The following is a 139,137-nucleotide window of genomic DNA, read 5'->3' on the forward strand; positions in this document are numbered from 1 at the left end:
CTCAATACAATTCACTTGAGAACTTTCTGCAGTGCCATAAAACCGAATCAAACCTGAACTGTCTGCTCATTGGTTTTAGAATGTGTGTCAAACCTCTGGAGTGTCAACCCATCTGTCCATTTCTTTTTGTGAAGATTAAGTAGCATTTTCTCCTCAAGTTCATTCTTTCTGTAGTTGATTGCTATTGAGTAATAATGCCTATTCAAACCATGGATCAATGCCTGTAAAAGAGAGACCAATTTATCAACTAGAACCTATCACACTATGATATCCAATAAAAAAAAAAAACCAAAGAAAGCCTTCAGCTTGACCTGGATTGATGGTTTGTTTAGATGACCAAGGTTGGATGTTGTCTGCCGTGGCTCTTGCCCGAGCATCATAGTCTGAGGATTAATCAACCGAAATGCATCAATTACCACCTTTCCTTTAACACTCTGAATTGGATCTACCACAACTGCCACGGCTCTTTGATTTAAAGCTTCAAAACTCTGCACAGCACCACAAAATTGACTAAGTCAACACTGATACCTAAAAACTAGCAGTTTAGCTTTAGCTACAAAATGCAACCAAGTTAGTCAAATTTCAGAAATTAGCTATTTCCAAGTAATACTATATTCTAAAGGACCATCTATGGATGAAGAATGACTAAACACTCAAATATTAGTGTGCTCGAGAACTGGAATCTAATGCAAACCAACCAGTGTATCTAGAAGAAAGAATGTAAAACCTGCATGTAACAGTATTCCTGCAGATGACTATATCAGGAAGGAAGGAAGGAAGGAAGGAAAAAAGCAATGACATGCTTGCAGATGCATAGTGTTTAGTAGAAATACAAAAACTGTTTTGATGTTACTTCAAGAATAAACAGAAGTCCAAACGTTACATTGAAGGAAGAAAAAGAGCAGAAAAAGGAAAGGGCAATTTAGTTATGTGCTAGATGACTAATAAATGCCAGAATACACCAGGATAAGAATAATAAGGGACTGGTTGAAAGCTACTAGTAATAGTGTTTAAACAAAAAAAAAAGAGTTGGATGTGATAACCTCTTAAAAGGAAAGGGCAAGACGGAAAGTGTATGATACTATAGTAGAAAACAAACCTGTTGAGTATTGATGTCCACACCAGAAAGCCAACATCCAAATCCAGGATGCGAATGATACCAACCAACCACCATTTCTGGCCTGTGACAATAAGCCAACAGGGAGACAAAAAGGTATAAAAGTAGAAAGAACCATAACAAGTTATCGAGAAGAAAAAATTCAAGGCAATCTTAAAACATTAGAAGCGCTAATAGAAAGAGGAATGAAACAAATCACTTGAACAACAGCGAAAAGTAAGCCAAACCAGACACCAAGGATTCCAATAACAGAATATCTCTATGTACTATTGGAGAAGTTGAGCCGAGGTATAAATGCAAATGAACACAACATTGGAATTGGTTCTTTCACAATTAACAGATAGATTTAATTTATACATTAAGAAACATGAAAAATACAAGGCCAAAAAAAATCGTAAAGGATGTTCTTTGGGTCATTATTACTTCACATTTGAAGTGATTATTTCAAAGCATTTTGAGGGCTAGAAGAGATGAGTCGTACATCTGATAACTGACTAAGACATAAGATAAGTTTGAAATGCAGCACCAAAAATGCAGGCCTTTCAGCCAGAAAATTAAAAAATTCTAAAAGATTTAATGGAGTCCTTCAAAGAAAGTAAGCAAACAACAGGATCATGAAATTAGAACTAGAGCTATTACAAAAACCAAAAAATTCTTCACAAGCTTTGAATAGGTGGACCATCTAGCTTAATCTACCAATAGGAAGAGGAGACAAGTGCCCATGCATGTATGTAGCTAGAAGCCCTAAAAGATACTTATCTAAACAGGTATGACTTTTTCTTCTTGTTGTATATATCACACCAATCGAGTGAGTTACTTGACAAGTTATCTTCAAACTTTGGCATCAAAACCTAACATGCATTGCCTAGATAGTGATTTCTAACACAGGATAGGATATTACAAATACAAGCTCAGAGAACAATCAAGCACTACCACAACAAAAAGTCCTAGATAGTTTCCTTTATCCAATTTCTATCTCAAGAACAACAGCTTCTCCCCCAAAATGAAGTCAGGAATCCAAACAGCAAAATTTTGTAACACAAAAGTCAACACAGAATAAACAACATTATGTGTTAGCATAGGACTTGGGCTTAATAATAAGTTCTAGGGACAACCACTCTAACATTTGTTGACATATTTCCTTTCTTTTACATCGAATTTGACGATCTCTTTAATTTCCACTAACTACACCAACGACCCACACAAACCAGGAAAGGAGAAAAGCTCTCCCAAAACTTTGAACCAGAAATTACTCTGTAAATCTCAGACCAAGTACCAATAATTTTCATTGCCCGATAGCCAACGTCATGCATCAAAATTTTAGAACATCTACAAAAATTACAAAAAATCCAATATAAGGACTAGTAGTCTAGTACCTGCCAGTTTGCTTGAGCATATCAAGCATATTGGTCTGGAAAACATGATCCACAGCCTCAACACTCACTCCAGTACCACTCTGCGGCATCGCAAACACATCAACAACACGCACAGTATACTCATCCACAAAATCCCCAAGCATCAGCCCCATCACTTCCATTGGTACCCCAGCTCTCCCTAAAAAACCAATTAATTAGCCAATTACATGACCGAAACCCCAACACCCGAATAACTTTAACCAAATCAACCAATAAACAGCATGTATAGGGAAGAAACGAGCAATAGATGGCAACCAGAAACCCTAGATTGTTTACCGTGTTTCAGCATCTTGAGAAGGGCGAGAGATGAGATGTAGACTTGCTCCGATGAATCCAGAGTCGGAGAGTCCGGTGGAGGATGGCCTAAAGCGCCCCCGGCGCCGGCGAACATTCTTTGCAGTCTTTCCATTCCCGACATGGTCTATTTTCTAGATTGCTCAGGAGTTTTCTTTTTCCCTGCTGCGGGACAGGGGCTTTGAGCTCGATTTCTTTGGAAACAAGACTAGTCCAATTCCAGTGTTCCTTTATGGGTTGGTCACGTGAAATAGATAAATAGCAATCACCTCCCCTCAACTTTAAATTAATTAAAAAATGCTTTTTTATTTCCCTGACCATGCAATTATACCCCTAACTCAATCCTCCGTTTTAAGGATGGCAACAAGGCGGAATGGGTCTACTAATTCCCCCACCCCCCTTGCCCCTGCTCAATCCCCATCCTACCCCGTTTTTTTCACGGGACTAATAAAAATTTGTTATATAATTTTATTATAGTTAAATTTTAACAAATAATCAAGTATTAAAATATCAATACATCACCAAATTATTATTTATTGTAATTTCACAATTAAAACTCATATAAACAATCAAACAAAAGTTATTTGAATACAATCCAACATGATGAAATAAATACAACTAAAGTAGTCAAGTTTTCATTTTTTGCACGAATACAATCACTAATTCATTATTGTGCTTTGTGCCTTTTTTTTTTTTTTTAGAAAAAAGTGTTATTGTATTAAGTGTAATTAGAAATTTACTATAAATGTATTAGTAAATTTAATATAACTAATTAATAATTTCTATTAATAGACATATATAATTATTAGTATAATTGATAATATCAATTATATTACATATACTAATATACATTATATAATACATATAACTAATAATATCATTATCATAAGTTTGTAACTAATTGAATTAAATACTATATATATAATTATATACATATATATATTTTTTAACCATTTCTAAACGGGGGAAAAATTCCCCCCGCCCCCCCCCCCCCAATTAGCGCCCCGCGGGTTGCCATCCCCACTCCAGCTGCATGGGTAATTCATTTTTTTAATTCAACATATGCAAAAAAAAAAAAAATTATATTACTGATTTTTGGTTATCCTTACAACGTATTGTAGCATTTGAAGGTGGGTAATTGGTAAATATAAGAATAATTTTATTTACTTACATCTTAAATTCGATGATTACCATAGTGTTTTCAAGATCTTTTTCTTTTTTCATTTTTTTTACCTTTTTGTTTTTTGATTTTTTTATCATCGAACTCTGAAATTTTTCCTAGATTTGAGTTTCATTGAAGTTTTAAAAAAAAAAATTCAGATAATTTGATCAGAAAGAAACAAAATGTCAACATGTTTTTCCTATTATTCAATAATAAATAATGTATACCCTTGCGCTATGTACTTTGTACGTCAAACCTTGGCCCATACCTTTAAGTTAGTTTTACATTGGTTGATACATTCCTTCTTCTTGTCAAAGAAGGAAAGAGGGTGGCTGGGTGAAAAGTGGAGAAAATATATATCCTCTATCCTCTGCTTTGGTAATTGGATAAAAGTGGCGTAATCAAGTATATCTAAAACATATATTTGATCAGAAGAAGTTTCTTCATCAAAATATGATGGCATTGATGGATGCTTTGACATAAAATTTAACACTTTTTAAACCAATTATAAGCTTATTGCTTATCGTATGTGACATCTTTGCTAATAATGACCTTCCTGGTGTCTAGATTGAACAGCCCGAAACTTTTGATTTTATGATCGTACTCAATAAAAATGCACTTTTTCTACTTTGTCGTCTAACTTTTTCCTGATAGAGTTTGGGACATTGGAATAAGCAAGACAACCAAATACTTTCAAATGAGAAATTTTTTATTTTTATTAATTCACAACTCCTATGGTGCCTTCTCAAAATTGCATTGCACAATAGATCTATTAGAAACATAAACAGCATAGAAAATAGCTTCTGCTGAAAAACCTTTAGGTTTATTTTTAGCATGCATAATTGATCTCACCATATCCATTAGAGTGCGATTCTTCCTCTGCATCATTTCATTCTACTGAGAAATGTATTTGAGTGTCAACTGGAGCTTAATTCCATGTTTATATAAAAAAATCATCACAAATGGTAAACTCAGTGCTTCTGTCAATTTTTAAAATTTTAATAAATTGACTATTTTGCTTCTCAACATACACTTTAAAATTTTTAAAAATATCACAGGCTTTGTATTTATTCTTTAAAAATTTATACCCAAGTTTTTCTGTTAAAATCATCAATGAAGGTAACAAAATATTTTCGACCACTGGTGGAAGGTAGCTCAACTGAGCACAGGCCAAAAATGTATCAACTCTAATAGTTGACTAGCTCACAAAGTCTTGCCTTTGGGAACAAGATCTCTGTGTTTCTTCTCCAAAATACAAGACTCACAAGGTTTAGCAGAAAAAATCGATAGAAGACAGCCCATACACCATATTCCTCTTAGTAAGAAAATTCAAACTCTCAAAATTCAAGTGACTAAGATGCATGTCCCATAAACAAATATCATCAAATACAATAAAGTTAAAGTAAGGTAAATAATGACAATTAATTGATATAGGTCATAAACAACCAGTATTCATGTATACCTTTACTATTAGTTCCGGACAATCATTAGTAATAATATCAATGCTATTTTTAAATAGCAAATCATATCCCTTCTCAAAAAATTACCCAAAACTCAACAAATTATGATAAAAGTTTGACACAAAGAAAATATCAGAGATAATATTAGATTTACCATTCGTCAAAGTGATACCGGTTTTTCTTTCTAAAGCATAAGCACCCTTTCATTATTAACAAATTTAACAGAAAATCTGAAAGACTCATCCAAATTAGTAAACATATTTTTATTACCACACATATAATTACTATAGTCAGAATCCAAAAATCATTATTTTTCTTATTTTCTTCTATTCTTGAGCTAGAAAATAAAATGGTTTCATCATTTTCAATATCATTCTTTGCCATATTAGCATGCTTAACTTTATTGTTAGAATTGTATCAGTATTCATTTTTATAATAATCAAAATTTTAACAATTATGGCACTGAATATTATGTCTATGAGAATTATTATTATTTCCGTGTGTTAGTCCCACAGACAACCAAGAGGGGGGGTGAATTGGTTTGATTAAAATCTTAACCAAGTTTATGCACTTTTTCTTTAATGAAAATTTACCTTCCTTTTTAGTAATGATCAACCAAGTAGATTAGAAGACAATAGCAATATTGATCAGAGAAGCAAGTATAGATAAGCAATGAAGATTTTATTAAACAGAAATGTAAAATAGAGAAACAAACCAAGTGTCTACCAAGCTTTACCCAAACTTGAAGACCAAACACTAGGAAGAGCAACTTCTCTTTGATGAACGAAGATCAACTAGATGTACAATGGAGGGAGCACTTCCTCCTTGCCCTAAGCCTCACTTAGTCAAGCTAGGAAGTTTTACAATCACTCAGAAAACCCTCAACAAAGCTACACTAAAGATCCTTTCAACCACAAAAGAAATGCTCAACAGAAATTCACACCACTTTAAAACAAATCTGCTTTGGAGACTATTTTCTAGCTAAAATATCTCACTAGATCTTGTAAACAAAGTGTGCAAAAGTCTCTACTTCGTTTAGACCAGTTTGATTTTAAAGGGATCCAGAAATGGGCTTCATCAATGCTTCCAACGGATAGAAGGCAGCTGAAGAGTCAACTAGCCGTTGGGGCTGTCGGACGTCCGACGATCGAATCATCGTCCGAACCAATCGTCCGATGATAGCCAAGTTGAGGTTCGGACGTCCGATAAGTTCTTTGTCGTCCGACAGCACAGCGTCCGACCTTGGGCCGAGAGCTAGCAAGTTATCTTGGAATTTTTCGGACGTCCGATGCGGTTGATTAGCGTCCGATGGCAAGCGTCCGATCCTTCCGGACGTCCGATGCTTCCATGTGAGCGTTCGACGGTGCTTCCTTCCTGATGTTCTTTATCTTTTCGGACGTCCGACAGTTTCCTTTCGGCCGTCCGACCTGATTGTCCTGTTTTTGCTTCTCATTTTGGTTGTTTTACATTTCATGACATATTTGAACCTGATTCTTGGATAGACAAAAAACACTTGTATTTGAAGAAGGTTAGACAAATATTTCAAGGTACCAAGAATGACAAACTAGACATACTTAAAAGACAATATCTTTGATCGAAAACAAAACAATGACTAAATTCATTCATATTATTCCAATCTTGTTTGCCACATCCAAAGCAACGTAGTCAGGAGATAAACGAACATATGCTTTCTTTGTTCCAACAGACCTGATCAAAGTGTTCACTTTCTTGGTCTGTATAAACAAACTTTTGTGATCATCAAAACCAAGAATAACATTTGCTTATTATTGGGATTATTGTTATCTCTTTGCTAGTAAAAATTGCCTCTACTTCGGCCTTTAAAATTGTTTCTACCATGGTCTCATCCTCATCCTTTGAAAATTTGATTCCGCTGATTCAAAACATCACTCTTCTATGGCATATATGGCATTTGCGTATAGTGCTACTCAAACATTATATATGGTTGAGAAGAATGTTTGAATTTTTTCGGCATGACCAAAGTAGTCCTGATACGAACTCGACCCAACAAGAACTTGTCTTGAAGAACCGAATCGATCAGGCAGCGGAAGGATCTATCTTGACCAGGTTATGGATACAAAGATGGAAAGACCTTACGACCCCTCTAATCCCCGTGACTACGAACTTGTTGATATTATCTCAACCCGTAACCAAACGAATTAGTGAACCTCAGGCAAGTGTAGAAGGCACCACAATTCAACATGGTCTTGAATTGATAAGCCGAAACTTGAACAAAGGAGATACAACTCACTTTGTATCAAGGAACGCTCCCAAAGGAACAAGAAAGAGAAAACTCTCAATTTTTTATTCATCTCATAATTGTGTTTTTCAATAGTTAAATAAAGTTGGCTATTTATAGCCTTGCAAGACTCAAAACCCTAATTTAAATTGGAAACAATACAAGTTTCCTTATTTGACTTGACTTCTAAACTTGACACAACTTCCTAAACAAATTTGGAAGCAATTAACTGCTTTCCTAAAACTCTAATTCAACTAGAATAGGAAACTAACTAATTCAAATTGGCTTAACTATGGTCAACATGACCTTAGCCTTTATTCCCTAATTCAAACAACTTACTTAACTCTCAATTTGGAAATCAATCAAGATACCAATCAAGATTTGGAAGCCAATTAAAATTTGAAAAATTTGGATCTTCAATGATTCTCGAGCCCGATTGCACCATCAACCATCATTAGAATGTGCAGACTTGTAAAATGAAAGGAATCCATGCAAATCTTCATGTTCTCATCATTCCCCTCCTCTTGAAAGACGATTTGTCCTCAAATCGAGTGCTTGTTTACAAAGGAGTAACTCGGAGAATGTTATATGTAATCCAAGAACTTCAAGAAATTATCAAGCCAACTACAAGAAGCAAGAACAACAAGAAACAACCACAAGGTATGGGGAAAAAAGAGAAAAAAAAAAAATTTCGGATGAATAGTACTGCTACAGTGCGGTGAACAGTACTGCTACAGTGCGGCGATGAACAGTACTGCTACAGTGTGAACAGTCCGATGAACAGTACCGCTGTGAACAGTATTTTTTTTTTTTTTTTTTTTTTGCTTTTGACGACTCGATGCAAGGTTAGGACTTCACTTGGAAGAAATTTAATGGGAGTTAAACCCTTGAAAAACCTGTTTTCAAGAACGTAATCACATCAAGAAATTCCAACCTCGTTCAATCAAGGGGGTAGGTTAGACTCAAGTGATAAAATAATAAAAAAAAAAACAAGAACCAAAAAAATTTTTTTTCTTTTAAAATTGAAAGGCGGCTAGGGTTTCGATAGAAAAAAAAATAGACAAATAAGAAAAGAAAAAGGATATTAACCTGAATCAAGAGCCGAAACTCTGATACCAGATGATACGAACTCGACCCAATAAGAACTTGTCTTGAAGAACCGAATCGATCAGGCAGCGGAAGGATCTATCTTGACCAGGTTATGGATACAAAGATGGAAAGACTTTACGACCCCTCTAATCCCCGTGACTACGAACTTGTTGATATTATCTCAACCCGTAACCAAACGAATTAGTGAACCTCAGGCAAGTGTAGAAGGCGCCACAATTCAACATGGTCTTGAATTGATAAGCCGAAACTTGAACAAAGGAGATACAACTCACTTTGTATCAAGGAACGCTCCCAAAGGAACAAGAAAGAGAAAACTCTCAATTTTTTATTCATCTCATAATTGTGTTTTTCAATAGTTAAATAAAGTTGGCTATTTATAGCCTTGCAAGACTCAAAACCCTAATCTAAATTGGAAACAATACAAGTTTCCTTATTTGACTTGACTTCTAAACTTGACACAACTTCCTAAACAAATTTGGAAGCAATTAACTGCTTTCCTAAAACTCTAATTCAACTAGAATAGGAAACTAACTAATTCAAATTGGCTTAACTATGGTCAACATGACCTTAGCCTTTATTCCCTAATTCAAACAACTTACTTAACTCTCAATTTGGAAATCAATCAAGATATCAATCAAGATACCAATCAAGATTTGGAAGCCAATTAAAATTTGGAAAATTTGGATCTTCAATGATTCTCGAGCCCGATTGCACCATCAACCATCATTAGAATGTGCAGACTTGTAAAATGAAAGGAATCCATGCAAATCTTCATGTTCTCATCAAGTCCTGCCAAAATCTATTGTGATAGCATGTCTGCAATTAAGTTGTCAAAGAATCTTGTATTTTATGAGAGGAGCAAGTACATTCATATCAAGTTTCACTTCATTCATGAACTAGTTTAAAATCAAGAAATTGCTATTGACTATTGCAAGAGTGAAAATCAAGTGACAAATATTTTCATGAAGCCATTAAAGGTGAAACTATTTCTCAAGTTGAAAAAAATGATTGGTATAGTGAAATTTGAAAACATTGGTTTAAGGGAGGTAATCTAGGATTCTAAACTAAGGGCCTGTTTGGAACCTGAGTTTTTTGGGAGTTTATCTAAAATTTTACTGTAGTACACTGTAGAAGTTTTTGAAAAAATTTTGTAGAAGTTTTTATAAGGTGAAAAATTTTTTTGTAAGCTGCAAAATTTTATAGAAGTTTTTGTAGAGTGAAAAATTTTTTTTCCCTTTTTTTTTCTTTCTTTTTCTCTTTCTCTTTCTCTTTCTTTTTCTTTTCTTTCTTTCCTTTTTCTTTTCTTTTCCTCTCTTCTTCTTCTTCTTCTTCCTTTTTCTTCTTCTTCTTCTTTCTTTCCTCCCCGTTACCTCCCAGCAGCACTCACACCCGCCACCCCTCTCCTCCCTTTCCCCTTCTCCTCCCGCCACCTTCCCTCTGCCGCCGTGACCCCCTCCCCCCGCCACCTCCTGTGCCCCTTCCCCCTCTGCCACCGTAACCCCCTTCCCCCCGCCACCCCTTGTGCCCCTTCCCCCTCTGCCATCGTGACCCCCTCCCCCCGCCACCCCTTGCCCTTTCCTCTGCCAGCATGACCCCGTCCCCCCGGCACCCCCTTGCCTTTTCCCCCTCCTCCCGCCACCCCTTGCTTTTTCCCCAGCTTCTCCCGCCACTCCCCCTCCCCTCGGCACCCCCTGCCCTTTCCTCTGCCAGCGCGACCACCTTCCCCCGCCACTCCCCTGCCCTTTCCCCAGCTTCTCCCGCCACCTCTCCTATGCGACCCCCTCCCCTGCCACCCCCTGGCCTTTCCCCAACGCGACACCCTCCTCCCACCACCCCGCGGACGGCACTGAAATAGTCCCCCAGTTTCCGGCAAAAAGCATTGAGAAATTTACGGAACTTGGAACGCTTCGTCACGGAGGATTTGCTCTTCTGCATCCAGTTGAATAAGGAAACCATCACTTTGAATTTGATGTCAAATTCCTACATTCTGGACTTTTTTTGCTTTTTCTGGGCTATGATTTTGCTTGTTCGGTTCTTGGGATTCCATGTTCATTTTTTGTGTTTTAAAATGAAGGATTTAAAAACCGCCTAAAAGGGGGAGGAGGAAGGGGGCAGGGGAGGCAGAGGGGAAGAGGGAAGGGGGGAGGGAAAGAAAAAAAAACTTTGTGTATGGTCGGAACTGGCTGCCGGAATAGTAACCGGCGTCGAAAGTGGTGGTGGAGGTGGTAGCCAGCGGCGGAGGATGTGGTAGGTTGGGTGAGGGAGAAAAAAGAAAAAAAGTTTGAAGGGAAAGTTTTTTTGTGTATTTTTGAAGTGTGTAGGTAAAAAGTTTTGAGAAGTTTTTTGGGGTTCCTGTAGCAAAAGTTGTTAAAAAACTAGTAGGTAAAAAACTTGGTCAAAAAACTCACTTCCAAACAGACCCTAAGTCTTTTTAGTATTAGTATATTTATTGTATAGTTTTTTATGCACTGTCAAGGTACATGCAAGCGAATATTGATACATGCCATGTAATTTAATTTCAATTTTGAAGTTTACTTTTTATATAGGTGACTGATAGGTGTCGAGACTGTGCAATAATATATACATACTCGAGAAAAATACAAATTTTGTATATTGCGGTGAGTATGATCGAATCCACAGAGATTGAAGATAATTCGTTTCTTCCAGAGTCCGAAGTATGGGAGATTTTTGGAGGATATAAAAAAATTAATTAACTAACTAATGAAATAACTAATAAAAACAAACAGGAATTAATCAATAACCAATACGACTCTAGTCAAAGGTACAACTTTTCAGATACGGTCCATTCAATTGATCATCGATATAAAGATAATTCAATTATTCAGTATTAGATTGGTTATAGTTGTCATACACGCGATAAACAACCAACCTTTCCTTACTTTTTTAATAGTCAAGGTACGACCGTTAACTATTTTTCTAATCAAGAAATAACCCTAAATATGACCGTAGGATTTAATTCCTCGATTGCATTAAGAATTAGAAAAACCCAACCCTAACCAACAAACACGCTACGAGGGTTTGTTTAAATTAGATCATGCATTTCCCTAACATGAAACCAATCACGATAGTCGCCACTGATATTAACCAATTGAACAATTACGGATTCAATCAATTAATGTGACAGTAGATTATTAGATTAATTTGAATATCGGACCCTTGACATTCAAATAACAGAACAATCATAAGCAATTAAACCAGAAAACGTACGAATACCAATGAATAAAAGAAATAAGTAAAATAATTCAATCTCACATATGTTTGGAACCGCGTCTTCAAATTAACTCTCAACTAGAAAATGGAGATTTAGCTACACATCCTCCAGGGGAATCCACAGGGCTCCCTTGATAACCATTCGTTCCTCCCCCAAAGACTAACGAAAGAAGACAAAGAAAAGAGACTAGTCATAGCCGTCCTCTCTATTTCTATTTTGTAACTTCTTAAGAAAAACAAGACTCCCCGAATTTGTTGCTGGCCGACTCTTAATCACGCGGGATCCGGCTTTTTGCTCTTCCTCAAATCCGTGCAAAGGAAAGAAAAGACAAGAAATTCCTATGTTGCCAAAGATGGGTCTCCCCCACGGATTCTATTTGCTGACCTTTCAATTGATTGATTTCCTAGTACCAATCAGATTCCTAAAGAGTTTCCTATTACAATTTAACTAGTGTGAATATCCGTGCTACGCACGGTGTTGACATTATTGAAAAAAATAAAAATAAAATGGTGAACAAATAAAAATGAAAAAATTGAACCAACAAAATTAAAATGTAATATCTATTTAACAATAGTTTGAAATATAATAGAATGTGTATATCATTCAAGAACTGTCTTTTTTCAGAAGATGGATCCTGAAAAAAAATTAAAATTTATATTAAAAAAGGGAATGATATATTTCTACAAATGAATATAATTGAATATTGTTAAAATGAAATACTTACAAATACTAAGCATTCGATTTGATAATCTTGCTTGAAGGTGCGAACACTCTTCACACCAATCCACTTTTAGTACAAAAGTCAAAATTAATGATTTAATTAACTCTGTTGAATTTTGTGGAGTGCGTACTATAAATGAAAATACACAATCTTTGCATGAATTAATTTGTTGGTTGAACAACCTATCACCACTTTCCTGATAATTAAGAACGTACGAAATTAGTGTATTTTTTTTATATAGTTTATAAATAGTACTATAAAAAATAAATATATATTAAGAAATTCTATTTTTCTTTGTAATTCTTTGAGATAAAAAGTATCACAACCAAATATAAATCGTGCATGTCTGTCTTGTAGATTAAAATGCATGTTACCATTGAAATCTCTGATTTGTATGTTAACATTGTAACTGTTTGACAAATAAAATATTATATGCAATACGGAAAAATATATTGAAATTAAATATACATGAAATTAATTACCTAATAATAGTGTTAACCGCGTCATTACAATGCATAGACATTGTTTTTGAAAAATGACCTTCATATAGTTGTCCACAATTTTTGTATAGCTCATAGAACATATTTTCTATGTTAATGCTCTGAATGTAAGCAAGTATTCGAAAATATTTAACCTAATAAGAATGAAAAAAGATATAGGTTATAATTATAAATTTAAAAAATTCTTTTAGAAATTAATTAAAATTGAGTAAGCTTACCGTAGGCATGATTGTATATTCAGATATCCATATTCTCTTTGAATTTGCTATCAACAGTGCTTGTGATGTTGTGAAATTGCTTGATCTCAACCATGTAATTAACTTGTGGGCACATGTATTATTTTCAAACATGCAATTTTTTTGAAATAAATGTCAATAAGAGTACGAAACAGTATTAATAGTTTGATATAGTGTTAATGAGGAACTCACTAACTGCGCAGGTATCGAGTAAAATCTAAATTGTGATTAATATACAATTTGCTAGCTCCAATTGTACACAGTGATGGACTTGCATAGTATGGTTATGCTCACTCAAAAGCTATTCAAAATATATAAAATATAAGTAAAAGTAATTGATTTACCTCTGAAATTTCGTACGCAAATACCACATGCTAGTAAAATATTATTTTTTGTAGCAGACTGATATAACCGTTCATCATCATCATTAGCAAATTTATCCCACAATATGAATCGAGCTACTGTCAAACTGTGTTAACAAAATTTTGATAAGTGCAAACGTGGGGGGAAACGTGGGATGATGATTAGAAGATTTGTAGGAGTGGTTGTAGAATGAGTTAAGAGATAGTGAGTATATTTTAAATTTAAATTTGATTGGTGATAAGGTGGGTTATAACTAAAGGTGTCAAAATGGGTGACTTGGGCGGGTTTGGGTTGGGTAAAATGGGTAATGGGTATAAGTGAGTCAACTCATTTATACCCATTTAATTAGATGGGTATAAATGGGTAAGTCAAAAAATGAATTGGGTAACCCAATTACCCATTTATAACTCATTTATTTCAACTTTTTGCAAACTCATTTAAATTCATTTTTGCAAACTAAGTTATCAATTTATACCACTCTTTGTACCCATCATTAGTTTTAAATATTTACTTATAATGTTCAATAAACTTAATTACCAATTTTTTTCATTTATACTCTATGTCACAAAATTACCTATTATTTAATAATTGAATAATACGAATATAAAAATTTGAATTAAGTACTATAAAAATTAATATAAAAACTTAATCCAAAAATTTTGAACCCCTAACATTTTTTTCATATATAAATTTAAAATTTCATTTTATAAAGATAAGAAAATAGGTTAAAATTTATCATAAATTGGGAATGCTAAAAAATAAGCAAGTTAACAAACTAAGAAAAAAAAATAAGATAAAACCAACAAATAATAATAATAATAATAATGTTAACATCATGACAAAATGAAAAATTTGAAAAAAAAAAGGTAGGGGAAAAGAAGAGACCTGGAGAGAAGAGAATTTTAAATGGGTTAATTGGGTTTGATGGGTTACCCAATAATACCCAATATACCCATATACAAAAATTTAAGATACCCATACCCATCTATTCATGGGCGGGTATGGGTAAATCTAGTTAAGTGGGTTGATTTGCACCTCTAATTATAACCCACTACTTTTTATGTATTAAAATAAATATAAAAATTTAGAAAAAAAAATGACAAGTTTATAAGGCATTGAGAAGGTATGTGCTAAAAATCCCTTCTTGAATACATATAGATATAGATTTTCTAAAAACTCTCCCAATCACTTGAGAATGATCTAGCCAAATCAGGAAGGTCCTGATAGCTATCCAATTAGGAAATTGATTTGGATTTGGAGATTGCCCAGTATCAATCCTGATTTTTTGGCCTTGAATATAGGTCCCGAACGTACCACAATCAAATTAACTGGAAAATTGTCTCTTTTAATCAAGTTTTGCTCCTTTTCCCACAATTAACACCATTAACCAAATATAAGTAGAATCCGACAATTAAAATAATATTTGGCTAAAATCAAGGGAAGAATAATTATAAATTTAGCAACAATTATGACCTATCAATGACATACATTTACATATTGTTGGTGTGAAAAAAAATAATAATTACACTGACAATGGATAAAAACTTAATCCTTATCCATTTAGGAAACTACTTGTTTTATTTTTATTCAATTATGGTTCCCGATTACGTAACTAATCCTTACAGGATTCTATCATTCAATGGCCCTTTCTTGGTTCATTGATACAAGTGTGAAGACATTCTGATGGTTAATAAATAAAAAGCCTCCGAAGTTTCGTCCTCTGCTTCCCGTCTTTTTCAGTTACGTTTCTGGCCTCGGGCTGTCACTCGTCCTTTTCTTGTTTTCAACAGCAAGCCTCGTGGCTTGTTTCTGTGTCCATTGTTTGTGATATACATTTGATTAACTATTATTATTATTTTGAGGGCCTGCACTTAAAGTCAATGGTTTGCATGCCCGTGGAATAAGTGACTTAACTGGAATTAAATTCCATGGCGCCGCCAGCAAGGAAACAATTCATTCATGGATCTGAATCACCGACGACGTAATTTAAGTGGTGACTCGATTGCTGATATTCAGAAGAAATGTTCTGTCATGGACTAGTGCAATGTTTGCAGTGGAACGTCACCGTTAGAATCAACTCTCATCCCTGCAATTAGCTTCGGCTGTTTACTAGTGAAATTTACGTCTTTGAAAGTTTCAAATTCAAACGCATTTTCTTGGAAATGTTCTCTAAATCGTTGGCAGCGTTGTATGGAGATGAAATTGCGAAATCAAGTGTAAATTTTATCAGAAATCCTTTGACTGATTATTCTCCAAAAAAAAGTCTACCTGATCACATGATATAGGTTTAGAGCACGTAACTAATAAGAGGTAAATCCCTATCACCGTTGTGATTGTTGAAGTACAAAAACATTCATTATTCGCAAGAGAGAAGGAACACATAGAAATTGCAAGTTTCTAAATCTCGTTTTAAGATGAGAAAGCAAGAGTCTTTAACAGGCAGTATCATTTTGCTTCCTCATTCTCCCTTAGCGTATGGTAAAAATGTTATTGAGTTTCAAATCAAAAAGTTCATTTCTACCATTATATATGGTAGGCTAGAAAATTCACAAACTCTGCTAATTAATGTAGCTATCGGAACAGAAGAACTAGAATTTTGCACGTATTTTAGCACGGTCTTTTTTTAAAAAAAAAAAAATTTGTTGTGAATTTATACAAATATGAAAAATAACAATCCTACATGTTCATTCATATTAACTTTAAAAAAATTAATGTATTCTAAATGTTCAATTATTTACTAACTTTTAAAAAATTTTGTTTACATACTTTGTCTATAATATGATAGTATACATCAAATAGTATATCCCATATAAAAAATTTGGTAGATATTTTTTTTTAAATATTCTTTTAGATAATATAAATTTTTATAATGACTATAAACCACTAATGAAAATAGTTACTTCCATAATTAATGTGGCTATCAGAACAGAAGAATTACTGCACGGGTGGTGCTATTTCCTGAATAAGAATTAAGGACCACCTGCACGCGCAAGTAAATTAGGGTGTTTGGCTAGGCCGTTAGAATAGTCTTCCCAATATGGTCGGAAGACCACAGATCATTATCCTCTGGCCAATTTTTCTTTGGGATGATTTGGTTCGTTAACCCTTAATTATGGGATGATTGAAATTCTCTCTAATCTTTCTTAATGAAATTGGGCTTTTAATAAACGTTGACCATGCCAAACAAGCTGTAACTGTTTCAATGCAGGCAGGCTCAGGGAAACAGCCTGAGCCCTTGAAATTTGAAAACAGCAAGTCTTGATAAAATCGTGTTTCGTGGGAAAATTATACACAAATATTCTGATTGTTCTAGTGGAGGCCTTTTTTGACCAAAAGAAGTTTTGTGAGTCTGTAGAACTTAAGACAAGTAGATCAGTGCCTTTAAAAAAAAAAATTTTCTGAGCCCTGGCATTGACGTGGGCGTCTCTATCTTTTTAGCAATAAGTAGAGAGAGTGCCAATAGAAAGCCAACAGTCAACTTTCAAGTTTCAATAAACTCCATTAAAAAACTTACAATCCTCTTTAGTCACTGTTTTCTTTTCTCAAAGCTAACATTCATCCGGAAAACTTGCGTGCATGGGTGGGATTTTGAACTTTTCTCGTAGAACAATTGGTCAAATCTTTCAGGTCAAATGTATACAGGAGGTTCAGTCATCAAAAGAAGATAACATTAATATATTCGTGCTAGATACTTCCGAAACACTATAAATACCCCAAGTTCGCCATCATCTTAGTACTCAAAAAGTTTCAAAAGGGTTTTCATCGCCTTCTCAGTATCTCTGTCATTATATATCTAGCTAAAGGCTGTATTTTACGACTTTAACTCTTCATCTTTAGCTCTCATATAGTTGAGTACCTGCCTTTTGATTGTATTTAACCTTACAATCTGTCATGGAGAGCTACAGATCATTTCTACAGCCACCAACCTATGGAAATAGCATCACCATCTTAAGCATTGATGGCGGAGGGATCAGAGGAATTATCCCTGGAGTAATCCTTGGATTTTTAGAGTCTGAGCTTCAGGTATGCCAAGCATCAATTTTCTTTTCCAATCATTCATGAAGAGAATAAATAAACCCGATTTGTGACTTTCGCATGCATGCGTTAAATTGCATAGACTGCTCTTATTTGGCGTAATAATATTCATGTGATATATGTCTTTGGTGCAGAAATTGGATGGTGAAGATGCGAGACTCGCTGACTACTTTGATGTGATATCGGGCACCAGCACTGGTGGTCTTGTGACTGCAATGCTTGCCGCTCCAAATGACAAGAATCGGCCTCTCTTTGCTGCCAAAGAGATCAAGGACTTTTACCTTGACAATTGCCCTCAAATCTTCCCGCAAGAAACGTAATCACCCTGACTATATACCATCTTCATTGTCCCAATTAAGTTACTATGTACTAGTACTATATCGACCCGCTAGTGCCAATTAACTAACATGATTCATGTTCATGACCAGACACTTAATGCTGGGACAAGCTGAAAAGCTAGTTAAAGCCGTGACTGGACCCAAATATGATGGCAAATATCTCCATAATCTGCTCAAGCAAAAGCTGGGTGAGACCAAGTTACACCAAACACTGACTAATGTTGTCATCCCTACTTTCGACATCAAATTGCTCCAGCCCACCATCTTTTCCAGCTATGCAGTTCGTCTCGATCAAACCCTTTCATTTTTTTATCATTGTATTACATGTTCCTCTTTATTTTTCCTTCTAAAAGAAACTCATATTCCGATGTTTTGCACGGCTCAGTTGAAGCACCATCCAAGCCTAGACGCCTTATTGAGAGATATATGCATAGGAACTTCAGCTGCTCCTACTTATCTTCCTGCCCATAAATTCGAAACTGAAGATTCTGATGGTAGCGTCAAAGAATTTAACCTTATCGATGGTGGCGTGGCTGCTAACAATCCGGTATAATTTCTCATCTTTATCGTGTTACTTTGAGAAACTTGGATTGTGCATATTTTAGCAAAAAAAAAAAAATCATTTTTTCTCACGATTAAGGTAAATATGAAATAATATTTCAGGCTTTAGTTGCAATGAACCATGTGACTAAGGAGGTTAGCCAAGGAAATTCCGACTTCTTCTCGATTAGATCGCAGGAATATAGTCGCTTCCTTGTTCTATCCTTGGGAACTGGTACAGCGAAAGAGGAAGGAAAGTATGATGCAGAGCAAGCAGCGAAATGGGGAATTCTGGGTTGGCTCACAAGTGGTGGTTCAACTCCGCTAGTGGATGTATTCTCTCAAGCAAGTAGCGATATGGTTGACTTTCACCTTTCTACTGTTTTTCAAACACTTCAGTCTGAAGAAAATTATTTACGAATTCAGGTACCTACATTCCTTTCTCTCTCTCTCTTTTGGTTTTCTTTTTCTGCTAACGTATATTAAGATTAGAAAACCTTTTGCTGCTAGTTTTCAGTCTTCTTCTATTGTTTAATGACTTTTCTTGTCCATCACGGATGCAGGATGACACATTAACAGGAGACTTGGCTTCCGTGGATGTTGCAACGGAGGAAAATCTACAGAATCTTGTCAAAGTTGGGGAGAATTTGTTGAAGAAGCCAGTTTCGAGGATTAATTTGGAGACTGGTGTTTTTGAGCCTCTAAATAAAGGCACAAATGAGGAGGCTCTCAAAAGGTAGAAGCCAACTGAAGCCCATTTTCTTTTACTTAGAAGTATATATTTTTTCGAAGTAAATGCTCTCACCATTCCATTTAGATAGTTGAAATATTTAAGAATGAACTGATCAAAGAAGAGCGGCACCCACAAATATTCGGTCATAAAAATTGAAAATACTTCATTGTTTAAAACTTTCCTGACAAATTACATTTTTCTTATGTAAATTGGAAGAGACGAGAAAATCCCACTTGTTCTTAACGTCACCTATCTTAATTACCAGCTCTTAGTCGCTAGATTTCTTGAGTTTTACCTAAACATGCTTACAAGTTTAATCTTTGCACAGGCTGGCTGAGACGCTCTCCAAGGAGAAGCGGCTTCGCGATCTGAGATCACCTACTTCGCATGTGCCAAAGAGCCAGAAATGATCCTAATCAGTCCTCAACAATCTATTTAGGGCTCAACAATTCAACTGAAGTTTTTGTTGTTTGAAGATTTTAATTATTTGTATGAATACAAGTGTATAAAATTCCCCCGCTCATGCATGCACGCACGCACGCACGTGGTGGGGAAGGGATTGTAATTCTTTGCAGTAATGCTTTTGAATGGAATCAATTCATTTATTCGTTTCTAAAACTCTTCTACACGAACTTTCCTTTGTTGATTACTTCAGCAGTTTCTATTGATCGCAAAAATTTCCAGGGTGAACGTCCTTTTTCTTCGATGCGAACAAGATCCAAAACTACGGGGCATGGCCCATTGCCATTGGTTAAGTATTATGAGCTTTGCAAATATCTAGAGCAAGAAGTACAGAACGTGCAGTACTACTGTACTAGATGGAGAAAAGGCACAGAGCCGCACAAACTTGCATTCATAAATCATAATGATTGGAAAGACGGCCTTTGTACGGGCCGAGGATTGGAATTGCACAAACTCGCATTCATATATCATAATGTTTGTTAGGCCTGTTTCGTAATCTAATTCCATACTAAAATTTAATAGATTTAATACTTAAATTTAATATATTCATATCTTAACGTATTGAGATATGTTTAATAATAAACAATTGAACTCTTAAATTAATTAAGTAGCAGTAAATTTTTTAGATAAAAATTGCTTTCAAAAAATAAGTAATTAACTTTTTACTTATTATTTAGGGCTAATTACATTTACCTCCCCTGAGGTTTGACTAAATAACGAATCGATCCCTGAGATTTGACCAAATAACAAAAAGGTCCCTCAACCGTTAGTTTTTGCCGTTGACTGTTAGGGTTAATTACATTTACTCCCTTGAGATTTGACCAAATAACGAATTGATCCCTAAAATTTGACCAAATAACAGATTCCTCCCCCACACTAACTTCTGTCACTTATATGTAACGGAAATAGCCAAAAATCTAAATAACCCTTATTGATTTCCATCAAATTTTTAAGGATTAATTACATCTATCTCCCTTGTGGTTTGACCAAACTACTTTTAAATCCCTGTGGTGTGGTAATATTACATGTACCTCCTTTTTAAGTAATCTCGTCAAAGACACTTAAATAGAAGTAGTAAAATATCATATTTACCCTCTTTGTAAAACTTGTAGTTAGAGAAAACTTACCGTTAAAAAATCGAAGGTGGTTTCAATAATAACGAATTAAACTAAGAGTTTATTACTTAAATAAAACAGTTTTTAACCAGTATAAAAGAAAAAAACCAAGCATGTAATAATCAAACTTGATAAAATATGCGCATAACAAAAGAAAAAAATGAAGAAAGAAGAAAAGCTTAGAAAACAAAAAAGAAATTAAAATGTGAAAAGCAAAGACTGGAATGGAAAAAAAAATAGAGTGAAAAAAGGAAACCGACAATTGAGCGATGAAAGAAAATTTATAGAAGCAATGTAAAGGTTCACTCAATCCACCACAAAAATGAGACGGACATGATTTTAAAAAATGAGACCATTACCAGATTCTCAAATATCCTTTGACTACTTAATCGGCCATGACAAAGTGTTTTGTGTAGAAAAGCCTTCTGCTAGTTTGGTTTTACAATGGGTTACTAATAAATAGAGTAAAATGTCAATAGAAATCTGATACTTCATTTATATAATATAGGAAAAGTATAAGGAGCTGGTACATTATGGAAAGAAAAAATACGTACTATATTTTCAACCCTCTTAGTCGCTAGAAATTTTAATTTTACTTTATCTTTTAAATAAATTATTTTTTGAAAAAATAGGTACTTTGTTCATATAATTGGGAAAAGTCGTAAAGCACTGATATTTTATGGGATAATGGGTATTACCCCATGTAATCCAAAATTTGTCACACTATTTCACCAAATTACAAAATACGTGTATGGCAAATTTTGCATTACAAGGTCTATCAAAATTTACTCTGATTTTATCTGTTAAACAAATTAATAATTTGTTGGATTCAAAATTTTATCTGTTAACCAAAATTTTTTTCTGAAAACACAAAAATCGATAGGTCAAAAATTTGATGGAAATCAATAAGGGTTATTCAGACTTTTGGTTATTTCCGTTACATATAAGTGACAGAAGTTAGTGTGGGGGAGGAATATGTTATTTGGTCAAATTTTAGGGATCGATTCATTATTTGGTCAAATCTCAGGGGGTAAATGTAATTAACCCTAACAGTCAACGGCAAAGACTAACGGTTGAGGGACCTTTTTGTTATTTGGTCAAATCTCAGGGATCGATTCGTTATTTGGTCAAACCTCAGGGGAGGTAAATGCAATTAATCCTATTATTTAATGTGATATACACTCAAATATATCAGATTTAGTGTTTAAAAATTCAATAACTTAATATATTCAAATTTCATTTTTAGCAAATGCAACTTAGATCTTTGAATTCTTGATTCATGAGTGCACTAAGGTTCAGAGATTTGAACCTTTAACTTGCAATCACACCTATACTTTATGCTTCACTTAGTAACCAACTCACCTAAGGGGAATTGGTTGTAGGCTTCCTTTTTATGGACACTATCAGATGGTACCAATATGCTAGACGAATCCGACTTTTTCTAAATCTTCACGCATCACAAAATTTACAAGTTCATTCAATTGGTAATGACAGGTTGTTTCCTCACAAAATGTCATGTATTCGAATTTCCATTACCGACATTAGAGTTGTATTAGTGGGGGGCGGCAGTCAGACCCAAGAATGTAGTGGCTACGGATTGCAACAATGTCTCTAGCCTAATCTCAGCAAGAGGCTCGATCCGTCTGAATTATCTACAGTTAAAGATGCATGATCCTTGCATTTCTTCCATTTTGTCATGTTTACAAATTTTTTTTTGGGTGTTTCCCCCAGCTTTCATTTTACTTTTTGCTTATTCAAATGCATTTGATGCTAGGATGTTGTAGTCGCAAGTGCATCAGGAGTGACTAAAGATTTTTGTACATGGTGATGCGAGAGCTCGTACCGTTAATGATCGAGAACCATCGTGTAATATAAGGTGAAAAAGGTTAATGGACCAGCGCACCATTCATGGCGCTTGCAAGGTAGGGCGAACCATAGCAAATGGCCATACACCCTTGTGAATAATAGCACTGTTAGGGGGTAACGTCTCGAGAGAGTCCACCAAAGAGTCCAATATGTAAGTCAGGAACCTAACTCATGAATCTAACAAATCTCCTCGTTCATGAGTCAATGTGGGACACAATCCTTTACTTATGAACCTAACAAATCTCCCTGTTCATGAGTAATCCCCACATTAAACCCAAATTTACAAGTTATTTTTCGACCCCACTTTAATACTCAATGCAAGCCCACATTTATTACCAAAGTCATCTCTTCTCCCAAACATGGACTCACTCTTCTTCAACATCCAAACTGCATTCTGGACCCCTACCAACCCTTAGCTCCTTGATTTGACATCAACTGGACCCCCTGCCAAACTCATGGCACACCTGGTCCAACACCAACCAAACTTCTTGACATTTCAGTCGACCATCAAGAAGAGAATTTTTATCGGTCCAACTCCGAAAAGAATCCACTTGCCCATGAGTAACCCAGTCTCACAACCTGAAACTCTGATACCAATTTGTTAGGGAAAAACATCTCGAGAGAGTCCACCAAAGAGCCCAATATGTAAGTCAGGAATCCAACTCTGATCCAAAAACTTAAGCTTTTAGGTCTTGGACCCTTATTTACATATTAATCGCTTTTTCTCTATCTCTCGTATGTATCGATGCATGTATAATTGTATATATGCATGGACGATTATATCATGCTTCATTTTATTTTATGGATACATTTTTCCACACATGTAAAACCTGACGCCCTAGTGTAACTGCAGCACAAATCATTGACATTTCAGAATTACTAGTTGGGACGGCCTGTGCGTTGCGCAGGAGGGCGAATATTTCCCGTGTTAAGTTGCACAATTTTTAGTTATTGTATATTTGTTGTAGTGTAGAGAATTATATAGGTGGTATAAGTTTGGCTTGAATTAGTTCAAATAATATAGTGTTGATATTTTGTATGATATGATTAGTATAGATTATGTGGTGTGGGTTAAGTAGTTGAACTCACTAAGTTCCATAAATATGGGCCTATTTCCTTTTTTTTTTTGCACAAATTAAAACATTTAATCAATATAATCACAAGAATTATTTTTCTTTCATATTTTTGTATAATGTCGCTCACTAATATTAGATCATTAATCCACATTAAGAGCCATGTATTATACATTGTTTTTGAAATTTACAAACTTTAATTTTTTTAATGTAAGAAACAATGTAATTAATGTTACATGTTTGACTAAAAGAATAATGAAAAAATAGCATACAACATTGCTTTTCAATTTAGAGTAATTTAGAGCCATTAGGAAAAATGAATATGTACACATTAAATTTAGAGCCATTAGGAAACATTTTATAATAATTATATATATACATTAAATATGGATATTTATCTAACAATATAAAAGTGAGAGTTGCCCCATGAACAATATTTTTTTGTCAAGCGGTTATCCTACAATTGTTATTGGATGCCCGAGCTATTAGTAAATAACATACTAATTATTCTTTTTTATAGAACAAAAAATAAGAATAAAAACAAGGGCATTAAAAATTTGTAATAATTATATAGAGTAATATGGATATATAGACTAATACATTTTTATAATTGTATGTTTTAAAAAGTAGTAGGATTAAAAATCATTTTTAGTCCATGACACCTTAACCGATTTTGGTTAATTGTGATAACAATGTTGGACATCTTTTCTTTTTTTCTTTTTTTTTTTTACTGCTGTTCAACTTTTGGGAATCATTCAGTCAGAAGCTACTGCTGAACATGCTAAACAATTACTACATTCAACAATTTTACAGAGCACTATTTTATTTCATTTTTTTTGCAATATATGCATTCATTTTTTTCCAAATAATTTTATTTCATGTCGTAGTAATAAAATCCATTTTTTAAAGTCACTAAAGCCAATAATAATTTATTCATTATTTCCTCAATAATTGTGTATTTACAGAACACTCAATATTATTTAGATTGTTTCTTACATTAAAAAAATTAAAGTACTGTAAATTTCAAAAACAATGTAATAATACATGGCTCTTAATGTAGATTAATGATCTAATATTAGTAAGCAGCATTTACAAAAATATGAAAGAAAAATAATTATTGTGATTATATTGATTAAATGTTTTAATTTGTGCAAAAAAAAAAGGAAAAAACCAACAAATACAAAAGCCAACAAATTTGCCCTCAAAGTTGCCCAAAATTATCTTATAAGCGCTTGACAAAAAATTCACTATTCATAAGCCAACACCCTCCGAAAAATAATTGTTGTGATTATATTGATTAAATGTTTAAATTTGTGCAAAAAAAAAAAAGGAAAAAGCCAACAAATACAAGAGCCAACAAATTTGCCCTCAAAGTTGCCCAAAATTACGCTATAACCGCTTGACCAAAAAGCACTGTTCATCCTCCAACTCCCGCTTTTATTATATAGATTTTCCTTGGTAGGACATACGCAAGTTGATTTCCATGGGATTGCCAATAATTGCAGCCACAAGATCCCGCATCCTTATCGCCACGTTAAAGGGTGTTTCCTTATAATTTGGACCATTTGTGGGGTGTAATCCTCCGTGGAATAGTCTCGCTTTCGTGGTTTTAAAAAGGACAAAAGAAAAGAAATGGGCAATGTTGAATGGAGTTATCTTCAGTAGCCACAACAGCAATTAAAAAGAAACACCATAGCCTCAAAACTAGCATTATTCAAGGGATAATTGCAGAAGACTTTCTGAGGTTTCTGACAATTTCTACGCGTTCTATTTGAAATTTAAAAAAGACACCTATCTCCATAGATATGATAATTTTAATAACTAAATCTTAAAATTTCAATTGACTTAGTCAAAATTTTAAATGAATACCCTAAAATGTCCCTATATTTAATAGAGTCTAATTTAATGTCATAAACAATTGCAAGATAATTTATTTCAGTTGGTTGCAAGAAGAGATTTTTATATTATGGGATTGCCAGTAATTGCAGCCACAAGATCCTGGACCCTTGTCGCCACGTTAAAGTGATGTTTCCTTGTAACCCTTTTGCGGGGTGTTATTCCTCCATGGAACATTTTGCTCTCGTGGTTTTGAATTTTGGTGTTCTTATGTAGAAAAACTTTTGTGAAAGAACTTCCACTAACCTTGACTTTGGTTATTGGGCAGTATTGGCTGACAAGTTTGAGGCTCTGAGTAATATATAGAAACTATGTACTGATGTAACGAGGCTGACAAGTTATAGGGTTGATTTATTGTTTTTCTGGGCAGTATTGGCTGACAAGCTAATGGAGTTCTTCCCTGGGTGGTCTCCGAACCTTAGGGTCCTTTGTGAAACAGCCATAACGAATCAATGCAATGCTTCTTTCGCAAACGTAGTCGCGTTTGGTAAAAGTTGCTATTAAAGATATGTTACGATACGATACACTAAGAATTAGTTGGACGGAGTTTTTTCTTTAAAAAAAAAAAAAAAATGTTGGACGGAGTCTTCCTGTTAAAAAGGACAAAGGGAAAAAAAAGAAAAGAAAATAAAAGAAAAGAGAAATGTTGAATGGAATTATCTTTAGTTCAATAGCCACAACAGCCGTTAAAAAGAAGCACCATAATCTCAAAACTAACATTAGGCTTGTTTGGCAAAGGAGTTTTTGGCCAAATTTGTTTTCTATAAATTTTTTAACAACTTTTAGGTATAGTAACCTTAAAAAATTCCTCAAAATTTTTAAATCCAAAAAAATTTCCTTTTCTCTTTTCTTCTTCCTCGTCAACCCACTATCACCTCCATTGGCCACCTCTTCCGGTGCTGTTGCCAACACCGGCCACCTTTGTTTTCCTTCTTTTTTTTTCTCCCTCTTCCTCTCCTCCTCCTGTCCTCTCCCCTCTCCCCTTCTCCTGCCCTCTCCCCCGCCACCTCTCTTTCCCCTCTCTCTCTCTCACCACCCTTCTCCTACCCTCTGCCCGATTTGTTCGCACGACCAGATCGCATGGGAGGGGGGAAGGGAGGGGAAGGGTGGCAAATGAGGGGGAAGGGGAAGAGAGGGGGAAAGAGACGGGGAAAAAGAGAAGAGAGGGAGAAGGAGAAGAGAGGGAGAGAGAAAATTGTAAAAAAAATGTTTTTGCTGCTTGGTTCCGGTGTGGAAGAGAGAGGGGGAGGGGGAAGGGGAGAAGAGGGGGAGAGGGAGAATAGGGGGAGAGAGAAAAAAGAAAAAAAATTTTTTGTTTCTGCTGTGGCTTGTTCTGGCGGAGGGAGGGAGAGGGGGAGGAGGAAGAGAGAAGAAGAAGAGAGGAAAGAAAAGAAAGAAAAAAAAGTTTTTCATCTTAAAAATTTTTTCTACAACTTTTACAATAGTAAAATTTTAGATAAATATTCAAAAAACTCATTTGTTAAACGGACCAATTCGAATGGATAATTGCAAAGACTTTTTGAGGTTTCTGACAATTTTACCAAGTTCCGTTTAGAACTTAAAAAGTTACACTTATCTCCATAGATTTGACACTTTTAATAACTAAATCTTAAAATTCCAATTGACATGGTCAAAACTTTAAATGAATACCCTAAAATGCCCCTATTTAATAAAGTCCAATTTACTTTCATAAACAATTGCAAGATAATTTAGCACAATTATGAAGGACAAGTGCCAAAAATTTTTATGCGTCTGATAAGAAACTATGACAATAATTCTATTACTACAATTGGTGACTTTTTATGGTATTTTATTGTGAATATAAATTTCTATTGACATAATCTTTTTAGAGTTCGTGGAATTTTGCGATGATAAAACTACCATAGATTGGTAGTAGTTTAGGGCCTTCTTCATTTTCTTTTCAATTATTTTTGAATTTGAAAGCAGGAAAGAAAAGCTACTAGCAAAACAATCAAGTTATATGAAAGTTTAACTTGTCAAATAAGATCACTCATTTGATATTTGGTTACAAATTGTAATAGAGGCTAAGGGGGTTTTGATTGGGAAATATAAAAGGGAGGAATAAAAAGAGAAAAAAAAAAGCAAAAATATTTCTAACACACATTCTTGGTGTAAGCATTGCAAATAATGGAGTTTCATTATAATGTTAAAATTAGTAGGGTCATTTAAAATGAGCATGGGTGGTAGGTGTAATTTTTTAAAATTTCAATGGTGCTTATTAAAATTATTAGAAACATCATAGAGGTTTCTAAAATTATCTTTTATTCAAAGTGATCTTGGTGCTTTGAATCTGGAATCTGTTTGGATGTTGTGTGTTTTGGGAGTTTGTGTAACACTCTATTGTAGATTAATGTAGAATTTTAACCAAAACATTCTTATTTTTTTTCCTTTTCTTCTCCTTTCCTTTTCTTTTCTTTCTCTGTGTTTTTTTTTTTCCATTTCTTTTCTCCTTTTCTCTCCTAGTACACCATTGCTACTCTTCCTCCTCCACTTTCCTCTATTGCCGCCGCTACCTTCCTCCTCCCCACCACTGTTGCCGTCACTGCTACCTTACTCTGCCTTTCTTTATGTCCCTCCCTTCCTCTCATCCTCCCTCTCTCTCTTCTTTCCTCCTAGGGGTGGCAATGGGGCGCGGGTGGGGCGGGGGACACCTCTCCCAACCCCCGCCCCATTGCATTTTAATTCCTCCCGCCCCCGTCCCCTGCTTCCCCCGCCCCGCCCTGGCCTTGCCCAGCTTCCTCGGCGGAGGCACCTGTGGGGTTAAAAAAATTTTATTATATAATTTCATTATAATTAAATTTGAGCAAATAATCAAGTACTAAAATATCAACACATCACTAAATTATTATTCATTATAACTTCACAATTGAAACTCATAAAAATAATTAAACAAAGGTTATTTGAATACAATCTAATATGATAAAACAAATATAACTAAAATAATCAAGTTTTCACTTTTGATAAAAATACAATCACTAAATTATTATTGTGTTTTTTGTAGAAAAAAATGTTATTGTATTAAATGTAGTTAGGAATTTAACATAAATGTATTAATAAATTTAGTATAAATAATTAATAATTTTTATTAATAAACATGTATAATTAGTAATATAATTGATAATATCATTATATATATAATTATGTACATATATATATATATATATATATATATATATATACGGGGTAAAAAAATTCCCCTCGCCCCAACTCCCATCCCAATGACCCCCCGCGGGACGGGTGCCCGCCCCCGTTGCCATCCCTATTTCCTCTTCCTTTTCCCCTTCCTCCCCTGCCCACTCTCTTTCCTCTCCCTTCATCATGCCTCTTTCCCCCCTTTGCTACAACCTTTGCTCTAGTCACGTGACTATATCTAAAAATGGAGTTTCATTAAAATACTAAAATTAGTAGTGCCATTTTAAATGAGCAAGAAAGGTAGGTGTTTTTTTTGGTTAATTTTAGAAACATCCCTTGAGGGTTGTGACAATTTCACTTAGCATCCCTTAATTTTAAAAAATATCACTTGCTTCCCCTCCTTTCAACTTTTTGTAACATTATCAACCCATTTCAAAATATATTATTTAAAACTCAATTGGATAAAGAATATATTATCATTTAAAAATATCCTTTTTTGTCCTATTTTTTTTTCAAAATTGAAAGTATGTAATAAAAAGTTGAATATAAAGACAAATTGTATAAATGTGTAATTTTGATAAACACAATATAACAATAGGTATTTTAATATAAAAAATTCGTTTTAAGAATATGTCCAAATTGTTTTCAAGCCAAAAAAAGATTTTTTTCCTTTATTGTGAAGTGTTTTCGGTCAATTTGAGGAGTTTTTTCAAATTTTGACAGTTTTAAAATTTTCTAAATTTCTTGTTTAGATTGATGGCTTGAAAACTAGAAAAATAGATAAAATGTTTATGTTTACAAACTCATTTGAGGATTTTTCAATGATAAAATTTATTTTTTAATTCAAAAGGTGCTTATGGATGAATTTAAAGATTCATGAATTATGTACAAGTTTTTTGAATTTTCTATTTTCTGTCTAGCTTGATGGCTTGAAAAATATAGATTTTTTAACTATGTACTTAGAAACTTATTCAAGGTGCTTTTAAAGTGCAAAATGTTATTTTCTACATTGTAAAATTCTCATATAACTTTATGAATTTTCTAAATTATTTAGAATCTCAAATTTTTATTATATATCTTGGTGGGCTAATAACATTAAAATTATTAATAGGTTGTTCAACCTTATTTACACCTCGTAATTCCTAATTAAAAAATTATATCAGCCAACTTTTTAAAAGTTAAGGAATTAATTAGATTTGTTGTGAAACTAAAATGGTTTACAAGAAAAAGGTAATGTTCGAATGAAAATATATTCTCAATCCACTAATGAGTTTTTTAATAATATGTCTTGAAATGAGTTGATAATGTTGCATAAAGTTAAAAATAAGGAAGGCAAGTAATATTTTTTCAAATTCAAGGATGCTATGTAACATTGTTACAGATCTCAAGGGTGGTTTCTGAAATTATCCCTATTTCTTTCCCCAAATTTCAAGGGTGCTCACTAAAATTGTCAGGAATTATCCCTTATTCAGAGTAATGTCAATGTGATGAATCTTGAATTATCATTTGCGAGCAGGGTTTTAGCCAGCCATCGACGATTGCACTTATCCTAGAGAACAATCAGAGAAGGAAACAATGAAACGAGATAAAAAGTTACAGCTGGTACTACGTCCTTTTCTCTAGTGATACATAGGTAGGTGATGCGTAGCTATAAAAAGATAACTAAAATGGTTAGTTCGAACAGTGTGTCTTTTTTAATAAAAATTTATTCATTTGCGTTATCAATATATTTTTCAATCACCTTTTTATTTCATATATATTATATCGAAAATATGGTACAATATTTTTTCAAGAAATTATCCCAAATACTCTACCATCCATCCGAATAAGACACTTTACTTCCTACCATAGTATAAGCCTACTGTTCGCACCAGCTTTTCAATGAAAAGTTGTCAAGTTTAATTTGCTCAAACAAAAAAACGTGCTTTTTTTTTGGCCTTTTTGTGTTTGCCTAGGGTAAAAATGAGCTAAGTGCTTCGAAGATCGAGTTGGAAAACACTTCGTCATGGATGCAGCACACAAAAGTTTCTAATCCTTTTCTTCCTTGTTTTGTTTCATTTTAGTAGTTGAAAATCTTCATTTTCTGAGCTCTCTTTCTCCTTCCTTCGTATTTACTTTACAATCTATCATGGCAACAACCGTGAAAGCTTTGAAGCAGCAATCTTACGGAAATTGCATCACTGTCCTTAGCATTGATGGTGGAGGGATAAGAGGAATTATCCCTGGAGTAATCCTTGGATATTTAGAAACTGAGCTTCAGGTTTGAAAATAATTAATCTCTCCAATCTTTTATTCACAAGAAATTAAAAGAAAATCTTTTTGAGCGTAACTTCACAATCATGGACTCGACCTGCACGACTATTCCATGTACCAAAAAGAAAATCGAATTTCTATTTGTGTTAATTCATTTCTTGATTGGCCTTGGTGTAAAGTTTAATTTACTTTCATAAAAAATTGCAAGATAAGTTAGCACAACTATGACAATAATTGTATTACAACAATAGGCAACTTTGTTCTGGGGATACATAGGTAGGTAATGCATCGCAATAAAGAGATAACTTAGTTTTAGGTATTTCCTGATGTAAATCTTGGGGGCTTTCCTATACCTTTGGATAAGCCTACTATATGCACCATCTTTTCAATGAAAAGTGGTTGAGTTTAATTTGCATAAACAAAAAACGTGCTTTTTTTTTTTTTTTGTTTTGACGTGAATGAGCTAAGTACTTCGAAGATGGAGTTGGAAAACACTATAAATACCCCCACTTCGTCATGGATGCAGCACACAAAAGTTTCAACAATCACAATATACAAATCTAAAAAGGGTTTCATTTTCTTCCTTGTTTTGCTTCATTTGAGTATTTGAAATCTTCATTTTCTGAGTTCTTTTACTCCATTCCTTTGTATTTAACTTACAATCCATCATGGCAACCATCGTATCAGCTTTGAAGCCTCAATCTGATGGAAATTGTGTGACCATCCTAAGCATTGATGGTGGAGGGATCAGAGGAATCATCCCCGGAGTAATCCTTGGATATTTAGAGACTGAGCTTCAGGTTTGAAAATAATTAATCTCTCCAATCTTTTACTCTCAAGAAATTAAAAAAAAAAATTTGTAGCGTAACTACACAATCATGGACTCGATTTGCATGACTATTCCATGGACCAAAAGGAAAATTGAATTTCACTTTTGTACTAATTCATTTCTTGAATGGCCTTGGTGCAGAAATTGGATGGTTCGGATGCGAGACTTGCTGGCTACTTTGATGTGATTGCCGGCACAAGCACTGGTGGCCTTGTGACTGCTATGCTTACAGCTCCAAACGAGAACAAAAGACCTCTTTATGCTGCGAAAGATATCAAGGACTTCTACCTTGAGGAGTGTCCCAAAATCTTCCCTCAATCAAAGTAGATATCTTAATTAGACTTTTTTTTTTTACCATATCGTAATTAGACTCGATCCATCTTCATTCCAAATAATTTAATGCGTACTATATCAAGAAACTCAAATTGTGTATGCTACTTTTAACTTACAATTGACACGATTTTCGTTCATGACCAGTCATCTATTCAGTTGTATCGAAAGAGTGGTGAAATCAATGACAGGACCCACGTATGACGGGAAATATCTCCATAGCATGCTCCGGGAAAAGCTTGGCCAGACCAGATTGCACGATACATTGACTAATGTTGTCATCCCAGCTTTCGACGTCAAACTATCGCAGCCCACCATCTTCTCCAGCTATGCAGTTCGTACCAATTTAAGAAACCTTGGTTATTTTAGTTAGACTATTGTTTACTTTCATCTCATGCAACAGAAATTAATATGGTTCGTGTTTTAAATGGCTCAGATGAAGCACTTTTCAAGTTTGGACGCCTTGCTCAGCGATATATGCATATCAACTTCGGCTGCTCCTACTTATCTTCCAGCCCACAAATTCGAAACTAAGGAACCTGATGGCAGCACAAGAGAATTTAACATGATCGATGGTGGCATGGCGGCCAACAATCCGGTAAGATGTTATATCTCATCTATCCAATGTTAATTTGAGAACCATGCACTAATTATTTTATTACAAAATTATTACTTTCCTCATGATTACTGCAATTTTATATCTGTCGACTGTATTTTCTTCAGACCTTAGTTGCTATGGCCCAAGTGACTAGGGAGATTAGTCGAGGAAATCCCGACTTCGCCTCTGTCGGTTCATCGGATTATAGTCCTTTCATCGTTCTGTCGTTGGGAACGGGTACTACAAAAGCGGGAGGGTTTGATGCTGAGGATGTTGCCAAGTGGGGACTCTTGTCTTGGCTGACAAATGCTAATACAACTCCTATAATAGATATATACACTCAAGCAAGTGGCGATATCGCTGATCTTCATCTTTCCACTATTTTTCAAACTATGCAGTGTGAAGAAAATTATCTGCGAATTCAGGTAAAAGTCTTTGCGCTGTACTCTTCTATCTTTTTTTTTGCTTACACTTGAAAAAATAATTAAGAAAAAAAATTGGAAGTAAAAAAGAAAGCAATATGACTTGTATTAGTACAAACCTTGAAGGCCCAGATTTATAGTTTTTCTGTCCTCCAAATAGTATATAAGCGTACACTTGTACATGCATATTTCAGGATGACACGTTATCTGGAGACCTGGGTTCTGTGGATCTTGCCACAAAGGAAAATTTAGAGAATCTTGTCAAAGTTGGGGAGAATTTGTTGAAGAAACCAGTTTCTAGGACTAATTTGAAGACTGGTGCTAGTGCGCCCGTGAACAGGGGCACAAATGAGGAGGCTCTCAAAAGGTGCAAACCCTTTGATCTTTTGCTTACATTGAAGTTATCCACTCTTCGACTACCCTTTGATCTTTTGGTTTGAATATGTAGGTTGGCAGCAGCACTCTCTGAGGAGAGGCGCCTTCGTCTTTCGAACAAGTCCAAGAATTTCTCTTCTCTGAATCCTCAACGCCGTTGAGTTAACTCGTCGCCTAAATATTAGTAATATACATATTGCATGTTGACTACGTATGTGTACGTGGAAAATAAATAAATCCCCGTTGAGTGTCCGCACCAATTCCGGGGAAGAGATCGGAATTTCCTTCCTGTGTCAAAATTGATTCTTCAGTTTGGCACTGACATTTTTTAAAACTATGAAATAACTACTTTAATTTACGTTGAAAACTTTAGGAGATAAATCATCCTCTCTTTTTTTTGTTTTGTTTTTATACATTTCCAGTTGCTCATAATGATGAAATATTTATAAACAAATTCAGTAATATTGCAAATTAATCAACAAATGGTGAGACGAATAACAAACAAATTTAGCAGATGAATGTACGAACTCTATTTGTACACAAGACGGATCAATCTTTTCCGAGTGATGGATTGATACAGAAATAAATTACAGACAGCGAAAGACAAATACGTCGCAATAAGGTAGACCTGCACTGGACGTACGCCTACACGGGTAGTGGATGTACAACTAGTTTTTCAGGACTCCAAGGTACCAGGATGTCCTTTTACAGAAAAGGCCCTACAAAGGTCCCTTTGCACCTTCACTGCCGAATAAGTATGTGCTTGGCAGTATCATGTCCTCTTACACCTAAAAAAAATTAGGCCTAGTTCTCGGTCTTTTTGATTATCTAGCATTATGAAATAGAAAAACTACTACTACTTCCTGTCAACCTCGACATAAAACCAGGAATAATCTTCTTTTACTTTCTATGCTAATATCGCCCATCTTTCAAAATGTATAAACAATTCCAATTGTTAACTGCTATAAAAGAGCAGTACTGATTTAGTGGTTATATTACTGACTATAGTAATTGCATATTCCTAACTACATGGAAAATGAATATGTCTTTGTTAGGGTATTAGACCAACTATTTGAAAAAAAAAAAAAAGATCAACAATTTAATAAAAAACAATATCTAACACGAATGATGAGCAATGCGTAAGAATTAATGTGGTTCGACTTAATTACCAAGCCAACGTCCACGGAAAGAAAAATTTGTTCTTACTATAAGAGGAAAAACAGCACAAGATTACAACTTGTTTCTCAATCCTCAATTGTTGTATAACTCTCTCACCCACTAATAATTCTCTTACTCCTTTATTGTGTCTTTTTGTAGTATGTCAATCTACCTATTTATAGAGAACATTACTTGGCCAAAAAATCAAAAAACAATTGGAATGCAATATTAATTCCTAAATTTATACAGAATAGGAAATAACATTTAAATCCTAGACCAAATAGGAGTTTCCTTTATTACTATTTTAAGTAACTAAATCCAATTAAAAAACTAGTTACTTCCTGCACCAAATAGGGATCTTGACTAAAAGAAATTAAACCTGTTTTCTAACAAATCTCCATTTTGGCGAATATTCCTTTTAGCAAACACAGTAAACCATCCAAAAAACTCCATTTGGATTTTTCCACCAAATATCTTAGTGCCTAACTACACACCCGAATCAAGACGGTTTTGTTTTCAATTGATTCAATCGGCAAATAAACGTGTGTAACTAACCAAGTCCAACATCAAGTTAACTCGCGAGAGGGGTCTTAATTCACTCTTTCCCATAGCAGGGCTTTTCCTCTCAATACCATTTATAATTTGAGAGCATTCCTGGATCCTTTTTCGCTTCCAATCCATTAAGGTATTCAAATAGTATAAATTACCATACTTATTCTCTATCAACAAGATCGTCTCGTCATGTGCGATTTTCAAGACTCCACCTACAATCCAAAAATAATAGCTCTCGGAGTTTAACTAGTTCAAAGAAATTAGATTCCTTCGTAACTTTAAGACATAAGCCACACCACTCAAAGAACGAATATCTCCATTCAATATTTTGATTTTTACCACTCTAACACCTTTAACTTCACAAATAGATCCATCACCCAAGGACACAAAATCTGTCTTCTTTTTTTGGAGATTATCAAAATAGTCTAGTTTGGAGTAAACATGTAAAATACATCCAGAATCTAAAATCCAACCGTCACGAGAAGAAGTATTATTACTCTTGGAGATTGTGAGAATATCTCCACCCGATACATATCCAGCAACACCATCATACTCATTCTCATCAATTTCCTTTTGATGAGGGCAATATCTTTCGATATGATCAAATTCATGACAACTAAAGCACTGGATTCTACCATTTTTCTTGGCTTGTGGACCACCTGTCTTAGATTCACCTCCAAATTATTTTTCTCTTTTATTCTCATCTCGAGCAATTAATGCAACTTCTTATATTACATCTTGGTTTGCCTTCCTTTGTTTTTCATGATCTAACAAAGAAGACTACACATTCTCAAACTCTAAGATGTCCTTCCCATACAACAGGATCGTCATGACACTTTCGTAAGAGTCAGAGACTGACGTAAGAAATAAAAGGGCATTAACTTTTTTCTCAATATCTACACCAAACCTTTTGGAGTTGATTCAAAATTCCATTGAATGTATTCATGTAATCTATGAGACTGCCACCCTCCTCCATCTTTAGCGTATAAAGTTGTCGCTTTAGATGCAACTTATTGGATAAGCGTTTAGCCAGAAAAGCTTTTCCAATTTTTTCCAGAGGTTTGCTATAGAATCTTCCTCATCTATCATATTATTTATGATGTTGTCCGCCACATAAAGTCGAATCGTGCACGCACACCTTGCGTCCAACTCCTCAAACTCATTATCCTTCATGTTTTCTGATTTTTTGTTCTTTCCATTCAACACTTTTGTCAAACCTTGTTCAATTATAATATCATTCACTCTTCTTTGCCAAAGAGTGAAATTTGTAGTTCCATTAAATAGTTGAATTAGAAACTGTATAGTTCCAAACCCCATGGTATACCACCACCCACTCAATTTCAAATAATTAACCAAAATCCTAACGGAACTCTGATACCACTTGTTAGAATATCAGGCCAACTATTTGAAAAAAAAAGACCAACAATTTAATAGAAAATAATATCTAGCACGAATGATGAACAACGCGCAAGAATTAACGTAGTTAGGTTTAATCACTAAACCTACATCCACGGAGAGAAAAACTTGTTTTTACTATGAGAGAAAAAATACCATAAGATTACAATTTGATAACCACAACTCTTATATAACCCTCTCATCCATTAGGAACTATCTCACTCCTTTTTTGTATTTTTTTGTAGTATGTCAATCTACTTATTTATAAAGAACATTACTTGGCCAAAAAATCAAATAATAATTGAAACCCAATACTAATTCCTAGACTTATGCAAAATAAGAAATAACATCTAAATCCTAAATCAAATAGGAGTTTTCTTGATTACTACTTCAAGTAATTAAATTCAATTAGGAAACTAGTTACTTCCCACACCAAATAGGGATCTTGACTAAAAGAAATTAAACCAATTTTCTAACAGTCTTCTCTTTTCAAATTATATTGGTCAAGCTTGAACTTCATACTCCTAACATAGGCAAGGCCAAATTTGACCGAGATTTATTGACAGGTGTCGAACCTGTGCAATAATAAATACTTACTCAATTAAAATATAAATTTTGTATATAGCCGTTCTCTCATTCTTGAATTGTATCACGTTAAAGCAGAAATTGTAGCTGAAGAGAAATTACTCGAATCTGTTGCAACTAATGGAGAATTAAACTCTGCAGCTACTAAAGAACTGAAAAATCACTTGTACAGTTTGCTTCTATAACTCAATTCCTGTGAGCTTCCCTAGTTTTTTCCTTCAAACATTAGAGGCATCTTAGTGTGACTTGGCATCTAGCTATGTTTTTCTTTGGTTTGGCGGGTTTCTCAAGTCAGCATAAAAAATGTTACTCATGTAATTGCTAAACAACGAAAGAGTCCTGACTCCAGTGTTTACTTTTTGTCCTGTGACATCCTTAACATAGACGTTGCATTCTTCGAGCCGGATAATCCCAAGTCTAGACTTTTTCATGAGAACACAGGAGGGCCTGAATGTATAGTGTTTGGAATGCATGAAAAATTTATTAGAATATAGCATAGTTATTAAATCCGGCCCGACCCGGCAGTTCGACCGGTCAACCCGGTGAACCGGCCATTGAACCGGGCCGGTTAGCTAATTGGATCATTTTGACAACTAAATCGTTGACTTTTCAACGGATCGACGGTTCAACCGGTCAAACCCGAAGAACCGTCCGGTTTTATAGGAAACCGGGTTTGCATGTTAAAAATGTTTGGAAGATGCTGGAATGAAGCTTCGAACCAACGACCTCTTGTATTGAAGGAAATGCAACAACCGCTGCACCAACAGCTCACTTGTTTAAAATTTAGTCTTTTTTTATATTATATATTAGACTTATTCTTATTTTAATTTTCCAAAACATAATTTATTTGGAATCTTTTAATAAATTTTATTACTCCCCAGACTCTATAAATTATGAAATGAATTTAAAAAATAACATATCACATAATTCATTCTAAAGGCAAATATCGTTCCTAATAATTCTTTGCATTTAAAATTCATAAATAAACTGGATAATTATACTTAGATAAAATTTTATTCTTGAAATTTGATGGATTACTAATTGCATTTAGGTTTTGTTAATTCTTATAAGAATTAATGATTCTATAATAAATTAGACTAATTGAGCATTTACTATGACATAATTTATTATAGTTTTAACCATATCAAAAATTATGAAACATAATATTTAAATATATTTCGTGACCCACCGGTTGAATCACTCACCCACTGGTTGAATCAGTAACCCGTTCACCCACCTCTTTCGCCGGGTTCCCCTCCGGGCCGGGTTTAATAACTATGGAGTATAGCATAGAAGCTGAGATCAAGACCCGCTGTAAGACGCCGTCTGTGAAACTTGTGTTGGATGAAATTCACGGCTTTGAATGAACAATATATGCAGTTGATCGTTGGATAAGGGTAACAAAATCTACCAAGGTGTCCTGGAAATTTTTATTAACTTGCACAATTGATTATAAAATTAACGAGTCTCCGATGATCATCAAATCAAAAGACAGACATATGCAACTATCAATTTCAACTTGGTTCTAACGAATGCTGAAAAGAGGACAATCTATGCATGTGACACGTCGTACAACGATAAGAAATTTTTGAACATAGGAACAACCATAAATGAAGGCCAAACACTAAGACCATAAATGATGACTAAAGACTAAGGAGGTTGCGTTTTAGACTCACTAATCTAGCTTTGATAAAGGGAATCAACTTACCCTCTAAATCAATGATAACCCAATAAATGAAAAGGGATTTACTAAAACCAGCGTCACTCTATAGTGACAGCTGGGGAAATCGTCTTCTATTCTTATCTGCTATAAATTTATTGATTTCAGATGGGGTATTGCAGCAATTAAATTAACAATGCTGCAGTTTTGTATTTGGGTTAAGTTCGGTTCATATATAATGATGTACATTTAAATTCATTCCAGCAACTGAGACTATTATAATATAGAGATCATAGGCAATCTTTTTTTCTTTTTTTTTTTTGATAATATCATAGGCAATCTTTTAATTTGCTTACAGCTTCAGAATAAATTCATATCATAATAATATTAATGTGACAATAACCCGAGTGACATTCAACCATCCAGGACCTATATATCGATTACGACTTGGAACCTAACCATTAATAAATACATACTGCCTTGAGACGTTAATGATTGCAGCCTGTAATTTCTTTTGTACTCATTTTTTTGGTTTTTAGGTGTAGCAATTGATTCCTTAAAAAAAAAAAAAAGTGTAGCAATTTATGGGAAAGATTATATTGTCTAAAGCTTACAAATTCTTTCTTTTTCCCTTTTCTGTTTTTTTTTTCATTTAACACTCCGCATGTGAAGTGATGAATCCTATTCGAGTAGCTGTCACATAAGTTGATATGACAATTGAAAAGCCCTACAAACTCCTTCCCACCTCCCAAACAAAAAAGGGTAATTTCACAAACCTCCCATGTATGAGGTTTGCCTTAATATCACTTAGTACCCTCATGGTTTTCAAAATATCTCTTACCTCCCCTTGATTGATATGTCTTGTAACATTGTCACCCCTTGTGCATTAAAAAGTTCATAGATAAGGAGAGATAATAATTTATTTTCATTTGTACCTTTTTGTTATCCTTTATATAAATATTAAAATAAACCTAATAACCAAAAGACAAATTGAAAGAGATGTAAGTGCAATAAAAAGAAGTTGCAGCAAATAAGTAATGTTATAACTTTGCAATGACAAATCATCTAACTCTAGGATTATAAAGACAACAAGACAACAAAATAAGAAACACGAGTTCAATGGCAAAAGAAGCAATTTAAAGAGGAAATTAGTAGAAGATATTATTGCAAATCATAACAAGTTCTAATATTAAAGACACTTTATAATTCACCAACAGCATTTAATATAAAAAATTGATATTATTAATTACAATAAGAAGGCGACAATTAGGATTTTGAAAGCGAAAGAAATCCAAATAAGTTATATTTGCTTCTAATGTCCATTTGATGTGCTTTTGATGTATTAGGTAATAGTAATGATAGATGTTCCCTACCTTTTATTACTATGGGATAAAAAAAGTCACAATTACAAATGATAATTTTGTTAATTATTGTCCTGATATTTTTACTTTCCAAATTCTTTTTTTTTTTTTGCAAATTTTAGTCAATCAATTAAGGATTTCCAGAAGGGTAATATTGTCCATTTATTACCCATGATAGAGAAATCTTGTCCTGTTAATTTAACAGGGGAGGTAAAAGAGATTTTTGAAACTACAAGGTGCTAACTGATACTAAGACAAATATGAGGAGAGGTTTGTGAAATTATCCTAAAAAAATGGGCAATGAATAATAAAAAGAAATCATAGAATTAGCTATACTGAAAAACAACTTTAAGCCAATTAAGAATAATAAATAGAAAATCGTGTTGTATTCTCATTGGTTGGATGAAAAGAGGAGGTCATGCATAGTACCAACAACATTTGAGAAGAGAAATTTGAATTTATTCCTTTCTCGGATAAACTCTTAAACTTAATTTTGTTTTTTGTAACGTAGATAAGAAGAAACTATCAAGTTGTAAAACTCATGCTCTGCGCTCTAGTAAGATTTTTTTTTTTTTGGTAAGTGTAAGGATTTGAATCAAAGATCTTCTACATACAATCCCTCCTATTTTATCACCCGATCTAACATTCTCCTGCACTCTAATAAGAGTAAATTTCTAATAAACAACTTGTTTTCAATAATGTGAATTTACTTAATTGTATTGAAATCTCATATGATTTTTATCATGTAATACTAAAACAGCAAGACTCCTGTATTGTCAATGCCAAACTATATTTTGCACCAACGGAAGAGGCCAAAGGTATCAAAGTTCCATAAAACAAGGACTAATATGAGTCAGATAAAAAATTAAGGGACTAAATGTGAAATGTGTAAAAGCTGAAAAACTTGCTACAAGTGACGAACTGATAAAGACATGCTACTGGGAAGAGTTTAACAAAACTGTGTCGTTTGAAAATTGAATCTTTTCAAAAGCCGCCGCTGTAGCCGTGGATTCTTTTTCTACTCCTTTTTATCTGTGACCTTTTGGAAATTAGAGGTGTGAATTGTAACAAGGGAAACTGAAGCTGGTGGGGCTATTAGAAATTGCGCCATCTTTTGACCTAAAGGCCTTCATTTCTGTTTGATTTATTTTGGATCCTGTCTTTCTATCCCTTGGACTTTTTTTTAATCTAATTTTTATGTGAATATCAGCTTGTGGATGACAATCTCGAATTTTTTTTTTTTTTTGGCCCCATTCCTTTTGTTTGGCGCTGGGCGCATCTGGAATCTCAAACGCTTATAAACTAACGACCTAATTTTTGTCCTTGTACAGGGTTCGAAATATACCAAAATTTAGTATAGAATTGGCTACAATTCCAGGCTATAGTACAGATACCTAAATTAACTTGAAAATTTTAGCTGGAAAAGGGTTTGCTAATAGAAAAGGTGAATCTCCATTGGACATAGATAGCACGGTCCATGTGGCTTCGAGTGCTCGTTTTGCGACTATAACTTCATTTAGTTGCTTACACCTTTTTTTTTTGGGTAATTGAAGATGCATTCAAAGGAAAATAAAGCAGTCTACAACATGAGATTGGTTTAGTACAGTCATCCTTGGTGTCGTAACACCTTGAAATCATGCTTAACATTTTTCCAATGTGAAATTAAATCACTTTGGTTTGGTTGTTTCTGAAGTTTGTGTGAACCAGAAGAAATTGATCAAAGCCAATTTAACTTGTGTTCTGATTCTTCACTCCAAAATTTTGGTTGCCATGCAATTTTATTCTTTTAAAACAAAAAAAATCACGTTTTTAATCCCTTTTTATTCCATATCCCTACCGCCAACACAAATTACCAAATATAAGTAGAATCCATCAATTAATGCAATATTTGATAAAATAAAATAGAAAAATAATCATAAAATTAATGATAAAAATGCAACCTATCAAGAAGAAACAAGAAGGACTCATTTATTAGGTTTGGCATTTATTAACTTTGAATGCCCTACAACTTTGAGATAATTTTATTTTGACCCTTTATTATTTTAATAAAGTATAATATTGACCCATTATATTTTCCAAATGATATTGTTTACCTATAACTTTTAAAAGTTTTTCAATAGAGTTCTTTTGGACTAAATTTAAACTCATTAAATATGTATATAACATTGTAAACCACCAACATGAGAGGAATTTTTATACATGATTTGTATTATATATATGGCGTATTTATGACGTCATCCGATTCGACCCTGATCAAATCCGGTCGAACCCATTGACCCCTGACTCCAGAACTCGACCGAGTCAATGTCTGGTCCAAGTCTGAAAACGTCTTTTTGCCGCCAAAGAGATCAAGGACTTCTACCTTGACCATTGCCCCAAAATCTTTCCCCAAGCAAGGTAAATTACCGTCTAAAAATTAATATATAGTATTAGTTGTACATTCAATAAAAGAACTTCGTTGTATACTGTTTTCCAACATAATTTTAAGTATCCTAACACAACCACTGCAAATTAGTAATTCTATTTCCATTCATAATATACTCCTACTATGTATCGGTTGTACATTCAAGTAAAGAATTTTTATGTATACTTTTTCCCAATATAATTGTGTGTGAGTACACTACTCCAACTACTTCAATGAACTAATTCTATTTCCATTCACGATCAGACACGTGGCGCTACTAGATCAAGCTGAAAAAATATAGTATCAGGGCCCAAATATGACGGAAAATATCTCCATGATCTGCTCAAGGAAAGAATCTGGGAGACCAAGTGGCACGAAACATTGACAAATGTTGTTATTCCCAACTTTCGACGTCAAATTAATCCAGCCCACAATCTTCTCCAGCTATGAGGTTGTTCTTGGTTAATCAAACCTTTGAATTTTTTACCATCATTTTCTCCCATACATGAAAACTCATTTTCCTGGTACACTTAAATGGTTCAGCTGAAACACCACCCAAGTCTAGATGCCTTTCTTGGAGATACATGCAGAGGAACTTCGGCTGCCCCTACTTATCTTCCTGCCCATCGTTCACAAAATTTTGTTCTAAAATTACATGTTGTTGAAAGTAAGTTACACCATGTACAAACAGAATTACGCCGTGTCCAAAATGCACATTACCTTCAGGTGCCCCTGGTCCATCCAATTATGCGTGCATGCAAGATGACACCTTTACTGGCGAGTTGTCTTCGGTGGATATGGCGTCGGATGAAAATTTACAGAATCTTGTTAGGGTAGGTGAGGAATTGTTGAAGAAACCAGTTTCCAGGGTAAATTTGCAGACTGGTGCTTTTGAACCTTTAAATAAGGGCACAAATGAAGACGCTCTAAAGAGGTATAATTATTATCTAGCTAATTAAAGCCCCTTTCTTTGGCTTACATTAAATTAACTTTGGGTTCTTAACCTCAAATCTAGTAAAATATGTATCTTAAGATATGGTTTTGGTTCACTGAAATTGAATTCATTTAGAAAATAAATGTTAAGATTTGATCATTTTAAAATGCACCTCCTTGAAATTCATAGATGGAACCAGAAATTTTACATCAAGGAGGGGAACTTTAATATGTATAAACTAAGTAAGAAATATAGAATATTTTCAAATTTTGCAAGGGCAAGGATTTATTTTATTAACATTATTTTGAAAATTTTTCATTTTTTTGAGGGGGAAAAACCTAACTTTTGAAAAATTGAAAACCATACCCCACCCCACCCCCACCACCTCTAGTTTCACTGGAATTGCTTTTCAATGAAAACTTCTTTACCTGCGAAAACTGTAAGGACAGAATGCTTCTAGAATTTTTTTTTCGTTTTTCTTTGATAGACCACTTTGTTATTAAGGTTTGAGGTTTAGAAAAACTCAAAAGGATTGAGAAAAGCATGTGTTAATTCTTAATGTGCTCCTAGTTGCATAGCTCTTGACTTCGCCTTACTAAGATTTAATTGCTCGTTTGATCTCGTCATAGGCTGGCAGAAACACTCTCTAAGGAGAAGCGGCTCCAAGATGTTAGATCACCAAATGCGCATGTAGCAAAGCGCGGCAGAAATTATCTTCATAGTTCTCAGAGATTTTCGCTTAGCCCGATTGAACTTTCTTGTTTAAAGATGCATAATATTACATTGCATGTTGATTATTTGCATGTGGAAAATTAAAATTGAATGCACTAACTAGGGAAGAGGTTATAATCCTTTTAATAGGGCAATACTTGTATTAAGCAATTAATATGATCATTTGTTAATGATTTTCCGAAACCCGGTTATTGTCCAAAGAGAATGACTGATCAAATTTAGAAGCTGCTACCAACTACCAACTGAAAACCCAACTCATGTAGGGTTGCTGCAATGGTAAATCGTATTATTATATATTCTCGTAGTATTCATCTTCGACTGATACTGGTTATGATAGCTACATTTTGCGGCAGCATTTTCGTTACTTTATCTTTCCAGGAGGTCTACACTAACTTTGTGTGTCTAGAGACTGAACACAATTTTTGCAATGCAAAACTGCAGGAGAAACAAACACATCTTCTTGAATTTTAAATTAAACCAGAATAAAGTCAGATAACAAGAGAATTAAAATTTAGTAGAGAGCTTAAATCAACCATATCTGCACTGGCTTGGGTGAATGCATCCACCAAGGGAGTGGAATGTCCGGAAAGTGACCATCCAAATACTCCCCATTTAGCAGCCTTTGCTGCATTGCACTTCTGCTGATCCTATGCCTGTTGAGATCATAGAAAGCGGCAATAATCCATGGACTTAATTGGGAAGAATTCTGGATTTCCATGGAAGATCTGCTTAGTTACTTCGCTTCTGGCAACTGAGGCCTGCAGCCAAGAGGTCAATGCATATTATTCTTTTAATTGATTTGTCAAACTTGTATATCAATTAATGTTTACAGATATAGGGTTCGAGTATCGCTACATGTGAGTAGTTGAGTCTGATTCCTTCCACTGTTTGTTGGTTGGTTGGTTATTTTATTCAATTATAAGCTGTTTGTATCGATCCCAGTATAATGGGTTTGTAGTCTTATAAAGTGCATTATAAATTTTTTTGCATAAATTTCGGATTGATTGAGTTTTCTTCTGTAGATTTAATCTACACTCACCAACCATGAAATAATTTTTTCCACTATGTAATGTATGCACTAAACAGTCTGCACTTATGAAATAAACTACTGATGTGTTATGTGTTCTAGTGCAAATATTGTAACCACAACAGTCTGCATTCTGGAAATAAATTAGCGATTTGTTATATTTTTTTCAGGGCTACTGATTATGTTAGATATTCTGATGCAAAAACTGTAATCCATCATTGGTAGGGTATTGTTGAAACTTATGATAATAGATTCGCTAATTTAAGTACACGAGTACCAGACCGGATTATTTGCGATAACACCACCATCGATAAGGTTGAATTCTCCAGCATTTCCAAGTTCATCATGATTCTGGAAGCTAAATTGGTGCATTTTGTTAATGTAAGAGTTTTTTAAATCTATAATTGAATTTTCTCGTCAAATTTCAACATTAGTTCAAAACTTGAACTAGTTGGATACCATAGCAGATCTGAGAGGATAAATATGCAAAGATATTTATAGAGTAACTCATGTAATTGGTTAGGTTTATAATTCATAGTGTAACCTTTCTTATTTTACAACTCTATTAAATTTAATAATTTCATAAATTAGATATATCTGAAGGACCCAAACATATAAATACATATAAATCCACAGGGACAATATCAAGAATTTGATATATGAGACAAAGGAAAAGAAATTTTCTTCTATTATTCAAAGGAGGTTGTGGCTACACAAGTACAAAAATCAAAAAGCAGAGGCTTTATACAACCTGTGTACCCTACGGACTTGCCCAACTTATTAGTACTACCAATATGGGAAATTATTCCATGTGACCAACTTTTGACTTGCCAACGAAACTAGCCAATAAAGACATGACACGTGGCCAAAAAAAAATAAAACTAACCAATCAATACTAGTTTAGTTTATATTTTTACATGGCCTTCCTTAAATCAAGCTCCTCAAATTTGGTCATCCCCAACATCTTTTTCAACTTGACAAAAATCTCCGTCTTTAATGTCTTGGTGAAAATGTCAGCTACTTGCTCTTTAGTTCTGCAATAACGGATTTCAATTTCCCTCTCTCGAACCAGCTCACGTATGAAGTGATATTTGATATCAATATGTTTGTTACGCCAATGGAGTACTGGATGCTTGGACAACTCATTTGTTGACTTACAATCACAATAAATTTTCGTAGGATCAACCTGTTTGTGTTGTAGGACACAAAGTATGCGACGTAACCACAAAACTTGAATAGCACTGTTAGCTGCTGTAATATATTCCACCTCCGCTGTAGACAATGTAATCACCTATTGCTTCTTCGAACTCTAGGAAAACACATCAGAACCAATAAAATATGCATAATCTGAAGTACTCTTTCTTTCTACCGTATTACCTGCCCAATCACTATTTATGCAGTCAAACAATTCAACTGGATCATTTCTTGAATAAAAAAAATGCCATCACTGTGAATACCTCCAATATATCTCAAAATCCTCTTGACTACCTGCAAGTGTGACTAAGGTGAATTTTTCACGAACCTGCTAATCAGACCAATAGCAAAATTGATATCTGGTCTTGTAGATGTCAAATATCTCAAACTTCCAATCAAATTTTTAAAGTAGGTGGGATTCATATATCCACCAGTGCTTTCCTGGATCAATCTCAATTTTTTTTTCAACGCGTGTCATAATTGACCTTACTGTATCCATTTTAAACTTCTTTAAAATGTTACTTGCATATTTTTTTTGAGATATAAAAATTTTACTGTCAGACTGAAAGACTTCAATTCCCAAATAATATAACATGAGTATCATATATGTCATCTCAAACTGTTTAATCATAACTTTCCTGAATTCTGCAACCATCTCTGAATTATTCTTTGTAAAAATTAGATCATTTACATACAAGCACACAGCAACAATATCACCACGAATAGAAGATTTAATATATAAAGTATGCTCATATGGACACCTCTAAAAATCATGAATCAAAAATAGGAATCAATTCTTGTATGCCACGCTTTTGGAGTTTGTTTCAAGCCATATAAGGTTCTCTTTAATCTATATATCTTATTTTCATGACCTCTACTTACAAATCCTACCGGTTGCTTCACATACATTTCTTCATTAAGAACTCCATTCAAGAAAGCTGACTTGACATCCATTTGATAAATTTTTCAGTTATTTTGAACAGTTAAAGAAATTATCATACGGACTGTGTTAAACCTCACAACGGGTGCAAACACTTCAAAATAGTCAATCCCAAATTTCTGCTTGTATCCTTTCACCACTAGTCTTGCCTTGTATCTATCAATTTCTCCATTGGATTAAAATTTTGTCTTGTACACCCACTTCACTCCTATGACTTTTTTACCAATTGGAAGAGAAATAAGTTCTCAGGTGTCATTCTTTTCTATTGCACAAATATTTTCCTCCATTGCCTTCATCCAACGATTATCACTGGCTACTTCTTCATATACAACTGGGTCACAATCTGCAAACAAAACAAAATTAACAATATCTTTGTCAGAAGGAATATCATCTAGTGTAATAACATAATCCTACAGACGAGCTGACATCTGTCACCGATGTTGGGGACATCTATTTAACTCAGTTTGTGGATCTTGAGCAACTGATAATGCCTGAATATCATAATTATCCTCCTCTTGCTGATAATTTAAAGTCACCTTTGTTGTTTCAAGATTTCAGTAGACAAATCCCAAACAGTTCTTTCGTCAAAAGTTACATTTCTACTCACTAGCACATTTTTTGTCACAAGATTATACAACCTATAAGTTCGAGAGATTTTACTATAACCAATAAATACACACTTTTCCCTTTTATCATCAAGTTTCTTTCTTATTTGATCAGGAAGATGGGAATAGATAATACAGCCAAAAACTCTGAGATGACCGATAAATGGTCTTCTTTCATTCCAAACTTTTTCAGGAGTTTTTTCGAAAATACTTATGGTAAGACATCTGCTTAACAAATAAATTGCACAAGAAACTACCTCTGCTCAAAATACTTTTAGCATATTTTTTACTTTCCATATACATTTCGTTATATTCATAACTGTCATATTCTTTCTCTCCACCACTTTATTTTGGGGAGTGTACTTGGCAGTCAACTGATATTGTATCCCATTTTTCTCAAAAAAAAAAAAAAATCATCACACACCAAATATTCTTGACCGTTATCTATTCTCAAAATTTTAATCTAACATCCACTTTGTCTCTCAACAAAAGTTTTAAAAATTTTAAAATATCACCGGCATCAGATTTTTGTTTCAAAAAATACACCCAACCTTTTCTACTGAAATTATCAATAAAGGTAATAAAATACATGTAACTACCATTAGAAGGAACCTTCACAGTTCATAAATCTGAATGAATAATTTCTAACGGTTTTTTGACCCTCCATGATTTGCCAATCTGAAAAGCATTCCTATGTTATTTTTCCAAAATGTACATATCACAGATTCTACCAAAATTTCTAATACTGGGCAGTCTACCAACCATTCTTTTATTGGTCAAAAAGTTTAAATTATCAAAATTCAAATGACCAAATCACATATGCCACAACCAATTACTGTCATCTATCATTGTACTCAAATAAGAAAAATTGACACTACTCAAATTCAGTGGAAATAAGTGATTTGAAGTCATTGGTACACTGGCAATCATTCCAATATTTTTATAAAAAATAGTACAAACACCATTTCTTATACGAATATCATATTTTTCTCAGACAAGTGGCCTATACTCAACAAATTTTGATATAGCTCAGGAACATAGAAAATATCAAAAATAAAATCAATAGACCTATTTTTCAGGTTAACAGAAATTTTTTCCTTGCCAATCATTGGTAAAACAGTGTTATTCCCAAATTCAACTTCACCAAAAACAGATTTATCAATCTCAACAAATAATTCTTTCTTGTCAAACATATGGTTATTACAACTCTTATCCAAGTACCATTTATTTTTATTAACCACATCAACAGCATTATAGGCTAATAATAAAGTTTTAGATTTTTTATTATTATCCTACACCTGATTGTCAACAACATTAGTCTGAAAATTTCTGTCTACATTTTCTCCAAATCTACATTTAAATTATCTATGACCCAATTTTTCATAATTATAACAATAAACTCTTTGTCCAAAATTATTCGAAAAATTATTCTGATTAGAATTATTTTTCTACCAAAATTACCACTTCTGCCTTTACCACAACCACCTCCAAAATTGAAAGTATTACCTCTACCACATCCAAGATTTGATGTACTTCCTCGGCCTCTATTATTGTTGTTACGATCACTTCTGTTATTGTAACCACCTCTATTGCTTTTACTGGATTCGCTTTGCTTTGTAACATTATTATTGTCTCTCAAATTTAACTGTACCTGCAACGTCTTTTCTATTATATTTTTCCCCGGGTATCTTCCAATTTTTAATTAATTCTTTGTTCATGCAGAATTAATGACCCATGCAAATTTTCAATATTCAAATCCTTCAAATATTTTGTTTCTTGGATTACAGCTACCACATGATCAAATTTCATGGATAGGGTATTGAGAATTTTCTCAACAAATGTTATGTCAAGAAGGTTATACTGATTCAGTTTCATCTCGTTTTTAATATCTGACAAACAAGAAAAATATGACTCAATAGACTCCGACTTCTCCGTCGTCACGATTTCAAATTTTCTCTTCAACATCATTAAATTGTTTTGTTGGACCTTGCCAATCCCTTTGTATGTTTTCTCCAATATATCCCAAGTCTCTTTTGTCGTATTAGTTGTAGTAATTTTTTCAAAAATTGAAATGTCCATTGCCTGATGAATCTGTGACAAAGCCAAACTATCTTTCGCCTTATCATCCTCACTGGCATCTTGGACAAGTGCAGATTCAATATATCGATGTAATTTTAATGCCTTGAGATGGGTTATCATTTATTTCTGTTAAAAATTGAAACTCCACATTTATTTTGAGTTTTTGAATAAAACAAATAATATTGGGGTTAAAGCTTGCCATATTTCAATCTACCATAACTTTGGTACCACTTTGAAAGACCAAAATAAATAAACACATATAAACCCACAGGACAGGAACAATCTCAAGAATTTGATATATGAAGCAAAGGGAAAGAAATTTTCTTCTATTACTCAAAGGAGGTTGTGGCTACACAAGTACAAAAACCAAAAAGCAAAGGCTTCATACAACCTGTGTATCCTACAGACTTGCCCAACTTATTAGTACTACCAATATGGGATTTTATCCCATGTGACTAACTTTTGACTTGCCAAAGAAACTAGCCAATAAAGAAATGACATGTGGCCAATAAAATAAAACTAACCAATAACACTAGTTTGGTTTATATTTCTACAATATCTGTGTCATATTCTTTGTATTTTCTACCATTGATATAGTTTTCTTTATCAAGCAAAAGAAAATCGTACTGGAAATGTTTCCAACTAGTTTATTAATTACATTGGCTTCCGTTTTATTAAAAAAAAAAAAATTGGAGTTGCCGATGTGCTGATGCATTAGTCGGAGAGACGAGCAATTATGGATTTCTTTTCCTGGGCCTGCATGCATATGGTGACGAACACAAGCCCAAATCAGAATTCTTTGTTTTTTCTAGCTAAAATAATAATATTATTAGATAGAGCAAGAAGTCAACACAAGCAGTTAAAATATCTGCAACAGGAACTAAAAAGAAACTGTACGATAAGCAGACAATTCGATCACTCCAATACCTTACAAGTCTTTTCTATTTGGTGCTATAATATCACATGATAAACAAATTGAAAACGTGAAACCAAACCATCAACTGATTAGTTTCTTCAGCTACATTTTCTTTTCTTTTCTTGTTTTTTTTTTTTTCTGTTTGAACTCTTGATTTTGCTGTTTACTTTTTCCAGGAATATCCTGATTAAAATCCCAGTTCAAACTACTAAAAATTGAAAAAAATTGTTAAGAATTCTCCAATCTCCTCATTTGACAGAGGGAAAATTAAAGGAAAAAGATTCCACGAATCAGACCCATAAAAATATATTGTACATTAGATAGCTCCATGCACATCCTTCTCCTGAGATGGTTTTTGATTTTGCTCGGTCGTTGATGGTAAAATTCCTCCACGAGCATTATTTATTTGTCGGTGTAATCGACAACCTGTAGCAGGGTCGCCGGCAGCCAGAGGCAAGACTCTAGAGGTCACAGATTGCAACTAGGGGTGGAACTGATTCAAGCTACTCGACTCGAGTTTGATATGTATTCGATCAGAAGCTCGAGCTCGAACTCGCTTCATCGAGCTCGAGCTGCTCGAGTCGAGCTCGAGCTGCTCGAGTCGTGCTCGAGCTCAGAAATCTGATACTCGAGAGTTTGACGAGCTCTATCGAGTATCATATAAAAAAATTAAAAAAAATTATATATAAAATTACTAATATAGGTAAATAAATTCTGAGAAATTACCGGTGAGTACCCTCATCGAGTCGAGCTCGAGCTGTGATTCTCCGACTCGATCAAGCTCGAGTATAATTATATTATAGCCGAGTCGAGCTCGAGTATAGCGGTACTCGAACTCGACTCGGCTCGAATACACTCCGCTATACTCGAGCTCGAGCTCGACTCGGCTCGAATACACCCCTAATTGCAACAATATATCTAGCCTAGCTAATCTCAAGTCAAAATGCATGATAATCTACAAGTCCAGATGCATGATCCTTGCAGTTCTTACATTTTGTCATGTGTATAAAGGTTTTTGTTTTGGGTGTTTCCTTCAACTTTCATTTTACTGTTTGCTTATTCAAGTGCATTGGATGTTAGGCCAAATACTTTTTTTTTTTATGTCGCAATGATAGAATTTCTATAAATTAATCTAATTTAATCTAAGGAGAAGGGTAAGAGGAGAGGAATCGATGTGAGTAGAAATTCCATCAAAAATGATCATCAAAAATCGTCACAAATTATGGATAAATTTTTGTGAAACGCAAGGGTTCGATCTTGACCTCCCACACCACCAAGGCTTGGCAGCGACCACTACTAAAGACCCAATGCCAAAAACACTTTGAACAATAATGGCACAGCTGTGGACGTTGACGGTTGACCAGCTAATTACTCGATGCGTGCACGATTCTAATTTCTACCATGCTTCATTTAAAGGACACATTTTTCTACACGTGTAAAGCTTCATGCCCTGGTGCAAACGGTCCTCAAATCACTGGGCATTTCGAAATTATTTTAGTTTTTCTTTATTTCTTGTGTGGTAATAAATTGTTATAGTAGGTACTAGGTAGGACAGACACAAGAAAGTAAGCAATGGCGACCACGTTGAAGTAATGCTATAGAATTTTGACCTTTTGGGGGTTGTTATCCTCAATGGAAAAACTATTATGAATGAATTTCCACTAATCTTGGTTTTTGTTTTTTGGGGCAGTATTGGCTGACAAGTTTGAGGCTGTGAGTGAGACATAAAGGCTTGGAAAATGATGAGGCTTGATACTGTTTCGTTTTTTTGGGGGGGCAGTATTAATTTTGAGAGGACAGCATCATTAACAGAAGCCAATGGAGTTTTTCTCTGGGCGGTCTCCGAACCTTAGGCGTCGTCCATGGCGGATCAATGTAATGCTTTTTTCCTAAACAAACGCCGTCGTGCTGCTATTAAAGATTGATAGGTTAGGTACGATACGATCCACTAAGAATTAGTTGGACGGAGTTTTCCTGTTAAGAAAGACAAAAGAAAAGAAAAATATTGAATGGGATAGCCACAGCCATTAAAAATAATTGTATTACAACAATAGGCAACTTTGTTCTGGGGATAGATAGGTAGGTAATGCATCGCAATAGAGAGATAAGCCTACTATGTGTTCCATCTTTTCAATGAAAAGTAGTTGAGTTTAATTTGCATAAACAAAAAACGTGCCTTTTTTTTTTTTTTCTTTTTGCTTTGACGTGAATGAGCTAAGTACTTCGAAGATGGAGTAGGAAAACACTATAAATACCCCCACTTCGTCATGGATGCAGCACACAAAAGTTTCAACAATCACAATATACAAATCTAAAAAGGGTTTCATTTTCTTCCTTGTTTTGCTTCATTTGAGTATTTGAAATCTTCATTTTCTGAGTTCTTTTTCTCCATTCCTTTGTATTTAACTTACAATCCATCATGGCAACCACCGTATCAGCTTTGAAGCCTCAATCTTATGGAAATTGTGTGACCATCCTAAGCATTGATGGTGGAGGGATCAGAGGAATCATCCCCGGAGTAGTCCTTGGATATTTAGAGACTGAGCTTCAGGTTTGAAAATAATTAATCTCTCCAATCTTTTACTCTCAAGAAATTAAAAAAAAAAAATTTTTTTTTGTAGCGTAACTACACAATCATGGACTCGATTTGCACGACTATTCCACGGACCAAAAGGAAAATTGAATTTTTTTTGTACTAATTCATTTCTTGAATGGCCTTGGTGCAGAAATTGGATGGTTCGGATGTAAGACTTGCTGACTACTTTGATGTGATTGCCGGCACAAGCACTGGTGGCCTTGTGACTGCCATGCTTACAGCTCCAAACGAGAGCAAAAGACCTCTTTATGCTGCGAAGGATATCAAGGACTTCTACCTTGAGGAGTGTCCCAAAATCTTCCCTCAAGAAAAGTAGATATCTTAATTAGACTCGATCCATCTTCATTCCAAATAATTTAATCCGTGACCAAATTGTGTATGCCAGTTTTTACTTACAATTGACACGATTTTCGTCCCTCGTGACCAGACCACATCTATTCAGTGGAGTCGAAAGCTTAGTGAAATCAGTGACAGGACCCAAGTATGACGGGAAATATCTCCATAGCATGGTCCAGGAAAAGCTTGGCCAGACCAGATTGCACGATACATTGACTAATGTTGTCATCCCTGCTTTCGACGTCAAACTATCGCAGCCCACCATCTTCTCCAGCTATGCAGTTCGTACCAATTTAAGAAACCTTGGTTATTTTAGTTAGACTATTGTTTACTTTCATCTCGTGCAACAGAAATTAATATGGTTCGTGTTTTTAATGGCTCAGATGAAGCACTTTTCAAGTTTGGACGCCTTGCTCAGCGACATATGCATATCAACTTCGGCTGCTCCTACTTATCTTCCGGCCCACAAATTCGAAACCAAGGAACCTGATGGCAGCACAAGAGAATTTCACATGATCGATGGTGGCATGGCGGCCAACAATCCGGTAAGATGTCATATCTCATCCATCCCATGCTAATTATTTCATTACAAAATTATTACTTTCCTCATGATTACTGCAATTTTATATCTGTCGACTGTGTTTTCTTCTTCAGACCTTGGTTGCTATGGGCCAAGTGACTAGGGAGATTAGTCGAGGAAATCCCGACTTCGCCTCCATCGGTGCATCGGAGTATAGTCGTTTCATTGTTCTGTCCTTGGGAACGGGTACTACAAAAGGGGAAGGGTTTGATGCTGATAATGTTGCCAAGTGGGGACTCTTGTCTTGGCTGACAAGTGGTAATTCAACTCCTATAATAGATATATACACTCAAGCAAGTGGCGACATCGCTGATCTTCATCTTTCCACTATTTTTCAAACTATGCAGTGCGAAGAAAATTATCTACGAATTCAGGTAAAAGTCTTTGCTGTGCTCTTATCTTTTTCTACTTACACTCATGAAATTTAATGAGAAAAAATTTGCAAGTATAAATGAAAGCAATATGACTTCTACTAGTACAACTTGAAGGTACGGTCCTGATTTATAGCTTAGTGACTTTTTTCTTGGGTCCTCCAAATAGTACATGTATAAATGTAGACTTATGCATGCATACTTCAGGATGACTCGTTAACTGGAGACTTGGGTTCTGTGGATCTTGCCACAAAGGAAAATTTAGAGAATCTTGTCAAAGTTGGGGAGAATTTGTTGAAGAAACCAGTTTCCAGGGTTAATTTGAAGAATGGTGTTTTCGAGTCCGTGAACAGGGGCACAAATGAGGAGGCTCTCAAAAGGTGCAAACCATCGTCCTCGAGCCCTTTTTTCTTTTGCCTATCAAGTTACATTATTGATTTAATTCAATTTATATATTAGTTCTAAAAACTGCCATGACTGACTATAAAAATTTTCTGATGTGATACACAAATCTGAAAAAAAAAAAAAAATTGATCTAACCAAAAAAAAAAAAGCAAAAAAATATTTACTGTTTTTTCAAAAATATCTAGATTTCTTGAATTTGCTCAATCTTGCTTTTTAATTTGATCTTTGAATATGTAGGTTGGCAGCATCACTCTCTCAGGAGAGGGGCCTTCGTATTGCGAGCGAGTCCAAGAAATGATCTTCTGAGGCCTCAACGCTGTTAAGTGTGATAATTTATAATTGAAGCACTTGTCGTAAAATTATACATATTATACGTTGACTACGTATGTGTACGTGGAAAATAAGTAGATCCCCAATAAGTGTCCGTACCAATTCCGGGGAAGAGATTGTAATTTCCTTCCAGTGTTGCTGTAATTTATTTTCAATAATCAGGACTTCGAAATTTGAATAATCAGCTCATTGTACCTTTTGTTTTCCAAAGTTCTTTCTTGCACATGAATTCGTTTACTTTATTAGTTACTCCACTATTCATTGTGTGAACTGTGAGGTATTAAAATTTTATAAAAATGCAGTTTTGGTATTTAAAATTTGACATAGAAGCGATTTTTGGTCCACAAACTTCAGTTAAAAGCAAATTTGGTATCCAATCTTTCAATTTTTGAGCACATTTAATACCCTTGCTGGTTTTTTTTCAAATTGTTACCGAAACGAGTCATGTGATAGTCACATGTCTAGCAACTATTGTATTAAAAATGTCAAAAAATGTAAAATATCCTTCTGACACTAAATATTGAGTTCAAGGACTACATTTTTTTTTTTACATAATAGTTACCGGATATATGACTATCACGTGACTTTTTCCGATAATAATTTGCGAAAATTTCGTTAAAGCTACTAACGATTTAATGTGCTCAAAAACTTAAAAGATTGGATACTAGACTTATTTTTGTCCAAAGTTCCGAAACTAAAAGCACTCATGTAACAAAGTTTCGTGTCCCCACTCCCCACTACAACGATACAGAGGGAAAATATCTTACACCCTACCTGGAAAATATTTTCCAAATGTTTCAAAGAAAATAAATGCTTTCCTATTCGTTTTCCGCTGTTTGGTTGACTAGTTTGGCCTCCTAGAAATTTAAGCCCATTATATCTCGAATATCCAACCCACAGCAGCACCTTGCCTCCTAACATACATTTTGCTTCGTCAGGCCTACCACCAGCAAAGCTGTCTACCACCCACGTTCTTTTCCCCCTTGCCACCGCAGCTGCAAAAAACTCCTCCCAGAACCACCATTGCCACCACTTCTTCCTTACCAAGCCCAACACCATTCCTACCGCATCCCCACGGCAAAAGGAAATTATCATCAATGGGGAAGTCTTATGAAACAACAAGAAGTTTTTCAAAAATACCAATTGCTGGCAAATAGTATTGTAGGAATTAAAGATTCATCAGGTTGGTTCATCAATAAAGAAGTATCTTTTCTCAAAGATCTATACTCTAATATCAAAAGGGTTAATTACATTTACCTCCCTTGAGGTTTGACCATATTACCAATCAATCCCTGTAATTTGTCCAAATAACGGTCTCACCCTTTGAATGATCAAACATTTAATAAAAACCCCCTTAATATCGAAAATGCCCTTATTGAAGCCATGTTGCATTAAAAAAAGAACATATTTTTATTTTATCAACCCTGAAGCAATCCAAAAAAATAGAAAAAATTTTTTGCTTATTATTTTATAAAAATCATATCTTTGCTTCCATAAATAGTTTTGAATCAATAAGTATTTTAAATCTTAAAAATGAATATTAAAAATTAGATAAATTGAAAGAAAAATAAAAAATAAGCAATTATTTTAAATCCTCAAGTATGGTTCGAATTTGAAATTGAAATATTTGAAAAACCCAACCCTTGTATACCATCTCTCATCTCCCAAGAACCCTCTCTTACCACCCATGTATAAGACTAAATGTTGCCTCTTGTGTGTCTCCTGTGTAGTCTGTCAACCCACCTATTTATAGATAATATTATTTGGCCAAACCCAAATAACAATAGGAACCTAGACTTACATAAAATAGGAAATAACTTCTAATTCTAAACTAAATAAAATATTCCTTGACTACTACTTCAACAAGTAACTAAAATCAATTAGGAAACTAGTTACTTCTACACAAAAATAAGAAATCTACCTAAAAGAAATTAATCCAATTTTCTAACAGTTGCTATGGAAAAACACCAATGCGATCACCAAGGAATCATATAGGTAAAGATTGTGTGACAGATTTGAGTTCTTAACTATAGCCTTTTGAAGGGTTGTGTTCCAGCAGAAAAGATTTTCCCATGCATTTGTGCAATCAAACATTGGAAATTCCAGAAAATATCTTCCGGAAAATATTTTCAGTCCAATCAAACAGACCCTGAGATTACCATTTTCAAGATAAAACAGCCCGATGTCTTTTATTAGCAGCGAATACAGGACGCTTGTTTCATCTGGAGCTGCTGTTGGTTCTGGACCAAAATAATCACATTAGTTAGAAGAATTTCTCCAATTAAATTTAACAAGGAAATTAACAATATTCACTTTACCTCAATATTGCATAAAAAATGATATAACTTGCACCATAAAAGTTTGTTTGGCATCGGTTGGACATAAAAGTTTTTTTTTTTTTTTTTTTGAAAAGCTCAGAGGGTGGTACTTCTTTTTTATTTTGTTCAAAAAGCTGGTCAATGTTTTCAGCAGCCACGCACGAAAGTGAAATCAAAAGAAAAGTAAAAGCCCACTAGATATGGGATTGGTACAGGAGATACATTTAAATAAGCCCACTATATTATATCTTGTGAGAAAAATTTTGAATAAGTTCCACTCCGGCTACCACTAACGAATCAAGGCAATGCCTCAAGGACCGAAAGTCAACACATTATATTTGTTCTGTTTGCTCTCTGAGTTTGGAATTATAAATAGGAGATTTTAGATTTAAAATTTGTTACTTCAAAAAAAAGTTTTTAAATAATAAGTAGAAAAGGAGCGTTTAATTCTTACGATGCTCTTACTTGCTGAGCTATTGAATTAAATTAACTAAACCTCAATTGCTTGTTTTACCGTCGTACAGGTTGGCGGAAACGCTCTAGGAAGAGAAGCGCGCCACAAGATGCCTTCACAGTCCTCGACGAATTTGGCTTTGCCCAATATAGTTCAGCTTTCCTGTTAGCAGAGTGAACCAAGTTCAGAAAAATATTTCTTTTTACTTCTAATTGTTTCATTACAGTCAAGTTATGTGGTAGGAAGAGAAGCGCGCCACAAGATGCCTTCACAGTCCTCGACGAATTTGGCTTTGCCCAATATAGTTCAGCTTTCCTGTTAGCAGAGTGAACCAAGTTCAGAAAAATATTTCTTTTTACTTCTAATTGTTTCATTACAGTCAAGTTATGTGGTAGTTTTTTCTGTGATTGAGTTGTTTGTTTAATAATTATTTGTGTGGCTGTTTTGTTATCCACTAAGTCGGGTTACGTAAAAAAAGGGTATTAATTGGAGTATTGTAGTCTAAAGATGAATTTATGGAGAGTTCATCGAAATTTAAAATATCGGGATCATTATTGTCGTGAGACGTTCTTTCTAATTTAAAATACGTTGTAATTGAGTTTATTCTTCTCTTTTCTCTCTCTCACGCGTATTTTTTGCCATCATTTAATCACGTCAAATCTACAATTTTGCAAACTTCATAAAATTGGAGTTATACATTTCTTGTTCAATAATGCATAAACATTATTTTGTTTTTCGATTATCTGCCTATGGAAAACGAAAACAGAATGCACGGACTAGGGTAGAGGTTTTGAAGTTCGTATTTCAATCTCCTCTTTAATGTTACAACTGGCTTCTTAGATTCTGGCTTATGGGGTTGGAGTATAAATTGATTTTGCTTTCTTAATTTTTTTCGCTGGGGAAAATTTGCTCATGAATGATAGTTGCATTTTTTGGGCATGCATCAATTTCATTACTTGTATCTTTCCAGGTTTACACTAACTTTAATGTGTCTAGAGGCTCAATACAATTTTTGCAACGTTGAAGGAGAAACAAACTCATTTTCCTGAATTTCAACTCGATCAGACCAACATATAGTCGGATAACAAGAGGGAATTTAGTATCTGGCTTATAGCTGAAATTTGAAAGTTGACATCCACAGAAATTTACACTTCACTTTATTCTTGAACAAAATAAAGGATGCTTAGATACATTATTTATGTAATATGCTGGGGGAGTTTGTTTAAGGATGAAGAAATTGAGGTACAGAGACCACAAAAAAAAAAAAAAAAGAAGAAGAAGAAGAAGAAGAAATGACATGGATTACAAAGTTGGGTAAAAAAAATAAATGTAACAATAAATGGATGGTTTTTGGCATTGCATGATTAAGTGAGGGGTGGAGGTTTTTCAGCTTTGCTGGTTAAAGGAGATCTAAGCTCCCGTAGTCTTCTTTCCTCAGAAAGCAACCTTGCGAACCTACAACAGATGGGAAGACAAATAAGTCATGCTTTACAAAAATTACTCAAGGTTGGAAGATTAGAGAAATTGAGGCTGGTTACAATATTGCACAAATTAGATATATTGAATTGCTGAGTAGTTTTTGTGCGTGAAGGAGCTAGATGCTCAAGCCTTTGATAAAAAAAAAAAAAAAAAAGAATAGACTAATAATTTGTAGCAAGAAAACTGCTTAAAGCCTCAATTATATGACTGAAAGAATAACATTATTGGTGAAATTAATAGAATTGCAAGATTGAGTCCACACCTTTTTAGAGCTTCCTCGTTTGTACCGCCATTTGCTATTGTCTCAACTGCACCAGTCTGCTGATTGACCCGAGAAACGGATTTTTTCAGCAGTTGGGTACCTGTGATAACCAAGTTGTCCAAATTCTTCTTTGTTGCGATATCAACCGAAGAAACCGTCCCGATCAATGTATCATCCTGAATGCGAAGGTAATTATCTTCGGAGTGAAGAGCTTGGAAGACTTCAGAAAGGTGCAAATCAACCATATCTGCACTGGCTTCCGTGAAAACATCCACTAAGGGAGTGGAATGACCGCTAATTAACCACCCGAAAACACCCCATTTGGCAGCCTTTGCTGCATTGTATCTTTCCTCAACTTTTGCTGATCCTGTGCCTATTGAAATCACTAGAAAACGGCCGTAATCCGTGGGCTTAATTGGGAAGAAATCTGGATTTCCGCGGAAGATCTGTTTAGTTACTTGGCCTATGGCAACCAAAGCCTGCCACACCAAGGAAATCAATGCCAAATTATTCATTTAATCCATTTATCAGACTTGCATATCAATCAACGTTTTCTTTTTCTTTTAATTTTTAATTTTTTTCCCCTTTTTCTCTTTGTCAGGTCTTGGGCAGTAAATGGGGCAATATGTAAATGTGATAGTTTTTATGATATCCTTAACAACCTGTCACTGGTCTATTACGTACAAAGTCCATTAATTATAAATTTTTCGCATTTAATTTTCCACTGTATATAATATATGTATGTACTAAACCGTCTGCAAATTAGAAATAAATCACTGGCATGTTGTATATTCTAATGCAAAGATTGTAATCCATCATATATAGGTAGAGGGAATCTCGAAATTTAATAATCGTGAGTAGATCGAAGGCCATACCGGATTATTTGCGGCAACACCACCATCGATAAGATTGAACTCTTGAACATTTCCGAGCTCATCGTGATTCTGGAAGTAATATGCAGGAAGATAAGTTGGAGCTGCAGATGTGCTGATGCATAAGTCGGATAGACGAGCATCCATGGATTTCTTTTCCTTGGCCTGCATGCATATGGTTGGGAGTGGAAGTCAAAATCCCAATTCAAATGCTAAGGCATATTACAAATTCGAAAATTCTAAGGTTTGGATATGTTCTTGTCCTACCCTGTGCTTTGAGGCTTAACTGTAGTACGTACTACATAATAATGGATCCATGATTAAGGTCTAAAGTACGTAGTCGGGCAAGTCTGCTCAAAAAAGTTGAGACTTTGGAACCATGCGCTTGTTGCAATATGTGAACAACTGACTACAGCCACTACTCATGGGGGTTAAGTCCAAGGTCGTGAATAAATCTCCCCAATAATACTAAAGTTAATTGGACTTCAACGGCCTTCGGGTTCTCATTAATACATTATTTCTCATAATTTAAATCTTCCACAGTCAATTTAACAGAAAGATTAGTTTTTTGTTTAATGTATTTTTTTTTTTGAAGGAACAAGAAGATTGTTAGCTTGTGAAAAGCAAAAGCGTGACTAATAAACACTAAAATATTGCCGCTTACGGGTAGCTGTAGTCAGTCAGAAATGTCAAACCTAACCGTCAACGGATTGATTTGTTCAACTATTTTTTTTTTCTTTTTTCCCAGTGATAGGATAAGGTTTCACTTCTAGTCCGCATACAGAGAGGGAAGAGAAGAGAAGACCTCATAAGTTGAGAAAATTGTGGGATGCAAATTCTTGATATCAAAAGTTGGAACAACGATATTGGTCAGGGTTTCATGCAACCGAATCTCGCCCAGTTTCTCCCTCACAACTTGGTGAAGATACCGGCCATCATACTTGGGTCCGAACACAGCTTTCAAAGCACTTCTTACTGATGCGAGTCTGCCCCTGTAATTGAAATTTTGGAAGCCATTTAACTGAGATAAGATCAAGTAGCATAAGTTTGTATTATCAGGAAAACAGGGAAAATTTTTTTTTTTTTAAAAAAGAAAAGATTACCACTTCTGGGGGAATATCTTAGGGCCGTTTTCAAGATAAAAGGGCTTGATGTCTTTAGCAGCAAATAAAGGACGCTTGTTTTCATCTGGAGCGGCTAACATTGAAGTTATTAAGCCACCTGTGCTTGTTCCTGCTATCACGTCAAAGTAATCTGCAAGTCTTGCATCCTCCCCGTCCAGCTCCTATACATCAAATGATAGTGCATAAAATTTCTCCTCGGATTGAGATAAGGTACAAAAGCATTTTTTTTTTTGGGCCGAGAAAGAAGAAGAGGGAAGGGAGATAGGACGGGTGAGGATCGAACTGCTCTTCTAAAACAAGAAGCAAAGACACTTAATCACTAGAAACGGTAATACTGAAATCTGCAAATATATATATGTATGCATACACACACATATATGTATGCATGTATATAGTTTGAAAGTCACCTGAAGTTGAGATTCAAGGTACTCAAGGATTACGCCAGGAATCAGTCCTCTAATGCCACCTCCATCTATGCTAAGGATTGTGATTAGATTTCCATACGTCGGGGCCTGCATGGGGAGAAGAGATGATAGTACCCTCTCCATTGTAAGTTGTAACTGGTTGTACTGTACCTGACTTTTGGAGATCAATTTTTTTGCTGAGTAAGGAAAGAGAATGATTGCCTTGGTTTGTGGAAAAACAAGATAAGAATTTTAAGTCTCTTGCTTTGTTGCCCGTGAAGTATCTTAGTGCCTTTATAACCCTCAAAACTCTAGGAAATGTTTGAAAAAAACACCTCGAGAGAGTTCATCAAAGAGTCACCTTTTTCTATCATCAAGGTCACTTTTTCTCTCAAACATGGATCCACTTTTTTTCAATATTCAAACTGCATTCTAGACCCTGCCAACCCTAGCTCCTTAGTTTAATATCAACCGGACCCCCTGCCAAACCCATGACACATCTAGTCCAACACTGTAAGTTAGGAATCCAACTCTGATCCAAAAGCTTAAGTTATTAGGTCTTGAGTTCTTACTTACATATTAACCGCTCTTTCTACATCTCTCGGATTCAATATGGGATACAAGCCTTTACTCATGAACCTAACAGGAAACTTCCTCGTAATTTTGTCTTTGATCGGCTAAGGATTTTAGGTTATGGTCGTAAAAGTAATCTTTTAGAAAACCTCCACGGTACGAGGATGGTGTTTTCTTTTTTATATGTCTAAAAATTTGTGAGAGAAAGCTTGTCAATGTTTTCAGCAGCCACGAAAACGAAATCAAGAGAAAAGTAAAGCCCACTAAATATAAGGATTAACTCCACTTCCTACCTCCAAACTTCTTCTATTTTTTCTACTTTGCAACCCAAATTTAAATTTTGGATCCTAACCTCGCAATTTTACACACTTTGCACTTTAAACTCTCAAGCCTGTTTCACTTAAGTCTAATTAATAATAAAGTTAGCAAAATTAACGGAATAAAAGATCATACAAATTAATGATAAATGCTGTGGGGAGAGCACAGAGACTATAGAACACTGTTTGTTTCTATGTGACCACGCCAAGGTGATATGGAAGGCTGCTCCACTGAATTGGGATGGGCTGGAGTTGTTTTCAAACAGGTTCTGGCACTGGTGGGAGGAATTAAAGGGGGCAGCAAAGGAGGAAAATGGGCGGGAGCGTATTACTCTGACCGTCAACTTGCTGTGGCAAATTTGGAAGTCCAGGAATGCAAGACAGTTTGAGGAAAGGAATGGAGACCCAAGGGTGGCAGTGGAGAAAGCGTTGAGGGAGTGGAGGGAGTATTAGGAAGCTCAGGAATGGGAAAGGGGAACTGAAGGAGATCATGCGAGGAAGGATAAAGGCTCGTCAGGGTGGAGGAAACCAAGGGATGGTTGGGTTAAGGTGAGTTCAGATGCTGCGTTGCATCTTAAAGCTGATAGAGCTGGATGGGGAATGGTGGCCAGGGATTGGTTGGGAAGATTGCGAGGGGCCCGGGCTGTTCCAAATCTTAGCTGTGCCAATCCAAAGGTCAAAGAAGCAAAGGCGCTAAGACAGGCTATGATAGTTGCACAATAGCAAGGTTGGCGAAGGGTGGAGTTTGAAGTGGACTGTAGTCAAGTAGTGAAAGCAATGTGCAGTGAGGAGGAGGACGTAGTGATAGCAACAATTGTACATGACATCAAGATACTTCGGTTAAAATTTGATGAATGTTGTTTTACCTTTACAAATAGGGTGAACAACTTTGTTAGCCATAAACTAGCTAAAGTAGCTATTACTTTGGAACACAAGACTGAATGGAAGGAAAACTTCCCAGTTTGGCTGCTGGATCAAGTCCAGGCAGATTGTAAGGGCGGTTGCCCACCTATATTTTAATTGGTTTACTATTAATACAATGTTGCCGTTCTGATAAAAAAAAAAAAAATCAAAAGAACCAAAGGGATCACAACTAGAACAAGTTGGTCAAAACTTTATCCCATTGTTAGCAAAATTAATAAGACAAAAGACAATACAAATTAATGGCAATATATCATTTTGTTTTAGTTACAATCATTTTGCTGCTATTGACCACTTTCAATACATTGTCATTAGTTTGTATGGTTCTCTATTCGGTTAAATTTGCTAACTTTGTTATTTATTAGGCTTAGATAACATAAATTTAAGAGTTCAAGGTGCAAATTATCGCAAATTGTGAATTTAGGAAATAAAATATTTAAAATTAAAGTTTATGGTGTAAAGTGAAAAGGTATCACAAGTTCAGAAGTAGAATGTGAAATTAGTTCTAAATGTAACACTCCAGGATGCAGATATTAACCGATCAAATTTTTTTTTTTCTCTTTTCTGAGTAAAGAAATAAATTTTTTACCATAATTTCGGAGAATTTGTAATCCACAAGGCACGGGGTCAGAATATGCATTTAACACGTTGACGAATTTACCAGTTAGTTCTTGTCAATTTTATTCATCCGCAAGAGCATGCTGTCTTTGGCGATAATAACGAGCATTCATGCAGGTGTACGTTAGTGCTGTAGTGGCATAGAGGCCAGGAAATGCTGGTGTCTCTATCGCTGCAATACTTTAAAAAATATAAATGACCAAAGGCATAGATGCCGTATTTGACGACCTAGAAAACTCTGAACGAGGCAAATTTGGAAAGTAATGCTGCGAACTTGAAGGAAAAATTCAACTGTTTGTTAGGTTCCTATCAGCAACTGATCAGAATAGCTATCCTTGATTAGAGGGGTATGAAGCCAAGAAATTTATATAGTCATTATAAATTGATTATCTGAGAAGTTTTAAATTATACATATAGTCATTATAAATTGAACAACAGGGATATTAATCACTTCAGGTTGAAAAATACGTAAGCTCTCCATATTTGGACAAAGTACAAAACAAATGCATCTTTCTTTCGTCCTCTTTTTTTTTTTTTTCATGGGATAATTAAAAAAAACTTCCCTAGAAGTTTTTAACAATCAGAACCATCTCCCTTGAAGTTAGGAAAATTACAGAAACCTTTCCTAGAAACTAAGCACAAAAAATACAGTGAATATCCTATATTGCCCGCCCCTATCTGATTCCTAAAACAAACCAAATGACAAAAGAATTTTAATATCACCATTTCATGTCGATAAAAACTTTAAGGTAAATCTTTTCAAAAAAAAAAAATTAATTTATGTCTTGGAGGAATCCTTTCTTAGTGCTTGGGCCTTTCTTATATATATTTTTTCTTTGTTAAGTAATTTTTGAAAAGACTACTTTTAACAAAATGCATCCCTATATATTGGTTGGTGGGTTATTTGTAGAATTGTCCAAGAATTCACTTATAAGAAGTGAGAATGGAATATAATATACAAGAGATGAGATGTGTTAGTACTCTTGATTAAAAAGGTAGCAGTGAAAACAGGTTTCCTTTTTTCTTCTTTAACCCCATTTTCCCCTTAGGATCTATATGTTTTTATGACGGATATTACAATCTTTTCATAACATAAATAAAGAGAGGTAAGTACGAGCATTCAAAAGTTTTCTTTTATTATTTTTATCGATGGTTTGACAGTTGACTAAAAGATCAATCTAATCTCTAGATGCAGTTACATGTCTGATATAATTTGTGGATAGACATTCTACAACAACGACCCATCATAGATTTTTCAGTGGCAAGTTGTTTGTCGAATTAAATAAATGGCGGCTTTTCTGAAATTTAATCCTTCACCAGAGAACATATATCATATAGTACTTTTTGTTTGAAAGGAAAACGTTGTTCAAAAACGTTGAATGGTCGCAACGATTTCCGAGTGGTGCAGACGTGTCATGCCAATAAAAAAAATGTAATGATTGTATAACTAAAGGAAAAGTCTGAAGTAACGATAGTTATGGTAACGAAACTATTTTTACCTGATATAACAGGTAAAAATACTTTTAGCGACCATTTGATGACCTGTTGTACTGATCATCTAAATGAAATATTACCTAAAATGGTGGTTAGTAAGTTTTCCATAAAGAATAGTAAGTTAACTCGATATATTAGTAACTTTTATGTCTCAAAAAGTAAACTTGAATAAATATGGAACTAACTTTGTTTTTTATGAAGTAAAATATTACTCTATATCTGAAACTTAGTTTTTGGAGGGTAAGTTTAGTTCAAGTAATAGTAAGTTTTTATAGATTAATAGTAAATATTGTTGATAGATTAGTAAATTTGGTTAATCATCAAAACTTAATAGTTTGTGGCATAAATTTACTATTTTACTTAAAGAAACTTACAATTGTACGTATCATTTATAAATGTTATATGTTCGAAGCATTTTAAATATACTATGAAAACTTTTTTTTTTGCATATGACCTTATAAAATATGTAAGAATAATTTGTCATATTTTAAATTTTTTATTACGGGAAAATAAACAACTAAGTTCCCAAAATATTTCACTTTTATTGTTTAAAAAATCTCAACTTGTTGGTTAAATTCAAAATAATTTGATTGTCAAAAATAGTTTTTCTCAAATTAACTTTAATGATTGGATGTGAGATACAAAAATGGTAAAATATCCCTCATACATATGTCATGGATATTTCCGACTTTTAGTAAAAAAAAAATTTTGTTGTTAAAATAACATTTATCATAGTGTACTAATTATTTTAGAACCATTTTATAGGTGAACTAAATATAATTTAAATTATACAATAGATTATACATGCATGTGATTTTCATTTATAATTATTGGATCCTATTCTTATGAACAATCTCCCAAGGAAAAAAATCAAGATCATACTGATTTTCTTATATTAATTGTTATACTAATTTTGTCATTTTTATTATTATATTATTTCTCATTTTGTTTAGGCCTTAACTCTTATTATTTCTTGTGTCTCAGATGTAAATTTATTAAAACTTTATCATCTTACTATTACTTTATCAAGAGTTAATATTTATGTATAAAAACTTACTATTACTTGAATTAAGCTTACTCTCTAAAAAGTAAGTTTGGGAAATAAAGTAGTAATTTATCTATTTAAAAAGTAAGTTTAATATTTATTCCAACTTACCTTTTGAAGTATAAAAGTTACTAATTTTTTACTGTTAACTTATTATTTTAGATAGAAAACTTACTTTCTTATTTTTAAGTATTATCCTATTTAGGTGGATAGACCGATCAAATAATCAAATGGTCGCTAAAAGCAAATAAAAAATAAATCGAAAATGGTAATGAAATTTGTTATCCTATTTATGTCTTAAAAAGTAAAATGAAATAAAATTGAAAGCTACTTTTTAAAAAAAAAAATAAATTACTGACTTTATTCGAAACTTTCTTTTTGGAGAGTAAGTTTAGTTCAAGTAATAGTAAGTTTTCACGGATTAATAGTAAATCCTATTGATAGAATAGTAAATTTGGTTAATCATCAAGACTTACTAGTTTGTGGCATAAATTTAATATTTTACTTAAAAAAACTTATATGAAACAAGTATTAGAAAGTTTATTTAAAATAATGCTAAGATTTTTTTGTTAAGGATTGAAACTTAATATTATAGTTAGTAATTGTTGGTAACGTAAATGTATAATATATGGTTGTATGTATCATTCATCAATGTTATGTGTTTTAAGCATTTTAATAAATGTATGTATCATTTACAAAGGTTATGTGTTCTAATAAATTTATTTTCTAGGTCACAAGCATAAAAGTTAAATTTGTACTAATGTGGCATAATCTTTGAAAACTATAGTAAATTTACCCATAGATTAAGTTTCGTGAGATTCAAATATATTTTGTATCATTTACAATATGGATTTATATGCATATATATATTTTTTATCAAACTTACTTTTAATTGGCAAATAGTATGTAAATTATTATAAAATGTCATTTTATAATAATCATATTTTTTATAGGTGAATGGTATATAAACTGCTAAAATGGCCAATTTATAAATGCTAAAATCTAGTTACTTTATGGCATATATTAGTTTGATCAACTAAAAAATTAGCGTAATTAAGTGTACGTTGGTTGTTGATTTGAAATTTGCACCCTTGTCACTATTTCGTTATTTCTACCACAAGTTTTTGTGATCAAAGTAAAACAAAGTCAAATATTTTTACCTGATATAAGTTGTATTTATATTTAGTAAAAAATTAATAAACCATGATTACATTTCATAATTTCTAATGAAATTAGTAACATTTTGTAAATAAATCGGAATAATTTGTAAAATATGTTATTTTTTTGACAATATAATTAGGGGTGGCAATCGGGTCCAAATCGGAGTGACGGGTCGAGTTGAGACCCAGGTATAATAGATAACTGTCTGACCCGAACTTGACCCCCCAACCCGAAACGGGCCAAGATATCCGACCCGAATCTGAAAATTCCAGGTTGTCAGGTTGGCGGGACGACCCGAATGACCCAAAACTTAATTTTAATTTATTAATTTACCACTGTAATTTGTAATTCACACAAGACTAATTACATAATCAAGTAATAAAAATTTAAATAAATAATCCCAAACCAAATCTAAAATAAATTAAAAACATCGTAAAAGTGTTTTGTTCCGAACCAAATATAAAATAAATATAAGCAGTATAAAAGTAAAAAATAATATAATACATTATTTGTCCAAATATAATAATTTCAACTTCAAATAAGTTAAATAAATTCATTTAGGATTAAGTGATTAATGCCTTTGAAACAAAAAGAATAACGTAGGTTAGTTAGGTAAAAAAAAATTTCATTCATAAACAGGTGATCGGGTCGTATCGGATCACACATGGTTTGACCCGAATTCGACCCATTTTCATTTCGGGTTCGTCGCATGCGACTCAATTCTGACCCAAACCCGCGAAACCTCAATCCGAATCAATTAATTTCGTGCTAGGTTCATATCATTTTTTCAGGTCGACATTTTATAATTGCGACCCCTAAATATAATCAAAAGAAATTTGCAGCATAAAGAAAGGATGATGGCATATGTATAAATGTGAGCAACTATATACATATCACACCATAAGTTTTCGTTTGATTTGTTCAAAACATAGGTAATATATTCGTTAGTAGATATAAAATGCATATTAATTTTCTACAAATGGAAAATACAATTTCATATATACTAACTATTAACAGAATGTGTAGTTTGAACACGATCAATTGAACGCATATTTCGTTTGTTTAGCTATCATTTATTTTGTTACTTAGGTTGAATATTTACATTTGAATAGAGTATTGATATATACATATTTCAATTATTCTTAATGAACTTCAATTAAGTGTCAATGACAACAATTATTAAAATATAGTTTTCTTAAATTTTTTGATGCTGTTAATCATTTGATGCTGTTAATGTTAATATGTTGGATTACTTCTGTTAAATTTGTAGGGGTGGACGAGGTCTTGATTTCGTTTATACAGAGCTAAAAGAGCTATTTCTAAAGAACGATGGGATCAGGAAACCAGAAATCGTCTGGTTTGTTCTGGGATTAGGCGATAATCCTCTCTCTTGTAGGATTTTAGTTTTGAAAGTTTCCAAATTATCCATTCGATAACAGAAGAAGCGGAGTCGGTGAGGATCCTTCCTGGAACGCGGATAAACATAACCCAAACTCTTTTCTCTTCCCTGCTTTCTTTCACTTAATCCGTCCCGGTGAGATATCCAGTCCTGAAAAAGAACATGACTTTCAAGAAAAGCATATCTGGAAGCGGAAGTAACCAAATGATGACAAGAATAACACTAAAACGTATGCGTGCTTCAAGCCCCTAAGCTTTAGTAGCAGAACAAGCCATGTGAGAAACATGTCTATAGTAAACCACTTGTACCTATTTTAATGTGAGAAACTTGTCTATAGCAAACTGTTTCCTATTTTGTTTCAGTTACCCTTGAACCAAAAAGAAGGGGGGGATTCAATCCCATGTAATATACCATCCCAGACATTCATTTGTCCCCTGCAGATTCCAAGCGTGAAAATTCAAGCATCATAACTAGAGGCTTTATGGAGACAAGCAAAGCACCTAAACACACAGGTACTTGGTTAACAGAGCAAAAAATGCCACGGGAAAGTGAATGTCATGCTTATTTCTTAGAAGGAAATTGCAGACTATTAGTATAGCATAGCAGTCACAACACTTCCACAACACATCTTCAAGATTTGCTGAGTATTGTATAACACCAGTACAAATGTTGCTTTTCGAGATTTGTGAATCAAGTAAGCCAGTCCAATTTGAAGTAAACAACAAAATTCTACATGTCTCACGACATTTTATATAAAACTGGTATTTCAAAATAGGATAAAACGGCTCATTTTGAGCATCAGTAATAATCTACTCACGACATTATTTTGTACTTGGACTAAACAAGTAAACACCAATATTATGCAAACTAAGGAGATTGTGTTCAGATTTACAATCATAACGCATTAAACTACCTTCGGAGAAACGTAAATCATCCGCCACTTTTTGAGCAAAGTCCATCTGAAAAATTTGTACCCTCTCAAGAATAAAATTCCTTAATGGTCTTGGCTGAAATCTGGTTCATTCACTACAAAATCATAACCTGATTTGTATTAAAAAAAGGCCACAACAACACATAATCATAGCAAATAGGTAACACAAAACTTAGGCGTGAAGAAGGAAAAAGTGTACCTGAATATTTCCGTCTCAAACTCTTCATGGCTACAAATCATGTCCATAGCCACACCAAAATCAAGAACGAACCCCTTATTTGTATGGGTAACAACATTTCTTTTTAAATGCCAAGCACATAATCGGTGACGGGCACAAGGAATAACTGCCTTTATTGCATTTCTCATTGCACCATCCCCATCAGTGACAACTGAGATAGGTTCCTTTTTTTCCATGGCCTCCAAAAATGTTTCCAATACCCACTTATATGTGTCCTCAGTCTCATCAGCAATTAATGCACACCCAAAAATTGTGGTAACATAGTGATGATTTACACTGGCCAAAATTACTAGTGGCTTCCTATAAGCATTGGTGTGGTATGTAGAGTCAAAGACAAGAACATCACCAAAACATTGGTAATCCAAACGAGATTGAGAATCTGTCCAAAAGAGTCGTATCAATCGCTTCTCCACGTCAACGGCATACTTGTAAAAGAAATTTGGCTCACCATTTGCTCGACCATCCAAATATGCCAACACTTGAGAGGCATCACCAACTTCAAATGCATTTCTAAAGTTAATATTAATTATTTTAATATAATATTTCAAAAGAGGCCGCTGAAAAATTTGATCTATCACTAAAGGTAATGGAAACCTATAATAGCAGGTTTCCCTAATATCGTTACCATAACTATAAGCACTGTAGCATTGTCAAGATCAAATGCTAAACTTCACAAAATGATGAATGGAAACTGATTTATTATGATTAAATGACAAAATTAGCTAAAATATTAATCAAATGAAAATCAAAACTATAAATTCTTCAAAATTATTAAACCTTCCCTATTTCATCCTAAAATTCACGAAAAATCTGTCCAAAAAACATATTAAAGCATGCCAACAACAATTCAGATTTTGAAGGGACAAAATTGATTGTATTTTCCTAATTGTTATGGGCCTTAGTAACATTAAGCCAAAATTCGAGGGTTAAACATGCAATTTCTGAAATTTGTTGCATGCATGTTACGAAGCTTTCTTATGCTTCTGCAATTTCTTATCCGCAAGGTTCTGCAAGTTTCCATACCGCAACTTTCTTTCCATTTCAGCATGCAGACATGTTCACCAACTACCAGGATCTTAACTCTCAATTATCAACTAAATCAAAAGCTACATTTTGTTGCAGGATTAAAGCAAAAATCTGAGCTGACCGTCAGGGACAAAGGGAACTAATCAGCAAAAGAAAAAAAATGCAGCAGGACCTTTCTCTGCAAAATCACATTTACAAGCTTTCCGTAGCTCTCGGCTATTCATCACCTAAATCTATCGCACAACAATGAACGAAAAGGGAACTACAACATGCCATTTTGATAAGAAAAACAATTCCATCCCTCTAGCATCAAGAACATGAACTAAACTACCCAACCTGATAAACCCTCTTTCTGAAACAAGAACATACAACGCAGGAGCAAAGAATCTGGCTTGACTGAGATAGAAAGAGGGAGGCCTCAACAACTCGAGCGTATAAAACACAAAAGAAAGACCAATGCAACATCAAAACCTTAGGTTTCCTTTTAAAATTCTGGTTGAAGACTTTTTGCGAGAAAATTATTTCAATCAGTACCAACCTACCCCATTACCGATCACTGGATTGAGAGCAAGAGGAAAGGAAAGAGGATATACAAACGGATACTTATGCATATTTTAATAGAAAATAAGTACAGAATTCATTCATCAAAGCTGTCAACGGATACTTAGGCATATTTTAATAGAAAATAATTGCGGTAATTTTTATACATACCGAAAATTAATAGAAAAGAAAAATCAAAGTCTGATTTATGACTTCTAATTTTTAAAATTTAAGGGGCAGCCAACCAGAGACAATATGATAACTAACAATTAATGTGTTCCATTTTTCAAGTGGGAATACAAAATGAAAGATCAAAAAATATCTAGAGAAAAAGGACAAAACCGTTTTCCAGGAAATAGGTAGTCATTGTCTGCAAGTCATTTCTACTGATTTTCATTTCTTAGTATTGAATTGCACCGGCCAAACCCACCCTTGAGGGGGCCTTAACTTCCACGTTTTGCAAAACAGCCACAACAATAAAGGACAAAAAAATTAAAATCAAAGAAAACAGCAAGGACCTCTGTTTTGTCGGTTGGAGGAAGAATCAGGACGCAGCAAATTCACAACCTTAGATTCAAGAACTTAAAGCTTAAAATATATATATATATATATATATATATTGGAACACCAGAAATTAAAAAGGCAAAAAATTCAGAATCAAGCAAAAAAGGAAGATAGGAAAACATCCCTTTATGCAAAATTGAAGGAGGTATATTAATATCTTTTCCCTCTCTGCAAAATTTCAAGTTATATTATAAGAAACTGATGAAGCTGCACTCATCCCATCACCACAAACAAGACTGGAAAGAGAGTATTAGTGCTTCTCATCTAAATATGTACATCTGATTAAACCCAACAACAAAAAAAGAAAAGAAAAGCTACAAAAACCCATAAGACAAAAGGGGGGGAAAACAGAAGAAGAAGAAGAGGAAGAAAGCAGGTACAAGGAAGATGAAATCACTGTCTCTAATATGATTATTTAGTTTCCAACAGAAGTAGGTCTATTTTCAGCCAATCCCAAGGGTGATCTTGAGCGCTGTTGTCGACTGACAAGGGTGATTTCTTTAAGAGCTGGTCTCATCTCTGGCTGCTGAAGAGCACAGAGTAGCAATCATAACACACAGATTTCTCTTTGACATTTCACCAAACATCTTATATGCATTCACAAATTAATCACATTTAACTTAAACGCCTAGTCAAGTCCTAGATGCTTCATATGGCTATTAAGCATGTTTTACCAGTAGACAATCCAAACTACAACCAAATCAAGGCTAGATGTTTCAGTGGACATTTTCAGCCCCAAAATTGCAATAAAATCTTCAAATTCTCAGCCTTGATTTCGCAAGAAAATCTTGACAAACAAAACAAATGAAATATAAATAAATTACAGCAATATAATCAAACGATTTCAAGAGGACATGATGGGCTAACCTCGTCACTGCTATCTTTGATTGGCTACCACCGTCGAAAAACCCTTTTGTTGTGTCTGCATTTGGCAGCACCCAAAAACAATCTATCGATGAGAAAGGATAGAGGGAAAGTGGGAACTGAAGATGAAAATTTGAAGTGGGAAAATTTATTCGCTTGTAACCAAGAGAAAGTGTGGACCAAAGTGGAAATCTTTGCCTTCAATCGTATGTTGGAACTGAGAACTAAGTAATAAGAAGGGAGATGACTTTGACAAGATGATATCCGAAAGTGTTTCAGGAACCCAAAACTGTTTTTAGAAACTGGTAATTTTTTTACTTAAATATGAACATTTTTTACTTGTAGTATTAGTAAGTTTAATTCAAAAATAAGTAATTTTCGTCAAATAATAAGTAAATTAAATTACTCAAAGTGTAAATTTCTATTTCTGACAAAAACTTATCTTTCAGGCATAAATTTACTTGTTTTAATTAAAAACTTACTAAATTTAATATTAATTATTTTAATATAATATTTCAAAAATCGCTAAAAAATTGGATCTGTCACTAAAGGTAATAGAGGATGATGCAGTTACATGTCTGATATAATTTGTGGATAGACATTCTACAACAACGACCCATCATAGATTTTTCAGTGGCAAGTTGTTTGTCGAATTAAATAAATGGCGGCTTTTCTGAAATTTAATCCTTCACCAGAGAACATATATCATATAGTACTTTTTGTTTGAAAGGAAAACGTTGTTCAAAAACGTTGAATGGTCGCAACGATTTCCGAGTGGTGCAGACGTGTCATGCCAATAAAAAAAATGTAATGATTGTATAACTAAATAGCACAAAGCCTCATGCACGTACGTAAGCTGTATCTGTAATTAATTAATGAAATTGACCATCTTCTTCTTTTGACCATTCATCTCCCTGGTTTCTTGGTGCATGGTCAGCGATATCCATGGCTGCCACTTAAAGAAAGACCTTAATTCAATTAACCTCGCAGGATAAAATCTGCATGCATTTGAAAATTTTAGTGATACAGTCACGAGCGTCATTCTTTGAAGAATATATTATCATATATTCGTATGCGAATTTCTGAGTCTTACATTTAAGATTATTACGGGTTTTTGTTTTTAATTCTAGGACTAACTCCATTTTGCATCTTAGAACTTGTACCCCTACATTTTAAACTCTCAATTTTTGTACACTTTACGTATAAATTCTCGAGTTTATTTCATTTATATCCAATCAATAACAATGTTAGTAAAATTAACGGAGTAGAGGATCATACAAATCACTGATAATATGTTGAAAGTGATCAAAAGCAATAAAGGGATTGCAACTAGAACAAAATATATCATTAGTTAGCAAAATTAATGAGATAAAGTATGGTACAAAATAATGGAAATGTATCATTTTATTTTAGTTGTGATCTCTTTGTTTCTTTTGACCACTTTCAGCGTATTATCGCTAGTTTTTATGATCCTCCATTCTATTAATTTTGCTAACATTGTTGTGTATTGGACCCAAATGAAATAAACTTGAAAGTTTATAGTACAGAGTATTCAAAAATAAAAATTTATAGTGCAAAATGTTCAAAAATTAAAATTTTGAGTGCAAAGTGAGAAAGTAGTGTAAGTTCAAAGGTGCAAAGATAGCAACGCGAAGTTAGTCCTTAATTCTATGACTTGTATTATCATATGCAAATTTCTGAGTCTTGCACTATAGATTATTGCGCAATGACTAAGAATAGTTTATGTAACTTGAGACTTTGATGATGAAAAAATTTGTGTTGCTGTTTAGTCAAAAACATGCAGAATTAGCACTGGCTTTCTTCCAAATTATACTCGTGTTCATATTCGATCTCCTGAAGAGGAGCATATCCTACTTGTTGGATTGTTAATTTTTTGAAAGTAAGATGTCTAATACATATCAATCATGTTAGGGGCTGTAGTTCTGAAGTTACGACTTAAACACAAAAATTAATTGTATTAAGTAATGTTGCTCTCATTGCTTAGTAGTATTCACCTTAATCGTTAAGCCATTGCCAGTCATGAATGGAATAGTCTTTTGTTTTAATTTTTTTTGACAACCGACAGAATTGAATCCAATAAGATTAAATAAGGAATTAGATGAAAAGGCCTGTTCCACCACTTCTAGGGCTTCATTAAACAATAAAAAAAGAATAAAACAATTATTTGGCATGCAATCAAATAATATGCTGTAACTCCAGACTTTCATGGCTTGTTGATGTGGTAAAAAATGGTTGTGCATTTCTAGGGCGTGATTGCTGCTCCCTTGGACTGCCTTCGTTTTCTTTCATCTGACAGTAATTTTGCAAACCTATGAAATAAGTGCATCCGGATGAAATTAGTTAGCAAAACTAATTTTAAAGAATTAAAAACAAAATAGTTTGTCGCACTATGATGTCCCTCAGATCCATAGTCCATACCTATTCAAAGCTTCTGCATTTGTTCCCCCATTATTGACAGGCTCAGAGAGACCTGTCGCCAGATTAACTCTTGCAACCGGTTTTTCCAGCAAGTCTTCTCCAATTTTTGAGAGTCTCTCAAGATTCTTCTCCCCAGCACCATCGAAGCATCGTTGTGTCCCTGTTAATGCGTCATCCTAATATGCATTGATGCGTGTTTGATTAATTAGCTAGTTAAATTTCAGTAGCATTAAGAATTATCAGGAAGAGTTGAAGCCATGCATTTAACAAATAAAAAAAAATATTTTGATAGGCATACTTGAATTCGGAGGTAATTATCTTCAGAATGAAGCGCTTGAAAATGTGAAGAAAGATGGAAATCGACCATGCTTGCACTGGCTTGAGTGAATGCATCCACAATGGGTCTTGAACCTCCGCTAAATAACCAACCTAAAACACCCCATTTGGCAGCCCTTTTCGAGTTATATTTCTTCTGCACCTTCCCAGAACCTGTGCCTAGAGATATAACTAGGAAACGACAGTAATCCATTGGATTGATAGGAAGGAAATCCGGGTTTCTGCCAAAAACGTGTTTGGCAAGTCGGCTTGTGGCTATCTGTGACTGCAATGCAAAGTCGAAGAAGTTTATGATATTGTCCTACTATCCTGACAACCTTTTATCATTTCATTTTTTCGCGACCTTATACCTTAAAATCAGAAGCAGGGTAATGATAAATCATCGGATAGTCTTTTCTACGAGCCATGCGAATAGGCTTATGCAAACTTGCAAAGTTCAAGGGTTAGGTTATGTCGAAAGGCATGGAACAAAGGAACCATGTGTGCACCAACGGATTACATGCACGTCACATTTATAAAATTTAGAGTTTAAACTTAAATTGAGATAGTGTATCATGTATCTAAACTCGTTAGTGTGTATATATATTGTCTAAATCAGAATGTATAAATGTTTTTCTTCGAAAATGGTATGCCATATAGGCGCTGTATATACTTCAGTACGGACCGGATTACTTGCAGCAACGCCACCATCAATAAGATTGAATTCGCGAACAATCCCGGCGTCATCCTTGGTTGTGAAATAATGGGGAGGAAAGTAAGTCGGAGTTGCAAAGGTGCTAACGCAGACGTCAGCTAACCGAGCATTCAACCGTGGAGAGCTGTTTGCCTATAACATGGCATGATCATAGTACTTCAGAATTTAGACAAAGTTGATCCTCATTTGTTTTAATTTATTTTTTTTTTTTGTGTTTTTTTCCTAGTTTCTGCACAAAGAAAGAGTGATTACCTCGTAAGAGGAAAAAATAGTTGGTTGCAGCTGCTTGATGTCGAACGTAGGAATAATAACGTTTGTCAAGGAATCAGTCATCCGCTTCTCACCGAGGATGTCTCTGGTGAACCTTCGAAGATACTTGCCGCTGTACTTTGGACCCGTTACCAATCTTACTGTATTTCTGATATATCTAGCAATTTTTCCCCTGTCATTCACACAGACAAGAACAAAATAGCTATAACTTATCCTATGACCTTAAAGTGTAGAGGTATTGCTTTATATATATATAGTTTCTACTTATACTATTGATTGATGCAGTGTAAAGTTACATTTTAGTGTAAATAAAAGAAAGAGTTTAGAAAGACATAAAATGGAGGAGAATTTATTGATATTAGAAACGGATCATAACTAACTAATATGGACAATATCTGCTCTGCCCTTAAAATCCAAAGCCTATAAATCATAGCAAAGGACATTTTTGAAAATACAAAAAAAAAAAAAAAGATATCTATTTCTTAACATTAAACTGCTGCTCAAGCTTTTAGCCCGTGATTCTTAGTTTCTACCCTAAGTCGAAACAAAAATGGTAAAGGCAAAGGTACCTTATATGTGGAAAAATCTTAGGCAATTGCTGTTTGTAGAAGTGGTTTATATCTTTAGCAGTATAGAGAGGACGGTTATTTTCATCTGGCGCTGTCAATAGCACAGTTGTAAGGCCACCTGTGCCTGTTCCGGCTATCACATCAAAATAATCTGCAATTCTTGCATCGTCGCCATCCACTTCCTAGCAATATCATTTAGAAAGCAGGAATGATTGTGACCAAGAAAAGAGTCGAGAAACGGGAATGCCTGACCAAAATCTGGATAAGCTAAGATGATTGAGCAGGCGAACATGCTATACCTGGAGTTGGGCTTCAAGGAAACAAAGTAGTGTGGCCGGAATAATCCCCCTAACGCCACCACCGTCGATGCTTAGAATGGTTGCGAGGCTTCCATAGGTTGGCGGTTGGATTTGAAGGTGGGATGGTTTTGTCTTCTCCATAGAGATATCAAAAGCTAGCCGCCGAAACAAGAAGATGTCGTTGTTCTATATACGCAACGCAAGAATGGAGCTGTGTAAGTTACAAATAATGCAGGGAAGAATGTGACGGAGAATTTTGTGGTGAAAGGGTGCCATTTATAGCTAGAATGCTAGCCGCAAATTGATGGAGAAAATTTCTTCGAATGTACAGTCATTCTCTTCCTATTGCTAACTGCATTTGGTAGATCTTGAATGCCATTCAGGCATGAATTATTTGACTTAACAATGCATATATTGAATGATGTTAGGGAATTCCAGAATGAGGGGTAAGCCACGACAATGAATAAGTCAAAGACCAATATTCTGGTTAAACTGTTGGAGCGTCTTAATCCGATGTCCAGATCATATAAAGTAATTTGACTCCGGAAAAATCCTGTAAGATTAATTAAAATCAATAAGTTTAGGTGAAATATCAAATATGTCAGAAGGTTACACAACCGTTTATTAAAAAGCAATGATCCCCATAATCACTCCAAATTAGACGAGCAATTTGAAGCCGGAACAACATTCATTGAGTTTAACGTTCTCATAAACATTGATTACATCACAGGTTTAACAATACAGTCAAATTTCTACGTTTGCACAAGTGTTAATTGTTTCCACCAGCAAGTTAGAAGTTAGAACCTGAAGTGAAATGATTGTTCTCCCTGGAGGTGGCACCTGGGATAACTTTGAATCAACTATTTAGTCATTGTAAAGTGGATGATTATCTCAATGCTGCCTACAGTTTTATGATTTTATCTTCTCGGATAGTCAAGACAATATACTGCCCGTCATTACACGAATTTAATTAGTTGAACAGTCAAACGTGCGTGCAAGCCTGGCAGAGTTGAACAGTAGTAGCCCTAGAGCTCTCTTTACGTGATGCTTCCTGGGACTTACGTCTTGGTAGTAACTAGGGCCCGGTGCAGATTAATCAGGGCTTGCGAGTAACTCAATAAAAGACTCGGCGTTGATTAAATTCGAATCGAGTTCGAACTATTTGATAAGATAATCGAGTCGAGTTCATATAGAAAAAAAATAAAAAATCGAGTATTCGTTGAATCTTATCGAATAGTGTGTTTATAATATAAATTTTAATTCTTTATTATCAAATTATGAAACTTTCTATAATTATTGACCTCGATTTGTAAAATAAGGTCCAACACAATTTGGAAAAACTTGATGAGTTTGAACTTAAATATTTTTACTCACATAGAGTTTGATTAGTGCGCTACTTGAATTTGACCAGACTCGATAACACCCTAATAGTAATATATCCAAAACAACTAATTATAAAGAGTTTGCTTACTTTGTTTTTAAAGAATATAAGTATGACATATCGTATCAAGACAACATCATAGCAGAAATCATGGGCACACTGCATTTTTCGCCATTCGTCAATAGAGCATACAGAGAATGCCTCATTCCAGTTCCAGCTTTTGATAAGCCACGACTGACATTGATCCTTAATTTAATCGGTATAATTTCTTGAATATTTTATCAAATACCTGCTGATTTAGCCTTGTAGGATCATAGGTTTCAGCTATTCTGGCATAATTAATTGTCGTGAATAAGTCATCTTGAAATTTTATCATCATACGGTCTTCCTAATTCGACTTTTATCTCAAAGATTAGTCAAATATTTTGATTATGAATCGATTATAAAAATATAGGAAGAACAATGGAGATATGAGGACAAATTTTCTTTTGATTGGTCAAGTTGAAACTTAATTGTTTATAGACCATACCACTAGGTGCACCCATCTCAATAAATTATTATCCAAAATGTTTTGATTTCTACTAAACTTTCCTAGAAAAATACAGCATTTGACTCTTTTATCCCCATTTAACGGCTGTCCATTACTTGTCGAACATATCTGGCACATTTTACATTTTTTATTCTACAAATTTACCTAACCTCGAGTAGCTGAAAGTTAAATGTAAACCTTTGAGAAACTATAACCCCCACGCTGTAAAAATTTTAGATGTGGGTAAATAGACTTTGTTGACATTGATTATTACATCCGAAGAAGAAGAAGACAGGAATTTTCGCTTCAGAACATCTCAACCGTCCGTCAAAATGGGCATGTCCATCTGTATGCAATGGACTCTGGATCTTGGCATAATCTAATGCAGGCCAGGAAAGTGGATGTTTGCTTCGGGCAATCCTGTGGACCAACTCATATAAAACCTATTGGGCTCGAACTTGTGCAGCGCGCATCAGATTAACGGACCATCGTTTCAAACCTATAGAAGATTGAGGAATTAGTAGTGGAGAATGGATTGAGACTTAAAGCGATAGCATCACGAGATTGACTTCGGAACATCATTTTTAATTAATGATAAAATTTGATAAATATTAATAATATTTTATTTTATCATATAATTTGTTATATATTTTACTTTAGTTTTTTATCATATGGTAATTTTTTACATGTTTTACCTGAGTTTCAAGTAATCTAGACGCTAGGAGAAGATAATTGCTGCGAAGAAACAAAAGAAAAAAAAATTTGGAGGATGAAAAAACGTAGAGTCATAACCGTCAATATGATTGGACAGTGTTGCTCACTCCCTTTCGTAACGCGTGCCCTTCTCTTGACAGTTTCGTATTCGCATCTTCCCTCAAAAATTCCCTCCTCCCATCTTCCCCCTCTCTTTCCTACCACCGGCGAACGCCTTCCCCCTTTCTTCTTCCTTGTAAAACACTACCGTCCTCACTTTTCTGATTACCTTCCTTCGCCGATCATCAAATCTCCGAACTGCATTCTCCTTTTCCAAAACAGCTAAATTAAAAAAAAAGGGAATAAAAAAAGCTGAATTTTTGTTCTGTTTTTTCTTCGTCTTAAACAAGCTACTTTACCATAGTAATGCTTCGACTTTGTTGTCGAACCACGCGCCGGTATCTACGCCTTCCCTACCGGCGGACCTTCACCACCACCACCTCCTCTTCTGTAAGTCCCAGTTCTAATAGTAATATTCCAGAAAATTCCACAAATTCGATAATCCAGAATCCCGAACATGTCCCTGCTCCTTCGCCACCACCGATTCTCCATCCGCTCCCTGAATCAAAACCTAATCTTAGTCGAGTCTCCATAATATCTATCTCCGCTACGATAGTCTCCGCAATGCTAGCCTCCTATTTGTTGATTAATAACAACGACGCCGAATCCAGTGCGGCTAAAACTGCCAGAAGAGAAATTGAGAACGCGATCGAGAAATCAAACGAGTCGTTTAGGAAAATTATGCACCGGATGAAACAAACTGGAGCGGCCGCGTCGGTTTTGTGGCAGTCGCTAAGGTCGGTGATGTCGTCGGCGAACCATGAGGTGAGGTTGGGGTTTGAATGGAGAGTGGCGGCGTTGTTGGCGGATATTGCGGCAGCCAGTGAGAGTCGGAGAGCGGCGATTGTGGGAGCTGGTGGTGGTGCAGTGGTGGATTGGCTTTTGGAGACTGTGGCTGTGGGTTCCGCGGATAATTTGGGGACTCAAGCTGAGTCTGCTAGGGCTTTGGCGTATTTGATGGCTGATCCTAATGTATGTGAGGTGGTTTTAGCTAGGCCTCATGCTGTTCCTTATTTACTTCGTTTCATTTTTTCTGCTCAGCCTCGGAAAAGTGTGAGTATTTTGCTTCTGATGCTTTTTTATTGCTACTATTTGATTTGATGAATTAATGCCACTTTAAAATGTTTCCTGTTTATTTGAATCACAATTGTTGGTTTCTTAGTGTATTCATTAAAATGTAGCATAACTTCCACAGTGGAAGCTACTGAATTGTTTTAGTTTAAGAGGCAAAATCATAATAGACTCATTGTTGTTTTGTAATCGTGGACGTGGTGGCTTGGTTTCAGTAATTTTCCTGTCTTTTGCCATGTCACCTGGTTTTTCTCTGTGGATGCATAACTAAGTCTTTTATTGGGCGATCAAGTTGTAGAAGCATTTTATGTACAGTGACCATATTTAGTTGAAGGATAATTGTTGGTTTTGACATGTAAGAATTTGATAAGGAAAGGGAAAATAGAGGAACTATTTTGGGTGTGTGTTACCATGAGATCCTTGTTGTCCTCAAGGATTACAGCTGATCTTGCTTTTCAGCAATCTTATTGTAATTTTCGGTGCTGAATGTTTGCTCCAGGATTATGTATAATTAAGTTGCTAACTGATAGTAAATACAAAAATGTGCGACATATTGACAATGGCGGTCTTCTTTTCTCCACATCATTGAGATAGATGTCTTACACTTTGGTTTCCTCATAAAGAACATATTCTTTTGGAGGTGGTGGCTTGGGGGTTCTTAGGGAGTTAGTTGAGATCTGAAATTTGTCATTCTGATTAAATATAGATGTTCTTTTTGTTCTTGGATTCTAAAATTTCTTTCTCCCACCATTTTTCACTGGTTGCTACTTTGGAAGATTGATATGTTGAATTTCTGTGGAGCAGCAAAAGAGACGTAGTTCATTCGATGTTTCTGATTCTTTGAAAGGTAGGAGCATGCTTGTTGCCGCAATTATGGATGTTGTGACTTCCAACTGTGAAAGTGCAGACAAAATAATGTTTAAGCCCTCACTGCCTAAGAATGCTATAATGAGAGATATTGCAGCAGCTATTGAAGTTATTGAAGAAGGTGGCATCCATTGGGATGAGCCACCTGAGGACAAGGATGATAAAGGTGGGAAAGGAATGAAAGGTATTGGAATTAAAATTCTTGAAGGTACAACAGTTTTAGGCCTTTCTAGAACTAATGGGCGTGTTGAGATGGAGGATTCTGATGCGGATCACATGAACACAGTTCAAAGTTTGCCTCAAAGTCTTTCTTTTAACAAGGCAAATGAACGCTTTCCTGTGCAAGATAGGGTATCTTCTGTAGTTGTCCCTGGACTTTGGGATGATTTGCATTCTGAACATGTTGCTGTCCCATTTGCTGCTTGGGCCTTAGCAAACTGGGCAATGGCATCTGAAGTTAATAGATCTCATATTCAAGAATTAGATAGAGATGGGCAAGCAGTCATGACTGCTTTGGTGGCACCTGAGAGATCTGTTAAATGGCATGGTAGTTTGGTTGCTCGATTTCTTTTAAAGGATCAAAATCTGCCATTAAATGAATCTGTTTCTGATTGGACTTCCAGTCTTCTTTCAACTGCTTTTCAAGCAAGTAAAGTCCAAGATGTATCTTTGGTCGAGGTAGCTTTGTCAGCATTTTTGGTTGCTATTGAGAGAAGCCCTGATGCTAGGGAAGTTGTCATGGATAAGGGTCTTCAATTGATGAGAGAAACTGCCAAACAGACACCAAAGCATAAGTCTGTACAAGGATCACTTGCAAAGGCTTTGGAACTACTTTGTTGTGAAGGACTGCATATGTCTCTTGAAGAAAGTCAAAAGTGGTCTGGCATACTACTGCCTTGGGTTTTCAGCAAGCCTTGCTCCGATACAGTAAGAGCTTCTGCAATAAATATCCTTGCACATGTTCTTGAAGACTATGGACCATCTTCTTTACCCATTTCTCAAGGATGGTTAACGATTATGCTGACTGATGTTCTTAGTACCAAGAAGTCAGCCCTAATGACAGGAAACAACCAGCCTGGAACTGACAAAGTGAAGGTACGCGCATTACTGTTCCAAGCTAACTTTACTTGGTTTATGATTTAGCTAGATTTAGAAGTCTACAGTTCTAAGATAGGTTGCAGTTAAAAAAAAATTGAAATTTGTTTCACGATCCTTTTTATGTTTGCAGACACAAATTGATCAATCCAACATAGTTTCTGCTTCACAAATAGCAAATCAGTTGGCCGTTGCTGTTGTTAATTTAGCAGGAACACAACTTGGGACATCCACTGATAGTGAAGATATGTTTCCTTTGGTGGATATGCTTTCACTTGAACCTTTTGTTGGACCTTTGAAGAATCTTAAGAAAGATAAAAATTTCAAGGTTAATGCTGCAGATTCTGCTTTGGCTACGTTAAAAGGAATAAAAGCATTGACAGAAGTCTGTGCTGAAGATTCCTCCTGTCAAACCAAAATAACTGACTTTGGGGTTATGTGCTTGCTGAGGCGCCTTTTGCTTGAAGATGATTATGAGCAACTAGCTGCTATTGAAGCCTATGATGCATCTAGAGCCTTGGAGGCGCAAGATCATGTCTCTTCATCCTCTGGACAAACCTCTGCTGCCAATACTAATGATTCTTCTAGTTTACGAGTTCCACCTACAGCTCATATTCGAAGACATGCAGCTCGGCTGCTTACTGTTCTTTCGGTCCTTCCAAAGGTCCAGAAAATAATTGTGGCTGATGAGACTTGGTGTAAATGGCTTGCGGAATGTTCAAAGGGAAAGATCCCTGGGTGTAATGACCTTAAAATTCAGAGTTATGCTAAGGCCACTCTGTTAAATGTGCTTTGCAATTACCAAAGCAATTCTGTAAATGGTGATAAGACTGATAAAAAAAATGAACCTTGCCCTCATTATGCTGAGATGATTTTTTTGATCAATCCAGAACGACCGCACTGGAAGTGTCTGGACAAAGTGATGCCTAACATTGAGGATGGATCATCATCAGCAAATGATGACTCTACTGAATGTGTAGGTGGACCTTCATCTGGAGCTTCCAGTGATGATGATTCTTCCATTTCCACATCGACATCTGAAAACTGCTCTGGTTTGGACATTGCTCCATTGGATGTTGTCTTTGTCCACGGTTTACGTGGGGGACCCTTTAAAAGTTGGCGGCTTTCCGAGGACAAATCATCAACTAAGTCTGGCCTTGTTGAGAAGATTGATGAAGAGGCTGGGAAACAGGGAACATTTTGGCCAGGTGAATGGCTCCCTGCTGATTTTCCTGATGCTCGTGTCTTTAGTCTTCAATACAAGGTCTGTTTTAATTTTTCTTTTTATGAAACAACTTCGCATACTTTTCACACCATACTAATGATTTTAGTGAAAAGACCACATGTTATACTTTAAATGATGGGACTCTATTACTTGCCAATCTGTTAGCTGGTGGTTGTGTGCTCATATGGTTGAAATTAATGTTTATTGGACGATGTGGTTGCTGCACACCATGTTATTTATTGTATAGTTGAAAAAATGGAGCTTTTTTACATGCCAATGTATTAGCTTGTCGGTGTGTACTTGAGTAGTTGAACTATCATTTATTATCTGACCTTTGACCATTTGGTTAATGCAGACAAATCTTACGCAGTGGTCTGGGGCAAGCTTACCTCTTTTGGTATGTACCGTTTTGGCACATGTTTCTAGTTCTGCAATAATAGTTAGAGTACTTGTTGGTTATGTAACTTGAATGCCTGTATAGTTAAATGGTATCTTTCTGGGGCTTGTCCCTCCTTCCAACATCTGATAGGCTAACATTAATGGCCAGTTTTAACTGGGCCCCTCAGCTAGCAATGCCGCAAGAGTTGTTTCTTGCTTAATCTCATTTGCAATGTAGCTTTCACTTGTCTTGGGAACATATGTCTTATAGTAGTTCTTAATAGATATAAAAGCAAAATAGATGAATGGAGAACATATATGTTGGAGATTATTATTTTGTTTGTACACTTAATCTTTTCTATACTTCCTTACCTTTAGGTCTTAGAAGGTTGTTTCTGCATCTTCATCCACGTAAATATAGTGGTGTCTGATATGAGGTTTAACTTCTCATCTCTTTTCTTGCTTGAGAAGTAGTGCATTTCTCTGTCGTCCTCTGTCTGCTTTCTAAGTAGGCGCTGCATGAAACTGATAGCTATAAATGACTTGCCACATGACAATCTATGCAGTCTCCTAAATGTTTACTCATATGGAACGACTGTGCAGGAAGTTAGTTCAATGCTGCTGGAGAAGCTTATTGCTGCAGGAATTGGAGATCGACCGGTTGTATTTGTGACTCATAGGTCTGTTTGGCTAGACACTAACTTTCTTCTTTTTCTTTTATCATTTTTTTGATATTTCTGATTAGAGATTTATTTGGTGGTACACATCTGATAATTCTTTTCAAGTGATTTTACAAAAAAAAAAACTTTTGGCCAGAAATGTCAATATTACAATGACATGTCATCAGAGTAATAAGATTCAGGCCCAAATATTTGAAATCTAAGGCTTTACTAGGTTCTTTAGTGCATTTAATTTGCTTAATGCTCTGTTACAGAGTTCGTTGTTGATTATAAAGCCTTGGCATTTGTAAAAGTTTTTGTTAGTCTTTTACTTGTTTTTTGAATTCTTGGTTAAGAAATTGTGTACATTTATTAGAATAAGGAGGCAAAAATTGCAGAACTTCAAGCATGTTGAGTTTAGGTGGGTAAATCTATACCTCACATATATAGAAATCAACCATAAATTTGCATCCTTGATCTGAACAATTTTTCCCTTGAATTTCTTTAATTGACTCCTGAAAGTTGTTTTGCATGTTAAACTACATTGATAGTTAATGTGCATAAAGTGATGACTGGCAGAGCTCCCATAATGATTAGTAGAGCTTTTATGAATAATATTGAGTATCAATATGAATCAAATAAAAAAGAGTATCAACATGAATAAAGAGATGTTCAATTAACAATTTAACTTTGGAATATACCTATGTGGAGATGGTCGACTTTTTTGCACCCTTTTCTACTTCTAATATCACCTCTTGAGGCAAGTCCATAAGAGAGCACCAAGTAGTTCTTGTGGACTTTGTTTCTGGCACTTACCATATGTTGATGCCTTTATTCCAATGGCATTTTGCAGCTTGGGTGGCCTTCTTGTCAAGCAAATGTTGTATCAAGCAGAAGCAGAAAAGAGGGACAACTTTGTTAAGAACACCATTGGACTTGTATGTTCTATCCTTCAAATGAAAGTCTACTTGTGTCCTGTAATTTTTCCTTCCATGATGTCTCTGATAATATTCATTTTTGTTTGAGCTCAGGTTTTCTATAGTTGTCCACATTTTGGCAGCAAACTTGCAGACATGCCTTGGCGTATGGGTCTTGTGTTTCGGCCTGCACCAACTGTTAGTACCTGTTTGACATTTGTGTTTCTTGCATTTAATAACATACATTTTCTCCCCTTTTTAGTGTTTCCTGTTTTCAATATGATAAGATATCTGGCATTTAGATATAAAAGCTGCTTGTAACTTCCATGGCCAGATCGGAGAGTTAAGAAGTGGATCTCCAAGACTAGTCGAGCTTAATAATTTCATTGGTGACCTTCATGAGAAAGGCATGCTTGAAGTCCTTAGCTTTTCTGAGGTAATGTCTCTATATTGGACATTTTCTCTCCAACACTTCTGAATTTTTGCATACTTTGACAGCTCAGGTTGTAACTTTGATTGGTTAATGATTGGCTTACAGACCAAAGTTACCCCGATCGTTGAAGGGTACGGAGGTTGGGCTTTCCGAATGGAAATTGTACCTATTGAATCAGCTTATCCAGGATTTGGTCACCTTGTTGTAAGTAAAGGCTACTTGGCTACTGCATTTTGATAAAATGATACTACTTGTGGACTGGCGGACCTTATGTTTTTTTTAATTTTTTTGTCATACTGTTTTAATTTTCTAGTGATAAAAGGTATAAAATCTGATCTCAGCCTTTTTGTTAACTTTGCCGACTTTCAATGTTTAGTTGCTTCATAGGAATATGTAAAGGATATTTGAAGCCTATTATCCACCAGGTGATTGCTAACCGGTTAAAATTTTAATTAGTCAAATTGCATTTGTAAGTCATCCAAACATGATTTTTTCTCTGTTCTGTTCTAACATTATTGCACAAACCTATTGTCCAACAACAGTTGCTGGATTATTGGATGGTGAACTTTTGATTTAAGTACATACAACATAGAATTTCTTTGTTGAATACTGATGCAAGAATTTTGCTTATGAGCTTATGAATTTAAGAAGTTTTCTTTTGGCAATTAACATTGCGTTAGAGTTCCTGACATGTCACGTTTCATATGTTGATGCACGGGATATAGGAATTGTGGGTTGGTTTAGAATTTGCCTGGGCATGACTACAAATTTCATATTATTCCTTGGTTTCGAATATTACTGTAGTGGAAGCTGCAACACACTGTTTTAAATGGGTGGTATATATTTGGTTTTGTAGCCTGTTACTCTGTTTATTTTTTTAGTTTTGGGGTTTTGCATTGAGAGTGTAAGAAATATTGGTTTAAACCTGCATCACCATGTTAATGTTACCTCATCCTTTCTTTGCTTTTTCAACTTGAATGCAGGTTTTAGACTCCACAGACCATGTAAATTCTTGCAAGCCACTCTCCCGCACGGATCCTTCCTACAAAGAAACCTTAGACTTCTTGCACAAGATGAAGGCTCGTCTACATAAATAGATAGAGTGCGTGTATACTTAGAATTAGGCATAATTTTTTGCAGTGAAGACAACTATTGCTCTGAACCTGTTTGAGGCTTCTGAGAGCATTACTACTCTACAACTAACTCCAGAGGCAGGGCTTTCAAGCCTGCAAATTTTCAGATAGACCATTACAAACAAGACTGGAATTGTCGGGTTGGCAATGAGACCTACTTCAGGAGTCTCTACACCACACTCTACAACTCCTTGGAGACAATTTTCAAGCTTAATCTGCTTTACCAGGAGTTCGAATCGGGTTGCATAGAAGAGTAGCTTTAGCTGTACAGTAATTATCTCCAATGTTGTTTCGTGATTTCACCTGTACAATCCTGAGTTTACTAACTGTATCATCGATGTAGACCTACACTAGCGGTTAGGTAAGACATTCCCTTGCACTGGCGGATCTCCCATATTTTAGGCATAGAGAGTCCCTTCGTGGGACGATGATTCATTGGTTTACATGTAGAGTATTCTGATATTCTGTACTAATACTTTTCTCAAAGTAACAAATAAGAGGCCCTTCCTTGTATCATGTTAATAAGCTGGGTATCATCTAATTCTAACTTATATCCATTGTATTTGGGTTTAAATTTTCAAATTCAAACCCCAGTTAGATCTTGACCTATGAAAGAATTAGGGGTTTGGATAGGGTTTAATTTTGTCAATCTGATGTCCTATCTCATCCAAACCTATATGTATATGTGAAAAAAATAAAGGATGTTTAAATACACTGAAATTTTAATGTTAAATATTTGAGATTTAGACTGTCAAAAGGGTTGTTAGGAATCTCTTTAATTTCAGGTCATGACAACATTTTTTGAATATTGATTGTGTTATTTTGAAAATGGTAATTCGATTTTCTTTCTATGATTGTTGAATTTTATATATTTTTTTAAAATTATTATGATTGCCCATTGGATACCAAACTTATTAGAGTTAGGGTCTAAATTTTCTTTTCAAAACGCGAGGTTTTGATTCCAAGTCTGTGCATTAATAAAAATTTTGAGTAGATTTAGGTTAGGGTAAAGCAATTAATTCAAATTCAAACTCTATCCATTTACATTCTAAAATTCATATTTCAGCAAATGCTTGCATCAAATAAATCCAATCCAAATCCAAATTCCACCGACTTACATCTCTCACTTACATCCCTAGATGCAGATTTCAGGAAATGCCTTTGATGACTTTCATCTAATGCAGTTTGCTTTTATATATGAGAAAAAAAATAGTTATAATCTCAAAAAAAGAATTCGACAATTTGATCCTATTGGGACTTCAAAGACAACGAGATAAACGGATAAAGGAAAAGAATAAAAATAAACCAAAACTTGAAGACTAAATCGAAATTCCATGAAAATTGGGTACTCGCAATAAAATTAAGGCCGAGCATTTTACAGCTCCTCCTAGACTGGCGTCAAGAAGCGTTCCCTGCAAAGGAACAGCCCTGAATGCAGCAGCAATGGCCTGCTTCAAGCTATCAATTTTGCCGCTCCAAGAAAATTCAAGACTCCTATTTGTGAACAAATTCTCAAATTTTCCAACTGCAGAGAAAAGAAATTCGACAAATAGTGACAAAACCAAGCGGCCCACTAAATTTTACTGTTCACACTCCAATACGATTGCTGTGGTATCACCGTCGGAAACTGAAGAAGATGGAAGTGATGATAATGAAGAAGGTGGGCAGATGTCGACGCCGGCTATGATGGGAAGCGCGCCTCCGGTTAGGCGGAGGAGGAGGAGGTACAGGAAACTATGCCCTGGCGAGAATCAAGGGATAACTGAAGAAATGAGGTTCGTTGCAATGAAGTTAAGAAATAGCGGTAAACCCAAAAAGATTAAAAAGGGAAGAGGAAAGGCTGAGAGCATTAAAGAAGTGGAAACTGGGAATTCTGCTGACTCTGGGGAAGACCAAAAGGATGTCTCAATTTCAGAGGAAAAAGTGGAAAAGGATGATGATGGTAGCGATGCAAATGAAGATATATGGCAGCCTAGTCTGGAAGGTTTTTTGAAGTACCTTGTGGATAGCAAGCTTGTTTTTAGTACTATTGAGCGGATTGTTGACGAGTCCAGTGATGTTTCTTGTAAGTTATCCTTGTTTTCTTTTGGCTGCTGTTCTGCTTCTTCTATTTTGATCTTTGAGGTTTTCTTTTTTCCCTTTCAGCGGTTAAGTAGTTTTGATGTTCATTAATGTTCTATCCTGAAAATTTTTTCTTTTTTTTTTTGGTTACTACTAATTTTCTTAATTGGCTTTTAGGTATGAATTCAATCTTTGTAGGTCCATTGGGGTAATGCAGTGGAGGGTTGATTGTAGTTGGGGTTTAAAATTTAAATGTTTTGTGCATCCTAGTATAATGCATTGGAACTTAGTAGGTTATAAAGGTTTTGATCTTGATGTAACAGAAGACTTTTATAAATTTGAACTTGTTACAGTCCTGAATGCCTACCTGGCTTTCATATCCTTTGGTTAGTGTAATCATAGAAAGGGGATAGTTTGAAGTCTATCTACTGATAAATACAATATCCGATGGCTAATTTGTTTTCTTTATTGGTTACTCTTTTGGGTTATATTTCAAAAAATTTGGCGTAATTCTCTGATGTTTTCTGGAGTAGATGTCTACTTCAGGAAAACAGGATTGGAGCGATCAGAATGTATTGCAAAAGATCTAGAATGGTTCAGCCGAAAGGGTAATACCATCCCAGCACCCAGCAATCCAGGAGTCACTTATGTCCAATATCTGAAGGAACTTGCTGAGACGAGTCCCCCTTTGTTTCTTTCCCACTTTTACAACATATACTTCTCGCATATAGCTGGAGGGCAAGTTATAGCCAAAAAGGTGTGCTAATGCTGCTTTGTTCAGTTCAGTCAGTATTTTGTTTTCTTGGGGAATCTGCACCAGAAGTGAGATATCTGTATATGATTTTCAGTTATCTGACTCAAATGACTTTGCATTTGGCAGAATCTCTTGGTTGATGGGAGGGAATATTCAAATGAATTGGCTTTGGCATGTAATAGGGGGTATAACCTACCATACAAGATATGATTTTTCCTTTGATAAGTGAAATTGTACGCCACAAAAATAGGACAAGATGGAGCTTTTGATAGTAGAGAAAGATATTAGAAGACAGTAAGACATCTTCTTAAGATCTATGGAGTATCTTGTCCGAGTTGAGTTCTCAGCTGAATGGAGTTCTAGTTATGTCTTGCATACCTAAGTAGTCTTTGAAGTGAAAGCCATCATATGATTAGGCATTTGGGTGAAGGAAAGATCCGGAATTGAACTATTGAAGAATGATGAACATTAATAAGAGCTTTATTGGTTTATAGTTTTGGCCAATGCAATAGTAACTGCGTACTTATGTCATGATCGGAGATATCCCTATCATCCCATGGTGTGAGATAAAAATTAAGATGTGAAAGCGCGTTAATCTCTGTAAGAACGGTGCATTCCGAGGTGGACAAACAAATTGTTAGTCCAAATCAAATCGTTGCATATAAAAATGATTATTAGATTGATCTCAGTAGGTATTCGTTTGAATCTTTTGCAGTGAAGAACTCTTAGCCAATTTTGGTCGAATGTCATATCCTTAAATTGGATTTGCAAGATAATTTGGTTCTTTATTTTGTAACTTATTTGCTCCCTTTTATCTTGCCTTTTGATTTAATCATGCTATTGTTATTTCCGTTTCTGTTATCTTGATGAATGGCTTGATCCCTGCTTGGAGATGGTTCCACATTTGAACCAAATGGTGGTGCTTAACTTCCAAAATTGTTCATGTAATTGAGATTCTGTTTTTGAGGTTTAGCACATAGCATAGCTGTAGTTTCTTAGACATGCTTAGTTGCCGACAGGTCTCAGAGAAGTTGTTGGAAGGAAGGAAGCTGGAGTTCTATGCATGGGAAGGGGAAGAACAAGAGTTGCTAAAAGGTGTGAGAGACAAGCTCAACATGATTGGAGAGGTATAGATGCCTGAGATGATTTCCTCCCTGAACTTTCTTCAATACTTTCTTGAGCCATTTGCTGATAGTTTGTTTATCTATCACAGCACTGGTCTAGAGACGAGAAAAATAGATGCCTAAGCGAAGCAACGAAGGCATTCCGGTACCTTGGTCAGATAGTAAGGTTGATAATTTTGCAAAGAAAGCAGATTTGAATCCAAGATTGTATATTCTTCTCTGGTTGTAAGCCCATGATAGAGCCTTTCAAGTTAAAGATGAACCTCAGCTCTTTTGCTTGCGGCATCCCTTCTTCACTTCTTCCAATGGGAAGGATGTTTCACCGGAGTTGAAAACATCTCCTGTCTTGAAAATCGAATGCTAATACATGGTTTAGATTCTTTGGCTGCTGAAATTGGAGCTTTTAGTAATGCGGGTTGGTGATGGATTATTCCCTTCCTTTTTCCCTTCTGACTTCTTTGGTACTTTCCCTTTGTCCATAGCGTAGAAGTTAGGCATTTACGAGCCATTAGCGGGCTTAGTAGCAACCTCCCTGATTTCCCGCTCCGCGTCCCACATCGATCTGTTGGAGTCTGTGGGTTTAGGATTTAAGTTCCGTATAAGGCTCCAAAAGTTAGCGCCTTTTGGGATACTCTTGTGAATTAGTTTAGATGTTAAGTTTGCCGATTTCAGTGAAAAGAGTCATGATTGTGGCAATATATATATATATATATATATATATATTATATATATATGTACATACTATAAAGTACCGACATTGGTCTATAAATTAGTAGTAGTACTAGAAGTCTAATAGCCTAAATTCAATCCATTACCTTTTAAAGTTTTGCCCGGATATGATAAGTATTTATGACCTTACTCGAGAGAAGGTAAAAAACTAAAATATACTCTCAATTTTTCTAGAAGGCGTTCATTGATTGAAACACACAAGTGTTTATTAGTCACTCTTCAATGCATATAACTTGCGCACTAAAATTGTCATGTAAATACAGATACTCAAAATTATACATTCATTGTAACTCTACAATCTCTCTGATTTTCTTTGCAATTGTTTTTAACTGTATAATAGACCTAATTAATGTCTATATCAACCGAATATTTATAATTTATGCACATATTTATTATGGGGTTAATTACATTTACCTCTCCCGAGGTTTGGCCAAACTACAAATTGGACCCTCAGGTTTGGTAAAACCATAAAAAAGGTCCCTCTGTTTCAAACGTCTATAACATATGCAGCCTTGCTGTCATTCTACTGACGTTGCATGTTTACATTGTAACAGAGTCAAGGGAAAATTGTGACACAACTCCTAAAACTACTTCTGATTATTGAACCCAAATATCTTCTTCCTTTTGTTTGTCTAACTAAAAACACGCCCCCTTAGCCAATACGTCGACAGAATTCCACTAGTTTTGCTGCAATTGCATGGCAGCCGTCTATCATCAAACCTCATTAATTAGAAGAAAGACAATCCAAATCTTTGGTAAAAGCCATAAAAACGAAAATGCTTCAATTCACTGGTAAAACCCATTTGTAAAGCTACAGTATCCAAGAACTTCCAACCTTCAAAATAACACAAAATTCATGAATCTATTGATATCCAAGCCAACTACTTTTTTAATCTACCCAACGAAAAATCATCCATTGGCAGAATTGGTTCCTTTCTTCATTGACTCTCAAAACCTTACCATAATAAATTTGATATTTGTGAAATTATTCAACTTAAGCCCCCTGTGTCTCTTTATGTTTCTAAACTGAAACACAAGAAAATCTAGAGACAACGAAGGAGATATACAGAGGAAGAAATGACTTGGATGGTATCAAATCTGGACTCAATAAAGGTCGGGTTAGTTGAGGCCTTGTTGGAGAGCAAGAGAGGGATTTGAAAATATCACAAGTCTAAAGAACATGGGGTAGTTGGAATAGATTGTTTGATGTGATGGTGGCAGTTATGGTAGAGAAATACAAGTAAGAGTAGAGAACAAAGAGGCAGATTGAATTTTGTTCATTTTTTTTCATCGTTTCCTTTTCCTTTTTGCTTGCGCTGGTTCATCTATTCATTTGTTTCTGTTTCTTAATCTTTCTTTCTTTATTTCTATGGGCATAAAATCTAGAAAATTTTCATCTTTGGCATCTTTATCTTTATCTCTTTCTTTCTTTCTTTCTTTTAAGTAATCCTTTCTTCTCTCTTTTTTTTTTTCTTTAACATATCAATCTAGTAGTTATACATAAAGGTTTTTTTTGTTATAAATTAGGGGCTAATTGTTTAGAATATGGACGAAAAAAAGATTAATCGGACATCCATGGTTCTGACAGACCCATGCTACAAATCTATGAGCACAGCCCGGCACCCAAAATTCCAGTCAAACTTTCTGACACTGTAGACAGCCAGCCAGCGAAAAAAACCTTTTTTTTTTCATAAAGTTGTCAGCTGCCGGGCTGACAAGGCCTGGTAGCCGACAACTTCTGCACAAAGCTGACTGCCGGGTTGGAGAGTGCCCAGTAGCCAGTCCACTTTTTGAAAAAAAAATCCCAATGTTGAATTTGAGGTTTTCGAAGCCAGAGAATTTGGACAAAAAAAAAAAGGCTGCTTGAATTTAGGCTTGCTTTAGCATCTCATTTCATATTTGCAATAATTGAGGTGCATATATAAAAGAAAGGGCTGGGATATCAAATATGATTAAAATAAAGGAACATGTGCAATTTTGGTCCCCCGACATTTGGTCTATGAATTAAACTAATCCGTGATATTTTGACAAAATTATTATGAGCACAAATTTTTTTATTTTAGCCAAATTTAAGACAACTAATTCAAAACTATAACATATAACGGTCAAATCAAATTACAATTAGTCAAAAGTTTGACTTCGTATTTTTTCGTCTCTTATGTTTCAAATAATTATATTTCAAATGAAATAAAATGTGAATTACATTGAATCCATAAAAAATGTGGTCTAATTCTCATTAAAATCCTTAAAAGTAATCCACATTGTCAAGACATATTAGCCTAAAGAGCATCTTTCGTTATATTAATTATCAACAAATGATAACACATACATCATATATAAAAGAAAATTTAGTGAAAAAGGAAAATTTTAATTTGAGTATATGGTAACTTTAGTTGTAAATAGTATTAGGATATGAGTTTCAATCGGTTATGATCAGGTATTATAATTATAATAACAAATAAAGGTGATTACCAATATAAAAAACTCACATGAATTTTTCAAAAATTCCTTGCCATTTCTTCTTGTCTTTCCTTCATATTAAATCAAATATTTCAATAATACAATTTAATGTATTTATATGTATGTTCATTTTAAATTGATAATTTTATTGAATAATTTAAATAATTATAAAATCTTTATTTCAATTGAAACTTAATAGACAACTAGTTGAAATGTCAAAAAAAGAAAAAAAAAGAAAATATTATTCAACCGACTCAATGACATATAGTTACTTATATTATAATAGAATATTTTATTAACTTTTTAAATTTGTCAAATATGAGTATTGGACATTAGATGATGAACAAATTTTTAAGAAGACTTTTATTATGATTTTAAAATATATAACATTTTTTATCCACAAATAATCCGCTTTCTCCAGTGCCCGAATATACTTCTTTGTGCGTCTCCGCATGATAGAGTTGGCCTCCTTGCATCTTCACATGGTAGAGTTGGCTTCCTTGCATTATGCGCAGAAAAATGAAGTCTCCACACGGAATGCTAAACAAGATGCTAAAGCAAAAGCAGCCTTTTTTTTTTTGTCCAAATTCTTTGGCTTCAGAAACCTCAAATTCAACGTTGGGACATTTTTTTTTTTTTTCCAAAAAGTGGACTGGCTGCCGGGCCGCCCGGCAGCCAGCTTTGTGCAGAAGTTGTCGGCTACCAGGCCTTGTCAGTCCCGCAGCCGACAACTTTATTAAAAAAAAAAAAGTTTTTTCCGTTGCCCGGCTGTCAGCCATGTCAGAAGGATTGACTGGAATTTTGGGTGTTGGGCTGACCATAGATTCGTACCATGGGTCTGTCAGAGCCATGGACGCCCGATTAATCTTTTTTCGTCCATATTCCAAGCAATTAGCCTAAATCAGGACACTTTTATCAATTCAAGACTTCTGATAATTGAGTTTACACGCCGTCAATGACAAGGGAATGAGTGTATATTTGGCTAAACCATAGGGTTGGTTTGGCAATTTGGTCAAACTTTGAGGGAGATAAATGTAATTAAACCATTTATTATATGTCCGTAGGAGTTGAGTTGGGGATAACAAATTTTAAAAGTCTTTAATTAATTACGCCCTTCTCAAATGTTATCAAATATGGCAAGTATAAAAAAATGTAAACGCAAAACAACTTGGACATATAATAAATGGAGCGAGTCCGACACGGTAGCGTGCGGTACAACAGCGATCGCACCAAGTACCAAAAAGTTTGACAGAGTACTAGAAAAAGTTTAGCAGCAGAATAGGGGAAGACTGAAGAGGGAAGAGGCCTGTTCTCAGCTCAGGCGAACCGGTCAATTCCTCCGACTCCGACACCGTTACCCTTTGACTACTAATTCAAGCCTATTTTTTGTCCGAGGACAACTTCTGTCTGAAACCTTAAACCCTTGTCTGGCTAACCCAAAACCCCACCTGAAGAAATTAGTCAAAACCAATAAATATGGAGGCAGAAGAAACGCCGCCCCAACATACACACACAGCAGAAGGTGGGGCAGCTGTCAAAGCTCTTGGCCCTCTCTTCAAGCTCACTGAAGTATACCTTTGGTCAGCATCAATCACCCCTTGTCTATTTCCCATAGAGCTTTTCAAGAATTTCTTCTTTTTAAAAAAAAAAATTTATTTTTGTGCTCCAAGGATGAAGAAAGTATGGGTTTTTTTAGCAAGAATTGCTGACCTGGACTTTGTTTTTATCCAGGGATGATGCCTCACAGGAGAACCGAGGCGGGATTTCTTCCCAGCTAAATGTAAGTTTATATTCCAGAAACTTTTTTTCTTAGTCTTTTCATTGTTTTATTCAAAATTATACGTGTTAGACTTGGTTTTTTATTTTTTACCACCCCCTTCCAATTTAAAAAATTATTTTTGGGAAAATTCTTCAGGAGTGTGTATCTTAAGAATGTTTGTTGTGGATTCATTCATGTAGAAAGCCACTGGCAGAGGCAATTCGGGCTCATCTTCAAACGATGGTGTGACGACAAATGGCAAGTTCTTTTTTTTTTTCTCCTTTTAGTAGAATTTCCAGTATGATTGGGTTGTGTCTTGTGTATTTCTCTTTGTTAAAATTTCCTGGTTAGCTCTGTTGACATGGTGCATATTCTGCTGGCATTGAAGTGCTGAATTGCCTTCTTGATACATATTGAATTTAAAGAGCAATTTGTCTTTCTTATGCATCTAGAGTTGTTCCCTCTGCCTGAAGATTTGGAACTTGCCAGACAGATGAAGGACCTGGGACTACCGTTTTCATTTCACACAAACAAGGAGGTAGTTTTGCTTTAATCCCCTGTTTCATCGTCTCCTTTAAAAGTTTTCCATTCTGTGGTTAAATGCTTGACGGAACATCCTTCAGCTTTCTGGTTGTGGTTTATATATAAAAGAAAGTTTACTAGTAAAACAGTGGTCCTGCATTTGGTTTCCATCACTATTTTCTCTTCATTACCAACAACCGAAGGGGTTTAAGTTGGACAAATTGCATTCTTTGCATTTCTTAAGCTTTAAGCATATATATATGGGTTGCATGGTGGTGGTGTGTTTGGCAAGACTTCAGATATTATCAGTGTTGACTAGGTGCAGTGGAACTTATGCAATCTGGAAATCAGTCATATATAGCGTAGGAAATCTTGATGTTGTGAAGTTTTTTTTATTGTTTCATCTAAGACTTATTTCATTTCTTGCATTTCTAATATATTTGATATGTATTGTTCTAGTTTGGCTAATGTACAGTCTTATGCAGAAGAGGACTATAATTGGAGGGAAAAGGAAGGATCCAAGGAAGAAAAATCTTTACAATTGTAAAGCCACCAATCTGAAACTCTTAAACTCGTTCAAAGTGAGTGGAGGAGTGAATGCATCTCCTACTATTGATGATGATACCAAAAACATTTCCTTATGTTCCATCTCCATTCTAGACCAAAGTGAACTGTCATGCTCTGCTATTGCAGTGAACACCGATCGATTTAATCACATATCTGATGGAGAACAAGATTCAATGGCTTTTGCGACTTCTAGTACTTATGTTATAAATCCATCTGCTTTGAGTGATGAAATATCTGATGTTGGGGCAGATAGTAGCCTCTCTTGTGAATATGGAATTACAAAACATTTAGCAAGAGAAGTCAAGAAAGTGGAAGCCAGTCATGGGTTAGATGATGATGTGTGTTCGGGAAATTCTTTGGTAATTGGGAGTGAACCGGAATTAAGGCAACCAAATGATGAGCATGTAGAATCATCCTTGGTGCTTGATGATGCAGTTGGTGGTGAGACATTGACCGGTGATGCCAGTGCTCTGATAATGGATGATTCTGAAGTTGCTTCATATTCACCGTTCTCAGAGCTGGTTGACTCCAATACAGCTGACAGTAATTGCAAAGGTGCTTTTGGTGATTGGAGAGCATATTGGGATGAGGATTTCTTGAGATATTACTTTTATAATATCATCACAGAAGAGTGTACATGGGATCCACCTGATGGAGTGTCAAGTGATATAGCTGCTGATCCAACAAAACTAATTCGTAACACAGAAGTACTTCTGGCTGACATTCCAAATTCTGGAGAATCTGATAAGCTGGGTATTTCTTATGGTCAGTCAGCTAATTATGCCCAGACAGGTGGTTTGGAAAATGATAGTGGATCATTGGATCAAGCACTTGATGAGTCTGGCGAAATTGGTATTTACGATGAAAGCCTCAGTAGCAACATGACAAAGAAGAAAACGAAAATCAGGAGATTAAAATCAAGTGGGGAATCGCCCCTTGCGAGTGAAGGTAGGCGGTTGTCTAGTATCCACTGTTTTTTTTTTTATTTTTTAACTCTTTGTTCATGCATGATTCGTGGTGTGTACATCTTTTACAAGGCATTTGGTAGTTCCTTAATTTTATTTTATTTCATTCTAGTATTCTTTTTCTTATTTCCTCATTTTGCCTGCAAAAAATTTTGTGGATTGGCTGAGGGGAGATCTAAGTACCATATGCACAGGAATTTGATTGGGTTTTTAACATGTTTTGAATATCATCTTCTGATGTTGGCTCTTCAAAGTTTGAAGCAAAGTTAGTAGGACGTTTTGAAGTTGTGATTTGTTCAATTTCTATTGGCTTATGTTCATTTCCTGCAGCCAAATGGATACTTTTTTATTTTAATGCTATTGTATTCCTTGGTGAATTAATCTGCAAGCTAAATCTAATTGGATACACTCATGAATTTTGCAGAGCGCCAATTCCAAGGAGTTTCTGAAGAATTTGATCCTGTTATAGGTAAATATTGGTGTCAAAGATATCTGCTGTTTTCAAGATTTGGTGCTGGAATACAAATGGATGTAGAAGGATGGTTCTCTGTCACCCCAGAGGCAATAGCCAAACATCATGCATTTCGTTGTGGAGATGGGACCACAGTGGATTGTTTCACTGGAGTTGGTGGAAATGCAATCCAATTTGCACTAAGGTGAGTGGTATTTTTGCTGAAAATGTTTGAGTTCAATCTTCGACTTCTTAGTGAAGTCTTAGTAAGTATTGCATGCTTTATTCAATCTTGATATTCAGAGAAGCTTAGTAATGTGACTGATCTAGGACTCATTAGGCGTAGCATAAACATTATTCTTGCATTGTCTGATTTTTAACTTCTCTTTTTTGAAGCAAGAACATTATTTGAATTTCTTTTCTGATCTATGCTAGGTGATTTGCTGTATACTAATGAAGTTGATGATTGAATACTTGTTGATATTTTTCTTTCAAGAAATCTCAGGTTCCTGGGTTAGCTATACATGTATTTCCTCTCTCTCTCTCTCTCTCTGTATGTGTGCGTGTGTGTGTTTTTTTGTCTAATGTGGAAAAGAATATCTACTGCCTTCATTTACGTTTATGTGGTGGAGATCTAGATGTTTCTTTTCACATATTTTCAATGATTGAGTTTCTTCATATCCATTCAGCGTTTTATACCCTCTATTTTCAGGAGTCAACATGTTATTGCAATTGATATCGATCCAAGAAAAATTGAGTATGCACAACATAATGCAGCAATATATGGTGTTGATGACCACATAGACTTCATAGTTGGGGACAGTATTCTTTTGGCACCCAAATTAAAGGTATTGAAAGTCTCTTATGGAGCAAGTAATGAGGTGACTCTGACTGTTCTTTGCTTGTTCCAGTACAGGAGCACTGATGTGTATGTTTCTACAGCATATGAATTAGCAAGTCAGTTTCTCCTACTGCATTGTTTTTTCAAAAGTTTTCCTTTCTTGCATTTTATTGTATCAGACTGGTATACTATGTGCCTGAAAAGAGAAATTGGTCTCTTCTTTCTTTGGGTTCTCATTTTCTTGGTTCTCTAAATTGTAGTGAATTAAAATGCGATATTGTTGAATGCAATGATTCATTCTCTTTTTCCTTTTTTGTTTCACATAAACTCCTCATTTGCTTAGCGGTGTAAATGAGGTATTTATTTTTAGCATGTTGTGGAGGATAAATTTCCAAAACTACTTTTGTGCAGGGAGACTCGGCCTTTCTGTCACCACCATGGGGCGGACCTGATTATGCCAAAGAAAAAACATTTGACATCCAGACAATGCTTCAGCCTTGCAATGGGTATTTCTCCACTTTGGCAAATGAACATGTAACTTCTTATGCACTTGTTATCTGTTTACTCTGTTAACAGTCACTGGATACTTTCTTTAATGTCCCTTTTGCCAGGCATTTTCTCTTCAACCTAGCCAAAAAAGTAGCCCCAAGAATTGTCATGTTCCTTCCAAAAACTGTTGATATTGACCAATTGGCAGAGTTAGCTCTGTCTGCCAGTCCTTCATGGTCACTTGAGGTAACATTCGTTTTTCCTTATCTGTTCCATTCTGCTATATGGAGCTTTACTTCATTCTACAAGTTTCTCTATGAAGAAAGGACGCACCCATTCATCTGCCATAATAAAAGGTCGAATGATGCCATTTATAGGAATTTACTCAGCTTCTCACTTGGACAGTGGGAAATTGTAAGCCTCGGTTTTTTGCTGTTCAAGTGACGCTAAATACTGAACACTGCCTTTTATTTTATTTTATTTTATTTTTACCACATATTCCTGTTCTATCAGATAGGAGCACTCCTCTATGCCTTCTTGGATTTTTTTTTTTCTTTTTCTCTGTTCCTTTTTGTAACATCTTTCTGTTTCTACCGTGTCTAGATTATAAATTAATCTGTTGGAATCTACAGTTCCTCATCTTTCAGGAGTGTTATTGGGGCGTGAATGTCTTTACCTTCTTACTGCCACCAGTTTTGACCTATTATGACCTTGTAGTTCTAGTCGTTCCTTTCTTAGTTTAGTATCTTAGGGATGAATTTCAGCTTCTTATATTTTAGTTCTACTACTTCAGACTCCATTTTAATTTCATTAATTTTCTGGTCTCAGGTGGAGAAGAATTTCTTGAATAACAAGCTTAAGGCAATTACTGCATACTTCACCGAACCGTCAGCATAGAAGCTGTAAATCAAATTTGGGATTGGCAACCTAGCAATACATTCTTGTCTTTCTAACTGTATGGCTGTATCTCCCATCTCCTTTTTCTCTCATTTGCCCTTGCTTTTACAGGCCTATTGAAGGCGTATCTCTCTTCTCTATGTTTATATGGCATGCTGCTTTTCTTTTTTTTTTTTTTTTTCGTGTTTGTTTCAGCCATACAAAAACAAGTGTACATTCTGGAGTAAGAAAAATGAATGTGTGTGCAGATGTTTTTTACTGGACCAGCAAAATTTCTTGCCAATTGTCATACAAGGAAAACCATTTCCATTTTTGGTAACTGTTCTGCTGTGAACGTGCATGCACGGATTTTTGTAACTTGCATGGACATGAACTGCGTAACTACTTCAAAATGCCGACCAAATTCACTATTCTACAAACAGGAAGTGCCCTTACTCAGGTCCATCTAACCATGCACTCCATTTCAGCTCCTTTATAGGAAACGTTTGGATGGATGTTGAGACTTGAGAATGCTGATTCAGAGAAACCTTCGAAAATGCTCAATTGCTTCAAAAGAGACATTTACTGGCCAGCTTTTCTTTTGTTAGATCATGCTTGAACAAGGGTTCTCAAAGATTGAATCACGCACACACGTTAGTCACAATTCCAATGAATGTGGATAACTGTTTTATGTCTTCAAGTCAATTGGTGTTAATCAATTAAGAACGTATGGGCTGCTCTAGTTGGTCACCTCTATCTTCGTTGGACGTGAGATCACATGCGTACTTCATAGCAGTTGTCACCACCTACCTGTTTTGTGGGGTTTTGGATATCTACATTATGAACCGAGGTGTTTTACAACCATCTTTGAACATGATTTGACAATATTGTAATGCGTAATAATATTAGCCCTAAACCGTGAGAAATGTACAATTAAGTTATGGTGCAAATTGCTAGTAAACATGATTAGGACATGAGCGTGATTACATTCAAAACCTTGTCATGATCTTTGCTACCCTTTGTGGGTAGAAAAATGTTGAAAAGGTGATTAACGAACGCTTCTACAATCATGTTTAATCTCGAGGTGTTGCATGATTAGCGATCACAGGAGGCAAATGCTTTTTCTGGCTGGCTGCCTTATTTCTTATACTGCTATATCATATCATGGTGAAACCTCTAAAATGTTTCCCAGACATTTATTTCAAACAACAGAAGGGAGGGAAAGGAAAAGGAAAAGGAAAAGGAAAGCAGCGGTGGAAACTGCAAAATCAACTTTTCATGATGCACAGTTTCACAGGGCTTTGAGTTTTAAAGTTGAATTTTTTATGGATTGAGCAATATTTAGGCTCAGTCGGACCACTTTTTTCTAAGAGCATCTTTATTGAACAAATTTTCAAACTTGGGGTCAATTTATGGGTACCAACTTGGACTAGAATTCCATCTAGAATCACTTTAAAGAAGAAAAAAGAACTTTGAAAGATAAAAAGTTAAAAAGTTGACAATCACCTCAGGCTCTCTGCTGAAGCATTTGAAAACATGCCTCGGGCATACTCATGATTATCCATATGGGAAAACCAGTTTAGTGAGAGCCTTAGTAGACTAAGCATAACTTGTTTTTCAGATCGATCCCAAAATTGTTCTGCTGTCTCTTTCCTCGATCGTGCTTTAGGGCCCAGAAGTTTATCAAAGTAGTCTACGCTCTACCCTATTGATGATGGGATTTGCATGAAAAGAAAGGAAAAAGAAAAGCGCTATAAGCTAAAACCTAGATTTGAAAACTGTGTGTATCATTTGAGTACTAGTAACAGTATCTTTTTGAACTGCAAATCAAAGACGATAAATGGAAACAAGAAAGTCCCTATCTGCTTCGTGGGTTAGCATTTAAGATGCACTTGAAGGAAACCCAAGCTCATCAGATTGAAACTGCAATTGTACTCGTACGCATGCAAAAGTTGAGCTCAAAATTTGCATGTTCATAAATCCTATAAATGTTCTACTGCCTAGCAGTAGCAATGACTAGCATTTTCCCTTTTAATCTCCAGATAAAATGTAAAACCCCTGATCTTTTATTAGAAGATTTTATCTTAACGTTGTACCAACAGAACAAAACATACTAGTAGTATAAGGCTTCAAGTACATAGCAGTGCATTGTTACCAACGGCTGTTGGTGCAAGCGGAAGGGGATTACGTCCCTTGACCATGAGGTCTTGATTCGAAATCTATGAAAATGAAAAAGGAGAACTTTTCCCTACGAGAGATTCGACTGAATTTAAGCAGAATTAATCATAAATCATAAAAAAGAAAACAGTGCATTGTTGGTCCGATCCGATTCGAACCGAAAATGGACGTGAATATCTGTCAATTATATATATATATATAAAAGAAAGTAGCGCATTGTTGGCCTCCAGTTACGGTGACAGCATTCCTGTAGACTGTAGAGCAATGCAGATGGGTAAATGAAGCAGGATCCCAATGCAAATGTTACTGCTCTATTATTAACCAGGACCAGGCCAACAAGGAGGTGGAAGACGGTGGGAAGAAAATCCGGTTTGACCGCCATGAATCCAGGCTGTCCAGGTATTCGATGTCCAACATAAATGTGTCCATCAAGCTCGTGTCACGAGGGCCTAATTCATTTTCAATATCCGACTAGTCAATTGCTAATAAATGTGGTGGAAAATGGACAAATCCCACTTCTTCAACAAGGCTCAATCCGTGTAAAATAAAACAATGATGCCGCCAACTCGACTGCAGGAGATTCTTGGCTACGAGTCTGTTGTTATTTAATTCCGCATTTATTGCTAATCACCGCCCAACACGGCAAGAAGTTGAATCCACTAATAGGGTAGAGTTCCAGGGTAAATACTGTACAGAAATGGCAACAGTACTTAAAAGGACAAGTAAAATAGCATCCCATGTTAGTTAATTCACCGGGAGTCATTACTGTAAAACTGCACGCTTATTTAATTATACTCCCTCCGTCCCACTTGGATAGTTCCGTTTTTCTTTTTCATCTGTCCTAAATTATAGTTCATTTTTCAATTAAAGAATGTAGTTGTATTTTAATTTTTTTAAAATATCCTTATTCAATGTAAATTGTTGTTACTGTAAATCTACCCTACTTAATGAGAGCTGATTCTTTTTTTACCATCAATTCAAATTCCCATAAAATTGTACTCTAATTAATGTGAGGGTATTTTAGAAAAATAGTTACCTAAATTGATTGTTCCAATAAATTTAATTACCTTTTCTTAAATTATGTAAAAAAAAAAAATCAGGACTATCAAAGTAGAACAGAGGGAGTACCAAGATTCTTAGATAGTTAATCATATATATATTATCACCGTTGAATTGAACGATTATACATTTACGTTGAATTATAACTGTGTATATAATATTAACTCAAATTCTTTCTTTTTCTGATTGAAGCAGTACGGTATTAGTATCAAGTCTCAGGATTCAACACAGTTACTTCACTTTGTAAGTCTCACTCAGACCAAAAAAGATTGTGCCAGTGACAAATTGTATTGTGAGTTTGCATTCACCAACATTTTCCTAACTTAATAGCCCTAACATCTTTTCAGTTTACATTATCAAAAAAAAAAAAACATCTTTTCAGTTTAATTTCACCGTAGCTACCAAAAAAAAGGGTGAAAAACAAAAAAGAAAGAGATAGAAGGCCTGCCATAGACCATTGTCCACACTACCACAGAGCTTCAAGATCCGCAATGCAAAGCTGGCAGTCCTAGTCTTAATTATGGTAGAAAAGAAAAAGAAGAAGCAAGAAAAAAAAAAAAGACACAGCATGATGATGATTATGACAGCCATTATCCTCAAAACTCCAAAATCGCTGTCCTCATTAGAGTCCTAAACTAAAATAAATATGTAGGTTTTTTGTTGAATATAGTACTCCCTAGTTATATTTTAGCACCATCCCCAAGGCCAAGACCCGGTGACTAAAAAACACCAATATTATATATTCTCTCCTGATTCCATCAATGAAATGTAGCTAAGCAAGCTTCCTTTTTGGCAGTTATGAACTAGCAGTAGTGCCAAGTGCTAACAGAAAAAACAAGCAAATGCAATTGACAATGCAGGAGCTGGGTACTTTCCAAGATCAAAGATCGGGCTTCGGAGCCAGAGATTTTAGCCCTGACTCCGTAATCTTCACTGCTGATTCCAACTTCAGCATCTTCTCTTCCAATTCTGCTAGTGTTGACCGCTGCTCTTTTGCCTCTGACGTCCCTGATCAAGACTCTTGCCTCTCCGACAACTCGCAATCACAAGTAAGGAGTACCATGAATCTGTACTTGAAAATGAAAAAGTTTGTAACTTGGCCAATGTTAATGCATGAATGAGAATACGTTTATGTTTCTTTTATCTATGTGTTTTCTGGGATTTGAACAAATATTAATGGGACTATGACGTTTTTTTTTTTTTGGTTGTTTGAAGATATAATGGTTGGATTGTGGTATGATTGGAAGAGTTGAAATCTTTTTTCAAACAGCATTTGGCAGGGCATGAATTACGGGAAGGTTCGGGTTCCAGAGGTGGTCCATATGCAGATCCAGATCCACACAAATTCACCGTACACAACAAGAACAGTGTTCACCTTTGCGCCAGAAAACAAAAAGCGAAAGGTACTCTTTTGTTTTAAGTTTCTTAAACATCTTTGATTATCGTTTAGCTCAGCACTGTTCCTCAAAAACAATACCCTGAAAGTTTCAATTTTGATTGATTCTTGCTTTCAAACTCGGCATAATTAATTTTACCACATTTGTGTTCGCAATGCTGCTCAGTTCAAGAATTAGAAAGCAGTGAGGTTGAAACTGAGGATGACAACTCTATCATAGATTCAGCAAGAAACTCTTTTTCTCAAGCTCTTAAAGGTACTATTTGTAGTGCATTGCAATTGATATAAAAGCCTAATCCAAAGTTGAAATTTGATGGCGTCTTATTTGGGGGATTTGTGGAATTAGAATGTCAAGATAGGAGGTCTAGATTGGATGCTTCACGTAAGAAACCAGACAGGCGAAGACCTGCTTCTTTAGATCTGAATAATTCTGTGATTAGTACTGCTGCGAATTCTTCTTCACCGTCTTTTGGCGTAATGAAGAAACATTCTGCTGTGAATCGCCGAACGGGCACATTTCCTAGCCCAGGAACACCAAGTTATAGGCACACAAGTGTTGGGGTTCAAAAAGGATGGAGTTCAGAGCGCGTGCCATTGCCTAATAATATTAATAGGAGGCATGCCAGTACTGCATTGATGCCTTGTAATAACGGGAGGACACTGCCTTCCAAGTGGGAGGATGCAGAGAGGTGGATCTTCAGTCCAATATCAGTAGATGGTCCAGTGAGACAGTCAGTTCAGCAGCCGCAGAGGCGGCCAAAATCAAAGAGCGGGCCTCTTGGGCCTCCTGGGATTGCATACCATTCGATGTATTCTCCTGCTGCCCTTATGTTTGAAGGAGGGAATGTTGGAAGTCAAATGGCGAATTCACCATTTTCAGCTGGAGTGATGGTGGCTGAAGGATTGTCTTTGCCAGGCTATGTTGGAGGAAATTTACCAGCATCTATTATAGAGCCTTGCATGGCAAGGTCAGTAAGTGTACATGGATGCACTGAACTGATCAGCCAGTCATCTTTGCCTGTTTACCAAGGTACTTGCTTCCTATCCGTTCATTTGGGTTGACTGATTGAAAAGGGATAATTCTCAAAGTATTCATCAAATTTCCCATGAACATTTTATGTTGTATCATTGATGAGCACATTTAATGACTTTTCTTCCGATCAATATTCTGTTATTAAACTTCAGCTAATGATGAGCACTCATTTAGACTTAGTTGCAAGGCAAAACGTCTCTCATCTCTAAGCTTGTCTTCTTCTTCTTCTGGTTTTGGGGTTGGGGAAAGTTATTGTTGGAGGGTATAACTTCTAGGTACATCTCATTGTAGTACTTCATTTCAATTCAGCCACAGTAATAGAATGGGATTCCTGATTATTTTGAAAAATTGGCATTTTTTAATTAATTTTTGTGTTTATGACACTTCAGAGCTCTGAAAATATAAGAAAATGAAGGCTTAATTGTCTAATTCTTGTTTCTGATGCGGCTTATTCTTGAAGCTTTACGAACAGATGAGAAACTTGATGACATTGAACAATCAGCCACCAATGTGTCCCGGACGGTTTCTAGGAGGGATATGGCAACACAAATGAGCCCTGAGAGTAGTCACCACTCATCTCCCAGACATGAGTCATCATTTTCTCCATCCAGTCCCATGCTACCCGTTGTTGAGTTGCACAGCATGCATTCGTCTAAACCTGAAGTTAGGGATGTGCAAGTTGATGAACGGGTCACAGTGACTAAATGGTCCAAGAAAAACAGAGCAATAGTTCCTGGGAGGGGCTCAGGAAATGCTCGTGAATGGAAAAGGAAATCTGTAGATATGCGTGCTGCAGGTTGGGATATTTCAGACACAGAAAAGACAATCTCAAAGTGAGTTACTCTGCTAGGATAATGGGGTACTATCATTTCCATAAAATAAGTACATGTAGTTGTGCCCTCAAGTGAGTAGAGTGACCAAATATATGAAAAGCTTCCATGAACTAGAAAATTGAGCATTTTTCATAAGTTGGATATACTCATGATGAAGGATCAACTAATATCCCAGAAAGCAGAAAAGAATGACAAGGAGAGGTCTATTGCATTCTTTGATTTTAGATCCTTAAATGCATATCCTAAAAGTGCTGATTTGGGTAATGCATGGAACTTGCTATAGGAGTCAGTTCAAGCCTATACGACCCTGTCCTACATGTCTGAGAGTGTCCTGTCTTTCTTGCTTTAAGAAGGAATAGAACTCTATGTTTCTATCAATTTGGGATTGTCACAAACTTGGGCTGCATTTATGCAATCTTGTTTCTGTTTCCGAGTATATTGATGATTCTAAAAAGTGGGAAATAATTCAATAGATATATTGACATGGTTGTTCTGTCCACCTAAATCTTGATTCCAGGAAGCTAGTGATGCTTCACATTTTTATCTGTCAGTGTACTTATTAACTTAATAGACTTACTCTAGCCATGTGATGATTCCATTAAGCTAGTGCCTTTGCTAGCTGCGTTTTCTTTGCTGAATCTTCATCCAGTTGTATTAATACAGTATATGCAACACATCAATTGTTGGTTTTAATAGTAAAGATAATATGCCTTGCAGGATAAAAAGGGAGGAAGCAAAAATAATTGCTTGGGAGAACTTGCAGAAAGCAAAAGCTGAGGCAGCAATACGGAAACTTGAGGTTTTCTCTTGTAACATACCGTTTGAAGTTTTAAGACATAGAGTGCTTTAAGTCATTCCTCAACATCACAGACTCACAGCATGCATTTCATGTTTTGCCCTGTAATCAACTCAATGATTACTTGTGCACCCATATTTTTTGACCGTCTGAATGGAAATGAACAACCAATAGGATTTTGGAAAATTAATCTAATATGCTGCCAGATTTATTCTCTGAATGCTTGATTGAGATGATCTTATGACTTGTTCAGATGAAACTGGAAAAGAAGAGATCTTCATCGATGGACAAGATAATGAACAAGCTCAGATCAGCACAAAAGAAGGCCCAAGAAATGAGAAGCTCAGTCTTACCAAACCAGTCACATCAAGTTGCAAGAACCTCCGATAAGGCCATATCTTTTCCTCGAACTCGCCATATAGGTTCCTTCAGTGGCTGCTTTACCTGTCATGCATTTTAGTTAGTTGCACAGCTGTTTCTTTGCTGAACGATAAAGAGTCTCACCCCAGAGGTAAATGCTTAGGTTCATCGCATGTTGAAATTTATTATGATTTGGATATTGAGATGTAGTAGGATAACATTGTTAAAATCACATTACTTGCCATATTTGTTGCTATAACATACAAATGTTTAGTATCAAGTAGTTCGATCTGTTAATTAACAAGTTCAATTGTTGGTATTTGAGATTTAAGAATTCTTCAATAAAATTTCAGAGTATTTCCACACTTGAGGGTCCTTCAAGAGCCTCGAGAAAATGATGTAATCTAGGCTTTCATGATTATTTTATGAGTGACAATTGTTATCTCCTATATTCTTTTGGTTCCATGTACTGAATAGATGTTTTTCATATCCTTTGTCTGAAGAGGAACTGAAAGAATGAGAAACAGACTGTACAAAACATTTCAGGTATAAACTCAGATGCACTAGCTCGCATTGGACATTGCATTTTCGGAAAGGGTTTTTGCTCGTTTCTGGAATCAAACTGCGAAATATTGAAAGCTGTTTTGCTCATGGATTTAATAGGTAATTCCTAATTGCCCACACCTGTGATATCCCCCCTTTATTAAATGAAGAAGGCACCAAAGAAGAGAAGCAAGAGAGAAGTTCAACGCGTATGAAAATAAAGGGTTTCTTGTTCTGTAACCACAGGTTTCATTTGCTGATGGAATTTGTGAATTTAAGCTGAGTAGCTGAAAGAGCAATATAGTCGTTTGTGTAATATTGTAACATTACATTCTTCAATCCTTGTTTGAATTTCCGTGCTAGTGGGCCTAATTGTATGTAGGTTAAATCATGATAAGGTGGTCTTTGTCAGAACAAGTTTTCTATAGAAAGGTAGAAATACGAAAACGTATGCTTGATGACAAGAGCAGCAGCAGCTTGCTTGGCTGCCTTAGACATTCGTCTAAAATAAACGGGGAAAAAAAATCTAATGATCCTCAAAATAACCATTATGACTACTTTATTGCAAAGTTAAGGAAGCCAAAAGCGAATCCTATTTTGATCACTATGGCTTTGTCATAAAAGTGGCAATCTTTGGTTTTGGTGTATGATTCTTCTATATCATTTTGCGTACGTATTGTGCAAACCAAAATTTTAAGGTTCTAATAATAATCAATACGTATACAGAATTGAAGGGATAAAGCAAACACTCGAAATGTATGTTAGAGAAAAGAAAATAATTAATTTACAATATTACTGAAATCTTAAATAACAAAGAAAGTTGCATTACAATTAAAAACTTGAGAAACTTTTCTAGAATTTCTTTAGAAAACATCCTAGATAATGTCTTATTTGTACTCTACCAAACTTCGTAAGGAAAAAATCACTCTTGTTTGCCAATAAAAGTAATAAATAAATACTTCTAAACTTGGTTTAGTTTGCCAATGCATATATCATTCTTGTTTCAAGCCTTTCAACGGAGGATGCCAGAAGGGTAAGGTCCCCAGTCTGGCGACGTTATCATAGTCCTGAGGACCATGATCTGGTAATCCAGGAATGACCAATCCAACCATCCTAGACACAATCTCAAAGAACCCTTCTCTATACTCCATTCCTCTCGTGAAAGGGATAAAGAAGCTCCTAATCAGCTGGTAAACGGCACTCAAATGCTTGGGTATAACCGACAGTAGTGAAAAGTAGTTCTGGTTTGGTTCTTCCTCTAGAATCTGTTTCGGTTTTAGTTGCAAAATAAGAGAAAAGGAATTTATAAGAACACTCCCATAAAATAATACAAGGAAAAAAAAAAACTAGAGAATAGATAAAGAAAGAAATAAAAAGTTTTTTTTACCTGCCCTCGGTAGCGGCTGTTGAAGTATAAACAAAGGCCAAAGTGCTTGAACATGAGGGTTTTGTCATCAAACGGTACTCTTGGAACTATATCATTGTTGTAGACATATCTGCAATATTTGACGTCATACAATCTAAGCTTGTCCTTCACAAACTCCCCAAATTGCTCATCTCCAACTCTAGGCTGCCCAAAAGTGTACACTCCTTCCATTCTTTCCAATAGCTCATTTTCTTCATGTAAAATCAGTATGGCAGGAAACAGAATTGCCAATGCCCCTCCTAAGCTGTGTCCAGTTACCACGAATTTTGCTTTCTGATTTTCCCTCAATCTATTTCTCAAAATTTCCCTTTTTGTGTAATAGGCATAGTCTTTTCCACCTGAGCCTTGCTCAATTTTCTTAGGCCAACCCTTTCGTTTTTGTAAGCCTAAGGCTTTCATAAACCCAGCATGAATCTTGCCCACACCTTGGATATCATACCACGAAATATCCAAATCCGTACGCCAATCATCAGCTTCAAACGGTTGTGTCCCTCGAAAGGCCACCTCAATCAGGTTAGAATCAGCACTGGTTCTCTCGTCTTCGAAAATGATGGCTTGTGTTGTGTATGATTCCTCATAATCTGAATGGTATTGGGTAGACAAGTTGTAAATTAAACCTCAGAATTGCATTCCTTTGCTAAAAGAGTTATTCGTTTAATGTTTCAGATGTAACCTTCTAATCATCTCCGTAGTTTTTTCCTCTTTATTTCTTTTAATTTTCCATTATTTGTTGTAAACGGATAGCTATCTCCCACACAAACGTCCTTTTCGGTTGAATTTTAAGCAAAGATAAATCATGAGATAGTTACGTGCCAATTAATGATCCGTGACCGCAGTTGTGGCCAAGGCTTCATTTTCATGGGCCAATTATAGGCAAGACGTGCCCTCCAATGGACGTGATGCGAATTAGCTGTAGCTTTCACTAACACTTGAAAAAAATTAAATCATAATGAAGTGATGGTCACCATCATTTTTTTTCATTCGAGTTGGTGGTGACAACTGACAACATTGTGAGGTTAGGATTGAGAATTGAGAAGACATATAGTTGTAGGGTAACTATAAGAGAAAATCTATTTGGAGAAACTTTTCTTTACTGTTAGATTCAAAATTGGATTTTTAAATTTATTTGGAGATGGAAAGAGTGCGTGTAAAGAGAAAGGAGGATTAAAAAAAAAAAAAAAGGATGACTCCACGTATTTTGCAAAATTTGAGAAGACAAATTTTGCTTTTAGTGAGTAAGATTTCTATATATCCATCCAAAATGAATCGGGCAATTATAGTTTACTTGACAATTGTAAATCAGAACTTCTAATTTCTAAACAAAGTCTAGGTGGTATTTTCCGGTTTGCTGCGTTTAGGCAAAAACCAGGAAACTTGTTAATGTGCATTTTGACTTGTTAAAGCAGTGCCATCATTCATGTTTGCAACTTAATTATCACCACTGCACTAAGAGTCAAAAATGGCCAGCAACAATGAGTGGCAAGAAATGGTTGTCTTTTGACAAGACAAGGAAAAGAGAAAAATTTCACATAAAGAGGAGAACGGAGCCACTGACCATTCCAAAAGTTGAAGGAGCCCAAAAATTCCATCTGCAAGATTAGAATTGGAAAAAAGAAAAAAAAGACTTGAAACTTGTTCCAAGCAATATAACATGAAACTTGCATTGCATGTCCTGAAATTATATATAATTACCTGCCAGTGATCTGTGACCACAGTTCTGGAGAAGGCTTCATTTTCATAGGCCAATTTAGCGGCCATTATAGACAAGGCTGCACCATACCTCTCGTCATTAGCTTTGATCCTTCCGTCTAAATCCACTCGCGTGTCCAGATTCGCAACTATCGACCTGAAAGTTGCAGCCGACCTGTCTGGCGTTACTACCTTTCCTGCAATTAAAGCACACACAAGGCCATACTGTTACCATATTATTTGGCTCGTTGTTCTCCATGAAACATGTACAAGATTTCAATGGCTGTTATTATCATTTTTTCTCTCTATATCAAATAGAATATGATTTGACACCAAAAATTAATGCCTAATCCAGTTTCCCTGTGTTGCATAATAATATGCTTTTGCATGCATGCACGCAGCAATCAATTTACGCATAATAATATGAATTATTGGAACATCCGACATAAATGAAACAGAAATTAAAACAAACCCGTAAGGAAATTCCGTAAAAGGCCGCCCAAGCCACCATTGCTGGATGGATAATTCTGCAACAGCTCCAGAGTAGATCCTAGGTCTGCCAAAGGTTTTTTCAACTGGAGGAGGAGCATCTGAGCCATGACAGACACAAAAACTACCCATCGGCGACGGAGGCCTCTTAGGCTGTCTGCCTCCGGGGCATCAAAGAAGTCTCTTTTTTGTAATTCGCGTGAATAGAAGATGCGAAGGAGGTCGCTAAAACCAGCTTCTTTCGGATTGAGCAGCAAATAATCTTTACAGAAATCTTCTTCGGAAGGCAAACCTAGGTTAGAATCAATGGTGCTCATTGGGTAGAAAGATGTGTTGTTACGTCAAAGTCTCAAAGGGTCAACTGATTTGCAGTTCAAAGTATGGCTATATGATAAAATTTCTATTGCTGGGTAGATGCTTAAACAATGTGGTATTTTCTTGAATGAGAGCGATTGGCTTCTACATATACATGTATTTATAACCGAGTAAGATCATTAGCAGTTTGAATTTGTCAAAAGGGATAATTTCAGAAACCTCCCTTGAGGTTTCTGACAATTTCACTCAGCTCCCCCCAATTTTAGAAAATTACATTGACCTCCCTTGCTTTTACTATTTAAGTAACATTATAGACCCATTAGGCTAGAATTATACTTAAATATCCTAAAATACCCATATGCAATATCATAACATCAAAAGAAAGTGAAAAAAAGGTTTAGTGATCAATTTAACCAAAAAAAAAAGTAACAACCACTTTTATCCAAATTTGATATCCTTCCATGATAATTGTAAACCTAAAACCTCATCAACCGTTCAAGCAAACTCCAATTTAATTCCCAAATTCTATCAATTTTGGTATCACTAAAATCCCAAAGGTTACCAAAATAGCACTCCAACTTAATCCCCAAAATCTATCAATTTTGGCATCATCAAAATCCCAAATTCTACTCGAATCATTTTACAAATAGACCATAACCACCACCACCAACTAAAATGCCCTCAAAAGCTTCCCGCTCCAAATTAACACTATATTTTGTCTATTGACTAATCTCGCACCTCAAATTATGAACCCAACACCTATCGCATATCACCTTCCTTGAACAGAAGATCTAGCCAACCGCTATTGATGTCTATGCCAAGAGCAACCTCGTGCTCCAATGGCATCAGGAACAGAGAAACTAATCTTTATGACAAACCACCACCAATACTTGTAAATCAAACAAATATGAAACTAAATGAAGATATTAGATTCTAGTGCGTAATAGACATAATAGCATAATCCAAAGTCAGCCATTTTTCTTTTCCAACCATAGCCCATTAATTTCATTTTTTGTCCTCGCTATCACAACCATCTTCATCATCTCCATCTAATTTGACCATGAAATTTCATTTGCTCTATTAATTTGTAATTTTGGAAACTTTGATTCTTTAATATATGCAAATTATAATATGAGAAGAAATAAACAAGGGGGCTGATAGTTAAGTACTACGGAAATAGAGAAACAGACAAGAAATAAACACTTCGGGTAGGTTTGTATAGTGGTATAGTTGATGGGTGGAAGAGACTGTGGGGTTATAGATAGAAAGGAGAGAATTATAAGAGATAGAAAAAAAAGGGAGAGAAAGAGAAAAGAAACTGCTGTTAATTAAAGTAGGGTTGGGGATGATAACGAATTGTTGCAGGTTTTTATATTTTCTTTAACTTTTGGTTTGGTTTTTATATCCCACATATGTGGTAAATTATCTATTAAGTAGAGGGTATTGTAGTCATTTTATTGAACCGAGAAAGGTTAGTGTAATTTTCTAAAATTGGGAGAAGCTAAGTGCAATTGTCAGAAACCTCAAGGGTGATTTCTGAAATTATCCCTTGTAAAAAAGATGAGAATCCACAGATATCCAAATTAATGGTTCTCATATGCGCGTATGGGATTCATTGCAGTGTACACTAGTGTACTCCTTCAAAATATGTATGTATATATGTACACACACTAGTATACGACAACTATGGAAAAGTTTGGCATTTGATTAAAAGTAATTACGCACCATTTGATGAATTAGTGTTATAATAAGGGCTAATTTCCCAAAATATACGTATAAAAAAAACATCCGTCAAATGAAGCTTTGGCATGGAGTGTTTCTGAAACTATACACTCAGCACGACAGCAAAATAAATTCTCCGTTCCAATCAGACAGGAAAAAGTCAGTCAAAAATTTTAGTGGGGTCAGAAGATGTCAGCCGCTACCCTGCTGACTGTGCACGATTGCGACTGACATCCGCTGATTGGGACAGAGGTTTTCCAGCCGCTTCCGTGCACAGTCAGCACGGTAGCAGCTGACATCTTCTTCACCAATTGTTTCAGTCATCATGAGCTGCAAGCCTGCAGCTGCACTATTAGGATACCTTTATGGTGGGAACCTACCTATGGTAGGAAGACGGGGACGTTAAATTGTTGTACGGCGCGTGGAAATGAAATATACGAGAACCGTCTGCGGATGCAACCAAAAAGTACACTGACTTCCGTACGAGTTGGGGCAGGAAGTGTTTTTGCATGTTAAAATCAGAGGCATTTATGTATTTGTAAATGTACCCATTACGACCGGAAAAATGTTGCAAATGCCTTGGACAAAAAATGTGCATAAAGAAGGTACCGAAGTTTTAAGAAATAATAAATGATTATCGCACATGTAGACACCAAATTTTTATCAAATTTTAATATTTTCTCAAGATTTTTCTATTTGATGTGTTATTTACTTTCTTATATTTTAATGTGTATTTTTCTCATTTTTTGCAGGTTTGTTTTAAATAAATAATAATAAAAAAAAAGAAGAGAGAAAATCAAGAAAATCAAAAATCTTCTCCTAATTATTGCTCTTTCACCAAATGCACTATTGATCCATTTTTGCACTCAAAAATCTCCAGGCACCTTTCTTTTCATGAGATGGAGAAAATCATTTTGGTGGATTTAACACTCAAACTCCATTTTTGGCTCAAAAAAAAAGATACATCTCCTGACTCTCTCGGCTCTCTCTCGGAAAAAAACGGCAGAAGGAAGAAAAAAAAGAAGGGACACTCTCTCGGCCTTTTCTTTTGCTCTCAACAAAAACACTCCAAGCCAATACATCTCTCGGACCTTTCTTTGCTCCCAACAGACAAAGCCATAAAAGAAGAAAGGGAACTAGCGGTCAGACCATTGGAATTTAGGAATTCCACCACAAAGCTCAATCAAGTGACTGCAATATCCTAGAGGTATTTTTTTCTTTTTTTTTCCGTTTTGTTTTTCACATTAAATTCATATTTAATTGCCTATTTTCTCCTGTTTTTTGCTGCTTTGCATTGTTGTTGTTGGATTGTTAAAAAATTGGAAATGGCATGAACCGGATTTAGGAAAAGGAAAGGTTTATTGTGAATGCATGTTAATAGTTTGAAAAAATGCCAAAAAGAATTTTAGGGGCTGTTTTGCTTTATTTTGGCCATTTTATGTTGTTTTCTTGTCAAATTAAGATTATAGTTGTATTGTAGAAGTTGCAAGGAGTGTTATGGTATAATTTTTGTGATTTTTGGTGAAAGATATAGTGTTTTAAAAAATAAAAAAAAACTGGAATGACTTTTTGCTTTCGGCCACCTTCGGATCATCTTTTGTAAAAATTAACTCCGGAAATGGAACCTACGCGAAAAATGGAGTGGGGAGGTGCATTTTGAGAAATTTTGGCGACCGGAGAAGCCGCCGGCGACCGCCGCCGGAGGCGGTGGCGCCACCTGCGGCCACCATGGCTGCCAGCTGAAGCTTCTTCGGTTGGCCGAAGAAGAAGGAAAGGAAACGTATGGGGAAGAAAAGAGAAAGAAAAGAAAGAAAAGAAAAGAAAGAAAAGGAAAGTGGTTTGGGCTAGTGTTTTTTTTTAGGTGGGCCTGTGGTTATTTTGGTTGGGTTTGGGGAATGGACTTTTGTTTTATTTCTTTCGGGTTTCGGTTGGGCTAGAAGGTCGGAGCCCATGCTTTAATTTTGGTTGGGTTTGAGTGATAAAAGACGGGCTGGCCTGTGTGTTTGGTCTTGGATTTTCGGCTGGGCTTAGGTAGTATCCGGCCCAAATAAATAAAAATAACGGCCCGATGGCCTTTCTTCTCCCAAATCAGAAACCGAATTTTGCACTTTGGCCCCCTGGTCTTTGAAGTAGTTTTATTGTGGCCCAGAACATTTTAAATTCCTTTCACCTAGGTCCTTAAATTAATTGCATTTTGGTCCCTGAATTTTATCTTTCATTTAATTTTGACCCTTAAACTTTGGAAAAATATAACTTCTGTCCCTAAAAGTTTTCAATCTTTGCAATTCAGTCCCTGATGAATTTTGACTCTCTTTATTATGATTGTTTCTTTTCTTTAATAACTAATTATGTTATTTTTGAACATATTCAACTTGCAATTTTTAGATGTTCTTAAATTTCTTTGCGTTTGACATGTTAATGTGAATTTAGTATTTTAACATTATTATTATTTTCAATTAAAGTGGTGCCATGATTCTTTTGTTCATTGTGAGTATAAATAGGACAATTTGACTCCATTTAGTCACCACTTCAAACGGGAGGTACCCCTATTTTATTATTTCAATGTCAATTACGTGCTCTTATGTGCTCCTATTTGTTCCTATGTGTTTATATATTTTTATATGCTTTATTTACTTGATTTAAATATTCATTCAAATTTTCTTATATATGTTTTAGTTAATTTTTATAATGATTCAAGAGGCATTTAAATACCTCAAAAATGTAATAGATAGGATAATTAGATTTGTTTTATTATATTTTTCCCTTCTAGATTGTAGTTAGGCGCCCCCGATGTAATAGATAGGTTGCGTGTTTATGTGGCTTATGTGTTATGTGTTTTGTCCGCTTTTCTTAGGATTTTGGCATTTAGATATTATGTTTACGTGTTATGTGCTACGTGCTCTTATGTGTTTATTTGTTTTAATTTATGTTTTATTTGTTTCGCTATGAATTGTTAATGCATGACGTCACCACACTAGTCCAACGCTAGTTGTAGTTTCTCCCTCCGCTTACTTGCTAGTCCAACGCTAGCAAGGATTTTTAGAAATGGGCTAGTCCAACGCTAGACCCCTTAGGTCATTTTGCGCTAGATTCATCATTGTATGTGTTGACCTTGGTCGATCAATCCTTGGTTTTGATGATTAACAAACCAAAATGTAGATTTGGGTTAATATTTTTATGTGAGTAATTTGTTAGAACAGATTCTTGTGGCATAAAAGAAGAAGCAAAAACAGGGCACTCATGTCGGATGCTATCGGACGTCCGAAAGGATGAAGAACATCAAGAAGGAAACTCTGTCGGACGCTCGTGAGGAAGCATCGGACGTCCGGAAGGATCGGACGCACGCCTCGGACGCACATCGATCGCATCGGACGTCCGAGAAATTTCGCAAAGATTTGATGACTCTCTGCCTACGTTCGGACGCAGGGTTCGGACGTCCGACAAGTGGTTTGGACGCAGGGTTCGGACGTCCGACAGGCCAACGGCTAGTTTTGACAGCATTTAATATTTGACCGTTGGAGAGCCTTTTGAAACCATTTCTCACCTTCTATAAACACCCCAAAGCACAAGAAGACAAGTGACTTTTGCCAACACAAAATACAAGCTTACAAGTGAGATTTTTGAGTAGAAAAATTCTTTGTTGGTTGTATAAGGGGTTGGGAAAGTTGGGTTGTGAGGTTGCTCAAGTGAAAACCTTGATGAAGGTGAACCTATCACTTGGAGTGGTAAAACCTTGGTGAAGGTTGCCTCATTTGTATAAAATAGTTCTTAATTGGGTGAGTGATCTTTCAAGTGTAGGTTGTTGAGAGTTAACTAGAATTGTTGTAAAACTCCTTGGCTCAACCAAAGAGTGTTTGGGGTGAGGAAGGAGTGAACCTTCACTTGTACATCTTGGTTAGCATTGCCATCAATTGAAGAGGCTATTGGATTGATATTTGGTTTGCATTTCTTATCTTTTCTCTTTAATTAAGTTTTCTTTATTGTGCTTAAATTTGATATATCTTTGTGCATCATTGTGAAATTGTTTGTACTCATTGGGTTGCACCGGGCTCTAACAATTGGTATCAGAGCTTGGTCTCTTTTGATCAAGTTTAACCGCTTAAAGTAAAGATCATGGCAACCATAAAAGTTTCTTTTTTAGAAGGGCAATCTATTGATAGACCACCTATGTTTAATGGTTCTCATTTTAGCATGTGGAAACAAAGAATGATGATTTTCTTACAATCCGTTTATATTGAATTATGGTATGTGGTAGAAGATGGTCCTTATGAAGTTAGAATAGTTGACTCTACCACTAATTTGAGTAGATTAAAGACTAGACAAGAATTGAATGAAAAAGACAAGAGATACCTTTTTTTGAATGCCAAGGCCATGTGTATATTGTACAATGCATTAGATGTAAATGAATCTAGTAGGATTAAAGGTTGTAAATCAGCTAAAGATATTTGGGATAAATTGTGTGTATTTCATGAAGGTAACCAAGATATTAAAGAACAAAAGAAATCTTTGCTTGTTTCTCAATATGAATTTTTCAAAATGCATCCTCTTGAAAATGTTGATAAGATGTGTAGTAGATTTTGTGACATTATTGAAGATCTTAAATTGCTTGGAAAAGAATATTCTTTGGGTGAGAAAAATAGAAAGATTTTGAATGCCTTGCCAAAAGAATGGGAAAACAAAATAAATGCTATAGAAGAGGCAAAGGATTTAAATTCTATGTCCATTGAATCTCTTGTGGATACCCTAACCTCTTATGAATTAAAGCTGAAATTCAAAGAGCAAGAGGAAGAAAATGCAAGAATGTATAAGAGAGGCGTAGCTTTTAAAGCATCTCAAGTGGGGGATAACCCATCCTTCATGGGTAATGAAATCATGAAAGTGGACAATGATATAACTTTTCACATCAAAAGTTTCAAGAAAATCTTCAACAAGAGATGCTCAAGAGGAGATTGCAAAATTACATGGGATGAATGCAATTCAAAAAGAGAAAAAGAAGAGTTGGCCCAAATGGCACTAATGGCCGTTGGAGAAGATGAGGTAAGTTCTTATCACTCTTCTTGTGATGAAGATAATGAAAATGATGATGTGAAAATTCTTATGATTAAAATGCATAAAAGTTTGAGAAAATCTTATGCTAAAAATAAGGATTTGAAAACAAAAATAAATGATTTGTTGGAAGAAAACTCCAAACTGTTTCAAGAAAACAAATGTTTGAGAATGGAAAATGATGATCTAAAAAATCAAAAAAATGTTTTTGATTGCAAAAATAATTTGAAAAGGAAGTTAGAAGAGAAAACAAAGTTTTATGAAAAAATGTTGGAGGAACAAAATGTGTTAAAGAAAAGAATTAATGACTTGAACGAGTTTCTCCAAAATGAAAAACAAAAGTTTTCTCAAACAAAAGAAAGCAAATCTTTTCAAGGCACAAATAAGTTTGCTATGATAAGAAGTAAGAAAATTAGTTGCATTAAATCCACCTATGTGCAAAATACTTCTATCATGTGTAACTTTTGTTGCAAATTTGGACATATGCAAAATGATTGTTATGTAAAGAAAAATATGAGAAAAGGAATGAAATTCATGTGGATTGCTAGATCATGTCGTATTAACTCCCAAGGACCCTATAAAGAAAGGGTACCAAATGAAATTTCTCATATTTAGGTACATCATGAAGATTTGATCCAAGTAGTGCTATATGGTTGTAAGTACATTTGAAAATTTTGATATTCAATATGGTCTTGATTTGAAAAATAAAGGGGGAGTTTGTTTTTGATTGATGCCACAAGGGGGAGTAGGATGTATTGAAATTTCTTTGTATGTTGGCATTTTCTAAGGGGGAGCTTTATTTGAACTTATTTGATAAAAGAAATCTTCATTTTGTTTGTCATCATCAAAAAGGGAGAGATTGTTGACCTTGGTCGATCAATCCTTGGTTTTGATGATTAACAAACCAAAATGTAGATTTGGGTTAATATTTTTATGTGAGTAATTTGTTAGAACAGATTCTTGTGGCATAAAAGAAGAAGCAAAAACAGGGCACTCATGTCGGATGCTATCGGACGTCCGAAAGGATGAAGAACATCAAGAAGGAAACTCTGTCGGACGCTCGTGAGGAAGCATCGGACGTCCGGAAGGATCGGACGCACGCCTCGGACGCACATCGATCGCATCGGACGTCCGAGAAATTTCGCAAAGATTTGATGACTCTCTGCCTACGTTCGGACGCAGGGTTCGGACGTCCGACAAGTGGTTTGGACGCAGGGTTCGGACGTCCGACAGGAGGTCTCGGACGTCCGACAGGCCAACGGCTAGTTTTGACAGCATTTAATATTTGACCGTTGGAGAGCCTTTTGAAACCATTTCTCACCTTCTATAAACACCCCAAAGCACAAGAAGACAAGTGACTTTTGCCAACACAAAATACAAGCTTACAAGTGAGATTTTTGAGTAGAAAGATTCTTTGTTGGTTGTATAAGGGGTTGGGAAAGTTGGGTTGTGAGGTTGCTCAAGTGAAAACCTTGATGAAGGTGAACCTATCACTTGGAGTGGTAAAACCTTGGTGAAGGTTGCCTCATTTGTATAAAATAGTTCTTAATTGGGTGAGTGATCTTTCAAGTGTAGGTTGTTGAGGGTTAACTAGAATTGTTGTAAAACTCCTTGGCTCAACCAAAGAGTGTTTGGGGTGAGGAAGGAGTGAACCTTCACTTGTACATCTTGGTTAGCATTGCCATCAATTGAAGAGGCTATTGGATTGATATTTGGTTTGCATTTCTTATCTTTTCTCTTTAATTAAGTTTTCTTTATTGTGCTTAAATTTGATATATCTTTGTGCATCATTGTGAAATTGTTTGTACTCATTGGGTTGCACCGGGCTCTAACAGTATGCTATTCACCACATTTTCATGCATATTTTCATTTTTAGGATCTTTTCTCATTTGCATGATATTCCCTATTTTATTATCCCCTACCTGCTATAGGTGCTAATCATGTCATTTAGAATTGCATCCCATTTAAGCTAGTTCATTTGCTTGTTCATGTTAGGATAATTATTTTTCAAACATGGGAAATGGGTGATTATAACTTTCTAGTTTAAATGCCCTATTAATCCATGTATAAGAAAATTATGTAACGAATTTTTTTTTTTGCCTCCCGTACCCTTTATGTTGCATTCCCTTTTTCTTTGATCACTTATATATATGTATATAATTTAATTTCTTTTCTTTTATTTTCTTTTTCATCATTTGCATCCTTGTGACACCTTCGAGGATTTATTTTGACCTTCGCAATTAATGCGATTGGTTCAATTAAACCCTTGAATGAACATGTTGTCCCTTGCGATATTTTTTTAGATTTGCATTCATATAGAAAACATCCAAATGTGATAAATTAAGGGTTAGATTAGGAAAATTTTGACTAAACCTCGCAACTAGCTTAGACTAGGTTGAAAGGGTGCCTTAGATTTGAGTTAATCGAATCTTTGCCTTCCCTTTCTTCAACCGTGACTCCCGGATCCATTTTCTCTTGTTTTCAAAGACCTGGAGTTGTCAAAAAGGGTTTTATTTTGTTTTACTTTATTTTTTTGGGTGACTTGGTACACCAAAACTCCATACCAAGTGGCGACTCCTGTTTTTTTTCTTAAAAACCCTTTTAGACTAAATTTTGGACCCAAATTGTCGCATTCTTTTTAAGTCCCATTCTAGGTCCTTTTTCATTTATTATTAATAAAATCATATCTTTTACAAAACACCTTTTATTTTTTCATCGCGAAAAATGGGGCGCGACAAGTTGGCGACTCCACTGGGGAGCGTTAGAGAGTCCAAGCACTTGGTTTAGTCGTCTTTTCTCTCTTTAACCCTTATATTTATCATATTTGCATGTTTTAGGTTGCATTTTTCTTTTTTAGGATGTTTTGCATTTCACACTCGTAATTGTTCCTCGTCTTACGTGTATGTGATGAATGATTTATTTATTTACTTTTGTTTCGCGCTTTGCATTTGGGGGGTGGGGAATATTACCCTAGAGCCTCGCATTGGTTCTCGATCCTTCCCCTCCAAACCAAGCACTAGCATACGTGCATACGTTTTATCTTTTGTCCCTCATTTATTTTTCTTTTAGTGGCTTGTCACGCCACTCTTCCCTGTTAGGATTAGGCGACCCACTTGGACGTGTGATCGCGACACGACGTGTGCGTAGCATGATCCGAGGGGTCACTCAATCTTCCATTTTAAGCTTTGGGTTGATGACCTTTAGCTTTTAGTCGAAGATTGAGGATTTTTGATAGATTCACTTGGACATGTGGCCGTGGCACGACGTGCGCGTAGCAATGTCTGGGGAATCGCTCGAGCCACCGACAAAGAACCTCGGGGTTGATGACCTTTGGTTTCTAAGTCTGAAGGCTCGGGGACCTTAAAACCCATCGAGTCTAGATGCATTAGTGAGCCAATATCTCAAGCATCCATAATAGTTTACCTAGGGTAGAGTTTGTCTTACCCTATTAGGGACACTATTCACGAGGGAAGGGATCCAACCCCTCTTTTCCTTTTATTGTTTTATCTTTGTGTATTGCTTTGCTACAATGTGTTATGTGTATTTATCTGATTGAACTAATTTTTCTTGATTTTTGTCTCCATTGCATTCACAAACATTAGGAAAATAAGAGGTCTTGCATGATCCTCTTTTAGAACCTACTCTTGTAAATAGGCTATTGCACGTTTAAAAGATTTTGAATAGTGCATTCATAGATTACCAGTTGCACATCATTTTAGGCTTACACCGGCGTTTTAAATGGGGCACTTTTAGGTCATATTTCAATTATTTCATTGCATATTTAATTGCTTTAATAAATTGGCATCATGCATCCACCTTAGAAGGGAATGCCATTTAGGGAATCCCGTTATAGGAATAAACCACCTTTTGTCTCGGATATATAATCCAATGAGATTTGCATGTTTATATTTTGTGTACCATCCAAAGGGGTAGTGCACAAGGTAAGGTAGGATTCGATCCTTTTTGTGTGACGGCATTGAGAATGATGGAACAGTTTTTACGCATTAGAATATGAGCCTTTAATAATCATCTTTTGGCCATTTTATCAGAATTGGTAAAAATCCCTTGCGTAAAGGACATTAAGTTGAAGAAATTCACAAATTCCTCATCGTTGAGATGATAAGTATGTTAAGGCCAAATTTTGATTTCTGAAGGCTCATAGACTAATAAATCACATTGAATTTTTTGAAACTACCAATGGGCAGACAATTCCATCGATTTGGATAAATCATCAATTTCATTCATTTCATTTTTGTATCTAAGATGATTGAATCGATTTTTTTTATATAGATCATTCGACCCATACAATTTTGCTCATTTTTTTTTTAATTTCATTTTCATTTTGAATAAATCATCAATTTCATTCTGTCTATTTGGCCAGTGATCCAGTCGATTTGTGAATAAACTGTCAATTCCATCCAATCCATCTTGACCAATTTATTCACTCTAGGTCAATCCAGTCAATTTTGAATAAATCGTCAATTTCATCCAATTAATTTTACCAGCTTATTCAATTTTTAGGACAATCCAATCAATTGTGACTAAATCGTTAATTTTTTAGTAAATTTTCAATTTCATCAAATCCATTATTTTTTTTAGGATAATTCAGTCAATTGTTTAGTAAATTTTCAATTTCATCCAATCCACTTGTTCAGTTTTATTCACTTTTAGCATAATTTAATCAATTTTTGAACTAATTATCAATTCCATTTGATCCATTTGGCCCGTTTATTCTTTTTTTTTTTTTTAAAGTTTTGATCTATGGTTTATCGAATAAACTTGTCGAGACATTTCAATTCATTCAAAAATAAGCTTTTCACACTAAATTAATTTTTAATATCACTTTATGTGTCAATCAAAGCAATCAATCCATTCGGACTTTGTCCTCATTTTATTAGAACAAATTGTCTCTTGTCACTCCAATTAACCAAATTTTTTAAAATTGTCTTCTATTCGAATTTCAATAAGTCGATCGGATCCATCAGGTATGGTATGGTGCCTACCCCTAGGGATTGCATTTTCATGCTAGGCCAACCCTTGGCATAAAAGGGCTCTCCCATAGGACATGCATACCGATTTTGCAGTTTTGCTTACTAACTCTGGGTATTTTGCTTTTATTTTTTCCCCCTCCCCTGCATTTATAAAAGTTGTTTTAACAAGGTAAAAAAAATATATATATATTTTTCCTATATCTGATAATATTTTTGGGTCTAATAAATTTTGAAAAATTACAAATGTTACTTGATTCTTGGGCAGATCCTACAATGTGAAAAAAAAAATGAAATGAAAAAAAAAAGAGAATGAAAAATCCATTTGAAAATGCTAGTGTAAAGCATCTCAAAAATCTCTTGATTCATTGTTTCTAATCCATTTTGTCTCAAAAGATAGAAAGAGAAAGTGTGTATATATTTGAAAGTGTATTCTTTAGAGATATTTTTTTTTCTCACATGTATTATATTTGAGAAATTTTCAAACATTTGAATAATAAAGTTTTATTTAGACAACTATTGTTTTGTATATACTCATTCTTTATTTGCTCATTGGGAGATTTCATGATGAATCCTAAGAAATAAGGCTAAATTGAAATTTTTTGACCTCTTGTTCGAAATTCATGAGCGTATGTCCAATTCTCAAAATTCTTTGCATACACTAGATTTGTGGTCTAAACTATTCAATGAGAGCAGTCGAAAATAAAGAGGGGTCATTCAAATTTGATAGTTTGTCATAGAATATCAACCCCGACACTTTTCTTTTTCATCTTTCGTCCACTTCTATTGAGCCTCTAAGATCAGTCACATTGGTTGACTAGTTTCAAAGTGAGACAATTTTTTACTGTGAAAATGTCCTGGGTGTCTAATCAGATTCAATCCACATCTGAGTGAAAGCAAAAATGTACATTACTTCTTATTTTGGGAATTTGGGATGATGCTTTAGGCTTTCATTTCTCTATCCATACAGTTTTTATCATTCAGACTCCTTTTTGAACCATCGCAAGCACAATTTTGTTTCAAATAAGAGCCTTGGTGATCACAACCCTACATTGATGAAATTTTCAAATGTCAAAAGGAAGTGGATTTTCCCAATGGGCTATTCTTTACTTTGGTTGTCATGAGAAATAAGAATGATACTTTGGCTATCGTTTCTCCTATCTACACACTATCCATCCTTTGCATCCTCATTTGAGCCTAAATTGGTGGTTCGTTTCAAAAGCACTTATGATCGCACCCCTACACTGGGAAAGGAGATTTGAGAATTGAAAAAAATGGCAAAGATGCTCAAAATTTTAGCAAGAGAAAATTACAAGTTGGGGGAATTTGACTCTACCATTGATATTTTGGTCTTCAATATCAAAAAGAAACAGGGGCCACCTACACTCCAAATTAGGGAGTTTTCAATTTTATCATTGACATTGGGATATCAGTATTGGTAAAATGAAAAATAAAAAAAAAAGGGAAAAGAGAAAAAAAAAATGAAAAAAATGAAAAATGATGAAAAAAAAAAGAAAAGAAAGAAAATGCGAAGACATCCAATACTGCATTCCCCTTAGTGATTGTTGAAGAAAAAAGAGGATTGATAAGAAAGAGAGTCAAAATGGGGTTCCGGATTTCAAATCCAAAACTGGGGCAATTTTTTAAGGAATGCGATCTTAAGTGCGTTGTCCTTGAAAAGTTTATTTCTTTTAGCTATCGGTGTTAAGCCATATTACAAGCTCATAAAGTCCATTGTTGACTTATCTTTCATGACAATTTGAAGTGAAAATCTTGCCTCTAAGGAACCTACCATTCACTCGTGATCATAAGGTCATAACTTGTTTCCATATGTTTGGCTATCGTTTCTACCCATACATTATAAGCCCATAGAGATTATATGTTGACTGAGTTTTCTCAAAAAAATAAGAGTGATAAGCTATTTGCTTTCACCAAGATGTGATATTGAATGTGTTGGGTACAATTTGGGCACAAAAAAAAAAAAAAAAAAAAACAGGTTCTGATATACCATTACCCTGAGCCATCTCAAAATCCTGAATAATATCCATTTGATTGGTTCTAAAAGATGAGCTCATAAGAAAAGTGGTCCTTTTCCCTCAACACCAATCCCAAAATAAGGAAGAGATCTTTTTCAATTTGGTCTTATTTTTGAGGGATTTATCATGGAATCTTCTACATGAGTTTGGATATGATATTTAAATTCTTCATTTGAAAAATGTAGTTTCTATTCACATTGCATGTGATTATTTTGCAACTAAAAAAAAAAAAAAAAAAACCCCCAAATCTGGGGCAAATTTTTTGTAATATATTGTGAGATTTCACCAAATAAGTTCCCCTTATGCAGGTGTTTATGGTTGAGATCGAGGAAAAGTGCAATTCAAAACTTGCAAATTTGGAGATTAATCACAAATAAAAATGGAGCAATAATGCTACATTGCAAAGTGGAGGATCGGCTATTTGCTCAAAAGGAGTACATACTTCAGCAGCCAACTTGAAAAAAAAAAAAAAAAAAAAGAGAGAAAAGAAAAGAAAGGAGGAATGAAAAAAAAAAAGAATAATGAAAAAAAAGAGGAAAAAATGAAAAAAAAAAGAAAAGAAAAAAAGAAAAAAGGAAAAGAGAGTTTTTCCTTCGATTTTGCGAAATTTTGCAATTGAACTCTGGGAGCATTTCATTGGAGATTACATTTCTAAGTTGGGGTAACACCTTGCCCTCTTATGCTGTAATGGAAGTGGTAATACATGCCAAAACCGAGATTCCGTCCTTGCACATTTTGACAAAGGCTCAGGCAGAAGAAATCGAATGGATTAAGGAGCACAATGAGTTGCTGTCTCTAATTGATGAAAAAGAAGTTGAATGTTTGTCATGGACAATGCTATCATCAAAGGATGGTTCGTTAGTTATGACAAGAAAGACAAATCTCGCTTATTTGAAGTGAGGGATAAGGTTTTGAAGTAAATTCTTCCGATTCAAGAGGAGGTTAAAGAAAAGTTTGCTCCAACTTGGCAAGGGCCATTTATTGTTCAAAGAGTGCTATCCGGAGGAACACCCATTCTCACAGAACTGGATGGACAGGTTTTTCCTCTGCCAATCAATTCAGACATGTGTAAGAAATTCTTTATCTGATTAGGTGATTTTTCTTTTTGAGGTACCATCTAGGGTGGATTAAAGGCGAACCTTCTTCTTTTCTCTTTGAATCTCTCACCCTTGATTTTTCCCTTTGAACCTTCAGAATAACTTAATCATTCTTTTTGATAGCCCCCTAAAGATTGGAAATCCCACACCAGGGCAAATTTTATCTCCTATTTGTCATAAAAAAAAAGAGAAGGAAAATGAAAAGGAAAATAGATTCAAAAGCCAAACTGGGGCAATTTTTTCAGTTTTAATACCCTCATACTGGGGCAAATATTGATAGAATGCGGTCTTAGGGTTTTTGAAACCTCTTTGAGGATTTTGCTCTCAAGCCTTAACATTTCTTCCACACCCCACCTGACCCCATCATAAAAAATCATGAAGTCCCGACCTCCGCCTTAGTAGTATCTCTAACAAAAATCACTTAATCAAATGGCAAATGATGTCAATACACCTTCACCAATTTTGCATGGGAAGGATTGTCGCACTGATGCCATTATTTCTTAAAACATATTCTTGAGTTGATAAAGGTTGTTGACAAAATTTGTTCATTGAGTGAAAACCCGAATGGGTGTCTTTTCAAAAAGAAAAAAAAATGAAAAAATGAAAAAATGAAAAAAAGAAGAAGAAATAGAAAAAGGAAAAGAAAATGGGGGTGACCTTAAGGAAAATCCGAAATGGTTAAGGTCATCAAGGTGAGATTTTGGAGCACAAGAGAATCATGAACGAAAAGCGGGTTGCTGACACTTGAGATACTGGCCATTCATTCAAATCTGGTCATTAGAAAAGTGGATTTGTGGTACAAAGTGAGGTATGGCTGACTGATGCTGGAAAATTGAGAAAATTCAAAACAAGTTGCAGCACAACTCTTGAGGAGCAATTTTGACATCGAAAGATCATGCTTGCATGGTTCTCAGGGCCAAAAGGAGCACAAGGATTCACATGGTATTGGTATCATATGATCACTCTTTTTGCTTTTTCGAAAGCATGAAAAATGTGGCCTTCGTTAAACATGATTTACACTGGGGCAAATATCAGAGGAATGAGCTCCAATTTTGGTAATGCATTTTAAATCGGCTTTGTGAAAAAAAAAGGGTCTTTTAAAATCGAGAGGACAGTGACATATGTATGTACCTCTCAAATCTCTTGAAAGGAGAGTTGTCATTGGTATTTTTCAAGTTTTAGAATTCGTCACCTTTGATTTTTTTTCAAAAAAAAACAAAAAAAACAAAAAAAAAAAAAGAAAAGGGGTGGGGGTAACCTTAGTGAAAACCCGAAAGGGCGCTGAGGTAGGGTTTTGGATTACAAAAGAATCAACAACTAAGACGAAGATGCTGAGGTCTGAAAGCTGGTGACTGTGTTGATTTGGGTCTCTTTCATACTGTTGTTCTTTTGCCGACAATGAATTCCAAAATGGATGACATCGAAGGGGTCAGTAGGAGCATTTTTCCTCATCAAAGGCCGTCCTCTAAATATGAACCCAACTTTTGATCCTTGGACCTATATTCCAAAAAAAATTCACTAATTTTGTTTTACTGTTCTGTTTACCATTTTATTTATTTATTCTGTATCATTACTTATTTCATATTAACATTATTGCATGATGAAATAATACATTTTTTTAATTGTTTATGTTTCTCATTTATTGGGTCTCACTCAAAAGACAATCCCCTATAATTTATCCCAAAGGGGTCATGAAATTGAGGATCTAATGGTAACAAAGTCTGGACGACTGACATTTGACGGTTGCAAAGATTCTGAAGAGGTTGTTGACCGAACCTAAAGAAGCGGTTTATTGATATTGAAGCTCATGTTTACAAGGCTCTCAAGGCAAAGGGATCACAGGGTGGTGGTAGTGTTTCTGTTACGATTGTTTCTTTCTTTGTTTGCAGAAAAATTATGTGACACAATACTGGGTTGGTTGAGCATGATTCACACTGGGGCAAACGATAGAAGGATTGAACTCCAAGTTTTGCTATGTATTTCTGAGGAAAGAAAAAAATCAATATTCTCTTTTCTTCAAAGTTTGAAGAATCAAAAGAGTCGCAAGTCCACCAGGTAAGTTTTCTTGTTTTATTACCTTTTAAGCAACATACAGTCCGATCTTTCAGTTTGATAGCATAGAATTTGAGTTTTCATTCCGATCGTTTTTATTTTTATTGGGCATGGGTTGTATCCCTCCAACCTTTTTATTGTCGTTGGGCATGGGTTTTATCCCTCCAATCTCGGCAGGCTCGGGTTTTATCCCACTGACCGTTTTTATTGTCGTTGGGCATGGGTTTTATCCCTCCAACCTCGGCAGGCTCGGGTTTTATCCCACTGACCGTTTTTTTTATTGTCGTTGGGCATGGGTTGTATCCCTCCAACCTCGGCAGGCTCGGGTTTTATCCCACTGACCGTTTTTATTGTCGCTGGGCATGGGCTTTATCCCTCCAACCTCGGCAGGCTCGGGTTTTATCCCACTGACCGTTTTTTATTGTCATTGGGCATGGGTTGTATCCCTCCAACATCGGCAGGCTCGGGTTTTATCCCACTGACCGTTTTTATTGTCGTTGGGCATGGGTTGTATCCCTCCAATCTCGGCAGGCTCGGATTTTATCCCACTGACCGTTTTTATTGTCGCTGGGCATGGGTTGTATCCCTCCAACCTCGGCAGGCTCGGGTTTTATCCCACTGACCGTTTTTATTGTCGTTGGGCATGGGTTTTATCCCTCCAACCTCGGCAGGCTCGGGTTTTATCCCACTGACCGTTTTTTTTATTGTCGTTGGGCATGGGTTGTATCCCTCCAACCTCGGCAGGCTCGGGTTTTATCCCACTGACCGTTTTTATTGTCGTTGGGCATGGGTTTTATCCCTCCAACCTCGGAAGGCTCGGGTTTTATCCCACTGACCGTTTTTTATTTTAGTTGGGCATGGGTTTTATCCTTCCAACCTCGGCAGGCTCGGGTTTTATCCCACTGACCTTTTTTTTATTTTCGTTGGGCATCGGTTTTATCCCACCAACCTCGGCAGGCTCAGGTTTTAGCCCACTGACCGTTTTTCTTGATTATTTGATTAGTAATTGTGCTTTATCATTCATTTTGTATTTCATGCTAGATGTTCTGAGAGTTCAGACCTTTTCGATTCTGTAAAGATCACAGTTGGTCAATGTACTTGTTTCATTGGGGTTCACTTGCATTCGAACTACGTTTGACCTGATTCCTATGGTGGGATACGTAGGCAACTCTACATGGGTTCGGTCACATTTGCTGCAATGTTATTGCATCATTTTGTCCAATTATTTCAGCCAAGTGTTGGCTTGTTTATTTTAGTTCAGGTGCAGCTACAAGAGACAGGTAAGCAATTTGGTGTCTACGTCTTTGTCTTGAGTTTCTTTGAAACTCTAGACAAAGAGGGGCAAGCTGTAGACACCAAATTTTTATCAAATTTTAATATTTTCTCAAGATTTTTCTATTTGATGTGTTATTTACTTTCTTATATTTTAATGTGTATTTTTCTCATTTTTTGCAGGTTTGTTTTAAATAAATAATAATAAAAAAAAAGAAGAGAGAAAATCAAAAATCTTCTCCTAATTATTGCTCTTTCACCAAATGCACTATTGATCCATTTTTGCACTCAAAAATCTCCAGGCACCTTTCTTTTCATGAGATGGAGAAAATCATTTTGGTGGATTTAACACTCAAACTCCATTTTTGGCTCAAAAAAAAAGATACATCTCCTGACTCTCTCGGCTCTCTCTCGGAAAAAAACGGCAGAAGGAAGAAAAAAAAGAAGGGACACTCTCTCGGCCTTTTCTTTTGCTCTCAACAAAAACACTCCAAGCCAATACATCTCTCGGACCTTTCTTTGCTCCCAACAGACAAAGCCATAAAAGAAGAAAGGGAACTAGCGGTCAGACCATTGGAATTTAGGAATTCCACCACAAAGCTCAATCAAGTGACTGCAATATCCTAGAGGTATTTTTTTCTTTTTTTTTCCGTTTTGTTTTTCACATTAAATTCATATTTAATTGCCTATTTTCTCCTGTTTTTTGCTGCTTTGCATTGTTGTTGTTGGATTGTTAAAAAATTGGAAATGGCATGAACCGGATTTAGGAAAAGGAAAGGTTTATTGTGAATGCATGTTAATAGTTTGAAAAAATGTCAAAAAGAATTTTAGGGGCTGTTTTGCTTTATTTTGGCCATTTTATGTTGTTTTCTTGTCAAATTAAGATTATAGTTGTATTGTAGAAGTTGCAAGGAGTGTTATGGTATAATTTTTGTGATTTTTGGTGAAAGATATAGTGTTTTAAAAAATAAAAAAAAACTGGAATGACTTTTTGCTTTCGGCCACCTTCGGATCATCTTTTGTAAAAATTAACTCCGGAAATGAAACCTACGCGAAAAATGGAGTGGGGAGGTGCATTTTGAGAAATTTTGGCGACCGGAGAAGCCGCCGGCGACCGCCGCCGGAGGCGGTGGCGCCACCTGCGGCCACCATGGCTGCCAGCTGAAGCTTCTTCGGTTGGCCGAAGAAGAAGGAAAGGAAACGTATGGGGAAGAAAAGAGAAAGAAAAGAAAGAAAAGAAAAGAAAGAAAAGGAAAGTGGTTTGGGCTAGTGTTTTTTTTTAGGTGGGCCTGTGGTTATTTTGGTTGGGTTTGGGGAATGGACTTTTGTTTTATTTCTTTCGGGTTTCGGTTGGGCTAGAAGGTCGGAGCCCATGCTTTAATTTTGGTTGGGTTTGAGTGATAAAAGACGGGCTGGCCTGTGTGTTTGGTCTTGGATTTTCGGCTGGGCTTAGGTAGTATCCGGCCCAAATAAATAAAAATAACGGCCCGATGGCCTTTCTTCTCCCAAATCAGAAACCGAATTTTGCACTTTGGCCCCCTGGTCTTTGGAGTAGTTTTATTGTGGCCCAGAACATTTTAAATTCCTTTCACCTAGGTCCTTAAATTAATTGCATTTTGGTCCCTGAATTTTATCTTTCATTTAATTTTGACCCTTAAACTTTGGAAAAATATAACTTCTGTCCCTAAAAGTTTTCAATCTTTGCAATTCAGTCCCTGATGAATTTTGACTCTCTTTATTATGATTGTTTCTTTTCTTTAATAACTAATTATGTTATTTTTGAACATATTCAACTTGCAATTTTTAGATGTTCTTAAATTTCTTTGCGTTTGACATGTTAATGTGAATTTAGTATTTTAACATTATTATTATTTTCAATTAAAGTGGTGCCATGATTCTTTTGTTCATTGTGAGTATAAATAGGACAATTTGACTCCATTTAGTCACCACTTCAAACGGGAGGTACCCCTATTTTATTATTTCAATGTCAATTACGTGCTCTTATGTGCTCCTATTTGTTCCTATGTGTTTATATATTTTTATATGCTTTATTTACTTGATTTAAATATTCATTCAAATTTTCTTATATATGTTTTAGTTAATTTTTATAATGATTCAAGAGGCATTTAAATACCTCAAAAATGTAATAGATAGGATAATTAGATTTGTTTTATTATATTTTTCCCTTCTAGATTGTAGTTAGGCGCCCCCGATGTAATAGATAGGTTGCGTGTTTATGTGGCTTATGTGTTATGTGTTTTGTCCGCTTTTCTTAGGATTTTGGCATTTAGATATTATGTTTACGTGTTATGTGCTACGTGCTCTTATGTGTTTATTTGTTTTAATTTATGTTTTATTTGTTTCGCTATGAATTGTTAATGCATGACGTCACCACACTAGTCCAACGCTAGTTGTAGTTTCTCCCTCCGCTTACTTGCTAGTCCAACGCTAGTAAGGATTTTTAGAAATGGGTTAGTCCAACGCTAGACCCCTTAGGTCATTTTGCGCTAGATTCATCATTGTATGCTATTCACCACATTTTCATGCATATTTTCATTTTTAGGATCTTTTCTCATTTGCATGATATTCCCTATTTTATTATCCCCTACCCGCTATAGGTGCTAATCATGTCATTTAGAATTACATCCCATTTAAGCTAGTTCATTTGCTTGTTCATGTTAGGATAATTATTTTTCAAACATGGGAAATGGGTGATTATAACTTTCTAGTTTAAATGCCCTATTAATCCATGTATAAGAAAATTATGTCACGAATTTTTTTTTTGCCTCCCGTACCCTTTATGTTGCATTCCCTTTTTCGTTGATCACTTATATATATGTATATAATTTAATTTCTTTTCTTTTATTTTCTTTTTCATCATTTGCATCCTTGTGACACCTTCGAGGATTTATTTTGACCTTCGCAATTAATGCGATTGGTTCAATTAAACCCTTGAATGAACATGTTGTCCCTTGCGATATTTTTTTAGATTTGCATTCATATAGAAAACATCCAAATGTGATAAATTAAGGGTTAGATTAGGAAAATTTTGACTAAACCTCGCAACTAGCTTAGACTAGGTTGAAAGGGTGCCTTAGATTTGAGTTAATCGAATCTTTGCCTTCCCTTTCTTCAACCGTGACTCCCGGATCCATTTTCTCTTGTTTTCAAAGACCTGGAGTTGTCAAAAAGGGTTTTATTTTGTTTTACTTTATTTTTTTGGGTGACTTGGTACACCAAAACTCCATACCAAGTGGCGACTCCTGTTTTTTTTCTTAAAAACCCTTTTAGACTAAATTTTGGACCCAAATTGTCGCATTCTTTTTAAGTCCCATTCTAGGTCCTTTTTCATTTATTATTAATAAAATCATATCTTTTACAAAACACCTTTTATTTTTTCATCGCGAAAAATGGGGCGCGACAGCACACGCATGGGAGATAATAATTTGGAAGAAGGAAAAGTGGAGGTAAACGAAAGGATTCAAGCCTTCATTATATTTATATACATATATAAATTTAGTGACCAAGTGTTCAGCTTAAACATCCGGGAAAATGGTTCCGTGACTATCGTTATGGTAAAAAAACTTATTATAATAGGTTATAATAAATTTAGCAACCATTTGATTACCTGTTGAATTTATCCACTTAAATAGGATTATGCGTAAAAATAAGGAAGTAAGTTTGTCATCTAAAATAGTAAGTTAACGTAATAAACTAGTAATTTTTGCAGCCCAAAACGTGAATTGAAAGTATTACGAAACATACTTTTTAAAGAGATAAATTACAATTTTTATCCTCAATATACTTTTGAGGGAGTAAGTTTATTCGAAGTAATAGTATGTTTTTATACATAAATAATCATTTTTACTTATAACATAGTAAATTTCATTAATGACAAAAACATGCTTATTTATGGCAAAAATTCTCTATTATGCTTAAAAAACTTATGCCAAGCCCATATTTTATTGTTGTTTAAAATAACACTAAAATGTTTTATTAATGATTAAAACTGAGTACCTTACTTAGTAAGTAATGTTAATATACTTGATCATAAATTTGTATAAATACTTGATCATATGTGAAAAAATTAGTATATTTGAAATTTATACATAATTAAATTTTTTCTGTTGCAGTTTTTAAAAAAAGTAAGCGAAATTTTTTTTTGTGCAGAGCACCAAAATCCACGAGTCAAAATAGTTGGTTTGAAAGAGAAAGATACAGTTGAATAGCATTGTTTAAATTACCAAATAAATAGATGTAAAATACTGGTTAAAAACTGGTACTTTGACATATAATAAAGGAAAGTCATAAAAATCAGGCCATTTATGGAAAAAGTTTTCATTAATAAAAATTCCAACTCTTCACGGCTTTCTTACTAGTCCTCCAAAGCATGAGCAAAGTGCCAATAATTGAAATAGTAATTTTTTTGATTTATACAGAATTAATTTATTTTTTGTAAATTTAAAAAAAAATTGAATTTTTTTTTATCAAAAAACACATAAGTCAAAAGGATTGGTCTAAAAGGAAAAAGAATAGCAGATATGTACAGTACTTATATTTCAAGTTCGAAGAACTACAATGCTGTTTTTGACAATACCCCGAAAAATATGTAATGCAAACGAAACCGATTCTTCATTATTTAAAATACCAAATCTGTGATTGTGTTTTAACTGTTATCCATTGGTATTCTAAAGTATCATTTTTTCATCCAATACCACCTCTTTAACACTCATTTCTCCTTAAAAATTTTATTTATTGGATGAAAAAATAAACCTTTTATGCAATAAAACACTAGATCTTTGTAACTTTCTTCCATTATAAGAACATAGTACCCATTTTTTCATAAAAAAATTTATTTATCAGATAAAATAAAAATTAACCCATTTTTCAATAAAACACTAATTATTTATGATTTTCGTCCATTATAAGAACAGAGTATCCATTTATAAACAAAAAAATTTGGGAGTGGCGTCCCCCCTCGTGTTCGAGGTTAGCCGAAAAAAAAAAAAAAAGAACAGAGTATCCATTTATAAACAAAAAAATTTATTTATCAAATAAAATAAAAATAAACCCATTTTCCAATAAAACACTAACTCTTTATGACTTTCCTCTATTATAAGAACAGAGTACCCATTTTTGCATTGCATAAACAAAATTTATTTATCAGTTAAACTAAAATTAAATCCATTTTTCAATAAAACACTAGTTCTTTATGACTTTTCTCCATTATAAGAACAAAGTACCATAACAAAATTTGTGGATAAATTAAAATAAAAATAAATCTATTTTTCAATAAAACACTAGCTCTTTGTGACTTTCCTCCATAATAAGAATACAGTACCTACCTTTCCATTAAAAAGTGTATTTATCGAATAAAATAAAAATAAACCCGTTTTCTAATAAAACACTAGCTCTTTATGACTTTTCTCCATTATAAGAACAAATAACCCAT

At 35.1% G+C, this 139,137-nt stretch overlaps 11 protein-coding genes across 31 annotated transcripts in view; 7 read left to right on the forward strand and 4 right to left on the reverse strand.

Annotated features, from left to right (window-relative positions):
• The window catches only part of LOC113712841 (26S proteasome non-ATPase regulatory subunit 14 homolog), a 3,309-nt gene extending 267 nt beyond the window's left edge, over positions 1-3,042 (reverse strand). Inside the window, exons 1-5 of the mRNA XM_027236440.2 lie at positions 2,809-3,042; positions 2,494-2,671; positions 1,100-1,181; positions 312-488; positions 54-221 (exon numbers count right to left, since the gene is read on the reverse strand). Of these exons, the coding sequence (XP_027092241.1) occupies positions 54-221; positions 312-488; positions 1,100-1,181; positions 2,494-2,671; positions 2,809-2,950 (747 nt within the window). The 5' untranslated portion in view covers positions 2,951-3,042. The remainder of the gene's footprint in view (positions 1-53; positions 222-311; positions 489-1,099; positions 1,182-2,493; positions 2,672-2,808) is intronic.
• Positions 3,043-17,619: 14,577 nt separating this feature from the next.
• On the forward strand, positions 17,620-20,131 carry LOC113712015 (patatin-like protein 2). 2 transcript variants are annotated; one of them, XM_027235293.2, is made up of 7 exons: positions 17,620-17,890; positions 18,037-18,218; positions 18,331-18,520; positions 18,626-18,787; positions 18,904-19,206; positions 19,344-19,516; positions 19,842-20,131. In XM_027235293.2, the coding sequence occupies exons 1-7, from the start codon at positions 17,759-17,761 to the stop codon at positions 19,921-19,923; spliced, it is 1,224 nt and encodes a 407-aa protein (XP_027091094.1). In that variant the 5' UTR covers positions 17,620-17,758; the 3' UTR covers positions 19,924-20,131. The 2 variants fall into 2 exon arrangements, with proteins under 2 accessions (XP_027091094.1, XP_027091093.1); XM_027235292.2 differs by having other exon boundaries at positions 17,627-17,890; positions 18,331-18,787.
• Positions 20,132-31,868: 11,737 nt separating this feature from the next.
• LOC113710838 (patatin-like protein 2) lies at positions 31,869-34,184 on the forward strand. The gene is made up of 7 exons (XM_027233886.2): positions 31,869-32,131; positions 32,302-32,483; positions 32,638-32,824; positions 32,927-33,088; positions 33,214-33,513; positions 33,705-33,877; positions 33,959-34,184. The coding sequence occupies exons 1-7, from the start codon at positions 32,000-32,002 to the stop codon at positions 34,044-34,046; spliced, it is 1,224 nt and encodes a 407-aa protein (XP_027089687.1). The 5' UTR covers positions 31,869-31,999; the 3' UTR covers positions 34,047-34,184.
• Positions 34,185-53,709: 19,525 nt separating this feature from the next.
• LOC113710839 (patatin-like protein 2) lies at positions 53,710-56,255 on the forward strand. Its single transcript, XM_027233887.2, has 7 exons — positions 53,710-53,978; positions 54,154-54,335; positions 54,451-54,640; positions 54,743-54,904; positions 55,014-55,313; positions 55,518-55,690; positions 55,953-56,255. Exons 1-7 carry the CDS (start codon positions 53,847-53,849, stop codon positions 56,011-56,013), a joined length of 1,200 nt encoding a protein of 399 aa, XP_027089688.1. The 5' UTR covers positions 53,710-53,846; the 3' UTR covers positions 56,014-56,255.
• A 3,696-nt stretch (positions 56,256-59,951) lies between these two features.
• LOC113711156 (patatin-like protein 2) lies at positions 59,952-64,384 on the reverse strand. Of its 2 annotated transcripts, XM_072068001.1 has the most exons (7): positions 63,985-64,384; positions 62,962-63,066; positions 62,534-62,715; positions 62,236-62,422; positions 61,434-61,595; positions 60,559-61,037; positions 59,952-60,272 (listed from the first exon to the last, which is right to left on the reverse strand). In XM_072068001.1, exons 3-7 carry the CDS (start codon positions 62,632-62,634, stop codon positions 60,182-60,184), a joined length of 1,020 nt encoding a protein of 339 aa, XP_071924102.1. In that variant the 5' UTR covers positions 62,635-62,715; positions 62,962-63,066; positions 63,985-64,384; the 3' UTR covers positions 59,952-60,181. The 2 variants fall into 2 exon arrangements, with proteins under 2 accessions (XP_071924102.1, XP_027090141.1); XM_027234340.2 differs by lacking the exon at positions 63,985-64,384 and having other exon boundaries at positions 62,962-63,968.
• Positions 64,385-76,912: 12,528 nt separating this feature from the next.
• Positions 76,913-79,397, reverse strand: LOC113711018 (patatin-like protein 3). Its single transcript, XM_027234147.2, has 7 exons — positions 79,257-79,397; positions 78,958-79,139; positions 78,371-78,560; positions 78,089-78,250; positions 77,387-77,689; positions 77,089-77,264; positions 76,913-76,979 (listed from the first exon to the last, which is right to left on the reverse strand). The coding sequence occupies exons 1-7, from the start codon at positions 79,395-79,397 to the stop codon at positions 76,913-76,915; spliced, it is 1,221 nt and encodes a 406-aa protein (XP_027089948.1).
• A 2,598-nt stretch (positions 79,398-81,995) lies between these two features.
• On the forward strand, positions 81,996-90,273 carry LOC113713063 (uncharacterized). Of its 4 annotated transcripts, none has more exons than XM_027236774.2 (10): positions 81,996-83,032; positions 83,855-85,012; positions 85,146-86,276; positions 86,593-86,634; positions 87,219-87,295; positions 88,128-88,212; positions 88,306-88,389; positions 88,526-88,627; positions 88,730-88,828; positions 89,608-90,273. In XM_027236774.2, the coding sequence occupies exons 1-10, from the start codon at positions 82,286-82,288 to the stop codon at positions 89,719-89,721; spliced, it is 3,639 nt and encodes a 1,212-aa protein (XP_027092575.2). In that variant the 5' UTR covers positions 81,996-82,285; the 3' UTR covers positions 89,722-90,273. The 4 variants fall into 4 exon arrangements, 3 of the variants coding, with proteins under 3 accessions (XP_027092575.2, XP_027092576.2, XP_071923738.1); XM_027236775.2 differs by having other exon boundaries at positions 82,837-83,032; positions 83,902-85,012; positions 89,608-89,971; XM_072067637.1 differs by having other exon boundaries at positions 82,859-83,032; positions 83,898-85,012; positions 89,608-89,971.
• Positions 90,274-91,094: 821 nt separating this feature from the next.
• On the forward strand, positions 91,095-94,090 carry LOC113711759 (probable inactive heme oxygenase 2, chloroplastic). 2 transcript variants are annotated; one of them, XM_027234951.2, is made up of 4 exons: positions 91,099-91,822; positions 92,352-92,575; positions 93,592-93,699; positions 93,786-94,090. In XM_027234951.2, the coding sequence occupies exons 1-4, from the start codon at positions 91,201-91,203 to the stop codon at positions 93,891-93,893; spliced, it is 1,062 nt and encodes a 353-aa protein (XP_027090752.1). In that variant the 5' UTR covers positions 91,099-91,200; the 3' UTR covers positions 93,894-94,090. The 2 variants fall into 2 exon arrangements, with proteins under 2 accessions (XP_027090753.1, XP_027090752.1); XM_027234952.2 differs by lacking the exons at positions 93,592-93,699; positions 93,786-94,090 and adding an exon at positions 92,699-93,386 and having other exon boundaries at positions 91,095-91,822.
• A 4,067-nt stretch (positions 94,091-98,157) lies between these two features.
• LOC113712622 (uncharacterized) lies at positions 98,158-103,648 on the forward strand. Of its 7 annotated transcripts, XR_003453317.2 has the most exons (11): positions 98,158-98,465; positions 98,617-98,665; positions 98,845-98,902; positions 99,097-99,182; positions 99,652-100,681; positions 101,123-101,354; positions 101,862-101,997; positions 102,061-102,106; positions 102,402-102,496; positions 102,602-102,725; positions 103,308-103,648. XR_003453317.2 is itself a non-coding variant. In XM_027236111.2 (10 exons), exons 1-10 carry the CDS (start codon positions 98,362-98,364, stop codon positions 103,374-103,376), a joined length of 1,983 nt encoding a protein of 660 aa, XP_027091912.1. In that variant the 5' UTR covers positions 98,158-98,361; the 3' UTR covers positions 103,377-103,648. The 7 variants fall into 7 exon arrangements, 2 of the variants coding, with proteins under 2 accessions (XP_027091912.1, XP_027091914.1); XR_003453316.2 differs by having other exon boundaries at positions 101,862-102,106; XR_011821922.1 differs by lacking the exon at positions 102,061-102,106 and having other exon boundaries at positions 102,402-102,524; positions 103,308-103,551.
• A 3,608-nt stretch (positions 103,649-107,256) lies between these two features.
• LOC113712873 (uncharacterized) lies at positions 107,257-112,110 on the forward strand. 9 transcript variants are annotated; one of them, XR_003453376.2, is made up of 9 exons: positions 107,259-107,641; positions 107,863-107,995; positions 108,155-108,244; positions 108,335-109,018; positions 109,482-109,854; positions 110,572-110,653; positions 110,904-111,161; positions 111,514-111,556; positions 111,674-112,110. XR_003453376.2 is itself a non-coding variant. In XM_027236485.2 (7 exons), exons 1-7 carry the CDS (start codon positions 107,435-107,437, stop codon positions 111,108-111,110), a joined length of 1,776 nt encoding a protein of 591 aa, XP_027092286.1. In that variant the 5' UTR covers positions 107,259-107,434; the 3' UTR covers positions 111,111-111,405. The 9 variants fall into 9 exon arrangements, 1 of the variants encoding a protein (XP_027092286.1); XR_003453378.2 differs by having other exon boundaries at positions 111,538-111,673; positions 111,800-112,110; XR_003453379.2 differs by lacking the exon at positions 111,514-111,556 and adding an exon at positions 111,557-111,673 and having other exon boundaries at positions 111,800-112,110.
• Positions 112,111-112,310: 200 nt separating this feature from the next.
• Positions 112,311-115,580, reverse strand: LOC113712086 (triacylglycerol lipase OBL1-like). Its single transcript, XM_027235375.2, has 5 exons — positions 115,141-115,580; positions 114,672-114,865; positions 114,535-114,568; positions 112,941-113,560; positions 112,311-112,818 (listed from the first exon to the last, which is right to left on the reverse strand). Exons 1-5 carry the CDS (start codon positions 115,472-115,474, stop codon positions 112,546-112,548), a joined length of 1,455 nt encoding a protein of 484 aa, XP_027091176.1. The 5' UTR covers positions 115,475-115,580; the 3' UTR covers positions 112,311-112,545.
• Positions 115,581-139,137: the final 23,557 nt, after the last annotated feature.

This window comes from Coffea arabica, chromosome 10e (genome assembly GCF_036785885.1).
Source record: "Coffea arabica cultivar ET-39 chromosome 10e, Coffea Arabica ET-39 HiFi, whole genome shotgun sequence".
NCBI lineage: Eukaryota > Viridiplantae > Streptophyta > Magnoliopsida > Gentianales > Rubiaceae > Coffea > Coffea arabica.

Excerpts from the sequence above, each read along its gene's own strand:
- LOC113712015 (XM_027235292.2), top strand. The coding sequence starts at position 17,759 with ATGGAGAGCTACAGATCATTTCTACAGCCACCAACCTATGGAAATAGC. Across the intron at positions 17,891-18,036 it reads TTTTAGAGTCTGAGCTTCAG|AAATTGGATGGTGAAGATGC; the intron begins GTATGCCAAGCA and ends TCTTTGGTGCAG. Across the intron at positions 19,517-19,841 it reads AATGAGGAGGCTCTCAAAAG|GCTGGCTGAGACGCTCTCCA; the intron begins GTAGAAGCCAAC and ends ATCTTTGCACAG.
- LOC113710838 (XM_027233886.2), top strand. The coding sequence starts at position 32,000 with ATGGCAACCATCGTATCAGCTTTGAAGCCTCAATCTGATGGAAATTGT. Across the intron at positions 32,484-32,637 it reads AAAATCTTCCCTCAATCAAA|TCATCTATTCAGTTGTATCG; the intron begins GTAGATATCTTA and ends GTTCATGACCAG. Across the intron at positions 32,825-32,926 it reads CCATCTTCTCCAGCTATGCA|ATGAAGCACTTTTCAAGTTT; the intron begins GTTCGTACCAAT and ends TAAATGGCTCAG.
- LOC113710839 (XM_027233887.2), top strand. The coding sequence starts at position 53,847 with ATGGCAACCACCGTATCAGCTTTGAAGCCTCAATCTTATGGAAATTGT. Across the intron at positions 53,979-54,153 it reads ATTTAGAGACTGAGCTTCAG|AAATTGGATGGTTCGGATGT; the intron begins GTTTGAAAATAA and ends GCCTTGGTGCAG. Across the intron at positions 54,905-55,013 it reads GCATGGCGGCCAACAATCCG|ACCTTGGTTGCTATGGGCCA; the intron begins GTAAGATGTCAT and ends TTTCTTCTTCAG.
- LOC113711156 (XM_027234340.2), bottom strand. The coding sequence starts at position 63,102 with ATGGAGAGGGTACTATCATCTCTTCTCCCCATGCAGGCCCCGACGTAT. Across the intron at positions 62,716-62,961 it reads ACCTTGAATCTCAACTTCAG|GAGCTGGACGGGGAGGATGC; the intron begins GTGACTTTCAAA and ends TTTGATGTATAG. Across the intron at positions 62,423-62,533 it reads AAGATATTCCCCCAGAAGTG|GGGCAGACTCGCATCAGTAA; the intron begins GTAATCTTTTCT and ends TTTCAATTACAG.
- LOC113711018 (XM_027234147.2), bottom strand. The coding sequence starts at position 79,397 with ATGGAGAAGACAAAACCATCCCACCTTCAAATCCAACCGCCAACCTAT. Across the intron at positions 79,140-79,256 it reads TCCTTGAAGCCCAACTCCAG|GAAGTGGATGGCGACGATGC; the intron begins GTATAGCATGTT and ends TGATATTGCTAG. Across the intron at positions 76,980-77,088 it reads AATGCAGAAGCTTTGAATAG|GTTTGCAAAATTACTGTCAG; the intron begins GTATGGACTATG and ends CTTATTTCATAG.
- LOC113713063 (XM_027236774.2), top strand. The coding sequence starts at position 82,286 with ATGCTTCGACTTTGTTGTCGAACCACGCGCCGGTATCTACGCCTTCCC. Across the intron at positions 85,013-85,145 it reads CTGGAACTGACAAAGTGAAG|ACACAAATTGATCAATCCAA; the intron begins GTACGCGCATTA and ends TTATGTTTGCAG. Across the intron at positions 86,277-86,592 it reads TCTTTAGTCTTCAATACAAG|ACAAATCTTACGCAGTGGTC; the intron begins GTCTGTTTTAAT and ends TGGTTAATGCAG.
- LOC113711759 (XM_027234951.2), top strand. The coding sequence starts at position 91,201 with ATGGCCTGCTTCAAGCTATCAATTTTGCCGCTCCAAGAAAATTCAAGA. Across the intron at positions 92,576-93,591 it reads GGCAAGTTATAGCCAAAAAG|GTCTCAGAGAAGTTGTTGGA; the intron begins GTGTGCTAATGC and ends AGTTGCCGACAG. Across the intron at positions 93,700-93,785 it reads AGCTCAACATGATTGGAGAG|CACTGGTCTAGAGACGAGAA; the intron begins GTATAGATGCCT and ends TATCTATCACAG.
- LOC113712622 (XM_027236111.2), top strand. The coding sequence starts at position 98,362 with ATGGAGGCAGAAGAAACGCCGCCCCAACATACACACACAGCAGAAGGT. Across the intron at positions 98,666-98,844 it reads GGATTTCTTCCCAGCTAAAT|AAAGCCACTGGCAGAGGCAA; the intron begins GTAAGTTTATAT and ends TCATTCATGTAG. Across the intron at positions 98,903-99,096 it reads CGATGGTGTGACGACAAATG|AGTTGTTCCCTCTGCCTGAA; the intron begins GCAAGTTCTTTT and ends TTATGCATCTAG.
- LOC113712873 (XM_027236485.2), top strand. The coding sequence starts at position 107,435 with ATGCAATTGACAATGCAGGAGCTGGGTACTTTCCAAGATCAAAGATCG. Across the intron at positions 107,642-107,862 it reads CCGACAACTCGCAATCACAA|CATTTGGCAGGGCATGAATT; the intron begins GTAAGGAGTACC and ends TTTTTCAAACAG. Across the intron at positions 107,996-108,154 it reads CAGAAAACAAAAAGCGAAAG|TTCAAGAATTAGAAAGCAGT; the intron begins GTACTCTTTTGT and ends AATGCTGCTCAG.
- LOC113712086 (XM_027235375.2), bottom strand. The coding sequence starts at position 115,474 with ATGAGCACCATTGATTCTAACCTAGGTTTGCCTTCCGAAGAAGATTTC. Across the intron at positions 114,866-115,140 it reads TTTACGGAATTTCCTTACGG|GAAAGGTAGTAACGCCAGAC; the intron begins GTTTGTTTTAAT and ends CTTTAATTGCAG. Across the intron at positions 113,561-114,534 it reads CTCCTTCAACTTTTGGAATG|ATTATGAGGAATCATACACA; the intron begins GTCAGTGGCTCC and ends AATACCATTCAG.